Consider the following 111,473-nt stretch of genomic DNA (forward strand, 5'->3'; position numbering starts at 1 on the left):
ATTAAAGAAAAACGCATTCGATTGGTCATCTATTACTCAACAGGCGTTTGATCAATTGAAAATTGCTCTTGCTACAGCACCGATTTTGTCTCTCCCAGATTTCTCAGTACCGTTTGTAGTTTAAACAGATGCATCAGGACTAGCAATGGGAGCCGTATTGTTACAAGGGGATCATCCAATTGCGTATTTCAACAAACTTTTTTGTCCTCGTCTCTCTAAGGCTTCAACATATATTAGAGAGCTTCATGCCATTACTAGTGCTGTCAAAAGATGGCGCCAATACCTCTTGGGTCACTACTTTGTCATCCAAACAGATCATAGAAGTTTGAAGGAGCTGTTGACACAAGTCATTCAAACGCCTGAGCAGCAATTTTATCTGTCAAAGCTCTTTGGCTATCACTATGACATTCAATATAAGCCAGGTAAGTCAAATGTGGTTGCTGACGCCCTTTCTCGTTGCTGGGAATCTCCCACTGCTGAACTCTCTATGCTAACCACACCACAGTTCTTGTTTATTGAAGAATTGCGCAATGAAATGCGTCAGGATCCCACCTACCAAGAATTTTGTAAAAAGGTCAATTCGGATCCTTCTAGCTACCCAGATTACGTTATTTCTAATGGTTTGCTGTTGAAAAAAGGGAGAATATGGCTACCTCATAACTCTCGTTTCAAAGTACTTTTGATGAAAGAATTTCATGAAACCCCCATCGGTGGTCATGCTGGAGTTGTTAAAACGCTTAAAAGGCTATCTGCTAATTTCTTTTGGGAGTCTATGTGTCAAGACATCAAGATTTTTGTAGAGTGTTGTCTTGTTTGTCAGCAAACTAAGTACTCTACTAGGAAGCCAGGTGGATTGCTTCAACCCTTGCCGATACCTTCTAACGTTTGGGAAGACATTTCATTGGATTTCATTACAGGTTTGCCATGTTCGGATGGTTATTCTGTCTTGTTTGTAATGGTAGATCGCTTCTCGAAATATGTTCATTTGGGTGCCTTGCCTGCTAATTTTACTGCTTACAAGGTGGCAGAGTTATTTGTCAACATTGTTTGCAAACATCATGGCTTACCTAAGAGCATTATATCAGACCGTGATCCTATTTTTGTTAGCAAATTTTGGTCTGACCTGTTTAAATTCAGTGGAACTATGCTTCGCATGAGCACAGCTTACCATCCCCAGACGGATGGACAAACCGAAGTGACTAACAGGACAATTGAGCAGTATTTAAGAGCATTTGTCCATTACCGCCCTTCTATGTGGCATCGTTTCTTACCATGGGCAGAGTACCATTACAACACCTCTTTTCACTCTTCAGCCGGAATGACCCCTTTCCAAGTTGTTTATGGAAAAGAGCCACCCAACATCCCTGCTTATATAGCTGGTTCGTCAAACGTGGCTGCAAGTGATGAATTGCTCTGTAATCAAGAAGACATTCTAGCACTCCTACGCCAGAATTTGGAGAAAGCACAGAAACGTATGAAGGCTATAGCGGACAACAAAAGAAGAGAGGTGAATTTCGAAGTAGATTCTCTAGTTCATGTCAAGTTTCAACCTTACAAGCAGAATTCGCTTGCTGGAGAAAAGTACAACAAGTTGAACAAACGTTTTTACGGTCCATTCCGTATTATTGAACGCCTTGGCCCGGTTGCTTACAAGTTAGAACTCCCTTCATCTTCAAAAATACACAATGTGTTTCATTGTTCTCTTTTGAAACCTTACAATGGCTCAATACCACCACCTGAGTTTCCCCTACCTGCTGCATCCGTGGAGAATCACCCACTTATTTCACCTTTGGCTGTTCTTGCTTCCAGAATTGTCACTGTTAATGGTCAAGAGAAGCATCAGGTTTTGGTTCAATGGCAAGGATTGCCTCCTGAAGACACGACTTGGGAAAATTGGAGCGAATTACAAGCTGCTTACAACCTTGAGGACAAGGTTGGTGTTGATGGGAGGAATGATGATACGAACGGCCATGTCCCTAATATTACTCAGCCCAACACTCCTGCTCAACCCAATAATGTTGGATCATCACGGCCCAATCGCATTAGGAAGCCTCCATCTAAACTGAAAGATCACATTGTTTACAAATAAAGTCTCCATTATAGCAATAAGTCTCCATTATAGCAATCATTCCTATTCATATGCCTTCGGTTATGCTTTGACAGAAGTTACCATATGTATTTCCTTTATATAGCCTTGTGCTAGTTCATGTGAAGGAATCAATAAGTTTTAATCTCAAGTCCGTTTCCTTTCTTAGATATTTCATCAGGAGGTTTCTCAGTCCTCGATACTGAGAGTTATCAATAATCATACAAATTTAAGAAATAAATATTTGTAATAAAAATAATATGACATTGTAATATAATTCACCAATATTGCCGAGACTAACGATATCAACAATAACCTTATTTTAATGCTTTAAATTAATGCAATCTATACCGTTAATTAAAATTTATTAAAACCTATCAATAGTAATGAATATTCAGTAAATAAGAAGTAAATTTCCCAAAATTTTAATAAATTTAGTTCATCATAAAAAGTGCATGTTTAAAAGTTTGCTAAAGATTACATTTCTTATATTACCAATCAAGTAAAAAAAAAAATCAATAGATTATAAGTACTTTTTAATAGAAACGACTCATGGTATGAAAAGATAAACATTAACAAATCACTCTTTACTATATTTTTACACAATTTTTATTATCTATTAAAACTTATTTAAAAAACATAAATTATTTTAAGTTTACTTCTTTTGTAATGAACTACGTTAATGATTATGTATTTTTTTTAAAAGTAATTAACAGTAAATAAAAGGTTAGTAATACTCTTAACGAAAAAATATCAAATTCAGGCACAATCTTAATTTTATTTTAACATTTTTTAATTCCCTTCTCTTTCCCCATATTTTTTCCTTTAATATCCTTTACTTTTTCAACGAAGTGTATATATTTTTAATCAAATTATTTCTAGGTTAAAAAATATTTAGATTATTTAAAAATTGCATATTTTTTATAGATATTATATATATATATATGTATGTGTGTGTGTGTATTTTTAAGTTAAACTCTTGATGATATTCTTAATATAAATTATTATCTATCAAACAGAGTGTTATAACGATTCCCCCCTTAATTTACCATCTTTTACTTTACTAATTAATTATGTGGCTTCATGATTAAAAAGAAAAACTCCTTTTAAGAAGTTCAATTTATAATAGTGATATATTTTGCAGCTTTCACTCCACTCTTTATAAACTTTTATTACAAATTATTCCATTCTATTCGAGTCAAAACAAATAAACAATCAAGGTATTCTCTTGTGACAAATACAGTAGGCGTGAATGTGATGTCCCAAGTTTCAGTCATATCATTCAAGTAAAAAGGGAATCCATGTGGACTTGTCCATTAACATCAACCAACACACTTGTCTTTGCTTCCAAAAGCATGAAACAAATTTTTAAAATATCAACTTTCATTTTAATTCAATTTTACATATTATAAAGAAAATTTTGCATTAACAGTATAATTATATATTTAAGGAGGGTTTAATAATAATATTCTAATAAATATATAATTTATTTTAATTATTTTTAAGAAATGATTTTAAATTTAACTCAATCTTATCAAATTCAATGTTGATACGAGTCTTCGTCATTTAAAAATCATAATACAAGAAATATTAATACTTGCATATCAACATTCTCAATTATAAGCTCATAACACCTCTTGGCCTCTTCTAAGAATGACATGAAACTAACGAGAACATTTTTTTTTTGCAATTCTCTGCTCCATATTAGAAATGTAACAAACTTTTGCTAATTCTGCTATTGATATCATAGTTAAGTCTATTCCCAATTCAGTTCTCATCAATGAGAGCTTGATCATTTTTTCAATATGGTATGAGAGAGAACAAGCAAGATAAAAACTGTAAAATAAGGTGATTATTATTCATATAAAATATGATTTTTCTGTGCTTCACAACTTATTAATCAATAGTGACTAAAGACATGCAAGTTTAAGATAGGTACAAAAAAAGAAGAACCATATTAAAAAATTGTCTAGTACTGTGATTGAGCTTGACAATGAACTTCAGATTCTGAAACGCGCTTCTTGTATTGTGCAATGTAAGCTGTGGCTCTCATGTCAATGACAGGATCAGCCACCCCCCATCGACCTTTGTCCTCATCACTAGGCCACACTTTGGTCCCAGAAACCTTTGGCCCTTCCTCAGAGTAAGTGCTGTAACTGCTTCCCCCTCTTTGCTTGTTGCTGGATTTGAAAATGTTGAAGACAGAAAGAAAAGAAGACTTCCTTTGCCTGTTTCTGCCAGCCATGGTTTTGATTTTTAGCACTGATGAGGCTCTTTTTGGTGACTAGAAGTGGGAAGGAACTTGTGGGAGTTGTGGTGTTGGGTTACTTGGTGGAGGCTAGGTGCTCAATTTATAGCACAAGTTGGCAACTTTTTTTAAACTGGGATTAAGGGTGGAGAATCCGATTCAAACCACTGTTGTGATCAATATTCATGGTCCAATTAAAGCTGACATGGAACATTTAACACAGTTCCATCTTTTGGCAAAGACACATTTTCTGTGGTCCGCTGGTTTCACTCAGTCATAGTTGGTCTTGGCTATGTCCCCTTCCCCGTTTGGTCTTGAAAACTTCACAATTGCTGGAGTTCCACCCTCTACTTACCCTTTCCTCTCTTTGGAAGAAACAATTTGCTGGATCCTACTGAGTGCGTGACTCTGTAGCAGTACATGTTATGTAATTTAATTTGCCAAATATGACAGCTATTACAAAGCTCACTTTTTAACTAAATTTAGCAACCAAAAAGATTGTCAACATACTTAACAAACCTATAAAATCTGTAGTATCTACACTGATTTGTCCTATATAAGATTTCACTGGTGTACAACCTTAACAGTGAACGCGTTTACTTGAGTAATCTACCTGCTTATGTGACAACATGACACTAGCAACAGTAATAGTTGTAGTGTGCAGAATAAATAATATATAATCGTTATTAAGGAAGTGAAAAATAGTTGGACAAGTGTTTGAATTTCTACTAAGTAACTCTTTTGTTTTTTGCTTTTTGTCTTCACGACTTCTAGGTAAACTCGTCTCGATTAGTTTTTCCTTTTTCCTGAATTAGTGGTGAAACTTGCAAAAACATTTCGACAACCAAGTTAGTTCAAGTATAATATGTAAGTAAATCGAGAGAAAAAAATTATCTACCTTTTGGATGAGTCTTAACTGTCATGGATAAGCTAGTTGAGTCTAAAAGAGGATCTAATTTTGCCTTAATCATAATTTACAACTAAATTGACTTATTTACGGTTAGTTGTGAATTTGTAAACTGTAAATAGATTAAAAGAGTCTTTCGACTTTCTTGATCATTCGGTCATGTCGGTGTTGTCGACTATTCGGTAGTACAATAGCCTGTTTAGTTGGTTCATGCACAATACAGGAGTGTAAGGTTCAGGCGTTTCTGGAATTTTTTATAACAAAAGGAGAGTCTTAATTAAGTGCTTTTAAATAAAGTTGATTCTGTATTGGGGTTAAGTATTTTCTGTTGAACCGTAGAAAGTACTTGTGGCTCCCTATAACCCAAAACCTGGATTACAAGTTTTAGCATTCAGAGTACTGATCCCAAAAATATCAGAGATTAACAGTAAGCAAGGTACTGCTGTTGTGGCCAAATGAACTTTTCGCTTTTCTTCATCATTTGCATGTGGAATCTCTCAAATATCTCCATTCATTAAGATATTTGCAAGGGCCATGGTTTGGAATGCGCATTTCTACTTAAACCACACCCTTTAAGATTAATATATTCCTTCTCTGCATTACAACTGCTATTTTAAGTCTTTTTTTATGATCTTTTCTAGCTGTAATCATATTTAATTATAAACTTTTCAACGTTATGCTCAACAAAAGAACAATTCCAGTTCTGTGTCCAATATTTCATAATCTTCGCACAATTACTGGGTTACATTTTTTTTATTGATATTAATGCATAAAGTACAATTTTTTTTATATTAATTATATTAGTGCGTCCTTATCTTGAGTTAAAAATTGTCCAGAAACTGCATATATTCAGCCTTGTATTCCAACCTTTTCCCTTAGCTTTCTTAATTTAATTTAAAAAACGAGTTGTTTTTTAACTGAGCTGCAAAACACTTGTTTGTTTAATATTTTTTGTAGTATGTTTGATGTAATAAATATATATTATAGTTTTACAAAATGATACATGTTCACAGCATCATAATAATAGATTGTTGTCATGTGAATTCTGGCATATGTTTAATCCAAACAATATTATGAGTATTTGTGAAGAGTGTTCAAATGAATGTGGAAAAAAATGTTTGCCTGAACTGAAATTGATGAGTTAAGCCTTTTATCGCACAAGTGATGATTATAATAAGTTTTTTTCCCTATGATTTGATGTTTTGTGCTTGCATGCACCATTTTTAGCATATTGTCAAGTACATTTGTTATTTATTTTGGGTCATCAATTATTCCACTTCTACTCATTATTTAGTTTGAGAGAGAAAAATAGTATAATTTGATTTTTTTAATGCAACAAGATATTTCTCTTTTCTTTATTTATTTTCTCAAATTGTAGAGAAAACCAAAAACATACATAAAAAATTTATTCTTTCTTTTTATGCTATTCGACAACCCAAACAGGAAACACAAACGAATTTTTCATTTTTCTCTCTTCCTCTTCTTTCTCTCCTATCAGTTCTTCTAAACATACTATAAATCATACCCACTAAAAGAAAAGGAAAAAAGAAAGATAAATTTAAATAGACAAATAAAAATTATTTTTTTAATACCTGTGATCTATAAAAAAACGATAATATTTATTATATTATATATATATATATTTAAAATTGTCTTATACAGCACATGTACAACTTTCTATTATTAAAAACTTATTTTGAAAATTAAACATTTATTTTTAAAAAGTTAAACGAATATACTGAATTAAAGTAATTGTTTCAAGTTTTATTTATGAAAAAACTGAAACCATAAATTATATTATTTTTAATAGGGATGGCAAAGCGGGTCAGCCCGCCCCGCACTTGGCCCGCAAAAATGCGGGACGGGTTGGCCCGCCCCGCAAAGTTATTGCGGGCTAGAATTCCCGACCCGCCCCGCATAAGAGCTGACCTGTAAGTTTGCGGGCCAGCCCGCATTTTTTTTTAAAAATTAAATATTTATTTTTTTACATTTTGTTATTAAAAAATTGTCAAATTAAACCTATATATTTGTTATTATCAAACCTAATTTTTTTTCCTTCCTTTTCAAACATAGTCAAACATCAAAACATTAAGATAAATATCAAATATCACTATTCTTCCACTTCCAAAACATTAAAAATACCTAATTCCAAAACATTAAACATAAACATTAATTCAAAAACATTAAACATAAACATTATTAACATTCTTCCATTTCAATAACATTGGATGCCACCTTAGTAGAACCTTCATCTCATAATTATAATCTTCTCCGTCATCTGCATATATTAAAACAATGACAATTAATTAATTAATTTTTCATAAAAATAATACAATAGAAATAAGATAACTTTTGGCTCAATTGAAGGCTTGGTCATGGGTAACTTCTAAAATACCCTCGGTTTACTTCTCCTTCCCTAGCTGGTGTCTTGCTCTTTATCGTGTTTGAAATCGATTTAATTTTTATCGTGTTTGAAATTGATTTAATTGGCATGACCTAGTTTAGGTTGCCCTGCTGCTACTAAGTGCCAATATTTTTTCTTGCGAGTTTGCGGGCCAGCCCGCCCCGCCCCGCTACTGGCCCGCGCGGGTTGCGGACTAATGCGGGTTAGCGGGTTGAAAAGGTCATCCCGCCCCACGTTTTTTACCTGCGGGCTGCGGACCGGCCCGCATGGCCCGCCCCGCTTTGCCATCCCTAATTTTTAAAAAATAAATAAGTAATACAGTAATAATAGTAACCAAAGGTAGGCTTGTTTCCGTAGTTATTCTTACTCTTAGCTTCCGCTTCTTTTCTTGGCCCAAGCCCCAAACACACAAAACGGATCTCAAGACTCACTTTTGCCAATTTTTCCTTGCACCATATCAATTTCAAGATGCACCCAACTTGTTATTAAAAATATAAAATTATCTTTTAAAATAACGAAAATAACCTTAAATAAAAAGGGTGTAAATAAAAATTAATTCCAAAACCTTTTATCCAGAAATATTCTACATTTGTATTTTCAGAACATATTTTTGAATTCTAAAAATTTTTATTTAGAATTTTTATTTTATTTTTTAATTATATTTTTTATTTTTTATTTTTAAATTCAGAATAAAGATAAGTTTGGAAATTTAAAAAAGGTGTAGGTTAAAATTGATATGGTGGAGGAAGAAATTGCCCTCACTTTTTAGGTTTAACCCAAATTGAATGAAACCAACCCAATGTTCAACCCAATAATATCCACCACTCGTCATCTTTCTCTCTCTCTTCTTTTTCCATTTTTCTATTTTCACACCTTTTAATATTAAAATATTGTAATTTTTGCTTTTAATTTGATCCTGTTATTTTCTCATCTCATCAAATCTGAATATCTCAAGCCGAAGACCTTGCGTTGAAATCTAACCAGGACGACATCCAAGAAACGTTTTCCCAGAATTTACTCTCTTCATCCTATTATCAAGGTTTTGTACTTTCTCAAACACTAATATTTCCTAATCGTGGTTTTGTTAGTAGATTGTTTCAGCCACGGTTTTCTGGATCTGATTCCAATTTTCATTTCCGACAATTTTCCTTGTTTTCTTTTGGTTAAATTTCAACAAGCTAGTAATTTTTTTTTCCCAAGAGGGTGGTTATTCTTGTACAATTTGCCCGGTACTTTTCAATCTATGTTGGGTTCATCTTGTGTTTTCTCCTTTCAGCTCATTTTTTCCACCTTGATGTAGTAAACAGTGCACCCACTCTCCCGGTGGCTATGTCTTTACATCTTATGTGTGATTGTTGTTTCTTGTATAGATCCAAAATGGACTATCGATGGACCAATGGTAGGCAAGAAACAGGTGGCCGTGACAGGAGGCCATCTAAAAGGGAACAGGTAATTGATGTCTCCCATCTCCTCAATTGAGTCGTGTGCGTGCTTACAGGGTTTTTGAGATTTCAATTTAAAAAAAATAAAATTGAACTTACCTCTGTAATTGTAGTGAAAATGATTATGAAGACCTGAATTTAGAAGATAATGATTCCTGGTTCCTATCTGGAAAACTTTTGTTGCCATTTACTTGTGTGTTCTGTTTAAGACACCTATATTTTTTTTTTATGATTATGAATGTATTCATTTTGAATTTTTTTTTATCATTTTTGAGAATTTATATATATTTAGCATACTAAACTATATAGAAATTTCTAAATTGCAGCTATCTTGCTAGCTGCTTTCCCGCTATAGCAATTTTTGGGGCTGGGTGCTCTCTGGGATTTAAAACATTGTGTACTATATTTATACTCGATGAATATGATAATGTGTCTTTGAGACATGTTAGATATGCAACTATTACTGTGATTTCCATTGTATTGAGATGAATTGATTTTTCAGGCATATCAGGACTCTGTTGTTGAGAATCTGTCACAGGATTTTCGCTTGCCAATCAACCACAGGCCAACAGAAAATGTTGATCTGGACAACGTTGAGCAAGCGTCTCTGGACACACAGTTAACATCATCTAATATTGGCTTTAAGCTTCTCCAAAAGATGGGATGGAAAGGAAAGGGTCTTGGGAAGGATGAACAAGGTTTATACTATATTATTACTTTCTTTGATTTTAATAATTTGTTTCTCTATTTATGAATATTTACATAATGCATTTACCCATTATTTTAGCTTCTGCTGTGCTGCACAATTTTTCCCTACTCCTTAGTTCCTCTTGGACGTCTCCCCTTACCCCTCTGTGCAGCCCTTTCTGTACCTCCTTCGTTGTCTTGTTAGAACCTGCCCTTTATGTCCATTTTCTTCACTTTCTTCTCTATTCCCCTGGAGTGGTTGGAAAGAGAGCAAAACTCTCTGACATGACTTCAAATCTTGTTATTTTGGTCTTTAGGGCTGCTTCATTCAGTCATTCCATAGATCAACACCTAGTAGTAGTAATTTGTTCTAGGCATGGCAAAGATTGCTTCAATTTTTGTTATTTTATTCCAGCATGTAAATTGATTTTATATTTGTATACAATATGCTAATGAGACCTTTAGCACCCTCGTTAATGCTCTACAAAGTGTTATTTGGACAAGCTTTTTATTTTTCCTTCTGAGTGAAAAGTTGTATTTTTCTCTGGTCCGGGGCTAAATTGCTTCATTTATTGAATCAACTGAGTGTTTGCACTTGCCTCTGATTGAAACAGATTTTGACAAGAAGTTCATTTTTTACTTCCTTTTTTCAGTATTAATTTTATATGTTCCTGATTGAGAGGATGCTTAAGCTGAAAGTGATTTGATTTTAGTGTTGCCCTTTTATTTTAAATGCTTTATCTTATTTTTCAAATTGACCTGGGCTTGTGTGCAGGAATCACTGAGCCAATAAAATCTGGGATTAGAGATCCAAGACTGGGAGTTGGTAAGCAAGAAGAAGATGATTTCTTTACTGCAGAAGAAAATATCCAGAGAAAAAAACTTGATGTTGAGTTGGAGGAGACAGAAGAACATGTGAAGAAGCGGGAGGTATGATTTATCACTCCTTAGTAGTTGCTCTTAGTGCAAAACCCACATAGTAGTATCGAGTTGATGTTTATATTTTCTCAAACCTGCACCCCTCATAGCAGAAGGCTGCATATAGCATATATGCATGTCTTTTGACCGGATTGGTATGTCATAAGGAACCATCAAGTTTGGAAGGTCTTGAGAATTTCCTGCAGTTTTTATTACCTGGTGGCTTCTTCTGCCTGCTTCGTGCACATTATGAAAATTCAGGTGTTAGCTGAACGTGAGCAAAAAATTCAAACTGAAGTGAAAGAAATCCGAAAGGTGTTTTACTGTGATCTCTGCAACAAGCAATACAAATTAGCTATGGAATTTGAAGCACACTTGAGCTCTTATGATCACAATCACAGAAAGGTTAACATTTTAACTAACAGTTACTTGGTTCTGCTTTTTGTCAACATGATTTCCAAATTGGCTCTTTTTTTCTTTCCCAATGCTAAATCCTTGATGTTAACTACAGCGATTCAAACAAATGAAGGAAATGCATGGTGGTAGTAGTCGAGATGATAGGCAAAAGCGAGAAGAACAGCGTCAAGAGAGAGAAATGGCAAAGTTTGCTCAGATGTATCCATTTGCTCCTATGGCCATTTATTTTTACTCTCTTCTTCCCTTATTGTTTTGGTTATGGGTGGGTGGCCAGGGGGTCAATATTCTAATTTTTACCGACATTCTCTACTGTCATTTGGTTTCCTTAATGTCAATCAGTGCTGATGCTCAAAAGCAGCAACGGCTTCAACTGCAACAAGAGTCTGGATCAGGAACAGCGTCCTCTGAATCTAGAACTGCTACTGCACTTACAGATCAGGAGCAGCGAAATACTTTGAAGTTTGGGTTTTCGTCTAAAGGCAGTGCATCTAAGGTATGTCCACCAAAGAAAACAAAAATTGTCCTTCTAGTACTTGGGAATTTGGAGTGCTTGCAATTTTTATACATCTCACTGTCGAATTCTTGATACTGTTCTGTTCCAATTCAAGTCTTGTACACTTCAACCCTGGCAATCCATTTAGTGTTCCTTTTGCATTCTTGCAAAGTACATATTCCGTATGCTAATAATATCATTTTCCTTTCCACAATGTCTGACAGATAACAGTTGGTGCCAAGAAACAAAATGTTGCAAAAAAGCCAAGTGTTCCGATCTCCTCTATATTTAGTAATGATAGCGATGAAGAATAAAGGAACATTACTCATGCAGTGACGTATCAGTATGTTGTGACATTTATCGTGGTTTGGTTTGCATTAGATGTTTTATTCAATATTTGCCACCATCCTCAGTTTAAGATGAAGAAAACATTTGGAATTTCACGATAGTTTGGTAGACCAAAAATGTTACCTACTTATCTGTGTGACAATGTTATGTTCGCAAGGATTTTATATTTTTTACGTGGGTACAATGGTTATGTTAGTTTCCATAGTTCCACTGATACTTGAATCATGATGTTAGGCCACGGCCAACAACTTGGATATGTGGTTTCGAATATGTTGCAAATGAAAATTAAGTAGGTTGTTGTTACTAATGATGACAAAACTATCGTTCGTTAGCTCCACCGATGCCCCATTACTGAAGTCTGTGAATTTGTGACTACAAAGCTTGGTTAGATGCAGTGATGTATTCTCAGAACCCCTTGAGGAAATGACGATGACATTGAAAAATGTTTAGGCTGTTGGAGCTTATATTTGTTTGTTCGATGCCTTTGCTAGAATCGAATTTTTCTTGAGAGTTTTATTGTTCCACTTGTTTATTATGAAAATATATTTTTGTGAGTAAAAAATGGTAAAAAATGAAGCTACAATAGGTGATATTGAGTACCCAATTTTTGATACAATCATCTTAGAACTCTATTACTTTTCTTATTGAATAATTTAGTATTTTAGTATTAAAAGATAGTTGTAATATGGTTGTTTTAAATTTGATTCGCCCTTGCTATGCCAAGGAGCTTAAGTATATTAGTAGCAGAGACATTATTTCGAACCCTTTTTTTTCTATTTCTAGTTTATAATAAGAATTAGAAGTTATTGGTTGTCAAATTTTTATTTGCAAGATGGATTATGGTTTTATTTTAGATAAGCAGATTTGCAATTTCAAAAATATTGAAATACTTGAAATATGAATTAGTAAATCAATTCATATCCATTAGATTTTAAATTCTTAGTTTTGACAGTGTAATTTAATCCTTACGATTTAGTGGAAAAAATCTATTTAATAAATTATAATAATTTATTGTATATATCTAAACCTAACCGTTGCAATAAAAGTAACTAAAACCCTAAAAAATAATGGGAAACAATAATTTAATGAATTAGTCCAATTTTGTTTCAACAGTATATATAAATAATAAACAAAACAAATTATTAAAAAATATTAGACAAAACATCCTTTTAGTAGTATGAGGATAAGATTTAAATCCTGAAAAAAAAAAAATATATATATATATATATATATTTAAAAATTAACTTTCAACATTAAATAATTTTGAATAACTAATAATTAAGAATAATATTTTATGTCAAAATTTAAATATTGACATTTCATATTAATAAAACTCTAAAAAAAACACAGGTAGAAAAGAAAGGGAACGGAATGGAGAGAAAAAGATTTGGAAGAAAATAATGAAAGAGGGAATAGAATAAAAAGAGGTGAAAGAACAAAAAAGTATAAAACATTTCAATGTTTCACTTTTTAATAAAATTTAAAAAGCTACAATTTCAAATAATCAAAAAATACTTTCATAATTATGTAAAAGTTTAATTTCTTTTTAAATTTTTAATCTTTATGATAAAATATTTTAAAAATTATAAAATAAATACATAAATCACCTTAAAAAACTGTCTAAACACAACACAAATGTAAATTTATTTCTACGTCTTAAAAGGATAAAAGACATCCGTGATTCCATAAACAGCTAGAGATGTTACAACAACTTATTTACATTACAGTAACAAGTATTGAAATGATTGCAAAGATATCTTTCAGAAGCATAATTAGTATTACTAATTAGACAGATTCAGCAAACCCAACTTGGAGATTTCCGTAGTCAAAGATGGTGTGATAAGCCCTCATGAAAATATCCCCAAGAATCCTGCATACACATACATACACTCGCATCAGGAACAAAACACTTCATTCATGGTTGTTCTGTACATTCTGTATGCACATGTGATCTTAAATGGAATTTAAGAAGTTAATATACCACAATGGACCCCGTGGAGGAGGAACATCAAGAGCAATAAACCCACTGAGGCAGACTTCGGTAATGCCTTCTCCAGTTCTCAAAATATACTGAAATCACAAAAAACATTCTTAGAATAACTACATACCTAGCCTTGATCTATCTATCTATAGATAACAATATAATCATCCACCAAAGCCACAATGTAATTTAGATTATGGAATGTTCAAATCCTAACCTGCTCTGGTGTAAGGACAAAAGGTTTATCTCCAATTGTGAATGTAATGTTTGGCATCTTCGAAATACTGCTACAGCTTATCACTGACTCTCCAGAGGGACTTGGCAAGCTCTCACACAGCTGCCAAAAATCAAAACAAACATTAACCACATGTTAGTAAGTACTCTAAACCATATATATAGTACTGCTTGAGCTTGTGAACGGGATAGTGCGAAGGGCATACTTGATTAACATAGTTGAATACTCTGTCCTTTGTTTGTTTTTGTTTTAGTTGATTCTGGATCCAAAGAACAAGCATCTGACAAGAAGAACACAAAGGAGTATCTCTTGCTGTCAACTCACTCTGTTCCTTTTCAATTACCATTTCAATCCCAGGGCTGCACAAAAATAGAATTCAATGTAATTTAGGAAAATCTGTTTCAGACAAAATATAGAATTTAGCATGAGTGAGGTCAAAACCTAAACTCTCAATAGCTACAGAATAGAATCATAGACTAGTAAGCTAGTACATGCAAATATAATGAGGGTTTCCTGACAGTTTTTTTAAACAACTCGTCATTTCTTATTTGCTAATGCATGGAATTGATACCTCTGACTTTTTAACCTTAATAGAAAGAAGCATCAAACATTTATCCAATCTCTTCAAAGTATTACAAAATTGACTAGCAATGAAACAAATATGGTGAAAAAGCAGTACAAGGGAAGCAGAAAGTAGAGACATCTATATACAAGGGCCATAGACCTTTCTGACCTCTTAGATTGAATCCTTTTGGAAGAACATAAACCAACTTGTGAGCATATGTCATCAGGTTTCACCTACACAACAATATCAAACTCATTTAGGTCCAAAGAGTGAAAATGCAAATGGGAAAAATATCACAAGCCAAAAAACATGTTCAATTGAAACATACCCCTGATACCAAGAGATCCCATATCATCTCTCCATATTGAGAAACGACTTCCTTACATTCTACACTGAGAACTCCTTCAGCTCCAATAGCATGGTTGATTTCAGCTACAACAGGCTGAAATTAATGGTCAACAGAAATTATAAATAAGAATAAATAAGCAAAAAACTCCAGAAATATGGAAGCACATACTGTTGGACCAGCAAGCAAAGATGTTCCTGAATCCACAATAGCAGCACAGCCACCCTCACAAACACCTAAAAAACATTGATATGTTTCAGAATTAGAAGCACATTAATCAAAGCATATGCAACAAAATAAGATAAAAAAAAAATCTTATTTCACAAACATTGATGTAAAGATAAGTTTTGTTGATACTATATTCTTGAACAAATTCAAGTATGAGGAAGTAAAAAGTTCATTCTAAATTCACTCCCTATACCATATTCCAAATCATCTTAACCACTCAATCACTCCATTAGTAAATCCCCAAAATAGAAGTTTTTATTGTTGGGGAACAATAATATCACCTGTAGAAGCACCTCCAATGAAAAAATCTCCAATTTCAATCTGCAAAGAAAACTTTCATGTTAGAGAATTTTCTGGTATGAATAAATACATACATACATAAATATACATACATATATATATATATATAATATATTTAAGAGGAAATCCTAATAAAATAAAATGTGTTTTTGCTAACCTGCCAGTAACCCTTTTCAGTAACTGGAAAATAAGTGTGGTCTCCTTTGAAGTGCTTCGGGTTAACACCACCAAAAACTAGTTCACCACCTTTTTTTGCATTTGGATCCCCATTCAACCAAAACGAAAACACCTTCTCACCGATAAGATTTTGCTCCACCATTTTGTACCTGTGATTTTATGATGGATTGGTCAGTTAAAGGAAAAAAAAAAATCCATGTCCAACTCTAACAATGAAATTAGATACAGATTAAATGACAAAAGAAAGGGTTAAACACACCATAATGGCACAGCATCTGCAACAGAGATCTCCTGAAATCCAAGTCCCAGTATTCCATCGAACTTTGCTGACAGAAAGGAAAGACTTCCTTCTCGGGTAGCTTCAATGAAATCCTACAGTTTCATGTAGTAACATTTATAAGTATTGCTACTACAAGTTTGTACAATCTATATTGAGTGGAAGCTCACAAAAAGAGTACTCACCAGCTGCTTGACAACAGCGCTGCCAACTTTAACACTATCTTGACTGAAGTAACCAGATATTGATCCAGATCCATAGGTTATTTTACATGATGTTCCTGATCAACAAGATATTTACGAACTTATGATTAAACTAACATTACATGACATACAATAAGGTATAGAATAGCATTTAATTCACAGTACCACTATAATCAACATGAATAATCACAAAAAGGAATTACCATTTTTGACATATGTTCTGGATTTCTTTGCCTTGTACCAATTATGGGTATAGCAAGCAAGCTGCGAGAGAAAACTAGTCAATATGATAAGCTTATGTGTACATATTTCTAAAGACATAAAGTTAAGTTGAACTCACAGAAAAGTAGCAATTTGATGATGGAACCCAAAGGTTGGAACTACCAGTATCAAACACAACAGTAAACGTCTGAGGCGGTGTGCCAATTCCAATCTCACCAAAATACTGAGCATCCAAATAATTTTTCAAAGGTACAATATCTTCACCTTTTCCGTTACTAATAAACTGATTATGCTCACCCATAATTGGCCTTCCAGATCTTAAACCTTCTCTAGCCTTTCTAGCAGCATTAATACTATTAAGATCTAGTGGTCTCTTCTTCAAACCAATTTTAAGAATTCCAAAGGAGAAGGATGGAAGAAGGGAACATGTTAAAGCCCATAAGCAGAAGGCCACCATCAAATGCTTTTGCTCCATGGTCAAGGAAAATCTGCCGTAAAAGGTAATCAGAAAGTAAGTTGAACTGAATACAGTCCTAATTTTACACAAAATGCAAGTAAGAATGGAACAATAAAGGAAATAAAACAGTTGAGATACTAAGTTCTTGTAGTATATTCTCCACACAGCCAATCTAAAAACATAATCCTCTTTTCTACAGATATTTAACGGTTCGGGCAGTAATTACTCCAACCATCATATTCACAATAATTTTTTTAGCTTCCTATACAGTCTAGAATATATAGTCATCTAACAAGTCAATTTTTTTATAAAAAAAAAAAAAACATTGAGCAAACGTTTATCGTTTCCATGTTTGGTCAACGAGGCAGAAAGGAAAAGAAATTGCTAAGATTTTCACCCCAAACTTGGGAGTTATAATTAGCTTTATTCACAGTTGATTTATCTTTGTGTCCTCCACAAGTTTAACACAAAAAACATAAAGCACATAGAAAAAATAATAATAAACAGAATCAGTTCAGTCTACTAATGTTACAAACATTTCTACACAGATCCCCAACACCCACATACACAGATTCCTCTAAATCTAAACTACAGCAGAATCAGTACTGGACTAAACTCATCATCCTGTTCCAAGATCAAAGATTGAAAACCAAAACAAAAACAAGGTAGAGGAATCAAGAGGGTCGAATGCACTAAGATGATAAAAATATTTAAAAAAAAAACAAAAAAAAAAAAAAAAACCTTTAAGCAGCTTAAAGCTACTGCAGAAGCTGATGTTGCTGTTATGAGCGCCCCACGGATGAAATAGAGAGAAGACCCACACAAGCACACACAAAAGATGGAAGCTTGTAACCAATAAATAATAATTGATGGATAGCAGTAACTTGCTATACCTGCAACCTAATTAACATTATCAAATAAAAACAAATAATTTGCTTCAGAAATATCTGCTTCACACCAAAAAATTGTAGGTCTTATTCATGACTTTTGTTTGGATTGGCACAGTCTATTTCTGTCAAAAAAATGTTTTTGATTATTTTTAATCAAACATTATTTTTTTCCTAAAAGTGAAAAAAAAAATATTACTTTTGTTTCTTCCTTTTTTCTCTACGGTGGTAACGGTAACACTACAATTTTTATTTATTTATTTAGGGCATATGCAGTGGGAAATGCGTGATTCATAATTTCATACTGCGAGTGAAGTTTCTCATGATAAAACTTTTAATTATTATTGATTCACTGTTAGAAAAATAAATATAAAATAGTTATGTCTTCATTGGTGTAAAATATAGGATAAATAACATTTATGATTTTAAATAAGTAGGTGGCGTGTTTCATTCTGCTTAGAACCAATAAGATTTAAGAATAATATGTTGAGATGCTTCTTAAATGTTTACACAAGCTGACCAAGGATAACAATTTTAATTTATTTTTTTTTCAATTTATTTTATATGTTTTATGTATTACGAAACCTAAGTTTTTCGTATAGTGATAATATATTATAAAATTTGAGCCAAAATAATTCAGATCAAATAATGTGATTAAAATATCCGTCCACATGGAGAAGTTGGTGTAAGGATTTAGAAGATTGACAACTGTACAGATAAGGTACGCAAAAAGAAAATTTTTGAATAAAAAAATTATGTCGTGCTATATTAAAATACACACATTTTTATTTCTTTAATGAGATTGCAGATTATAATTTTAAGAAATATAAGAAGAGAAGAAAAGATAAACAATATAATAAAGTGAATAAAAAACAGTATGAAACTAGTTATCATCGTTACATATTTCGTAAGGAAATTTCCAAGAACTTTCACGTTATCGTGCAATTACCTTTTTTCGTTGGTTTGCATTTACTTTTGGCGCAAAGTGATTTTGTCCTGCCATCATCAGAAAATAAGTCTTTTATTTTGAATCCACACAAACCAAACCAAACATGACCTACCAACCATTGTCTGTATTATTTATTGGGCTTCGTAATGGGCTTTTCGTTTAAACAATACCTAATTTACCGGCCAAATTTTTTTTCCATTTCCATACTTTTTCCTGCACCTTCCTATTAATTGTTAAACTTTTTGAAAAATTTAAATAATGCACATTTTTTTAAGTTTTTTACTTTACATCATATTTTCCATCATATCATAAAAGTATTGTTGGAATTTAAAAATATATATATATATATAGAAATGGGAAGGTATGGATCATTTACCGTAGTGTGGTGTCTTACGCAGTTACGTTCACGTCATGGTTTTATCGCAAATTTAGTGCACAAATGAACGTCTCGTGTGTTTGCACAAAACTACATTTCATATTTGTCGTCATTTGCAATGATTGAAACAGAGAAAAGAGAGAACAAAATTATGATACTTAGACATCAGTTATGTGAATTGAACCATAATTCTTCAACACATCTTATTCATAAGAGTACAGATGATTAAACAATTGAATCAATCAAAACATTTCGATTTAGAATAATGTTTTAAATTTGAGCATTTCCTTATCAAACATAAACCGAATTAACTTGATCCATACTAAGTTTATTTTGGATCAAGTTTTTTTATCCAAAAGGTTAAAATTTAGTTTAAAATTTCTACAAATTATAAATAAATCCAACCGTATGAATCATAATTAAAATAAAATGTGTCACATCGATAAGTTAGATAAAAATTATTATGACTTTAAAAATAAAAAACTATTATCCCAATCAAAGAATTATTTGAATGGATTGAGTTACCCTCTTCTCCAATAATAAAAAAATATCCATAAATAACGATTAAATCGGAATCAATGTTTATGGATTGATTTATATTGAAATATTATTTGAAACCATTAATTTTGTGATCATTGCAAAAACATAAGAGAATCGACTTAAGAGATTGAAGTTTTCTTAAGAACGCAAAACAAAAGAATTACAATGAAGAAACTATGATGTTTTGTTTTTTAACATGTTTTCTTACAAAGACTCCATTTGTTCTCCTTAAAGCTTGCATCTTTTTATGGGCTTCTTTGCGTAAAGAATCTCGAAAATATATTCCATCACATATTTGTTCACATTTTCTAAGTTTCTAAATTTCAAGAATTATCATATGTTGTTTCCATTTTTATCTTGAACTCTGTTTCTTCGTATTTTTTTAGATGGTTTGTTTCCAATTCTATATTTTGAGATTTTGTAGATTTTATTATCTTATTATTCAACTCATATTTTGTTTTTTATTTTGATTCAAAGCAACAAGTTGAACTTTTGTTTGACCAGGCTCACTCACAATTGTAGATTCTTCCTTCAAACCATCTACCAGATCGTCTAGTCTATTTTATTTGCTTCTACACATTTGTCTTCATTACACTTGACAGGTGTGTCGTTGAACCTTCTACTCTTTGTAACCACTATATTGTATAGTCAAATGGTCTGTTTTAAGAAACATTGAATCGTCTAATATAAATAAAAACACAATATTAATACAAATAAACTCAAATAAATAATTATTAATTAAAATAAATATTTTTTTATTATTATAATTCAATAAATATATAATTAAAGCTTTAAAGTGTGTAAGACTATGTTCATCACGACCGATGAATATTTTTTTACCTAATTGAAAATTAAAAAAAAAAACTTATGACCTGTCTATAGAAAATATCATAATATACAATGTTCAATAATCTAAAATTTAATATTAAATAACAAGATGTATTAACAATATTATGTCATTTGTTTTAAATATCAATTGAAATAATCATATTAATATCTCCTACATTTATAATATGTGTGATTAAAATAAGTAAAGATGTATAAAAGTTAAGAAGAAGAGTTAATATCACTATGAAATTAACCACCTGAATTAAAACACCACAGTATATACATACTATAAACATTGGTTGCAATGTTTTTCTTAATTTGTCTAAAATCAAAATTCAACATTTTATTTATATTCTAAACTTTCTTATACTTACAAAAATAAATGAAAAAATATAAAATAATATATTTAAATTTTATTTAATAATATATTTAACAAGAATATCTCAGTATACTTTAAAATAAACGGGTCAGACTATTAGCATGCAGGCTAATATAGCCTTGACCCAAAACAGGGCTTTCCATTTCTGCACTCCGTGATTTAAATATGAACTCCTATGGGGTTGTGAAATTATCAAAATATTCCCAGGTCAATTTATATATAACAATACTTTCATCTTCCACAAAATTATATTATTTTTTTAGTAATCAACAATAAAATTTGGATTATGGATTGCATAATCAAATTTTGGAGCAACCTCGAAGATAATGTATTTCAGATTGTATAAAGTAAAATATAAATTTTGTGTTTTAATATTTATATTCTAAATTGTAAAATAAATAAAAATGATAATTTCGATATTTTTGAAAGTGAGGATATGAAGGAAGAAATCCCAATTTGAAAACTTAGTCTAACCCAAATCATATAAAGAAGGTGAAGCAAATGAAAAACCGAGTGTTTCTTGCCGTATTCAAACTTCCTCCGCCGTTCATTTTAATGAACCTGTTTGCAAGTTGTCGGTAATGGATGACGTTCAGAAACAGAATTTCTGATATAATTTGTAAAAGTTGTGAACAGGTGAAGTGAGTGATAAATGGAGAATCCAAATCTGTAGCAGCAATGGTACATTGAATACTGTTTGATCTGGTTTTGTTGTTATTATTGAATGGTGAATTAATTAATGTGTTAAATGGAAGCAGAGAAGAGGTAAACAGGGTTAGCCACTTGTCCTTGTTCCCCTAATCTATAATGTACTATTCTTTCTCTCTCTCTCACTCTCCCACCTCTGTTCTCTTATGGTGAAATTCTCGTTCCTATTCTTTTAATTTATCGATTCTCCTAATTCAAAACCCCAATGTCTTCCACCACCGATAACCATATCCACCAAAACAATCATCACAACGGTTCTCGCGTAGCCAAAAAGCCCAAACTCTCCTCCTTTATAACTGCGTCGGAAATCGAATCCGAATTCGGCCACCACGACGCCTCCGTCGCGCGCATCAACAACGGCAGCTTCGGCTGCTGCCCCGCCTCCATCATCGCCGCGCAGCACCGCTGGCAGCTCCGGTACCTCCGCCAGCCCGACCACTTCTACTTCAATGACCTCCAAACCGGCATCCTCCAATCGCGAACCCTAATCAAGGACCTCGTCAACGCGGACCACGTCGATGAGATCTCTATTGTCGACAACGCCACCACCGCTGCCGCCATCGTCCTCCAGCACGCCGCATGGAACTTCCGCGAAGGAAGATTCCAGAAAGGTGACGTCGTCCTCATGCTCCACTACGCTTACGGCGCTGTCAAGAAATCCATGGAAGCGTACGTCACTCGCGCCGGGGGTAATGTTGTCGAGGTTCCCCTCCCTTTCCCTGTTAACTCCAACGACGAGATCGTTTCCGAGTTTAGGAAGGCCTTGGAGAGAGGAAATAGTAACGGGAATAGGGTTAGGTTGGCGGTGATTGATCACGTGACTTCCATGCCGTGTGTGGTTATTCCTGTTAAGGAGTTGATTCAGATTTGCAGGGAGGAAGGGGTGGACCAGGTTTTTGTTGACGCTGCACATTCCATTGGGTGCACTGATGTTGACATGAAGGAAATTGGTGCTGATTTTTACACTAGTAATTTGCATAAGTGGTTCTTTTGTCCACCTTCAATTGCGTTTTTGTATACTCGTCGGAACCCTAAGGGTTCTGGTTCTGATTTGCATCACCCTGTGGTGTCTCATGAGTATGGCAATGGCTTGGCTGTGGAGAGTGCTTGGATTGGGACCAGGGATTATAGTGCACAGTTGGTTGTTCCTGCTGCGGTGGAGTTTGTTAACCGGTTTGAAGGGGGTATTGAGGGGATCAAGAAGAGGAATCATGAGGCTGTTGTGGAGATGGGTGAGATGTTGGCGAAGGCATGGGGTACTCGGCTCGGGAGTCCGGCGCATATGTGTGCTAGCATGGTTATGGTTGGTTTGCCTGCTTGTTTGGGGATTGGAAGTGATTCTGATGCTCTCGAGTTGAGAACACAATTGAGGGATGCTTTTGGGGTTGAAGTTCCGTTATATTATCGGCCCCCAAGAGAGGGGGAAGTTGGGGTGATTACTGGGTATGCGAGAATTTCTCATCAAGTGTATAACAAAGTTGATGACTATTACAAGTTCAGGGATGCGGTTAACCAACTTGTGCAAAATGGGTTTACTTGTGCTGCTGGTCTTTCGGGTTGAAGAGGTTTGGTCTAACCTTCTTTGAATGGTACTTCATTTTTAACAATAAATGTCTGTGAATGTCGACTTTGCAATTGGATGTGACTGCAGTAAAGCTGGTGGTTGTGGTCTAATGTGGTGCCAGTTCCATTGAAAATGTAAATATAAATACAAGAAGTTAACACTGGCAGACACTGAAATCCACTGCAGATGTTATTCCACTAGTCTAAAAGTTTTGTTTCCACAGAATTGCAGCATCAGTGCGGTTTGTTCCTTTGTAGGTTTATTTGTTGGAGGAGTAATGGTGCTGGTATAACTGGATTGAAAACATCATTGATTCACATTGCTTTACATAAATATTTGGAAATTTTTAACATATTAAAAGTTGAACTTCATCCATTATGAAATTTAAATACTTAAAAAAATGTTTTAAAATCTCAAATTTTTTATTTATCATATTTCATAATTTAACCTTGATCTTATACCTAGCTTCACATAGCAAAGAGTATTAGGCACGGGATACCTTAGTTTAATGTTGTTTGATATTGATAATGATATATATTGTGATCATGTACATCTGGTGTTATTCTCTTCTGTGATTTTTCCATAAGAATCTTTTGTTCTGTACTTGTCCATTGAAACCAATACTTTTGTAAAATACTTCTCACTGGAACAAGAAGATTCAACAAAGGGTAAATTAATATTTCCTTAATAAATCATAAAGCATTACTGAAAAAAAGTTGCTACTCTGTTGTATCATATAGTATGTAATTTTAACCTCGGCAAACAGCAAGTGCCCATTTTCGTTGGTACCATTAGCAAGTAAAAAGTATGTTTTGGTTTTAGAACATTATTAAAGTTATAGAGGTAAAACATTCTTTTGAAACTAGTGTCCATTTTATGTTTAACCAAAGAAATTTAGTGAGTTGTTTTAATTTTGTTTGCCGTCTTCTAGTTGTGTTATATTTGGTATTACTCTTATTAGAGTGATATTCTTTTATTTGCAGTTGAGAGGTGTCACTGTTGTCTTTCTGATGAATAAAAGCTGCTTGCAAGCTTGACTAGTTGTGATGGTTTCGGTACCATAGACTGCAGGTTTTGCTAAGAAGCTACAGTAATTGCTCATATTAGCTTTGCTGCGAAAAAACTCTTAGAAAAAGCTTCAATGTCGAGATCGATGGAAATATCCTTGTACATAATCATGATCCTGTGACAATTTAATGCCTTAAAATTGTGTCAATTGAAGTAAACTTCTTTAGTTTTTATGTAAATTTCTTTCCATAATCTTTAAGTTTGATATTTTAGGATTAATCTTGAGCTGCTTTTACTTAGTTTTTTGTTTCCAAAGAAATGTGCAAGAAATGAAGTGAGATAATTATTACACACACCTTTTTAATGCAAATCTTTTCATCAACAGAGTACGATAGTTACCCCTAGTACGTCAATATTTTGTAACTTTTTAATTGTTCTTACTAATTTAATTTTCAAGTATCTTTTAAGGATGTTTAGTTCCCAAAAAGGATCTTAGTTGGTGGATTTCTTATCAATATCAACCCATTGAATATCATTGTGACATTTTCATGTCAAAAGTATTCCCATTACAATCGTGTCCCGAGTACCAAAGTTGCATAACCATAACACTTCCTACTACATTTGTGTAGGTTTCCCATGTCAAAATCTCGTACACATGTCTAACACTCCGTGCTCCCTGTTCCAACAAGAAGCCCTATTAGCAGTCATCAATCCCACCCTTTTAGTCATCAATACCCTGCAGCTAAAACAGTTGTGGTTTATTTTAAAGAGAGATTTGGTTTGGTGATTGTACTGTGTTCTGTTTCTGTGGATTCTGTTGTGTGTTGCAAAGCATATATGGGGGAACATGGTTGTTTAAAGTTTCGATGAGCTGTAGGGGTGGATTCTGTTTGGATGATGGAGATTTGATTGGCTTCTTCGTGAACTAAACCTCTTATAGAAGTTGGTTCATTCTGACTGCTTAGGTTATTTTATTTACGATGATTTAGAGTGTGGCACCTGTAGTTAGAGGTAGGGGTGATTTCTTGTATTTCATGGTTTATAAAGGACGGATTCGAAGACTGCAACAGTAGATGATTTTAAAAGGTGATAATGATTTTCGGGCTCACACTATGTGCAGAAGAACATGGGACGTGTGTTTGGTTACACATCACAATTGATGATTGTACTAGTTCTTTGTTAGACTAAAACTTGGTAATACTAGCATTATCAAAGGGTAATTAGACATGCACGTTATGTCTGATAATGATTGTTGAATTTAACCAAATGTTCCCCCGAATTTTTTTTCGCTAACACATTTTTATTTGTGAGTGACCTGCATGAAAATTTTTAGATGGACGAAAAGTAAATATTTGAATTTTATAAGGACGAAAAACACTTTACTGTTGGTATAGCAGAAAGTACATGGAGAAATGACGATGGAAGGGGAAAATCAATATTTTTTCTGCTAAGAAATGGTATTTAGTACAAAGAAAAATAATGACTGTGAGTTTCATTTAGATATCTTCTGTTTTTTGTTTTTTGTTGGGAGAGAAAGGGACTCAGATAGGATTTTGTGAGATGGATTTACTTGTGTTATTAGTATTTAATGAGATTCTGATATGGTTAATTATTTAAACTTAAATTGGATCTATCTATATCTGTTTGAAAAATATCAGTGGACTTTTTTTTATATATTCGAGTATCCATATATCCATGGATACTTTGCATGTTCCTTCATAAAGGTCAAACACAAGGTTTGACATTACAGTGGAGAACTTAGAATGGAAGACTAAAGAATAGGCTAAAATTTAAATATGTAGATATTTTATTCTAAGGTGTAATGAATTCATCCCTAGTTTACTCGCTCCCAAAATTGCTTATTAGAAGACATTATTAATGCTGAGGAGTTGCTCGAAAGGAGGTTGTGACAGTCTTGAGTAAATCTGTGTTGATACCAATGACAATGGCTTCTCAGGCCCATCACCATACATGAACAATTGGCATAGGCTTAGATTCTTCGGAATCACCACCCTCTACTCATATTTACCTTATATACATGCACACTTGTTTTTATTTGGACATGCATTGAGTAAGTTAGCAATGGTTGAAGAAATTACCACTTACATCACATCTGACAGCCATTTTTAACATCACCTTCGATATCCTATTTATCTGCTATAAGGCCTCTCAGAAATTGTTAACAATGGCTAAGGTTATCCTTGTAAGAAGAATGACACTTTCAAGAAATACCCCAATATCTCACGGTTACTTGTTCGCATTAATTCATCATAACAAGTGTGTTGGTACGAAATTACAGTACTTAGGCTGTTCACATCATCAAGGTATAGCTTTGCACAACTCTACATAAGAATTTGCCACTATGCAAAGATTCTAAATAATAAACTAAAATAATTTATGAAAATAAAATAAGATAAAAATATAAGTAAAATGGTTATAGTATGGTAAAAAAATTATAATAACATGGATTTAAATTATACCTAATCTTTTTATTGTAAAACTAAAAGTTTACTTAACGACCATATTGCACTTAAGGAACATCTAAAACTAAATATTTGTTTGTAAAAGATATAAAAATATTTGTGAGCCGGACAAACACGTATTAATCTAGAAATCCAACAAAATTTTTAGGGTAGGATGGGATAATTTTCTTTTGGCTCTCCAAAATTTTAAAAAAAATCTTAAATTCACAAATGCCCTTCAAATTTATAAGATTAATTGAACCAAACCAAATCAAGCTTGAGGTTGGGCATCTCTAAATAGAGAGGATTTATGGTATTTTGACAGAGCGCAGTTAACGAATCCATTCAATTTCTCAGAATGATCCACACACATGAAATCTAAAGCCAAGAATGTAATTCGACAATTTAGTTGATGCTGAACCATTAAAAGAAAATAAAACGGTACATAACTTGCTGGTGGCACCAAATCGAAATGAGTTTATGTACACCTGTGAAGCGCTCTGAGCCAACACCAGTGGGCATCAATCAGTCACACTATTCCAAAGATTGAGAAAGTATAATAAGATTAAACACAGATTGAACCCTGTTCCAGTCATAGGGGCATCTCCAACCAACAGACGTGAAAATATAACTCAAAAAGCTGAAGGCATATACTTAAACAATATGATACAATGGAAATTTAAATTGGTATAACATTACAAGGCAATAGGAAGCGGCAAGACCAGATTAATTCCCCTACTAAATTACCAAATTCAGTGCACTGAGCCAGGTATCCAGAAGCTAATTCCAGATGTATATAAATAAATATCACTGTAAGAACCATAAGCAAGAGATGCAGTAGGAAGCCCTACCATTTAGTTTCACCATCTTTGAATCATTTTGCGTACTCCGTAACGTGATTTTCATAGACAAATTCTCAGATCATAAACATACCGAGTATTTACGTTGAGATAGCAAATCAAGAGCTTCGTGCGGTATTTGAAGAGTGCAATCTCCTTGAATTTTGTGCAAATGAAGTGTTCTCTGTCCAGTGGTTTAACTTTCTGTAGCATTTCTAAGACAGGCGACCACCAACGAACAAAACAAAAAGGCAATACAACAGCTTCAGGACTTGTATTCCACAGTTCACCCTGAAGAATTTGATTGAGTAGATAGATCACTTTCCAAGTGAAACAGACAGCATTGAGGATGGTTTACCTAACTAGATTAAAGGTCCATCAATATCCAGCAGAAGTGCAAAACAGATACTTAGTCAGTATCCAAGAAACTACTTAAAATATATCAATAAATGGATCCGAAGTTCAGCCTAATAAGGCAACCTCCAGGCAAAATATAATAAATCTGTAGGAAGATAAAAATTGCGTAGAAGCTCATGACAAAAGATGTCACACTAATTCCAAGACAGATCCATTGCGATGCATAGCAAGCCATCCTAGAAATCTCAGCAACCACACCAAACTTAAGTGTTTGGTATATTTCAACTATCGCCCAACAGTTGCTTTCATTTCTCCGTAAAGACCAGCTAAAAAGGCTTTGACAATAACCATAAACACTCAAGATGCTTTTTTGTATTACAGTTCACCACTACTACCTACCTTTTTGATTCAGAGGGGAAAGAGAGGATTATGCGATCAAAATTCCTAGTACACTGGCTCGTACTATATTCATTGAGTTTTCTCTGGGTGCCTTTCCATTACCATACTCAGAATGCAGTTATACTTCAGCTACAACCCCTGAACCGGGGTTTGTCTCAGGAAGAGCAATGTTAAGTGGTTGCCAACCAGACGGATGATGCGCAATCCATTTTTTATGGGTAATTAACATGTTGAGAATCTGAAGGACATCACCCAAAGCAAGATCTTTGAAGCACATATTCTTAATCACAATACCTGCTTCATACCTAGAAAAGAAAACAAAAGACATAATATGACTAAGACAAGTTTGAAAAGATAATAATAAACCTATAAGTTTTGAAGAAATCACAATATGCTTACTTGCACAGTGTAGCCATTATTGCTGTTCTTCCAGCAGGAGTTGTTAAAAACTTTTCAATTTGATCCCATGTTTCTTTTGAGTGCTGCTTAGGATTACCACCTAATGGATTGACGCACTTCCAAAGTTTATCATTCTTACCAACATACAATGGCAAAGCACCTAAATTCTGTTTCACGACCATATTCTGCTCAATAGCACTTTCAAGAGCCTTCTTAACATCAGTGTTGCGGTGCTTGGAATCTCCAAATCGGATGCAATCAGTTATATTTGCCTCAGTTGGCATCATCTTTGCGTTTTTTAGCGAGTTCAAGGCAAGTAAAACAACCCCTATTAAGCCTTGTACATATTCAGAAGGCTTAGGACATCCTGGAGAACCCCACATACCACTACCAGGAGGATTATTATTACCCATTGCTGCCAACGGCGTTGGTTGATAATCTGGACCATGTTGATAACCTTGGTGTAATTGTTGTGTGCCACTGTTATGTACCACATGTCCATTTTTTTCATCAATTGATCTTAAAAGTGGAGCACTACTATTAGGATTATGTTTCAAATCTCCATTCCGTTGTTGAATAGTAGGTGGGTTATGAACACTATCAGGATATCCCGAAATGTTCAGATTACCAATATCTGGCACGTTGGTATGTGGCCCAGAGTTGAAATTGGGACCACCAGTCCTACTAGGTGGGATCATTGGACTTGCAAAAGTACGAGAAGTTGGAGTATATGAATTACTAGGTGCAAAAGGAGGTTGCAATGGGAAGTTGTTTGGTCTTAATGGCTGGGAATAAGGAACTTGATGATTGCCCTGTAGATTACTGTTATTGCTCCATAACTGATCAGTATTGCCATGAACATAATTTGTAGCAGATCCACTCAGCGGAACATTTGGATTAAAGTTTCCAGGTCGATAAGAGTTTATATTATTACGATTACGATTATCTTGAAGTCCAGGTGGTGGTGGTGGTGGATTCATTGCTCTGGGTGCATTTGATTGACTCGAGTTTCTCCAATTAGGTTTACCCTGAAACCTAGTGTCGAATCCCCTGCCTCCATTTGGAAATTTTGAATTTCCTACATGAACTTCTGAATAGGATTGCTGCATCTGAGCAGCACTTGTAGCTGGAATTAGTGAGGAGTCAGAAGATGATACATGGCTAATGCTACCATTACCAAGTTGTTGTGATTCACCATTAGACAGAGGAGGTCCTCCAGCTAAGAGGCTAGTCCAAAGCCATACACTCTTGGCAGCAGCGACCAAGGGTGCTGATGCCTTATGAGGTTGCGCAAGAAGAATATTATATCTCCTCATCCGAAGTTGATGGAGAGCATTTGAGAAGTCTCGGTCACCCGAAATTAATAAATAATTGGCGGGTGCGGGATTGTCCACTGCCCAGAATAGCATATCAACAAGAATCTTCTTGTCACTTGCGTCTTTCACGCCTATAATCAAATATTACAACGTCAAAATCCAAAAAGGAAAAGGAAAAGAAAAAGAAAGAAGTTTCAAGCGTCACAGCACATACAGAGATTCATAATAGACTTGATAAAGAAAAAGAAAACTGGTGACCAAAGTTTCTGCACATACAAAAGCAAATAAAATTCACAATCGTCGTGACTGCAATTTTTGCCACAAAATAAGGGTTTTGATGATATCTGCAACTGCAACTATCGCTGCATCAGCCGCATTTACGAATTCTGAAAACCACAACATCAAGATACTGGAAGGTGTCTGCAACTGTGATTATAGCAGCATCAGCCGCATTTATTTGCAACATCCGGCAATATCAAGAAATGGATCAAAACCGCAACATAAAGTTTTGCACGATGTTTAAGGTGGGTAAAAAATCTAACTGAGCTAAACGCTCTATTTTGAACTGCTCTGATTTCATTCAAAATCCAATTATTTAAATCTAGTTTTCATCATATTTTATAACTTTTCTAGATGAGACTTCCATTTTATTTAAACAGATTTTTAAAAATGCATAAACATTAAAATGTTAAACTACTATAAAATATTGAAATTAATGACTAATTAAAAAGATAAGCTTAACATTAAAAGTTAATAATTAACCTTTATCACACAAAAAAGGTAAAAAGATAAATTTTAAATTACATTATACTAATAATTTTTTAATATTATATAAATTTATAAAAATATGGATTTGGATTTAAAATCCAATCCAAATCTATATTTGGACATGAACACCTTATTGACAATCTAGATTTGGACATGACCACCTTAATGCAGCAATTGTGGCCATTGCATGAGTCACAACGAACTGCAATTTCTGGCAACATCAGGAAATACTACAAAACCGGAACTACGACGGGGTTCAGGATAGAATGCTAACAATTCGTCACAATGTCTTGTGGTAGTCAAATAACCATCTGCACCAGACCCTTCGCATGCATCACAGTGAGGAGAAAGAACATCGGAGCTACTACTCAGAGCAAATTTCCAACTGTTAAGATTTGATTCAAAAGGCCTTGACAATACTAATAACAATAGCTCAACCTCAATCCAACAGCCAATACATAGTTATACAGTTAGAGAGTTCACGCGCTGTGTTTTCACTAGATCGAGTGTGTATCATAAATAACTAGACATCAAGCATCAAAAACCTAATCGCAGAGACTAAAAACAGATAAAGGCGAAATTCGAAGAGGGAGGATAGTTACCGACCGGCAGGGACGTGGTTGAGGGCAATTCCGGTGCTGGAGAGCGCGTGCTGTACAGAGGCTGGGATGCGCGTGGTGGTGTCTCCGTAGGCGGAGATGGAGACGGGGCCACAGTAGTTCATGCGGACCAGCGCTGAGCTGATGTTCTGCGCGATCGCGTGCGGATCCGAACCCTTGGGCACATGGCAGTTTTCGATGTCCCACCACACCGATATCTTCGCCGTGGCGTACTGCGCCTCCGCGTTCGCCGTCGCTCCATCTCCGCCCATGACGCCGATCTCTTCGATACCCTAATCTCTAGAATTCCTACTGACGGTGTTAGTAAGTTGACGGCGTCTTCGGGCTTTACCTTTGTCTGGCGCGAAGACGGAGTTAGATGAAAAAGAAGAAGATGGTGCGGTGAGGTAGGATGGTGGGTGGGATAAAGAAACTTAAAGAAAGCACAGTCCATTACAGTCAAGTATCGAATTGGTCTTCGGGTCGGGGCAACCCGGTGATGATCTCGATAACCCACTTTTGTGATTGGGTTGCGTGTGGGTTGGAGTCCACGTGTCTGCGTTGGGTTGGGGGGAATAAAGTTTTAGGACGTGGAAGGGTGATGCTTTTTTATGGCTTCGGCAATGGAACTAATCTTTTATTCTACCCCATTTCAAACGAAAACGTTTCGTCTTCCACACATTCACATTTTTCTCAGAACTCGGATTTTATTTTTATTTTTACAATCTTTCCTAAAAACAAGAATGATTATTATAATAAAGGTAAGAATTAGATATATCGTAATATATTGTAGCTACTTGCTATAAGATTGAGAATCTCAAAGAATTTAAATCACCGCATATATTCTTTAACTGAACTTTTTTTTCTTCATAAATAACAATTATTATGAATAAAACGATTTATTCAATAAATTTTTATTGACGAATGACTATTTATGAAATAATCATACAACAATTTAAATATTATCTATATACTTACTTTTTAAAGATATATCTTATTTTATACTCTTTATTCTAATTATTAAACACTTATTATTATCTTTATGTTTTAAACACTTATTTATAAAAATAAATATATATATATATAGAGAGAAAGTGATATATGAGAGTGACAAAATAATTTTTTAGTACAAACACAATTATCGTACAGGAAATCATATTACTATTACCAGTAATAAAAAAAATAGAATAGATACAGATAATAAAAAATAAAATTAAAAATACAAATTATGGAAGTTATTCCAATAACATTAATCAGAATAGATACAGATAGTAAAAAACAAAATACAAAATACAAAACATAGCATAAAAAAAAAAAAAAACATATGAAATATAGAGGTGCGGTTTTATGGTACAAGATTTGGGATTTATTTTTAAAATATATATTTAGTTTGTTTGAATAAAATAATTTAAAAAATAATAATAAGTTATTTTGGTTAACATGTTATTATTGGAGAAACATTTTATTATATTAAAACATGCATTAGAAACATATTATTATATCATAAAGTAATTATAAAAAAAAAAATACTACAAAATTGTATAAATTAATTTAAATTATCATCACTGTTTTAGAATATTTGATATAATGTAATCTGTAGATTTGAATACATATTAAATAAATAAATAAACATATGCTGTAAACAAATTATTACATATTAGTATATAATAAATAATTCAATAATTTTAAAATACAAATAATTCAAATTTTTAAATAAATAATTTCTAAATGTAATAAGTGGTAGTTATATTAGAAGTGTTTACTCCAAAACTGCGACAATCTTTATTTCATTAACAATTAGTTTTTTTATGGCTTTTATATAGAGTACGTTGAAGTAACATTAATCTTAATATGTAATTTTATTCAAATCTTTGTTTACATATTTTAAGAAAACACTTTATTGAATTAGATTACAATATTTTCTATTAAATCAGCTTCAAATCTCGTTAAAAAAAAACCTACAGAAACATACTACCATTAATAAAAAATATTTTTGTTAGATATAATTGATTTAAGGTATGAAATAAAAATTATAAAAAGTAAAAATATCATATTTATTATTTAAGAAAAAAAATTGTTAATGAAGATGACAAATACCTCACATTTTAATTTTTAAGAAAAAATTTAAAAATATTTTCTTAAAAATTTCATTGACCTGTTTTGAACCTATCTTTGACTCAGTTTTTTTTAGTTCTAAAAGTTCATCAGTTTTGAATCATTTAACTAAAAAATGATTTTATATTGTAATAGATTAACACTAGACGAATTCATCATTGTAACGATGATGCACAACCATTAACTTAAACAGTAACTCATTCTATAAAAAAGAAACAAATAGCAACTCATTTAAGAACAAGAGTTCTTGAATATGGACAAATATTGCTGAGTATGATGATTCAAAACCAACAAAGCATGCATGCTCCACCACAAATAATCATGAGAAGTTCACTATGATCATCTACAGTGCCCTTCGAAAAATCTTCACAATTTACCAATATCATAATTGCTGCTTTACAGAAATGATTGCAATGAAACGTGACACCTCTTTTTATTAATCTTCTACATCATCACAAGCTCTCATAATAGACTCATGCATAGTGTCAAATTGTTCCCATGACCATCTACGAGTTAACTAACCTGGATTCTAACTCGACCTATTCACGTGAATCATTTTGCAAAACATTAGCAAACCCTCATTTATATGCAAATGAATTTCCAACACAAACTCTGAGCAATGCACACTGAATTACACAACTACTCTTGTACCTGAACCAGACCAGAACCTGTGCGCATGTTCTCTTCTTCTATTCATTCTACTGTCATTCTGCAGTTTTTGAGCTGTACAGTGCTTGTAATATTACAACACAACTAACTCCAACACGAAGGGTATTGAACTTCACTGCTGATTCTTGTGGAAAACTCATATAGAGAGTCTTATGCTGACTAAGGATATTACTACCAGAACCATATGGTCAAGAAAAGGCCTCAGAGCAGCTGAATTTGAGGTATTTAAATCAGGAGGGCTTTGGGATCCTGAAACTGAAGGAGAGCCAATAGAGCTGCAAAAATGGCATTATACAGGACCATGATTAGTATCTTGTAGGCTTAGTGGTATCAAAAATATTTGCCGTAGCTAAGGAAACCATTTCATTTTACTTACCCGGATGTGCCTGCCCCTGAAGAAGATGGATAAATGCAAGAACCCGAGCCTGCTCACAATTTAACAGAGTTCTTTAGAAATGATCTTCAACTTTGTGAATCACAAAATACGAAAGAGTTTAATTTACATATATTTATTTTGACCTGGGATACATCCTAACAAAAAACACTGGATGGAGACAGAGACTAATCTCTCGAACTACTGAAATTGATTTAGAGGAATAACTTCTTCCATTAAATACTCTTCCATATATATACACAGTATGATAATTTTAGCACATAACAACATCTTTACACAAACATCCGATAAGATTTGACCATAATAAAGTAAATTCTCATTCAATATCTGTCAACAGAAGTTTCAGCCAAGGTTAAATTATTCATTTCTTTCTTAAAGTTGTTTCCATTTTAACATTTAGAACTTAATTGAGAAAACTGTTAAGTCTTAGTCCTTGAACAGCGTGTTTAGTAGTGGTTTCTTACTAAGTAAAAAACCGGTAGCGTTTTACACAGCAAAGACTGTGTTCTCATATTAGTAACGGAAACAAAAACTTTGCTTTTATACACGTATAAGACTAAATAACTTTTGTGCATGTATGGAGACTAAAACTTAATATCTTCTTAAAATGAAGACAGTAGTAAGGGATAAATTAATCATTTAATCTCAAACTCTGAAAAAGGGATATTAAGCTACTGAGATCTTACTTGGATTGGTGTTAACTATGGTTGCTGTGCCTCCAAAGTCACAGCTTGTTGACGCAAGATTCTTCTGGTAGTAGCTGTTGAAGGCAAAAGAAGCATGGTTTTGTAATGAATTTGGATTGTAACAACTTCCACCTTGCTGTATTTGTGAACAATCTACACTTGGCATTCCACAAGCATAGTCCAGTGCTGATTGAAGAGTAGCTTCTGAAACTCCAGTCTTTGCCACACACCAACTCTGCCCCCCTGGCGTGGCTTGAGAATTTGTGCTTGGAGGAGGAGGAAGGGCATTTGTGACAGGACCATTTCCTGATGGGGGTGGATAAGAGCTCGCAGGGTTGGTGACTGGTTGAGCCCCTGGATTGGCTGGATTTACAGGGGCTAAGGGAACAGCTGGTGTGGTAGAAGGAACTGTCACAGGTGTTGCTCCTGGATTAGTGGGGGAAACTGTGACAGGATTGGTGGAAGGAACTGTGATGATGGTTGGTGTATCTGGAGGTGAGATGACTGGTGAAGGTGGGGTTGGATTTGTGGGGGAAACTGTGTTAGGTGAGTTGGTTGGGACTTGGAGAATTCTTCTGATGTGGACTTTGCTTGGCTTTTCTCCTAGGGTCAAAGGAATTATCCCTTCTCCCTCTTCTCTTTTGAGATCTTCCAGTACAAAACCTTTGCTTGTCTGTACTTCTGCATACAATGCAGCAATCCTTTTAGTAAAACGAGATCCTGCTTCAAGATATTTGGATACTGCCTCACTAAATTCAGCTAATTCCATACCACTGCTCTTGGTTGCGAAAACCACAGGAACATCTTTGCAAGGAAGAATAGAAGCAAGTGTGGCTCTTTCAATAACAGACTGAACAGTTTCCGATTCCCCATCAATTGCATCCTCTAGCATGATAAATGAATCTATTTTCTTCACAAAAGCAACAATCCTAAGAAGCTCATTTTCATATGATGCATTCAAATTCTCTAAGAACGAAAGCGGAAATGACACTGAGACTTTAACTTCCCTCCCTAGTTGAAGATTGCTGAGAAACGAATGAATTGATTCCATAACAGGTGTGAGTAAAGGCATCTCATCTCGGCCTAAGCACTCACTGCCACATCTAACAACGATGCTCCTGATGTCCACTTGTGGAAGAATGTTCAAAAGATGAACTTTCAGCCATGCAACCGGAGATGATTTTGAAGAAACAAAATTTTCAACCACGCTTTCGTTTAAGAAGAAATCAACTGGCAGGTCGGTGGCAGTGAGAGTGTTGAAAATGTTGTAATCAGTAACAGAAAGCCGAATCTCAGATTTGGAGATCTTGGTTTTGTGGAGGAATGCGGTAGCAAGAGAGGGTGAAGATGCAGTCCCTGCAAAGCAGAAAGGATGGAGCCCAGTTAGTGATTCAGATTCGGAAACAAAAAGCAAAGACAGTGTGAAGTATTGAGAAGAAGAACAGAAGGGTTACTCACCGGAAGAGAGGAGAATGAGAAAAGAGAGGAGGAAGAGGCACAGAGAAGGTTCCTTGGCCATTATGAAAGAGTGAGAGGTTAAGCAATGTAGAATGAGCGTGCGTTGGAATATTGGGAGGAGTGGCTGCTTTTAAAAACAAAAAGACATGGGAAAGAACCAGAGCTGAGACCGGGAAAGCTGTTCAAGACACAAAAACCAAACCAAAAAGGTTGAGCAAAAGTTGGAACAAAAACAAAAACGACCAAGTTCTAATAATGATTTTGAAAATAATAAAAATATGTTACTTTGTCACGAAGGATGGGTTGGGAAATGTCTGGGTCTGACCAGAAACATGAAAAAAAGTTGCTGCTTCTTTATCTTCCCCCAAACTCCTTTCTGTGTGCAACCAATATCAGCAACAGCTTCTTCCACTAGTGGAACTTCTAACACTGCAACTACACGCTCCTTTTAATTTCACAAAATTAAATATAAATAATTCTATAAATATCTACTCTATTTTGTTTCAATAACAGTCGAGGAAATTAGTTTAATTCGTTGAATATCGTGTGAGTTGTTGTAAACTTCTTTCATTCAATTCTTACAGATTCAAAAATAATAACGTTAAAAAATAAATGAACATAAATATTATTCCACCAAATTAACTAAATTTGTACATTATTAACTACTTATAAAGCAATATTAATTATCCTTAATCTTATGATATTATTATTCGCATATCGATAATAGTTATATATGATTATTAGATTTTTTATAGCTTTATAGTATTATTAATCATTATTAAATTAAATGTTCTAATAGTCTAATAAATTTAGAAAAATCCTTCATATATTTTTAAGTACTTATAAAATAAAGTAAATCGTATTTATTTGTATGTAATTAATCATGTTTATTCGATGGACGTAAAGTAAAAGTGCTGGAAGAAATCCTTGGACATGGGACACGTGTCGTGTTTCTGTGTTATGCACAGACATCAACTATGCTTAAAGTTAAGATTATTTAATTGAATGAATGAATAAAGATGGTGAGCCGTTGGATTATTGAGAGGGTGATGAATTAGTGGTTGATGATTGGCGCAAGTTCAAAGCCGTGGTTGTTGAATACAGAAGTAGCATCCACAACGGTAGAGTATTTCAAGTGGTTCTATTTTTTAAGGAGCCAAATATTAATAATTTATTTGTTTTAAAAGGTTACTTAGTCTGTATTATTTATTCTGTTAAAATTAATTAATTATATCAGTTTTTATAATAAAATAAATATACGAGTACCGAAAATTTGGTCCTGGGAATGAGAGCATGTGGTTTGATGTTGGTTTGGAGTATCTACTAAGGATCTATAAAGCTTAGTGGATGGTGGTAAAGATTTATATAAGAAAAGTGACACTATCTCAGCAAAAACCACTAGCAACAGTAATAAATTGACACTTAATAAAGGCATGAAAAAAGTGATGAAAATGAAAATAGACTAAAAGGTTGTAAGAAAAAAAAGACTAAAAAGTTGTAGTTCCATTATTGGTTGTGTTAGGCATGAGTAGTTTGAGGCAATGCCTTAAGCTACAATCTGTAGAGAGTAAAATGAATGGGGACAAGCCATGTGGAATAATCTATTTTGCCTGCTATTACTTAACAAGGGCAAGTGTGTGACTGGGTCTCTAGCCGAAAGCTTAGAAAGAGTGATAGGGATGATGCACAGAATGTGTCAAAAGTCTCCATTCTCAAGCTCAAAACCACAAACTTCGAAGAAGAGGGGCAAGAAGACAATCAGTCTACAAGGATTATGGCCTTATATAAAGTTGTTTGTTGTGTATTCCTTAAAAACAGGGAAAAAAATTTAGTTCCATAAACAGAGGTGTAGGTTTTGTTTTTTCCCACAGTCATGAAACAAAGAGCAAAGATTCGGGGGTTAATGCAATTGAAAAAGTATTGTTGAATTTGTACTGTACTCTATTACACGTAAGTCCGAACATACCATAAGTTTGGACACAAAGTGTTGTCTAAGTTCCAAGATCATATGAATTATTTTAAGTCTCATGAATCTAAGCTCGTCTATAGCAGAGTAATTCAGAATCTTCCTAAACAACCCTTTTAGTTTTAAACGAAAATGTGTTTAATGTTGATCTTGCACTTGATAACCTTTTATTAATAATATTCAATCTTTACAGCTCAAAATGAAAAAAAATTCAAGTGGTTTTTTATCCAGATCACTTTTTCTAATTAGGTTTTATGAAGTTCTTATCAAATATCCATATTCTTTGTTCATGCTTTGACTCCTTAGTTATCGAGTCCTTAACTTAAATTTCATTATGATTTGACCTGAAGACTTAAAACACATTTTATTCTAAATTTATATTCCTTGCAGCGCTTTGAATTATTATTTTTTTCTTAATTAACCTAAATTTTGCTGTGTATCCAGAAATCCTAACATTTGCAAGGTAGTTAACTGTACACATTTTGGGGGACTTCAAATATATTGTCAATTATAAACATTAAAACTAAAACGTGATAACATTAACTCGGAAAAATATACCCGAGTACCAGTATCATTCCGAAATATTTACAGAAGAAAATTCTCACTTAACCTGAATTGCTGTGGAAGTTTTGAAGTCATATATGTAGTTATCAGATTTCGATCTATACATCAATATTTTAACTTAGCTCTAGATTGTTAAACCTTTGCGTCAGACTCAATGAACAAATCAGTGAAGAAGGGATCAAGAATTGCTTCCTTGGATGAATCATACTTGTCAAGACGTTTCTTAAAGGAGCGTAGATCTCTCTCGTGCTTTGAGGTACGTTCCTGCAATAACAAAACAGTAGTTCATTATATTTGGGGTCAGTATTTTGCCGTTGATATGACTACTTATTATGTGCCGCCGAGTAACCCAAGTAGCACATCCAATTGCAATTAGCAATGACAAATAAACTCGTCTATACAAGTATTATCTGAATTTATCTTTATTTTAATGGAAAACTTCTGCATTAAACAGTATGAGCATATATATATTCATCCTCCTGTCCTCCTCCCCCTAACTGTCCCTTCATTGGTTCTTATCTACATACTAAAGATGAAAATTTTATACTTGTTGAATATGGAGATAGATGAATTTTTAGTTCAGAGGTGAGGATGATATACTCAAACCCGCCCCTACTGAGCCACTAGCTATTCCTAATTGCGAATAGCATTTTCAGAAAGGAACAAAAAGATTGAATTTCTTAACAATTATAACAGAGAAACTATCCTCATATCGAGTAATGCAGTCATGTGATACTAGAGTATACAGAGCACAATTTCCAAAGTGAATCTGAAACTAAAAATTTAAAATTTACACGAATTCATTTCTATATAATATAAATATGCAAAATTGGTACATGGTTGTGAAAACTAGAGAGAAGACTTACAAATGATTTCTTCATGAGGAGTATGTCTACCAAGTAGATCAACCATAAAACGTTTGTTTTAGGACAACTGTAAATTTGAAAAGGCAACAAGAATTCAGTGTCAAGAAAAGAAAATAGCAACAGAATGTTGGAACTAGTATACCAGGACTATTGTCAAGAGTGTACCGACACTTAAATCTTATAACAAATCGAATTATCCTATTCGCGTGGATATGAAATCCACTTCAATCCATTTAAAGTTCTGTAAAAGAATTCGTCACACGATAAATCTTCTTTACATGAAGAATGCCAAAGGGAGGGGATTTGCGGGCTAAAAGGAGATCAATAACAACCCTGGGAGAAGATATTAAGAGAAATCTCGTAATAAATACTGCAAGATCATTTAAAGGGAGTTCTGAGTGAATTGTTTCAGTTTCAGAATTTGATCTTTCGATTAAAAATGAAAAACAACGACAGCATATGAACTCTTTTTTTTTTAACTTCAAATGGTAGAAAGTAGGAGAAGAAAATAAAAGTTCAAAGCGTACATCATCAAAGTAACAAGAGAATGGCATCTCCAAAAGATGTAGTCTTTAAACAAGTGGAATGAAAAATCTATGATTCACATGGTCAATCTCAATAGAATAAGTATTTTTATTGTTGTTGTAAACCCTAAATGCCAAAGGAGGGGATTTACGGGCTACAAGGAAGAGACACGAGGGATATGAATCGCATTTGAAGTTTTGAATAACTTTGCCCTGAGTACAAGAAAGAGATATTTTACCCATAATCACTCTTTTTAAGACCCACGTTTCATGTAAGCAAGAACCCACTAGATCAGCTTTAGCTCATCCCCCAGGGATTGCTATATGGGAAGTATATACTCCCTCTCCTTTCTCCTTCTTGGATTTAGTTGGGGCCTAGTTGACCAAGGAATCAAATCATCTGTCACCTAGCCTATCCTTTTTCCCGTTTCTCTCGTGAAAAACACGACATTCCAAAAAAACAAGTAGACAAAATATTGCTGTTTTTAGAAGAATTTGAGGTATCAGTTCTTAATTAGAGAGACAAGGGAGTGGCGGAACAAGTGATTTGAATCCCTTTGACTAGTCACATACGTCACTATAAATACTATTAAACACCATATGACACTCGTAATCAAGTATTCAAATTCTCATTGTTCATTATCCAAGTTTAGTGAAATGGCCTTAATAATAAATAAAAAAGGACGAACGAGGGAGTTGTGTCTAAAAATAGAGGCTAGATTTTCCATAATGTAACGATCGAAAATATTTGAATCCGTGTTAGAAGATACACTCATCTATTAATTAATCATGTCTGAACTATTTCAGAAAAAGAGTTGCCACAGGAGATAAAAAAGAAGTTATGAAAATCGTACCTTCCTTCCCACCAATCTTCAGTCACCTCCTTCATCCTCCGATATGTTTCTGACTGTATATGTTATTTAGAATCATTAGTTTAATCAGATGGAAAAAACAGAACTTACTACTCTAAACAAACACTCATTACCTGTTTGTCCCCTTTCGGTCCTTTAAATAGGTCAGGATCACAGGAAAGATCTAAATATAGAATTCTATCACCTGTGCGAACAAGACATCTAATCATAACTAATAACAAATTTAAAACCCGATATCTATATTAAAACCAAAGTTTCAAGTGCTCACCTGTGTTTATTCTTGATAGAGTGAAGTCAATGATAGATATTATTAAACCAGACGTTTTGACTAACATCCTCCTGCCATCGAGAGTGAACTGCAACGCTTCAGAATCACTTCGGCCCACAAGTATATTTCCCCTGAGCAATTGAATATTCATAAATTAGTAATCGTGAAAATACTATGACAGCATAGTTTATGCCACTGCATGATGACCCACCAGTGAAGATCTCGGTGTTCAAATTCAAAAGCAGACTCCGCCACAGCAAGCCCAGCCGTAACCTGCATTTTATGACAGAAATTAACCTAAAATTTAATACTTTTTCAAGCACTCAGAGGGTGCAATCTTAACACGTATAACATACCTGAGCCAGTAATGCCCTTGCCTCGTCAAAATTCAGGAGTGCAAAACCTTCAAGATCCTTGCCACCATGTTCTTGTACGAACACCACGTAACACTAAACGTAATTATATATTAGTATCTAATTCTTGTTTGGGAGATATAACCATGCTCGATTTTTAATGAAGTATGCATTGCTCATTTGATGTAATAAATAGTGTATTAAGTAGTAACCAAAGAACGTATCTTCGTTCCTCACTTGTATGTTCTCGCCAAGATGAGTTTTTACTAAAAAAACTTTATTAGTGTAACAAATTAGCAGGGTTTGATTCACGAAAGATGATAGTCGCTTCATAAGTTCATAACCAATCTTCGGTAACATATCATTGTGATATTTAACTCAAATTAGAAACAAGAAATACACGTAAATTCATCTCTGATCACTGATGAGGTTAAAAAGGAAACCTGTTTATCTGGGAACTCTTTTGGATGATCATTTTCAGAACCATGCTTAAGATCCCAATCTTCCCATGCTCGAATTAGTTCCGCATCATAAGGTCCCTGACATACTCTAAATCTATCACAGAAGATAGGACCATATATAGATGAGATTCTAGTACTTAGCTGCAAAATGAGTAGAAATTTAAATTCGAAAATAGCCATTTCAATCTAGTGTTGATGGCAATGACCCTACTAACCATTAGTGTTTCTACTTTCTACCATGTCACAATGGTAAGAAGTCCAAAACTAAAGGTGGTAAACTCAAAAACTGTTGCTAGAACTAAGGTTTTAAAAAGAGTCGACCACAATTTAAGCGGCTAGTCAAGACTTTTAGGTTATCCACGACAATCTGTATGTAATTTCCCACAATATCAAGTTACGAAAAGAAACCTCAACCACAACTTAAAACCTTAAAGTTGGTGGAAGAATAGCCAATCAAAATTTTGTTCTCTGGGGAAATATTTTTTGCCAGCACCTTAAAATTCTTTAAATCATATACTTACTCTATGCAATCGATAAATGCACTGCTTAAATTATCAGAAGCTCCTGCTTTTCCTCTCAATCGATTGAGAGTTTGGCAAAGAAGCACCTCCTCCAGTAATTCTTCAGATTTCTGTAGTACATAGAGCAAACAAATTTAAGAAGGTAATTATCAACATGTTCATCAAATATTCAGATCGTATCAGGGAAAACATAGTTACACTTACATTTGAAAAATAACTATTCGGAACAAAAACAATAGTATCTAAATATATCATACAATTATATGCAACTGTTACCTTTTGTATTTCCCCATTCACTCTGAAGTCCCCGTCAAACGGAACTATTTTGCAGACATAATTATTAACCTTGAAGGCTTCTCCAAATGTTCCTTCACCAACTTTCACAATAGTTTTTGAGCCACTGGAAAAAGAAAAATGCATTCCTGTGAACATGAGGACTCTGAACCATAATTCAAAAATCCTTGGTCAAGAGGTCATGGATGTACTATAGCAAAAACATTTTTTAATTAAAAACTACAGAAGTAGTTCTTGTATATACTCGATGCAAGCTTACCTACTTGACTTCTATGGATTTGTATGCAGAGGGCCAATTATGCCCCAAAAATATTAGAATACATTTTCTTGCCTTTTGGCCTCCTAAAGCCTAAATCCGAATTCATTTTTTTGTTACAAAAGTATCACATTGTTCTTAAATAATTGCACAGAAAACACTGAACAACTTTTTTTTGTTTTATCTGTTTCCTGTATACAGTCTTTAAAAATAGGAAACAAAATTGAAAACAATGTGACATTTTTTTAATTAAAAAGTGAAAACAGAAAATAAAAATAAAAGCGCAGACAAATGTCCCCTTAGTTTTCAACCTCGCACCATGAACCTTATTAGATCATCCCTACCACAAACAATTTACTATTAGGAGAAAATATACAAATTCAGATTTTAACGTGAGAATACGACACCGTAATGTGTACATTGGGAAGAACAACCAGTTAACATCAAATTAACGCCTTAGCATCATAATCCAATACTAAGTGCAGACAAAATTGGCACGCAACTAAAAATAACAATACCAAAAGCCAAAAGCCAAAAAAAAAGGCTTTATAATAAAATAACCAAACAAGTAGGCACCATGAGAAGCAGAAACAAGTGCGCTACAAGCAACAAATTAATATTTGGATGCAAGTAGAAATTCAAATGCTTTCAAAATCCAAAAGCACACACTTGTTCCAACCTTTGTCACTCAAGCATAAACAAAAACAGTATCTTACAAGAAAATAAGAAACAATCAAATACCTAGAAAAGATATCTTGTAACAGTGAAGGCGCAGACTGTCCACAGATTGCTAATAAAGCTGAAAATGGACTAATGTGGTCATTGTCAATCGAAGATGACGTTGATATCAGAGAAAGTTTCTTAACAGCAGCATCAATATTTTCACATCCTTCACCACTTTGTGCAAACAGCATCTTTTCATTTGTTTGTTGAAGATGAATGTCATTTTCAACAGAAGTTTTCCTATCTCCAGTTTTAATGGTTTGTAGTGAATTGCTTTTCTCAGTTGGTTCCAGTGTTCTCAATTCAGGAGTACTGAAATCAATATCTTGAATACCTTCCAAACGCGTGGAAGAAGCATCTAGTATCTTGGACAGTGTGCTCGAGGGACCGCAGGAAGAGTTTAACCTTTTAGAGTGTAACCATTTTTCTAATCTGGAGCATATAGTTGGCATTGGTCCCTCTTGTTTCAAATCATCTGTGATCCATGTGTTTTTCTTGGGTGAGGGGCTTTCCTCCAACAACTCAAAAGCATCAACCTCTTCAAAATATAACCTTTCCTTCTCAACGTTTGGAGGTTGCACAAGCTTCCCCTATACACACCAGACACAGAGAGAACAAACAAAACAATTTAAATCTCCTAAAACCTCACAGATATCATTCTCCTTCAAAGGTAACCCTGTGAGGCATTGCAAAACATTAGATGTGACACCTCTCCGAACAGAAATTCAAACCTTGGTTGGTTGTGTTAGACCCAACTCCCAGGTGTTGATTTTGATATTTTATATTGGCATTGTTAAAAATTACAACAATTTTGCATTTCCCGTGTATGCAGAATACAAGACAAGGAGTAACATAGTTTCATGACAAAGACATACTTTGGGGAGTGCAGGTTTTCCTTTCCTTTTGTCCTTCTTCAACTGAGGCTGGTAAACCATAGAAGCACCAACAGCAATACTAGTCCTCCCTCTATTAAAAAAGATTAGTGGAAAATCAGAGGAAACCGTGATCGATGATTGGAGAGCAACTGATTGAAGAGAATACAAACCTGGTGGAAAGCGAACGATTCCAACTGACTCGCTTGTTGGGGTCCAAACTCGGCCGAGTGGGACGCGGTAGGGGAGGATCGAAAGGGTTTCTGAAAAAATGGACCGAAAAGGAAAAAATTTAAGAAATGAAAATGGAAAAAGAGCATAAAGACGGAATGAAGAAGATGGAGGTACGAGTTGGTATGGTTGTTGGGGTTGCGAGGGTGTCTTCTCCGGTAAACGACGTCGATTCGTTGGGGTTGGGGGGGCTCATCGGCGATGATTTCTGACCAGAGATCAAGTGGAGAAGATTGTGCATTTGCATTTGAGGAGGGGCAGCGAGGAAGAGGGAAACCCGTGCCCTTAACTGCTTCGAAATTGGTGTTCATGCTTCTGTTCTGCTTCTGCTCTGTTTCTTCTTCTCTGCTTCTTGCTTCACTTCATCCCTTCACTCATCAATTTCAAATAATGCCTGGCGGGAACTTTTATTCATGGATTTCTCTTTTATATATGCTTCTTTGCTACCCTAAAACACAAAATACAACAAACACAAAAAAAAAATGAGAAATAACTACAAATATATGCTGTTTAGTAATTCAATTATTAATTATATGGAGAAACTGGGCCTTAGCGGATCCAGCCCAATATAAATGGACTCTTTCTTCCTGCACCTCCATATGTTCTTCTTTCACCTCCATAAATTTTCGTATTTTCAAAAATATCCTTCTATAATAGTCTGGATTACGTAATCAATAAGTCTTTTTTCAAATTCGTAATTAACTTCTGAATTACATAATCTATAAGCCTTTTTCATATACATAATTAGTTTCCAGATTACATAATTCGAAAGTCTTTTTTAGTTTCTGGATTATATAATTCAAAAATATTTTTTCAAATGTGTGTCCAGATTATATAATTCATAAACTACTCTATAGGAGTGATACAAGAAGGATAAAAAATTATTTTTAAGTTTTATATGAGAGAACAAAAGAACATATGAAAGTGCTTGTGTTTAAGACTTTCTTTCTTGTCATTATGAACCAAAAGATATATTTAATTTGCTGGTTGGATATTTATGTGCTATTTTTATCATGTTATTTTACTTTAATAATTCTAATTTTATATTTATATTAATTTTATGGTTTATTTTCTAAAATCTGAAATTAAAAAAAAAAACATGGTATACATCAATAAAGTAATGAGTCACGTATATTTCAATCACACACTCCTACTTTTATCAATTTTGTAATGATATATATATATATATATATATATATATATATATATATAAACTAAAATAACTCTCAAACCTAATAAACTAGATTAATATCTCAACCTACTTTTTGGCCGGATCGACACCTACAACTCATAATAGTTATAACAGATTAGAAATAAGGTAAAACCAATTATAGTTATCCATCATTTCACAAAAATTAATTAAATGAAAAATGTCCTTTTCTAATATCAAACAAGTTATTGCTTTAATTGCGAAGTCATATATAATTTGGAAATAAAAGAATCAATGATTCATATAAAAGTATCATTCAAGATAACAACTAAAAACACAACACGCATCAAGAATCTAAAATTTCATATTAAATGAGAAAATTCTAAATGCACATCTTGAATTTTATTTTTCCACAAAAAATAAAAATCCACTGCTCTGATTATGGTTTTAGTTAAATTATAAACTCAGTATGAATTCCTAGCACAAATTAAAATACACTTCTATAACAATTTAAAAGAAAAAGACATGTCAAACTGAAGAATTAAAAAAAAAAACATTTGTGGTGTTGTGTTCAGTGATTATGATAGTAATGAATGAATAATGCATATGAAACGCAACAATGATGGTAACATCTGTGTCGCTATCACGCCCACCGTCAATAAATAGCGCGTTGAGTAAAGAGTTGCATCATGAATCATGACAAACATGCATAATTTCAGTGTCTCAATTAATTAGATACTATCACCTACCATATATATATTGCAGCTACTTTAAATAAAGTAGCATTAATCCCATAATAATGTGCTTATTTGGAGAGCCTTATGTTAAGCATTCGTGTGTACATTGACACGTTTGGTCTGGTTGTTTACGCAATAAACATTGAATAATTTGACAACACACATGTCAAAATTCCTAAGTGGACCAATTCAGACCACTCAAGACCACTGAAGCGACAACCCACACAACAACAAATGTAAACAAAAATATGTTATCCCAATCTAAATCAGTTGCTAGTGTTGCTCATAACAACCACAACATATGATTTTGGCCAAGACTAATTCAATGCACAATTTGCTTCAGATACAGCATTCATACATTTCAAATCAAATTTGTTAGCCCATCTTTTCAATTCCATTCAAACTACTATCTATACCACCCAACCTACTTTTCTTCATCATCTGGTTTTGCTATCATTATTCTCTTTTTTTCGTAACTTTCTTGCTATAATTTATGACGTAGCTAACACAGGTTTTGCTAATATTGGTATAACATCGTAAATTAGTGTTGATTATCAAGTACAACAATAATTAGTTCCGGGTCAACTCGGAATTATCGATTTAATCAATTGAGTTGTAGTACCAGAAAACTATTTAACAAAAAAACGTTTTAATTTTGCTTTAATTATTCGATATCAATATTTATTAGTAATTATGAATGTGGGAAAAAGATATACCCAAAGTTAAGTACACAGTATTTGGTTGTATGAAATATTAACAGTCTGATATTTTAGAAAAAACTGACGTAACTGATAACACCCAATGTATAATGAGCAAAAAAAATGTAAACGAAGGGATTTAGTTCAAAAGTTCCTTCTATATGTATTACCATTATTATTTAGATCAAAAGAATCTATGAAAAGAACATCTAATTACTATAACAAGAGAATTTGGTTAATTATTATTAATGATTAATATTTATTATTATTATTTGTTATTATATAATATTTTATTATTATTATTAAAGTTAATATTAACATTTTGTTATATGAGAAATTCAAACCGAAATCCACTGAATACATGGAAGAAGTCATAATTCTTTTCAGTTGTGAATCAAGATATTTAGTGATGTTTCTTTTGTTTTTGTTTTTATTTAAGATTTTTTTTTAAATTTATGTGCGGTAGAAATTGTCAATATTATCTTACATGAATTGTATCATTTGTTTGCAACTTATATACACAACTGAAATTTGAAATTTATTAACATTCATAATCATCTCAAATTTAAAAATTACAAAATAGTGAAAGAAAATTTGATAAATAAATTAACAAAAATTGAATATGTATCAAACAATTTCTATAGTTAAACTACTTTAAAAAAGAAAATAACATAGTTTTTTAATTTATTTATTCATATATGATTGATGTTTTTTTTTTTAAATTCTACTTTGGATTACATATTTAATGCATTCTATTTTAACTTCTTTGTTATTCATACTATACATCATAATTAGATTTATAAACACATCCACACGTCCTATAAATTATTTGAAGTTCAAACTAATTATCTTAATTTAAATAAATTAATAAATATGGTGGTTTGTGAACAAACGCAAGGAGCAGAGGTAGGACTATAATTCAACATGAATTAATTGTGAGTATAACATTTTCATCAAAATTAAACATAATTTATCTTTAATTTTTTAATTAATCATATTTAACTCTAACAAACTATTATTTATTTATTAATATTAATATTATCAGTAATATTTTTTAAAAATCCACATCAATAATAATAATAATAATATTAAATAAGTAATTCAATTTGGCATAAAAATTCAGAAAATAAGATCATACTTGAAAATAATATATAATGAAATCCGAGTGAAAAGTTAAGTTTGGTGGCATGACTAAGATGTTTAGGTCCACAATTGTTTGGTCCTTTGACCATACAGAAGTATAAGTGATCCACATTTGGGTGCCAACTTCAAAATTTGAGTACCTTCAATTCCATATATTTTCTTCATTCTCCCTGTAACTACTTTCTTTCTCTACACTCACATAACAAATGTTCCTTCTCTTCTCTTTCATCTGCTCCAATGGAACCATTTTCTACTAATAACATCATTATAATTATAAATATAAATCAAATCAACCCACTGCAAGTCATGGTCTAAGTTTTCTACCGCAAAAAGAATCATGAAGGTTTTTAGGAAAGTACTGTATATATAGGTTTTTTTATTTAAATTTATGAAATTAGACAAATCGTGTTTTAGAACACGATTCACTGTACAAAAATCATGCTTGAAAGTAAGATTCTGGAAGTGCACACTTTCAATAAGATTGAAATTATATTATAATATAAAGCGAAATTATATTACTTTTGTTTCAATCATAAGTTTCTTGAGATAATATCACATTAGTAAAATCAATTACTGTATTTAAAATATTATTCGTTTTAATACTCAAAACTCTGTTATAAAACAAATCTCCCAGACAAGCACTAACAGAATGAATTTTTGATCGTCGCAAAATTAAATAATATATATATATATATATATATTTAATTAACATTATTTTTAAATTATATAAGATTATTATTAGTTGATAAGAAAAGTTTCTTAGTGTATCATATATGATCTGTGGCCCGTGTGTTTAATAGCAATGACTAGAAAAGTTATCTGATTTGGCTTAATTAATTTGGAACGTATTGATATGATTTAAATCAGAAGTTTAACAAAATGATTATTGAATATTGTTGTATTATTCTTAATAAATTTGAAGGTTAGAATTAGAGAGGTTAACCTCGAAAGGAGTAGCCCAGATTATTTTATCATCTAATAACTATATTGAATATATTACCAGCAGTTAAAACAAAAAGAATTGCATACCTTAAAAAGGAACATATCGAAATACTGCATTTAAATGTCTCACAGAAAAAGAATTGCACAAAAAGCAACCATAAAAACCCTTCTCAGTTCTTCAAATTCAAATTGTCAAATTTTTCATAAAGTTTTGTACCATTCATGAGTAGTTGTCGACAAGAGCTTCTTCTGACATATTTATCATGTTTAACTATGGTAGGGTCGTAGGATGTGCAGAAGTACCACATATAAAGATATTTCCATTTCGATAGCAGAATATTTCAACTAAGTGCTAGAATTTAAGGTAAAATAATGTATGTGTCAACTCAAAGTGAATTTTCTTATTTATAGATTTTGATTACGTGCGAATAAATCTCAATGTCTGGTGACGCGTACAAAAATCTATGTCAGACAATTCAGACCCGAGTCAAGTTAAATAGTGTGTTGGGCTTGGACACCTATGTTTTGGATAAAGGAAAAAATATAATTTAAAAAAAGATTGTTCGATAAAAAAAGAAAAAAATAACTACCAAAAATTAATTTTTTTATTTTATTTTCTCTTTAATTTAAATTAAGAACAAATATGTTTAAAGTAGAATCAATTATTGAATTTATGCTTAGAAACATGGGAATTTGGGTGTTTCCTTTTTTAGCCCATCCTGTGGTTCACAAACATAATCAATCCTTGAGAAGTGATGTGCATTCATTTGGTGTTTGCTTCATTAAGTAGAATTGTACTATTTATAGATATTAATAGAGACATGCATATTTATTTCACAATCTTTTAATTGAATTTAATATCTTTAGTTATATTAAATTAACATTCAAGGTTATTAAAATCATGAATTGAGGGAATGTATTATCTTCTTTTTTTATGACTACCTATTTTTTAAACTGTATATTTTTTTAATCTTCAAGAAAATACTGAAACCCCCGAAGTAAAATAGTTATTTTCTTACATAAAGTAATATATCTATAATTATATTCAATCCGTAATTAATGTAAATAATTGTATTATATGAATAAATTAACATTTTTATCAAATTTCATAGCAGCTGTGGATGTATATTTAATGTTTGTCAATGTTTAATTTATCTAAAAAATATTTAGAGACTTGGACAACATTCTATCTTATAAAACTTTGTTCATACAAACTTACCAACTTTTAAATTTATGCAAATAAGACTTAATTAAAGTATTATTTTTATAATTAAACTCTATACTATATAATATTGATTTTTATAATTACATTTTTCTTTGCAATTGATAGTATAGTATTCTCCAACTTTGAGCGAAAAATAATTTAATCACATGAAAATAATAAAAAAAAATACTAGCATGTAGCTGCTTAGCGTTTAATATAGCCATGTTAAATTTCATTTAATAATTTAATTATTGTTTTCGTTCTTTCTTTTTTTATTCATATTTTTTCCCACATTCCGACTGTTAAATAGCACTTAAAGGTGTTAATAAATACTTATTTTATTGTAATCACAGAAAAGGCATTACTATTATTCTTATAAAAATGGTTCATGATTTTTAATAATAAGGAATAAACTCCATGTTCTCTTAACAAAAACACTAATAGGCATTAATAATTTTGTTCTGTCTGAATAATAACAAAATGTTAGTGTATATTTTTTTATTTTCTTGCTCTGTATTGGTTTGCTCAAAGATGGATTAAAAATATGATCTAGGTTAGGTTTAGTTAAAGGGATTTGATTCCACATAAACTGAAATTTGAATACTTTTTTATGTTTAATGTCTGACAATATAGGAATGTGTAATAAATGGAGTAGGGGGAAAGGGAAAGTAGGAAAAGAAAATGTTGGAGATTTACATTGTGTTGAGAATATATTATGGGTGGTATGATAACGGTCCGATAGCGGGTGACATGATAGGTCTGATAGTAGATTATATGATAAATTCAATAAACACTCCTTAAGATAAGTTTTAAATGACTCTACTATCATATTTATGAATTGTGTGCTACATAGTTAATAAATGGAGTTGGAGTTGGGAAAGGGAAAGTAGGAAAAGAAAAGATAAAAATTGGAGAGATGCAGGTGTTGATGGATAATAGTAAATTTAGAGCATGAATAAGCATGAGATGAAATGAAAGAAAAAGGAATGAAACATAGTTTTGTTTTGTGTTGCCGTAGTTTGATTACATAAGAGAATTTTGATGTTGGAAAAAAAAAAGGATGTTTGTTTATATGTATGCGTTGGAAGGCATCTATTCCAAAACTCATCACCTACCACTGATAACTCCACCCCTTCCTCTTTATCATCACTCACATTTCCCTTCATCTCCCACCTTTCTCTCTGTTCTTCAGATAGCTCCACTACAACTTAGATTCACTCTCACATTTTCCACTTATATATGGGAATAGGATTCTCGCTTACATAGACAAACTTGCTTTTGCTGACACCCCAAGATTCGGAGGCCTCAAAGATCTGCCCTTTTTAGTTTGTTCCATTCTTTCAACCTCTTAATTTGTGTCGGGGCTGTTTCCAAGATCTGGGCTTTGAGCCTTCTCACTTGTTCTTCTTAATGAGTACTGGTTAGAGTGAGACTGTTATATGAATGGTTTATAGGTTGTAGGTGTGTTATCTCATGTTTCTGTTTCTTGGTTCCTTTTCCTTCCAGTTTTTGTTGTGTTGATTGATTGATATTGTCTTTGTGTTGGATATTGTAGGTATCGAGGCTTTCTGAAGGATGGGGTCTAGTCTTAGTGCTGAATTATCCAAGGAAACTCCTATTTTTGGTCTCAAAGTTTGGGAAATAATTGGAATTGTAGTTGGTTTGTCAATAATAGTTATTCTTTCTGTGGTCTCACTTTGCCTCACGTCAAGGAAGAAATCTGGAAAAGAGAAAGACAGGATTCCCCTAAGTCAAATACCAATTGTCTCGAAGGAAATCAAGGAAGTGCGGGTTGAACAAGTGCCAACTAATGCATTTGCTCCTCGTGATGGAATACTTCTCACAATTCGGGACAAGTCCAGTGGCAAGGAATCAGACAATGTCATGGTTCATTTAGGTCTGGGGAAGATGAAGAATGGAAATAGCAACACTCACTCAGATTCATTTCGTTACACAGAGAAAGATGGAAGCGGTTCACACTCACAGTCCGGAGAAGAAGGTAGCTCTGGCACGTTTACAGTGTACAAGCAATCTTCTTCACACCCTATAACAGCTCCCTCACCTCTATCTGGCCTTCCAGAATTCTCTCACTTGGGTTGGGGTCACTGGTTTACCTTGAGGGATCTTGAGCTTGCCACTAACCGTTTTTCCAAAGAAAATGTCCTCGGTGAAGGTGGGTATGGAGTAGTTTATAGGGGGCAGTTGGTCAATGGAACTCCAGTGGCAGTTAAAAAGATACTCAATAACATGTGAGTTTCAGTACAATGTCCAATTGTCCATTGTAGCTACCTTAGTTGCTTTGTATTTATTCCTTCTCTGTTCAGCTGAATTCAACTCCTAAGGTTTTTGGTTTAGCAGTGGCCAAGCAGAGAAAGAATTTAGAGTGGAAGTTGAAGCTATTGGCCATGTCCGACATAAAAACTTGGTTCGCCTTTTGGGGTTCTGCGTTGAGGGAACCCACAGGTATCACAATTATCAACTACAGTATTATCACCTCAATGCACATGATTTCATATAACCTTGTCTCAAGTTAACTCTTAGACTCTTACAATTGTACGATTATAAGTAACCAAAACGAGTTAGCTCCAAGACTCAAATGATTTGAAGAAATCAACTTCTTTTTAAATGTTTTCACTTTGGTATGTATTCATGTATGATTAGGTCATTTATGTAGTTTGTTCTTAATAGTACTAATGTATAATCACACTTCTTTTGGTGGTTTGCTACTTTTCTCTATTATCAAATTGACATGTGGAATTATTGTTGTGTTAAGAGTATTATATTATGCATTTATGTCATTGATAGGTTTTTAATATTGAGTAAAGTCTTACTAGTTTATGGAAACTCTTCAATTTTATGTGAACTTTTGTGAGTTTGACAACCTTGCATATAACATTATAACCTGCTTAGCTAAATTAGATAATTTTTGCCAGAATAATATGAATTGTGTGTTTATTAATCTGCTACTTGGTGATTGGTGTGAGGCTGATCTCATGTTCACTGAAACATAGTTGTCCTGTTATGATATATTCGCAGGATGTTGGTTTATGAGTATGTTAATAATGGAAACTTAGAGCAATGGCTTCATGGAGCTATGCGCCACCATGGATACCTTACCTGGGAAGCACGTATCAAGATTCTGCTTGGCACAGCCAAAGCGTAAGCGTCTGCATCTATGTTACTTCTATCTTTCCTTAGTCCTCAAATAAAGCAATTTACTTGTTTCAGGCTAGCATATTTGCATGAAGCAATTGAGCCGAAGGTGGTACACCGTGATATCAAGTCAAGCAACATATTAATTGATGATGATTTCAATGCCAAGGTTTCAGATTTTGGCCTGGCCAAGTTATTGGGTGCTGGGAAGAGTTATATCACCACAAGAGTTATGGGAACTTTTGGGTCAGTAACTTTGTGCTTTGCTGAAGTTTTTCCATACTCAGTATTGATATTTTTGTAAGAAAAAAAAACTATTCTTATTTCTTTATTGCTATAAATATTTCACAGATACGTGGCTCCTGAATATGCAAATACTGGGCTTCTAAATGAGAAGAGTGATGTCTATAGCTTTGGTGTTTTGCTATTGGAAGGAATTACTGGAAGAGATCCAGTTGACTATGGTCGACCAGCAAATGAAGTGAGTAAACATTTTTTTGATAGTTAAATTAAAACAACGATATGAGTTAAGCTTTGGTTTTGAAACATATAGTGCTAACATTCTCAACAATGCTTTGCATGTTCATTATTTTCACTACTACCTTAGGATAAATTCTTAGTTGTTTCTGTATAAATATTTTTTTTTCATGTTCATTACTTGTTATCTTTGATTATTACTACGAGGGAACCCCCTCCTTCAAAGCAAAATTCTTTATCCTATCCTTTTGAAGTTTAATCCCAAGCTTGCACTAACACCTTACATTGTGGACCTCCCTAAAAGTTGGGATGTACTTTGAAGAGTTCATGATCGATCACATCACATCACATACAATTTAACTACATGTGTGAACTCTGGCTTGACACCTGCAATGATTATCACAGGGTTAGTTTGGGTGAATGGTTATAAATATTCACATCAGGACCTTTTGCTCGATTATTAACAAAAATCCTGTGTTCTTTATAACTTATTTCTACATGACAGGTTCTGATAAAGTGCTTTTAACTTGCCTGTACCAATTATCTGCATTGCTTTCAGGTGAACCTGGTTGATTGGCTGAAGATGATGGTTGGAAATAGGAGATCAGAAGAAGTGGCGGACCCCAACATTGAGGTGAAGCCATCCACTAGAGCCTTAAAACGGGCTCTCTTAACGGCTTTAAGATGTGTAGATCCAGATTCTGAGAAAAGGCCCAAGATGGGCCAAGTCGTTCGTATGCTGGAGTCAGAGGAATATCCTTTACTAAGAGAGGTTTGTTTTTCCCAGTTGCCAAACTCTGTTAATATCTATTAAAAAATAACTTTAAGCCTAACTCAATCTTATAAAACCAGTTTATAAGATGAAGTTTGTACCACTTATTTAAAAAAATTACTAATTGTTTTTTAAGTTCAAGTTTGATGAATGTTTACATGTTTCACCTTGAACATTTGAAACTAGTTCTATAATTGATGAGTTAAAGCAACTATAGGCAGCTTTTATGTTGGATGAAAACTTTTTATACAGGGTATTAACTTGCTTTTAAGAGTGAAAACTTAGAAGCATAAATCACATCATTTGAAAATATTCGATCTCTGAGATGGATTTTAGGCTGACATATGATTTGATTGGTTGTGTGAATGTTCAGGACCGAAGACACCGAAGAAGAAATAGAGGGGGTAGTGGAGAAATGGAGTCTCAGAAGGAGTATTCTGACACAGACAGGAGTGAGATTCAGGATTCCAGAGAAGAAAGAAGAGGGTGACATTGACAACAGAAATGAGCCTAAGATGGATTCTTATTCAGAATTTGGAGGGATGTACAAAGTGGAAGTGGTAGCTTCTTTTTAATTTTGTTCCATAGCTTTTTAGATTCTTCATGTTTGGGCATTGAAGAGGGGCTGGTACAGCTGGAGATATTTTCATTTTTAATCTTTGTTTTGCCATGCATTGCTCAGTTCTTGGATAAGGTGTGGATGCTATTTCTAAGATAATAACCCGTCACATTGGGGTCTGTACAGAGTTTTATATGTTTCTTCCTCTTCTGCAAACTACGTTGCTAGAATGTGTGGTTTAGGGAATGACAACAAAAACATTCTTGTATGTGAATATTTATGGTAAAATTTATGATACATCCAAAACTAGTTCATATTCTTGTACGAGGATGTGTGACACTCTTATATGCTGTCTTTATCCAATTAGTATTTATGTCCATTTTGAGTGATTTGTAGGTAAGTTTACAGTTTGAGACATTTCATGATAATTCTAAATACATTTAACTTTTTATTTGATATTTTTATAAAGTAGTTGGAAAATGTATAAGAGGATTCATTGGAGAATATCATATTACTCTAAATAAATGTCTTTAAATATATAAATTAAATTTTGATTTTACAATGAGTAATTTAAATAATGAAGTTATTTTTATTATTAACAAATTCAATACAAATAAATATAAAAGAATCAAAGTTTGATACGTGAAAGAAAATAATTTCAATTTATTACAGTGCTAAAACATCTAATAGAGAGAATAGAAAGAGAGAGAGAAATAGTTAGCTATTATAAATTGTCACATGAAAATATACATGAAGAACTATGAAGTGAAAAAAAGTGACAATGGTGAATAATGCTCTTCCACTTTATTTGCATCCTTGTATGTAGGAGAAAGTAAGTCAGCTGTCTGCAAAGACAAAAATTCCCTTATTTTTGAACTATGAAAAAAGAGATTCTCAAAATAAATTTATAAAATAATAATAATAAAAGTAATAATACTAAAGTTAAAAAAATAATCAAAACTATAATAATTATAAAATAATAAAGAATAATAACAAAAAAAATATAAAAATAATAGTAATCAAAAATAAATTTATAAAATAATAATAAAATATAAAAAATAATAATAAAATCATAAATAGTAATTATGATAATAGAAAATAATGATAATAATAATAATTATAATAATCAAAATACATTTATAAATTAATGATGGTAATAATTAGAAAATCATAAATAATAATAATAATAAAATCTTAAAATAATAATAATCAAAATAAAATTGTAAAATAATAATAATAATATATAAAAATAAAAATTATAATAATAAAAATTTAAAATAATAATAATAAAATTAAAAAATAATAATAATCAAAATACATAAAAATAATAGTATTAACAAGAATAATTTTTTTTTAATTTTATTTTATGAATGTACTGACAGTGATAAATAAGTCAGTAGTTTTTTTTTTCCATCACGAATTATACCAAAATATCACTTTAATAAAAAGTAACTAGTAGGTATAAATAACTTATCATCATTTATTCTATGTTAATATTTATTTGATACTGAAATTTTATACCATTTATTTTAAGTTTTAAAAAATTTAAAATTTAGTTAAATGTTTTTTATAATTGTTGTTATTCAAATTTAATTTTATCAAAATCATTTTCAATAATTTTACATATATTCATAATGTTAAATAATTTATATATTTTATACTAAATCACAAATGTTAGTAGGAGAAATGTTTAATTCATACGTAAATTTAGTAATCAAATAACTAATTATATTTTATTTTATATTAATTTTAATTACAAAAAAAAATTCTAATTTATAATTTTATTAATTAAAAAAATTAACAATCAAACCTATTACAAGGAAAAAAAATTCTTTCATTTTCTTTTACTTTTCACTCTCTTTTACTTAATTTAAACAATCTCAATCATTTTCTTTTACTTTTTACTTAATTCAAACAATCTCAATTTCAAGTCTTTTCTCTCAAATTCATCGTCACGTAGGAGTAGAGGCCAATGAAAATTTAGGAGCAGGTGATAGGTTCCGGAAACTACTACCTGTAACCTGCCACCTATTACTTGCAACCTGCTACCTACTACCTACTACTTGTTACTTGTTACCTTTTAGCTGCTACTTGCAACCTGCTACCTGTTACCTACAACTTGCTACCTGCTATCTGTTACCTACAACTTGTTACATGCAACCTGCTACATGTTACTTGTAACTTGCTACCTGCAACCTACAACCTACAACATGCTACCTGCTACATGTTACCTACTACTTGCAACATGCTATCTTATAGTTGTTACTTGCAACCTGCTACCTGCTACTTGCAACATGTTATCTGCAACCTACTACCTGCAACCTGCTACCTGCTACTTGCAACATGTTACTTGCAACATGTTACCTGCAACCTACTACCTACAATCTATTACCTGCAACCTGCTACCTGCTACTTGTAACCTGCTTGCAACCTGCTCCCTGCAACCTACTACATGCTACCTACTAAATACAACCTGCTACCTACAACCTGCTACCTGCAACCTACAACCTGCTACCTGCAACCTGCTACCTGCTACCTGCTACCTGCAACCTCCTACCTGCTACCTGCAACCTGCAACCTGCTACCTGTAACCTGCAACCTACTACCTGCAACCTGCTACCTGTAACCTACAACCTGCTACCTACAACCTGCTATTTGCAACCTGCTACCAGCAACCTGCTACCTGCAACCTATTACCTGCAACCTGCTACCTGCAACCTACTACCTGTAACCTACAACCTGTTACCTACAACCTGCTACCTACAACCTGCTATTTGCAACCTGCTACCTGCTACCTGCAACCTGCAACCTGCTACCTCCAACCTGTCACATGCAACCTGCTATTTGCAACCTGCTACCTGCAACCTGCAACTTGCTACCTCCAACCTGTCACATGCAACCTGCTACCTCCAACCTGCTACCTGCTACCTGCTACTTGCAACCTGCTACCTCCAACTTGTTACCTGCAACCTCCAACCTGCTACCTACAACCTGCTACCTGCTACCTGCTACTGCAACTTGCTATCTGTAACCTGCAACCTGCTACATACAACCTGCTACCTGCTACCTGCAACTTGCAACCTGGTACCTACAACTTGCAACCTGCTACCTGCAACCTGCATCCTGCTACCTGCTACCTGCTACCGACAACCTGTTACTTGCAACCTGCTACCTGCTACCGACAACCTGTTACTTGCAACCTGCTACCTCCAACTTGTTACCTGCAACCTGGTACCTGCAACCTGGTACCTGCAACCTGCTACCTGCTACTTGCAACCTGCAACCTGCTACCTGCAACCTGGTACCTGATACCTGCTACCTGCTACCTGCTACCTGCTACCTGTTACCTGCAACCTGCTACCTGCAACCTTCTACCTGCTACCTGCAACCTGCTACCCACTACTTGTTACCTGGTACCTGCAACCTGGTACCTGCAACCTGCTACCTGCAACCTGGTACCTGCAACCTGCTACCTGCTACTTGCAACCTACTACCTGCAACCTGCAACCTACAACCTATAACCTACAACTTGTTATCTACTACCTATAACCTTTTATCTTTAACCTGTTACATGCTACCCTCTAGCTGCTACCTACAACATGCTACCTTCTAGTTGCTACCTGCAACATTCTATCTTCTAACTGCTACATGCTACTGCAACTTGCTATCTGCAACCTGCTACCAGCAACCTGCTATCTGCAACCTGGTACCTGCAATCTGCTACCTGCAACCTGCAACCTGCTACCTGCAACCTGCTACCTGCTACCTGCAACCTGCTACCTGCAACCTGCTACCTGCAACCTGCTACCTTCTACCTGCTACCTGCAACCTGGTACCTGGTACCTGCTACTGCAACCTGGTACCTGCAACCTGCAACCTGCAACCTGCAACCTGCTACCTGCAACCTGCTACATGCTACCTGCTACCTGCTACCTGCTACCTGCAACCTGCTACCTGCAACCTTCTACCTGCTACCTGCTACCTGCTACCTGTTACCTGCTACCTGCAACCTGCTACCTGCTACCTGCTACCTGCAACCTGCTACCTGCAACCTGGTTCCTGCAACCTGCTACTTGCAACCTACTACCTGCAACCTGCAACTTGCAACCTACAACCTATAACCTACAACTTGTTATCTACTACCTATAACCTTTTATCTTTAACCTGTTACTTGCTACCTACAACATGCTACCTTCTAGTTGCTACCTGCAACATTCTATCTTCTAACTGTTACCTGTTATCTGCTACCTGTAGCCTTCTAGCTGCTACCTGCAACTTGTTACCTGCTACCTGTAACCTGTTACATACTACTGTAACCTGGTACCTGCAACATGCAACATGCTACCTGGTACCTGCTATCTTATAGTTGTTACCTTTAACCTGCTATCTGAAACTTGCTACCTACTACCTGCAACTTGCAACATGCAACCTATTACCTACAACTTGCAACCTGTTAACTACAACCTGCTACCTGCTACCTACAACCCTCTACCCTAAACCTGCAACTTGCTTACTGCCACCTGCTACCTTCTAGTTGCTACCTACAACATGTTACCTTCTAGTTGCTACCTACAACATGTTACCTGTTACCTACTACCTGTTACCTTTTAGTTGCTACCTGCAACCTGTTACATGCTACAAGCAACTTCTACTTGCTATCTGTAACCTGTAACCTGCTACCTGCAACCTGCTATTTTCTAATTGCTACCTTCAAGTTGCAACCTGCTACTTACTACCTGCAACATGCAACCTATTACCTGTTACCTGTTACTTGCTACTTACAACTTGCAACCTGTTACCTGCAACTTGCTACCTACTACCTGCAACTTGCTACCTGCAACCTGCTACCTGGTATTTGTTACCTGCTACCTTTTAGCTGCTACCTACAACATGTTATCTTCTAGTTGCAACCTGCAATCTGCTACCTACAATCTGCTACCTGCTAACTGTTACCTGCTAACTGTTATCTATTACCTGCTACTTGTTACCTTCTAGTTGCTACCTGCAACCTGTTACCTGCTACCTTTAACCTGTTACATACTATTGTAACCTGCTACCTGATACCTGCTATCTTCTAGCTGCTACCTTCAACCCGATACCTACTACCTACAACATGTAACATGCAACCTATTACATGCTACCTGTTACTTACTACCTATAACTTGCAACCTGTAACCTGCTGATGAACATATATTGATTCACACTTAATAGTTCTAATCATAAATTATTGGACTATAATAATAAATAAATTCGTTGTTTTAATTAATATTCATATAATTGGATTTATTTGGGCATTAACTATTATTTTTGGTAATTTTGTGTTTTTAGGGTAAATGATATGAAGTTGTCTACCTTTGTGAATTGGTCAAATATGCAAAAGTCCAAGTTGCTTCTTTGAATCAAAACAAAAAAAAAATTCTGAGGAGAAGAAAGAGAAAATAAAAGCTACAAGATCCCAGAAACAGAATTGGAAGCAAAATCTTCTGCAAAATAAAAAGAATTATGGAAAGTGGAAATTGTTTACAAAATCTAAACTGCAATATTTTCCCAAGATCCTTGGAGCAGAAAAGCCTATAAAAGGACACAAGCATCGAGGAGAAAAAGGAGGAGCTTCATAGGGTTTTCTTAGTTTCTTTTCTTATTTGTAATTCTTTTGCCTCCGCATGGAAAACTAAACATTTTAGTTGATTCCTTTGTGATTCCCCGTTGAGTTTTGAGGTTTTGATCAATAAAAGTTTCTATTTTTAATTCTCTATAACAGTTGTTTTTATTGTCTAATCTCCTACAAAACTAGTTTTTGTGAGAGGTTGTACTTGAACGCATGATTGAGAGTCTTCCTTATCTTAAACTTTGGTTTCTTAGTTAGTTCGTATTGTACTAATTAATTTCTTGGACACATGATTCAAGAGAGAGGAGATAAGCATTTCCATGGAGTATAGGCATGGAACAAAGTGGGTATTGATTAAATCGGTAGACGCATGCTTTACTGTGAGCTTCAGTTGAATTAGGTTTGGCGCATGTTCAATCTAGTTTAGCCCTGTTGAGGATTGAGAAAGGAATAATCTTTAAAGAGCCTGTGAAGAATTCATTGGTGGAAGAACTTGGGAGTCAATCTGCATTCTTTACTGATTTAAATCATCATTTATATTTTCCTACTTAACGATCACAATCCTTTTTACTTTACCATTATTGCTAATTTTCATTGTTTGCAGATAGGTTTTGAACTTTATTCAGTAAAATCACTATTGGATTCGTTGGGAAACAACTTGGGGTTATCTGACCACAATTATACTATCATCTCTCTAGTATTAGACAAATTTACGCTAAAATCATATTAATTTGACAGTAAAACGACATCTATCACCTGCTATCTGCTACCTTTTAATTGCAACTTGCTACCTGTTACCTTCTAATTGCTACCTGCAACCAAATGACTCTCCCTCCTAAAGTTGCCGAGTCCTTGGAATGGGTCTCCAATGGAACTTGTTGTAGAGGATGACGGAATTCGTGGCAGCAATGAGAATCATTTCCTTTCATTTATATTTGTTGTTACTGATTATTTTTATATATTTATAAAAAATCAAGTTTACTAATTAATGTATTAGCTAAGTAAAAAAATTGCATAAATGATTTTATTAGTCTATGGAATTAAAAAAATTAAATTTATTAAACTTTTAAAATTTATTGAAGTTTTTCCTAATAAACTTTTAATTATATAAACATATAATTAATGTGTATGTCCTATCTCCGATATATTTTTAATTTATATTATATGAATATATAATTTATGTAAAGGTCCTATCTCAATGTCCTCTGTATTTTTAATTTAGCCGTATTGTGGTATTTAGTTATATTTGTGTTTGTATACGTGTATGCATTTTATTTTATAACAAACTGAGAGAGTATGTGTAGGATCTGACATGAGCAGACACACCTTAACAGAACATCAGATTTGTTGTGGTTGAGCATCAACATCAATCCATAGAAACACAAAATATTTGATGGTCCCTATTTGCTCGAATTGAATTATTCTGCCATGTGTGTGAACATATTATGACATACAAAGTATGATATATATATTCGATTCATTCTTTTCAACTTAATATGTCTCTTAAACTACATGATTGTCTGATTTATTTTGCATGTAAAAAGCTGCTAAACAAAAAATTACAGGGAGGGTAAGAGATTATGTTAAGCTCTGCAAAATATTTTTGAATAAAGATAATCATGCTTCTCCTTAATTTCATTCATATTACAGGGTTTGCATGTCAAAAAACTAAGAATGCTATTTCCTTTTACTTCAGTTACTACTGCTTTGAAGTTTTGTTTTTTAACAATGATTTGTACAAGCAATACTCGAAACAAACATTTTTGTCCTCTTTTTATTGGATTCCATAATTTTGAGGAACGACAGAACAGCAGAGAAGAGTGTTATAATAATAAATAGAAAGTAATTATACAGATAGTTGATTTTCAAACATAATATTTAACAGTCCCTTAAACAAGTAAGGGAGTGAAGACAGAGAAGGCAAAAAAGACCCAAAATGAAAAAGCAGAAACACATAGTAACTCTAGCAAGAAAGTAGCTAAAGAACGGAACCAACACACCATGACCCTTATGGGAAACAAACAAGCTTACTCCTGGGGCTTCTCCCATTTGAGAGACTTCACCACCTCCCAGGTGAAGTCAGTGTCCTCTCTTCCAAAGTGACCATAAGCAGCAGTTTTCAAGAACCTTCCATTTCCACCCCTTTTGAGGTCCAAACTAATGGAAATCATTCCAGGCCTGAAATCAAAATTTTCCTTCACAATCTTCAGAATCTCCTTGTCTGGAATCTTTCCAGTCCCGTAAGTGTCAACAAACACTGATAAGGGGTCAGGAACACCAATTGCATATGAAATTTGCACAACACACCTTCTAGCAAGAGCACTAGCAACAATGCTCTTTGCAGCCTGTCTAGCAATATAGGCTCCACTTCTGTCTACCTTGGTGGGATCCTTCCCAGAGAAGGCACCCCCACCATGAGCTCCCCAACCACCGTATGTGTCAATGATGATTTTGCGCCCTGTGAGACCGGCATCTCCATGAGGACCACCAATGACAAACCGGCCTGATGGATTGAGATGGAAAATGGTCTTCTCATCTAAGTACTTCTCTGGTATAACAGGCTTGATAACATGTTCTTTGAGATCAGCAGCAATCTCATCATTGGTAACAGTTTCATCGTGCTGGGTTGAAATTAGGACAGTGTGGACGCGAACTGGGACCATAACACCATTGTCATTGTAATACTCCACAGTAACTTGGGTTTTTCCATCAGGTCTTAACCATGTGCATGTACCATTCTTGCGCACTTCGGTGAGGCGAGCACCGAGCTTGGTTGCAAGGACATGGCTGAGAGGCATAAGCTCAGGTGTTTCATCTGTGGCATAGCCAAACATGTGGCCCTGATCACCAGCACCTATCTCCTCGGGTTGCTTGGTGAGGTGGCCATGGACTCCCTGAGCAATATCAGGGCTTTGTTGTTCCAGGTAGACCAGCACCTTGCAATTGTCAGCATCAAGACCAACATCATCGGACACAAAGCCTATAGAACGACAAGTGTCGCGTACAATCTTCTCATAGTCTACATTGGCCTTAGTTGTGATCTCTCCGAACACCATGACCAAGTTGGTCTTGGTGCATGTTTCACAGGCAACCTTGCTCTCTGGATCTTGCTCCAGACAGGCATCAAGCACTGCATCAGAAATTTGGTCACAAAGCTTGTCAGGGTGACCCTCGTTCACCGACTCAGAAGTGAACAAGAAGGTATCCATTCTCCCAAGTTCTGAGCTACAAGAAACCAAATAAGGGTTAAATATATAACCACAATTGCCTCTAAGACACAAAGGGATGATTTAAAAACCATGCTAAAATTTACCCTAGTCGAAAAAAAAACAAGACATATAAAACAAAATATTCTCTAAATTGGTAGAGAGCACCAAGTATAGTGGATCACCAATTGGTTTACTTTGCTTAATACAAATCAACTTTACCAATTCACAGAATGCCCAATTATGCATGGAATCAGAAAGATCCCTCAATCCTCAGCTTCAATCGTAGCAATAACTCAGTATAATACACAACTAAAGAAAAATCACGCAAAACCTCAGGAAAAATTGAATCTTTTTCAATTCCTTCCATAATAAAAAAAAACCGCATACTGTAACAAAATTAGGCCACTGCAATTAGAATTTCATAACAAAGAATTCAATCATGCATGAATAGAATAGAATAATATTGTGACATAGATTAAGCAGACATGCAAATAATCAAAGTGCAAAAAATGATACGAGTAAAAGGTAAGGACAAGAAGAAAATACAGAAATCGAAGTGAAAACTTTTCACACACTGTAGAATATAGAGAGTGAAAAAGGGCACCAATTCTCAACTCCTAGCAGGTTTAGTTAAACTTCTTGCCACTCTTATGTCGTGGATTTAGGTTGACATTTATAGAGTGACCGAATGGATCAGGATCCCCGACAAATGTCACACCTTGTATGTTTTTAAGTTTTGCTGTCTTCAACAAGGTATTGACACTTGTCCACAAAGCCCATTTACATTTTCTTATATGACAGTTATAAAATATTCATTTTTTAAAAAAAAATATAAACTTGTTTTCTTGTAATATAATTTTCCTAATTTCTAGTTTCTTTTATAAAAGATAGAAATAGCCTGAAATCTAATTGTGGTCCTCTAAATTTTCGATTTTAATCCAAAATTTGAAAACCAAAATATATTCGAGCAGCTTCATATATATTAAGAATTGATGGTTTATATCCATTAGTTTGAGTGAAGTAAAGTGCTTAAATCGAATAAATTATTTTTACAGTTAAAAGTATATAAAATAAAACGTTAATTAACCTTTTAAAAGAAAAAGGAAAGAAAACCATATTAAAGGCCAAAAAATAAAAAATGCGGTGAGCGTGGATCGAACACGCGACTTTCAGATCTTCAGTCTGACGCTCTCCCAACTGAACTATCCCCGCAATTTGAAAATAATAGTTTGATTAATTTAGAAATAGTAATTAATTTAACAAGATTTAATAAAATTAAAATGTTTTATGTTAATAGGAACCTTAAAATACGATAAAAAATGAAGGATATTAATAAATATAAAAACAAAATTCATACATTCTTAACAGTGTTAGTGAAGTATATTTATTTATGAAAAATATGTTTACTTAAATTTATATTTATAATCGGATAAAAAATTATTGAAGTAAAGGTGTATAAATATAATTAGGAAGTTGTTGTTATTCGAAATATATTTAAAAGTTTTATTGCTATTAGTCATGTAAAGATGACTCGCGGATTACAAACCTTAAAATTTAAACTTTGTATGTTATATTCATTCTATGTATAATATTTATTCAATACTTTAAAAAAAAAAAAAATTACACCATAAGTGACTCAATCCAACCTATTTTATACTGGATTGTATTTAAATTTTAGACTAGATTTATTAAATGATGAATTAATAAAATAAAATACTGGATTGTATTTAAATTTTAGACTAGATTTATTAAATGATGAATTAATAAAATAAAAGGGATGTGTTTTTTCCAAGATTGATGCAACCCAATTTATAAATTTTATTAGAGCAACTATATCACATACATCTTTTTAACTTGTATTTTATAATTTAATTTGTACTTGAAAAACTACGTTTTATATTTCGTTAATAGGTTAAATATATTAAATAGTTTTAAATTATTTTTTATCAATATAAAATTTAAACATATTTTTAATTTTTTGTTAGAAAGATGAAAATCTATCGTAACTATTTTAACACGTAAAATTTTCCATTTAATAATAATAATAAAGATCTATAAAAATATGTTTAGATTTCTTAAGGATTAAAATAATATATATATTTTTTATCTATTTAGTCTTTTTCTATTATCAAAGAGAAACTGAAAAAGAGAATCAACTAAAAGAATTATATATCTAATAAACTAGGGCTGGTAACGTTATTATATTATGTTGAATAATGAAATCTGAAATATAATAAACAAATGGTTCCATAGCTCAGTTGGTTAGAGCGTTGGTCTTATGAGCCGAAGGTCGCGGGTTCGAGCCCCGCCGGAACCATTGGCAGAATTTGATTTTTTTTATTAAATTTATTTTTCCATTTACTTAAGATCGTACAAGGATGTATTTGATCTTCTTTGTTTGTCAACGTTATTACATGTTTTTTCTTCTTCTGTGGTGGATGGATGTGCAAAGATTAAAATTCAGTTATAAAATTTTTTAACATTTGTTTTATTAACTAAGAGGAGTACCGAATTTTTATCTTTGTACACTAATATGCTCTATCCTTGAAGTTAAAAACACATTGTGCTTTAAGGTAAATTTTTATTTACATGTTTGCCGTTTGAAAAAAAATCAAGATTTAGATATTAAACATTGAATATGATAGAAAATATGAGAAGGAGAGAAAAGAGTGAACACACACCACAACCAGATAACATGAATAAAAAAACAATGAAAACAAAAAAAGACATATTAATCTGTTTTAATAACATATTGAATGTGATATTCCATCTAATCTGATATTTACTATGCATAATGCATATCACGAAAAGAATAAGACTGATAACGCAAAACTGTGAAACTTAAGTTAGATTGAGAAGAGGACGAAAGACACATACTTTTGCATACATGTCACTTCTTATATGTAAAGGAAGTATAGAACACATATAAATAAAACCAATAAAAAAAACGCAGAAAAGGGAAAAAACAACAAAACATTGGTTATAATAATCTCTTTAAAGAGAATGACGTCAACTAAAATTACATTTTGGCGAGGAATTTTATTGACCATTTTTTAGTACAAATTTAACAATAACAAAAGATAAGAACAGCTTCCTTGCAACATCTATCCTCTTCACATCGATCTTATTCCTCCTTGCTTGGTATACACTACGGACTTATCCATCAAAACGCCACCAAATTGGTTACCGAAAAATTGCTCTGCGTTAAGCTTCGGACATGATGCAATCAATAGCTTGTTTGCATATACCCGTCATTGTGGCCTCCGGTCCATAAACCTGGAAACACAGCATCACCACAATCGCACAACAAAATACAGAAAAAGAATTTTGTAATTCAAGACTCCAATGGAGACAGTCCACCTGTTTAGTTTAGGTTTAAAATCCTCTGGCTTACTGCCAAGAGCCTCAAGGTGAAGAACTAAGTTACAAGATTTCAAAATTTAAATAATTTACTATTATAGTTTGATAAATGAAGCATGTAGATTTAGTAACTACTCATTGGTCCCGGATTCTGATAACTAAAAGTAGTTTCTCAGTGATGAGCATGTGAGCAAATTTATGGCACATTTTAAAGCGTGATCCCTACAAAGATTGTCATACTCATTACTTACCTGAATTGGTACTCCCAATTCCTCCCCCAATGAACGCATCTTTGCCAAACCAGTCTGATAGTTTGGACCACCTCTTCTGACATAGATGTGGACTCGCGCTGCTTTAAGCTTTGATTCCTGTTCGAGTGATGGGGAAACCAACTCATAACTTTCAAAGTAACAAGTTGAAGCGAACAAAGGATACAACTTACAACTAACATTAACATACCTTCTCTTTCAGCGCTCGAATAATCCCACTGAATGTGGCAGCAACGTCAGTGAAATTTGCTATGCCACCTCCAATAAGAAGGGCTCTCTTACGGCCATCAGGGTCTGCAGTAGCACACTGCAACACAGTCATGGCTCATGAGCACAATCTTCACAAATGATATAGTCATAAAGCCACTAGCTATGACGAATTAGCAAAGTTTAAGCCACAAGAAAGAAAAAGAACATATCAATTGGATATGTGAGCTTTACATCAATTACGACTCTCGCATACTGCAACACTTCTTCCTCATTTGGTGCTCCACTATACTCAGCATAGTTACCAAGCTCTGATGCATAGCCTAAATCTCCAACCTAGTAAACAAAGTGTATATTATTAACTCACTAGATGACATACTAAAATAGAACTTCCTGAATAATCAATCACTGTTGGAGAGGGTCCTTTATTCACAACTTTTGACAGAATGGAAATTAATCCATAAAACATGGAAGCTTACAGTATCAGCATAAATTACGCTTGCACCACCTCCAGCTACCATTGTCCAGATGCGTCCTTTTGGGTTCAATACAGTAAATTTCAACGACGCACTTGTCTGTAGTATGAAAAAGAAAAAAAAATTAAGAATCCATCACACAGCAAAGTTCCACTTGCAATTATTATAACATGGAAGTATGAGTTTTACAAAACGGAAGTACTGTAAGAACATGATAACTGTAAGGTAAATATATGGGCCACCACTTATTGAGGCGAGATTTATCATGAGATCAGAAACTATTTTCTCAACTTTATCAGAATGACGACAGAAAAATGCTGAGAATTCTGATAACATTTTTCTATTACTTTTATTGATTTTCCTATTTCTTTTATTGATTTCTCACTGTGCAAAAGTGCTCTATGTCATACATAATTATGGAAGTGGTCCAAAATCCTTAAGGCAACTAAACAACACGTAAAAAACTGGAAAAAAAATAAGTTTTATGCTTAGATATATAACTAAGTTTTAATTAGAGCACCTAATACTATTTTTTTTTTAAATTGATACCTTATAAATAATTAAAATTGTTTAAATTTTTGATGTTATATGCTTTTACTGTCACTGTTTTCATTAAATCAGAGTATTAAAAAGTAATCAAAATTTTTAAATATTTCAGTTAAAAGAGATAATATAATAGTATTAACAATAAAATACAAATCTGTTTTTCAGAAACTTATATTAAATTTTTATAATGCATTAAATACTCAATTTAAAAAAATAATCTATTGATTGGTCAAAACAAAAATAAGTAAGCATGGAAGATACGACACTTGTTTAAATCTAAAATAAAAAATACCTTATCATCCAATGAATGGATGAAGCTTTCTGTAGGGCTCAGAACTCTTCCAAAAGGCAATGGAAATTCTATATTGCCCCACCTGAAAACATTAAGGTTATAGATTAGAAACAAATAGTCATATGCACTAGATACTTAATTTTCATGGCTTTAAAAATTCAATGTTTAATTCTTAACAAAATATCAAAGGATTATACTTGTTGAAGTTCTTGAATGCAGCAGTGTCATCCAATTCCCCTCTCATATCCAGCGGATATGGCTTTTCATTCACTATTGTAAATGGATTCATCTCAAGGAAACTGAAGTCCAGATCTATGGACAAGATGGGAGTTAAAAAAAGGTTACACTAGTGCATATATGAATATCCATGACAGTTAGCATTTTTTGAGAGAAGTAATACACAAATGATTCTTGTCTTGAACAAATTGAGTCTTTAGAATTTCCCCGTATTTTATATAAGTGAAATAGAGCAAACAATATTCATTTTTCTCTTTGACTACTCATGCACAAGTTAGCGAGTTAAGATGAAAGAGTTAAAAAGCACACGTTAAAGTTCTAAAGCATTTTCTAATTCTACATTCCGGAGTTCATATTAAGCTTTAGGTTCCAAAACAATAAGATGATCCAGTAGTTTTCAAGCTTGTTCATTGCATACCTTGGAAGACAGCAAACACACCCAGTATGAAATCACCTATTGTCTCCCGAATCTGTAAATTAGAGTTAGAATAAGCATTTGTTAGATGCACAAGGAATAAGAAAAAAGCTACTAGAAATAAAGAAATAGTGAATATAGACAAGCATTAACCTAAAGAAATAGAAGTTCAAACCCTCAAAATCTTAATAAAGACAGTGCGAAGGTTAGAACCAAACGACACTAAACACATCACATCCAAATCATGCAGTCTCGTCTGTATCAGTTTTTCACCAAATGCAAAATCTAAACTATAGTTAGCGAGAGATAAATTCTGGAGACTATACTAGTTCTTTGAATTCTGAACATGATACAAGCTCCCAAGCAAACACACAAGAAACTGATAGACATAAGGGAAGTGCCAAAATACACACCTCCAAAGGAAGTGTAGCAATCAACGGTGCACATGCCTTCGGAGTCAACTGTTTCTCCGTTGGAAGGAATATAGTTTTAACCTGACAATTAGCAGTGAACCTTCCCATCTTATCAGGGTTGCCTTTGCAGAGAAAGGAAGCACAAACACTGAATCATACGAGACACAGCAAATAAAACAGTTACACTAATTCAATTTAATATAACAAGTCAATAACACCTTATCCCAATTCTCTTCAATATCAATGCCCCCGCATTCAGAAAAGCTGATGGTGGAGCCAAGCCTTTCAGAAACAATGGACAAATAATACTCTTGGTCGTGAGGAACAAACGGTTCAACAATGAAAGTAGTTATAGGCGCCTTGCAACCTCCCATCTCAACCTACCAAACGTTCAATACAATAAAAGGTTCAGGAAAAGGAAGATGAAATGTTGAAACTTAATAGCACATTTTTGCTTCCTGTATTCGTCATTTCGCAAATTTCAATTCCTACAAATTCATCTATTAACTTGAAGACCAATATTTAACAGAAATTCAGACTTGCAGAGTATGAGCTTAGCATTTCCATTAAATATGTCAAGCTGATATGATAAGCGAAATTGTACATCTAAAATAGCAGGAGAATGAAAACGGTGAAAAAATGGAGGCAACAAAACCAAATCAGTGAAACGAATGTAACAGGGGAGAAAAGTACAATTAAACGAAACCAACGTTGATATGAAAAAGAAAAAAAAAAAAGCAAGCATGCAGAGTTTTCATTTGGAGGAATGACCTCAACGCCGAGGCGTGCTTTGACAAACTCAGCGACTTCAGCTATGTCCAAATTGAGAGCCACTAAGCCACTCTTTCCGCGCTTCCCGAAGAGCATGTCCGGTTTGACGACCACCTTTGTTGACGACAACCAGGGATGGTGGTCTGTAAATTCAGCGAAGTCCGTTGACTGTGTGACCTGCGAAGAATCGAAGTCCGGAACAGAGCTTTCAAATAAGTGATGGATTGAATTGAAATGAGGAGACAGCATGCAAATTATGGAAACCTGAGCAGAAAGGATGTCGAGGTCGATAGAGGCAAGCCGTTTGAGGTGTTCCTTGAGAAGCCTCTTGGAATGGTACTCCCTGATCTTCTTCCTCGCCATTTTACGATCTCAAACTCAGATGAGAAATACAGAGTACGTGCTCTGTGCTCTGCTCTCTTATCATGCACTGTGAGAACAGGGAAGAAGGACTGCGTAATTGCTTCCTAATGACACCAAAATGATATAATAAAGGATTAAGTTGTTTTTCGTTCTTAACATTAACGTAGTTTTATTACTAATCAAAGTAATGAAATTTGAAAAATATAGTAATAAAATATGTAAAAAGAGTGTGCAAAAAATAAAATATTCCATGAAGTACGAAGGTTTTTTTTTTTTAAAAAGGAATAAAATAATAGAGTTGGAAGTTTGGTATAAGATGAAGATGAGGATGAGCATGAGTTTGAGCATGAGCATGATGGTGGATTCTGTTTTGTCATCTTCGATTATTCCACCTTGGCGCCCATTCAACACATTATTTATCATTTGTGGGTCGGTGGGCGGCGCAATTATTTTCTTAAGTAAAATTAGGTTAAGGTTTAATTTATATTTGTTGTCATATCACTATGATTAAGCGTTTAATTTTTATCATACTTAATACACTTTCTTTTATTCAGGCTACCCACTTTCTAATTCTTTATCTGTTAGTTACCTAAAAACTTATTTGAAATGTGATATTCAAAACTAAGTAAAGTTTTTGTCATTTAAATCATAACCTAAATTTATTTTATTCCCTATATTTTAAAAAAATGATAGTTCATATTATTGTATTTTTAAAACAATACACATAATCCATCTTTAATTCCTACTACCTTATTCTTATTTAGTGATTTAATAACAGCTAACACGTGATATTCATGTGTTAATTAAGCAGATATCACTTGTAAACTCGGGTAATATGATTTACTCGTGACATTACAAACTAATTTTTCACCATATTTTTAAAAGGAAATGACCAAAATTAATATTTTAAAATACATAAATAACCATTTTCGATCAAATATTTAAGGACTCAAACACGTATATCTTTCAAAGCAAGAGTTTGATTTATGTACATTTTTAGTGTACAGTATATTACACAGACGTTTAATAAAGCTTTATTTTATCGTCGTATCATATTAAAATAAATAAGATGATATGGTAAATTATTAAGGCAATATTATGATAAATAATTTATTAATTTTTATTATATGAGTAACTAGTATAAATTGTTTACACACACCACATACACACACATATATATATATATATATATATATATATATATATAATTAAAAGGAAAAAACATGGCTAAGTTATTTCTTTTATAAGTTGTAAGTTAATTCTTATACAGTCATTACTGAGTTTTTACGGTTTATGAAACAAGTCAAAAAAATTAAGGAGGGTGCGGATATGGTTAGATGATTTTATATTTATTTTATATATGTAATTACAGGGGTATATTGGTCTTTTAAGAACCTCATGGAGGTGCTGGAAGAAGTTATGAGGTGAAAAGAGAAATTTATTGAGTTCCGTCTAGTCCAGTTCCAATCTAGTCCAAAAATGAAATGGGCCTCCAATCTAGTCCAGTTCAAAAGTTGGGTCACGAGCCCAAATGATAGCCACACTTGTTTCGGTACCGAAGAGCGGTGCCGATCAACCAAAAAAAAAAAACAGGGAAAGAACGGTGAAATTCCATCGTAGTCCAGTGCTTGCAGGGAAGGTGGTCTCATCACGCTTCTTCTCGTTGTATGAGAACACAAGAGAGGGTTCTCACCTCAGTTTAGTTCAATTCTTAATCGTGCGGTGCGCATCAGCCTCTGCGTCTCCGATCCGAATCGGCAACTCGGTGAGTCACTCGTTCGATCTTGTTTTCAACTGCTTCTTCTTCTTCCCTCTTTTTCTCGATCTGTCACAATCGAGAAAGCTCCAACACTCAAATTCAAATCACCAAACTATTCCTCTCACAACCCTAACACTTCTATTTGCGTATCCCTCAATTCTTAGTTAAACTAATCGTATGTAATGCTTAATTCTCATCCACGTTACTACTCGTGCTATTTTCAACGTATTCAGCACTGGCTGCCTGTGCCAAAGTCAACCTAACTGCTTCGATTCTCTTATAATTACTGTTGATTTGAACTGTGTTGTATTTGGTCTCTTTTTATGTATTAAACGATGCGTGCATCGCATTGCTTTCTTCTCACAGGCTTGGTGATGGAACAGAGGTTTTGAGTTTTAATTGAATTAGAGCCAAGTGATTTGGATTGTTTTGTAATAACCTATGGGGACTGAAAATCCTGGTCGTCCAACCTTCCCTTCAAGGCCTTCTCCACCGCCTTTTCCTGCTGCACAGACAGTGACACCTTTTTCATCAACCGGTTCCGTGGTTGGATCAGAGCCTCCTTCTTTTCGGTCCGCTCCTCCGGCTCCTCCGCCGCAAGCTGCCACGCCATTTTCCTCAGCCGGACCTGCTGCAGTTAGACCAGGGGCACCCAGTTTTAGGCCTGCACCGCCAGGGAGGTTCAATGATCCGTCAGTGCCTCCTCCTCCTCCTCAATCATCCAATGCCCCGCCGGCTGCTGGACCCTTTCAGCAGTTTCCGGCAGCGCCCTTCGCCCCGACAACGCAGCCACGTGCTCCTCCTTTGTCTATGGGACAACCATCATTTCAATCTCCACCTAGTCTAGCACCGCCATTTGCCACGTCTCTTCCAGCTCAGCCACAGATGCCTTTTGTTCCAATGGGTTCTCCCTCACCTCAAAGTGCTGCTCCTGCGCATATGGGTTCAAATGTTCCTCCACCTACATTTCAGCCAGCTTTTCCTGGGTACCCGAGTAAGCAGACTGGTCCTGAAATGCAAGGTCCACCTTTGCATTCCTCATTCCCTGCTAATCAAGGAAATTTTGGGCCTGTTCCACCTGCTGGAGCTTCTCCTTTTTTGTCTCATCAAGGAGGTTATGTTTCATCTCCCCCAGTGGCTCCTCCGCTTGGTATCCAGCCAATGCAGCAGCAACCTGGATCTCTGCCCCCTATGAGTAATGTTCACGGGTTGGCAGAAGACTTCAATGCCCTCACAATGCAAACTCGTCCTGGAACAATGGATCCATTATTTGACCCCAAGGAACTTCCAAGGCCATTGGAAGGTGATGTTGAGCCAAAGAATTTGCTTGACATGTATCCCATGAACTGCAATCCCCGGTTTCTACGACTCACGACCAGTGCCGTACCAAGCTCCCAGTCCTTGGCTTCTAGGTGGCACCTTCCACTTGGAGCAGTTGTATCTCCGCTTGCTGAACCTCCTGATGGGGTTAGTGCTTCTGTACCCTATTTGACGAGAGAAACATACTGGTCATGTAATTTGCAAGTATTCACTATTTGTTGTTTTCAGGAAGAGGTGCCTATAGTTAATTTTGCTCCAGCTAGTGTTGTTCGCTGCAGAAGATGTCGCACATATGTGAATCCTTATATGACATTTACAGAAGCAGGAAGAAAGTTCCGTTGCAACGTCTGTACCTTGCTTAACGATGGTACTATTTACGTTCATAACCTCATCCTTTACATTTGAAAAATAAAATGTCATAAAATAGTTGGAATTTGGTCTTAACTCAAGTACTTTTGGTCTGCACACTTTTATCCTGAGAAAAGGTTTTCTCGGAGGCTCTGAAAATTCATTAATTTCTGCCAGTATCACTTGTGTTATATTGGATGTGCCCACTGGTGCATTTCATAATAGAATGCACATACTTCACCTGCTTACCTTTGCAAGGTAAGGTTTCAGGGCCATAGGGGGACTAAACTTGCTCTCTGGTTTTTGCTACTCTACATATTCATGTCAGTTGTGCTGTTGTGTGTTTATTACTATCATGATAAATGGACCGTAGTATTTATGCTACATGATTAAAAATTTCTGTGAAGAAAATTACTTGTTTTTGACAAATAAATAATATCATGCATATTGTAATTGGTTGAATAGTATATTTCTTATGATGTTAATAAATTGAGTGTTATGTACAGTTCCTAGTGAATATTATTCACAATTAGATGCCACTGGAAAAAGGGCTGACATAAATCAACGGCCTGAGCTTACAAAGGGGACTGTAGAATTTGTTGCCCCTGCTGAGTATATGGTGCGGCCTCCTATGCCACCAGTGTATTTCTTCCTCATCGATGTTTCCATATCTGCAGTTAGAAGTGGCATGATTGAGGTAAGTACTTTACTTCTGACACAATGTGCAACTTGTACTGCACTTTGATAGAGTTCTTTTTATGGAAAAATAATAAATCATAGTATTGGGTAATATATTGCCTTATTTTTGTGTGTTAAATGAGTCATAGTACTTGATTCATATAATATTGATTCCAGTTACGAAGAAGAAAATAGTTATCCTATAATGTACTTTGCATTAGATTAGTTTATTTAGATGAGAAGGTTATCTGCTCACTAGCAAACTTATGTGGTTTAGGTTTTCATTTTCACTAAAATTTATACGTCATATCTTTTAGATGATTGTTCAATTCTGTTTCCTTTTAGTGACTATTGACTGCTGAAACACACAATAGTTGTTTGAGTTTATTTCTTATGTATATTCGAGGGTTGCATGTTTGCCTTCACATATTATGCTTTATGAGCATGCATGAGTCATTTGGGCATGATTACTTTTTGTGTAGAATGAATTTTCAAAGAATTTCTTTTAGAAGAGTGAGAGCTTTTAGGATATTTACCAAAGTGAGTTTTGTAGAAATGAGTTTCTTTTAGATATTGTGTCCACCAATTGTCATATATTGCACATAAAGTGGAGGTGTTGACAATGAAATTTGTCTAGAAGTAACATTTAGTCATTTACTTATTCACTAACATTTTCCCGTGCAACTTTGGGTTGTAAGATGCATTTTTGCATTTGAGGTTACTTAATAACCAATTCGTCCCAAGTTCCAACTTCTAACTATTTTTCGGGTGCTTTGGTTCACTTTGTTTTGACTGCTGGTGTTACTGTTCTAACTGCAGGTTGTGGCCAATACAATCAAGTCATGCTTGGATGAGCTGCCTGGCTTTCCACGTACACAAATAGGGTTTGCAACTTTTGACAGCACAATACATTTTTATAACATGAAGGTTTGCAATATTGTTTGTATTGCTATAGTTTATAATATATGTCTGCCCCCTTCCCACTTTATACTAATTATTTTGTGTTTCATGCTTTTGCAGTCTTCCCTGACTCAACCACAGATGTTGGTAGTGTCAGATCTGGATGATATATTTATTCCGCTGCCAGATGATCTTCTTGTTAACTTGTCTGAATCAAGAAGTGTGGTAGACACCTTCTTAGATAGTTTGCCAACCATGTTCCAGGACAATGTTAACTTGGAATCAGCTTTTGGTCCTGCTCTTAAGGCTGCATTCATGGTTATGGTATGTTTGTCTGTTTTCAACCTTTGAGGGTGGTTTTCTTACCATAATAGCTTTTGCTAGTTTTTTTAAACAGGTAGTGAACTTAGTACATTGGATAAAAATTTGGTATTAATTGACACCAAGTTACATATAGCTACATGAAGTTTAAGACATCAAATTTTAGTGTAGAAAATGAGAGGATAGGCAACATTGAATGTTTTCAATGTGCAAACCTATTTTTCTTGAAAAAAAAGCTTCAATAGTAACCAGGAGAAGTATTGGCTGTGCTTTAATATTTTTGAACTAATATTAATGTATATATGTGGCTTCTATACTTTAATATCTATGAAGAATTGTGGTATGAATTGGGTAAGACCAGTGCTAGGTATTTCACATTTGTTTGGGCTTCTGTATGGAGTTCTTAATCTAATTTCAGGGACAAAAATACAAAATAGTCATGAATATTTAGAATTAGAATTTGGAAGTTCTAATTTATGGAATTGTGATAATTGTTTGAGTGTTTTTAGTGTCAATTATGAAGTTTGATTTTTTGTATGCATTAAGTTTCTCTGATTCAAGTTAATAATTTATTTATGTTGTATTTAATACACACTTGAGGCTAATGATGCTGTGTGATTCATCTAAAAAAAACTTTCCTAGTCTGATAAAGCGTCTTTTGTTTAATACACACTTTATAATTGATCAGTTATGTTAAAACAACCAAGTGCAGACCACCCAAATGTGGCATATCTCAAGATTTAATTCCCCAAACATTGCTGGGCACACTAAACTATGAGAAGGTTGCTTAATAAATCAAATGAAACATAGAGAAATAATTTACATTCCTTGCAAAATGGCGGCCCTATTGTTAGCTAAATTTAAGAGAACGCAGTCCATTGAGAATTTATTGAATTTTGTGTACATTTTTCCTACGCATTTAACAATGGTTGTCTTATACATTGCTTTGTTGTGCTTTTTTCGCACTTCTCTATGCAGAGTCAACTTGGAGGGAAATTGTTAATATTTCAAAACTCACTCCCATCACTTGGTGTTGGCCGTTTGAAGTTACGGGGAGATGATTCTCGTGTTTACGGGACTGACAAAGAACATGGACTGAGGCTGCCTGAAGATCCATTTTATAAACAAATGGCTGCTGAGTTTTCCAAGTACCAAATCTCAGCAAATGTTTATGCATTCAGTGATAAGTACACAGACGTAGCATCCTTGGGTAATTTTTTACATTTTTTTCTGAATTGTGCAATATTCTAATTCTCTTAGAAAGTGCCTCGCCTTTCTATTTGGATTGGAAGACTTCTGATTGATAAATCTGATGGATGATTCTTTATTGTTAAAAAATTGTTTTATGGTGTCTTGATCCCTTGATTTTATGGGCTTTTACAAAGTATGTTAAAATTTTCTTTGGTCTATAACAATCTTGCCAATAAATATCTTTGATTACCTGTACTGTACATAAATAGTCTGCACTTGATACATGAGATCATGGCTCTGGTATCCAGTTAAGAGTTCTATAGAGTTACTTCATCACTTTATTTTGAACACTGAATAATCTTAAATGAATGACTACCATATTTTCCCTTGATGGTGGTGCTATTGAAGACGCACAGGATTGAATGATTGTCGTATTTTGCCTTGATGTGTTGTGATTATAGATGTGTGGAATATGGAGATGTACTGTCTTCTATGGATGTAGTTTCAAAAAAACACTGACCTGTTAGTGCTTAAAAGAAATTAGCTGTAAATAGTAAACCCCCCACAAAAAAAAAAGTTATAATAGATTTTGTTTAAGCACTTATTTTCTTGGCATGCTAATGATCCTATACTTGAGAAGGTGAATTATATATTTATAATTTGCTGGCTATTTAGGAACTCTGGCAAAATATACTGCTGGTCAAGTGTATTTCTATCCAGCTTTCCAAGCAGCTATTCATGGGGATAAATTGAGACATGAATTACGGAGAGACCTTACCAGAGAAACTGCATGGGAAGCTGTAATGCGTATTAGATGTGCAAAAGGTCTGTGCATCCATTGTGTCTTGAAAATATTTTCCATCATTGCCTCCTTTTGTTTATTTTCTGTTTCACGCAACTTAGATAGAGTATGATATGATGTACATTGCTGATAATTACGTGTGTTTGTTTATAGGTGTTCGCTTCACAACTTATCATGGAAACTTTATGCTAAGGTCCACTGATTTGTTGGCACTTCCTGCTGTAGATTGTGATAAAGCCTTTGCTATGCAGTTATCACTTGAAGAGACATTGTTGACAACTCAGACAATGTATTTCCAAGTTGCATTGCTGTATCCTTTCTTTGATAATTCTTGAGATGAGTTCTAGGGCCAGTTTGTTTAAATATTACAAGAAGTGATTCTATTATAAAATAATCTGGTGATGATTTTTTTAGAGATTTGAAAGAAAAAAAGACAGAATCTAATTTATGCTTGTTTACAATCATAGGAATATATTTTTAGAAGCAGTTGATTTTATGAGAAGCTTCAAACTGCTTCTGATTTTAATCCGATTTTAAATTCTCTTCAGCTTGTTATTTTAAAAACTGGAATAAACACCTGACAAACTAAAAAAGTGATTATATTGAGAAAATAAAAATTGTAACAAATTGATCCCAAATTTGTACACTAGTTTTATTATTAATCATAATTTTTAATCTCATGTTTATGATTCTAGATCACTATATTGTAATGTAAGAATATTTATTATTTGAACAGTATTATAAAGAAGCAGAAATTGAGATTTGAGTTTTATCTTGGCGATTGACTGACTACCTAATGCTATCCTCTTATTCATTCTTTTACGCCGGCCATTTATGTTACTTGTTGGAATTGTTATTTTCGTGGTACATTCAACATTTATCCTTGTTTTGCATTGAAATATTGTTAAGTTATTCTTTCTTTCAAGAAATTACTCTTCATTTGAGATGCTGTCCTTAGACATTCAGTTATATTTTTGAAGAGTTTGTTTCCTTCCGAAGTACAAAGAAACTTATTTGATGTTATTTCTATCCTTTTCACTTTTGGTAGTTCATTCAGCTCATGGTGTCATGCTTTGTTTTACTAGTTCTTCTTCACTGTTTAACATTTTTTGGGATGTCTGTTATGCTTGGTATTCTTTTTTTGTCAGGATGTTTATGATGTGAAATGTTTTCTAAGCAAGTTGCATCCCTAACTACAAAATAGATATACTGCATCTTGTGGTGAAAGGCGAATAAGAGTACACACAATGGCAGTTCCAGTAGTTACAGAGTTGGCAGATCTTTATCGTCTGGCTGATACTGGTGCTATTGTATTGCTGTTAAGCAGGCTAGGTAGATTAATTGGACTTCTGGTCTAGTGACATTGTACATTATGGATGATAGCTGCTTGTTATCTTCTAAAACAGTTCCTTCATAATTGCAGCAATTGAGAAAACATTATCCCAAAAACTGGAAGACGCTCGGACTGCTGTTCAACTAAGAATTGTGAAAGCCCTCAGGGAATATCGGAATCTTTATTCTGTGCAACATCGTTTGTCCAACAGAATGATATATCCTGAGTCTCTAAAGTTCCTAATTTTGTATGGATTAGCGCTGTGTAGATCAACAACTCTACGTGGAGGATTTGGTGATGTTCCACTGGATGAAAGATGTGCGGCAGGACACATAATGATGACTGTATCAATAAAAGGACTGTTGAAACTTCTCTATCCAAGTTTGATTCGACTTGATGAATATCTTCTGAAGGTATAGATTGCTTCCTTGAAAAGTTACAAATAATATGGTTCAACTGTAAAATTCATAAATTATTTCTTCGTGTTCCAGGCATCTGTACAGGCTGATGACTTAAAAAGTGTTGAGAGAAGGTTACCTTTGACAGGGGAGAGCTTAGATTCTAGGGGCCTTTATTTATATGATGATGGTTTCCGTTTCATTATATGGTTTGGTAGGGTGATTTCACCGGATATAGCCAAGAATTTACTTGGGCCAGACTTTGCAGCAGAATTATCGAAGGTATTGTGTATTCCTGCCTTACAAAAATAGGTTCATAGTAGGTATTTTTCAAGGCAAACTAGAGTTTATCATCGGTTGTCACCTTGAGCAGCTAGTTATCACTTCGATCTCTAGTTCAAATTCATGTTGGTTGTCTTTTGGTTCTTATTTAAGTAAAATCATTATATGCTCTTTCTCTTGTCCCACCTGGTGTGTGTACAATGTTGACTCATGTTCATCTTGCATGCATGTAGTAAAAAATGACGTTTATCTTATATGCCAACTTTTTCTTTGATATTTTTGTGTTACAATAGAAAAGACATATTGTACATTAGCCATGAGATTTCAATTAAGTATAAAAGAAGTACGAAATACTATAATACGAGCATCATCTTTGTGATAAAATACTTAATTCCATGGTCAAATTGTGTGAGAAATTCATTGACAGTAGCAACCTAGCTGTCAAGCGGAGCAGTTTTTTATAAGTGTCAGCAGTCGCAATCATGGTGATAATTGCAGTCGTTTGTGGCACTACAGGGAGGCATTTTGAAATCCCATTTTACCCTCAACGTTGTTACATTTTGGGGGTTTCTTGGGGACAACATTTTCAAAACGGAAAAAAATAGATTAAACCTAATTGGAAGTAGTTTGCCGTGCTTCTTTCACCTATCTTACCCTTCTATGGGTTCTGCACTTCAGTCTTATCTGAACAGTACACTGAACCACCTCTGTCTTTTACTCCTTGCAACGGCCATGTCATCATCTCTAGGACTGGTATGAACAAGTCCTTTTTCCTCAACCTCCTCTTGTGCACTGGTGAAACCCACAGATGAAAACATAGACCACATTGGGAAGGAAAGTTTGAAAAATGTTAACGGGTGTTAGAAGTAGTGTGACTTGTGACTTTCTTTTTCCTTTTTTCGTCTCTAGTCTGACATTTGTTTTCTTATTATCATCCCTTGACCAAATCAATTTCTAGTCTATTTTATTACTTTTTACTTGTATGTTTGCTTTGCTTGAGAATGTGATCTATGACTTTTTATTGTTATACATACAAATATGTCATCAGTTGACTTTTTTGCTTTGTATTTTTTTAACATGTACATGGTATGGATTATTTTATTTAATTTGGTTAAAAAAATTTAAAATGGAAGCCATTCTGCCATAACATTTGTGCGGTTGTAATATTACCTTTTTGTTGCATCGATATTGACGGATATTATTCTTAACTTTTTGTATGGCCAATTCATAGCATCAAATCATGGTGAGTTTTACAATTGTATTTTGTCTTCCTCTTCTATTTATCTAATAAAAAACATCTGGTGCCGTGTGTATGCCTTGTTTGTTTTGACAGACTACACTCAGTGAGCATGACAATGAAATGTCAAGGAGATTGATGAAGTTACTTGAGAAGTTGAGAAATGCAGATCGTGCATATTACCAGTTATGCCACCTTGTGAGGCAAGGTGAACAGCCCAAAGAAGGGTTCCTCTTTCTTGCAAACCTTGTTGAGGACCAGATGGGTGGTAACAGTGGGTATGCTGAATGGATGTTACAGATATCCCGGCAAGTGCAGCAATCATAATATATAGGTATGGCTTGTATTCCATTTTAGAAAAAAAATAATTAAATCTTGTGGTTTTTCAAGGTATGTTATGAATGGAGGACACTGAATTTTACAATATGAATATCCAGTATCTTTGACTGACTATTATAGTATTATTCTTGAAAAACTGTTTTAGTGCCTTGAAGGCAGAGCTTATGTTTTAAATTTCTATAGAATGATCTGAATATAATCACTTATCAACTTTATATACTGATTCATTCTTTTGGCAGCTTCCCTGGCTAAATAAGCAGTGTTTGAAGTCGGGTTTTATTATTTGTCTCGCAAGTGAGGAGCATTTCTTTCTACATTGGAAATATATTGAATCTATCCTTTCTGGTGGTGGGACAAGCATCCTTGACCTGGCTAAATTGATCGTGACTTGTGAGTAGGGTGCTTTTGGGAGATTGTTGATTCATCCGGAGATGTATCGATTAGGTTAACTACCACAGATTGAATTTAAACATGTTTTCATGTCTCTGATAGAGGAAAAAGGGGAACTTTTTGTTTTTGTTGTTTTACCTAGTGAGATAAATTGTCATTTTCTGTCTTATATTTCCTTTTGTCGTCATCTTATGGTTGATTCTTTCATTGTAGAAAAAGAAAGTAGATAGAGAACTGAGAAGAGATGGCATGTCAAATCAGTCTTGCGAAATCGTAAATTTTGATTGTTGACAATTGTTATTTATTCTGATATGTAATGCTGAATCATTTTTTCTTTCAAATTTCAATTTTTTTTGGTACATAAAATTTTAGGGAAAGAGATGGTGCCTCTGGGCACCTGCAGACAAATTTCATTAACTACACCCTAAGACGAGTGGACACTTGATTTTGCAATATGTAGGTAAAAGTATTTTATTTTAAATATTTTTAAATTTTCATATTTTTTACACTGTTGTAATTTATGCAAAAATAATTGTATATTTTCACTATCTTTATAATTCATTTTTATATTTCTATTAATATTAATAATCTTTAATATATAAATATTATTTATTTTATGTTAATATTAATAACACATACTCTGATAAAAGTACTGATCATTCTTTCGTCCATTATTGTTTTAACATGATAATAATAATTTGATTGTGGAATGATGATTTTGTGTTGAATAAACTAGAATCAAAATGACTTCATTTTTCCACTTAAAAATAAACTAGAACAACAATTTATTATTTAATTAATATATTTTAATAAAATCCTTATTATTATTATTATTATTAAAAGGAGAGAATAGTATATATATATATATATATATACTATTTTAGTCGTGTGGTCTCCTATGGAAGTTACCTTAATGAAAAACATACAATTGATTAAAAAAAACATAAGATTTTTTATTGATAGGGTCCGTACAACATACTTCCCACAAGCGAGATTAATCAGCAATCAAACATTATATAATGCATTTCTAAGCATAATCAGCAATCAAACATCATATAATGTATTTATAAGTATGATCCAACTTTCTAATTTGATCCAATAACAAAGAGTTCATAAAAATAATATAAATAGTACAAATTTCAATATTTAGGATACCAAGTACCAAATACTAAATTTTGATTTGAGCGTCGTCCTTTTACAAGGACCATCAACTTGGACTAATGGAGACTGAGAGGTAGAACAACGAGAAAGGAGAAAACAACCCGCTTTGAGAGAAAGGAAGAAAGGCTTGACCGACCAACCGATGAGCAATCATTCTCTTAATTTCAACTCCTTTCGAGAATAATTTTAAACTTTAAAAGAATACAAGTCCTCCTAAAAAGCATAAATAATAAGCATATTTATTAGATTATATGTTGTATTGGACTAAATTTGGTACAAAAACCTTGTTAGCTAATTAGATACTAATTTAGAAACTATTTAACAATAATAGAAACTAATTTAGAAACCATTTTTTTTGTCTCAAATGGTTTCTAATTTAGTTACTATAGCAACTAATTATTTTTAGTCTCTAAATTTGGTTTTTATTCAGTGTAAAAATATATATAAAAGTATGAGTTTTTTAAAAAAATTTAAAATTCTTTATTATGGCACATGTGATATTAGGTCTTGTAACGGAATTGAACATGTTTTTAGAGCAAAACCCACTATTTCTAAAAATGATGCATTGAGAATCACAAAAATACTGTGGTATAAAAAAAAATGTAGTCTAAGAAAAGTAAAAAAAAAAAGTTTTACCACAATTTTATCCACAAATTTGAATCCATAAGTAAATTCAACAATATCTACATATATTACTCACAAATTTAAATCTATTGGTAAATTTTACATTATTCACAAAATATTATTCACAGATCTAATTTTGTAGATAAATTCAGCTTTACATACAAAGTATTATTCATATCTATAGGTAAATTTTACATTATACACAAATTTTATTCACGAATCTATATCCAAAAGTAAATTCAATATTATTATTAATTATTAATATAAATATTTTATTAACAATATTAATAGTATTAATAATATAAATAATCTTAATAGTTTTAAAATTTTTAATTATATAAATAATATTAATTATAATAATTATATAAATAATTATATAAATATTATTATAATATGAATAAATATAAAATCATAATTAATATTAAAAAATAATAATTATAAATAATGATCCTATGCATACTATTACTATTATAAAATTAATAATATTAACATAATAATATTAATAATATTTAATAATAATTAATAATATTAATAATATTAATAATATTATTCATATTGATATTATAAATATTATGAATATTAATAATATTAACAATATTATTATTAATAATAATAATAGTATTATGGTTAATATTATTATAATAATTAAAAATAATTTTTTTTATTAATTTAAATAATAATAATAGTAATGAAATTAATTAAAATAAATGATATTAAATATAGAAATAGTATTAATAACTTTTATATTATTGATTGTATTAATATTAACTTAACTTCAAGCCTTTAACATTAATAATATTTATAATAACATTAAAAATATTATTATAATATAAATATCTATGAAATTATACCTAACATTCATAAATAATAATAATAATAATAAATAATAATTATAAATAATAATCATAACTAATAAATATATACTATTACCATTATAAAATTAATAATGTTAATATAATAATATTAATAATAATATTTAATAATATTAATGATATTATTAATGTTAATATTATAAATATTATAAATAATATTAATCATAATATCATTAATAATAATAATAATTAGTATTATGATTAACATTATTATAATAATTAATAATATAAATGATGTTAAATATATGAATAATAATAATAATAAGACTGAGCCACACGCTGACGTGACTCAGTCTCCCTGTCCCTGACCGAGCTGGCCAAAACACACGCGAACAACCTGAACGACCGATACATATAGCCATTAACGATCAAACTAAGTTCAGTGAAGCTAAACTACCATTAAGAATTAGGTAATGCAACCATAAATGTGATTCATTTCATTAATCAAATCCAATGAGGTAAGCCCATTAAAATAATATAAATAGCACACATTCCAATGAGCAAAGTACGTCATTATTACTGTACACTTACTTGAGTTCCGAACACCCTTTACTGACTTGAGCGTCGAAGTGCCTTCTGAAGGTACTTCCCCCGTTTGGCATTCACCCGAGATCGAGAATCGAAGGAGTAGCACGAATGCGAGAAGGATCACAATGAAGCCCTAACAACCTGCCCGAAGGAAGGAGGAAGACGAAGACTTCAATAGTTTTCTAGATCTCATCTTCCTAGTAGGAACAATATATAATAATTGTTAATAATAATTCTAAAAATAGACATAAATACTATTTATAAATAATAATTGAAAATAAAATAAAAATTCAAATAAGAATTAAAAATAAAATATGTTGAGTTACCTATGGATTTATACCCGGATTGAAGTTAGTAAGTAACTACTATTTCCGTTATTCACGGACCCACTATCCTTAGGTAAATTACCTACGCCCCCATTATATACTAATTTTGTTTCGTAGGCAGTGCAGATTTACTTACGGATTTTAAAGGTTACTTACGAAATTCTTTCGATAAATTAATTTTTTCTTGTAGTGAAAATTATTGTAAAATATATTTATTGAAAATATTAAAGTGAATATGTGTTTTTAAAAAATATATGACATTGTGGGGATCACACAAAATAATTCAAGAAGCTCTTTCATAAATATTTATTAAAAAACGTCTGAAGTTAAATTTATTAGAATGCAGAAACAAAAATGAATTAAAGTTTTTTAAAAATTTATTGACATGTCATAATAAAAACAACGTGGGAACCACAAAAATGATTTAAGAAACTTCTGCCTTGTATGAATTTTCACATCTATTTAAACTCCATCCTAATGGTCTAGTTTTATCAAAATCCATTATCTTTTAAAACAATTGCTTTGTTTTCTCTCTATCTCTAATTTTCATTGGTTGTGTAAAAGTTTAACTCTTGGGTTTTGGGGTTTGAGAGTGAGTCATGGGGTTTCAAAACTTGACCCTAACTTGTATGATGATATTGTGCATTAGTGTATATGTGAATTGCATCGATAATGTTGAACCTCATAATGAAACAGTTTCCCAAAGACCTAATGGTTTCATTCAACGAAATGGCAACCGTTTTTTTCTTAATGGGAAGCCACACTACTTCAATGGATTCAATGCCTATTGGCTAATGTCTTTTGCAGCCGATCCATCTACAAGTTCTAAGGTCACCACAGCTTTTCAAGAAGCTTCCAAATATGGTTTAAACTTAGCAAGAGCCTTTGCATTCAACGATGGAGGAGGTTACAAAGCCCTTCAAACTTCACCTGGCATTTATGACGAGAGTGTTTTCAGGGTATACTACATCTTATCTTTCTTGCCCTTATGCTTTTCTCATGCACACATGCTTCTACATTTGACTTGATTATTTAAATTTATGTTTGTGAAATGGTATTGCAGGCATTGGATGCTGTGATATCAGAAGCAGGAAAATATGGGTGTCGATTGATTCTAAGCCTGGTAAATAATTGGAAAGATGCTGGTGGAAAGCATCAGTATGTTGAATGGGCAAATCAACGTGGACAGAAACTAAGGAGTGAAGATGACTTCTTCTCTAACTCCCTCACTAGGCAATTCTACAAAAATCATGTCAAGGTATAAGGATCATAAATATGCTGATCATGCATTCACAATATTTCAGTTACTGTGATTTTTAATTAATTACTGTAACTCATGCAGACTGTGTTGACAAGAAAAAATACAGTGAGTGGAATATTATACAAGGATGACCCAACCATTTTTTCATGGGAGCTCATGAATGAGCCTCGTTCTTTGGACTTATCTGGGAAACTAGTTCAGGTAATTTGATTTTGTGTGTGATTGTGTAAAAATAAAGTGATATGATGTATGAAAAGAAAGTTTATTAACTTGCAGGATTGGGTGAGCGAGATGGCTGCTTATGTGAAGTCCATTGACAACGTTCACTTACTGCAAGTAGGGCTGGAAGGATTTTATGGTAGATCAATGGCAGGAAGACTAGAGTACAATCCTGGATACGAAGGAGGAACTGATTTCATTTCTAACAACCTTGTTCCTGAAATCGATTATGCCACCATTCATATCTACCCTACATGGTATCCTACATCCCTCTTAATTAACATTATACACGTATTCCTAAATTGTCCAATCTTATATATTTGTGTCTCGTGCCTTACATTATTAAGAATACATCTGGAAAGTGTCAGTGTCCATGTCTAGTCTTCGTGTCGGTTTTAATGTGATATTTAATCTTCGTATCTTTGTGTCACTACATAGAATATGTAACATTTCTATCCATATATTTTCATTTTTTCTTCACATGTCTGAATTGATGGTTGCTTTTGGGATGCAGGATGTGGAGGTCTAACCAAACAGCCCAAAATGCGTTCATTGAAAGATGGATTAACATTCATAATGAAGATTCAGATAAGGTTTTACGAAAACCCATTCTTATTACGGAATTTGGGTTGTCTTCAAAAGTTCCAGGATACACAGTTGCGAAAAGGGACAAATTCTATGCAGAAGTATTCAATAGGATATATTTTAGCGCTAGTCACAGGGGAGCATGCGCAGGTGGAGCTTTTTGGCAACTTTTTGTCGAAGGAATGAATAACATGCGTGATGGTTATGAAGTCATCTTTCAAGAGACTCCTTCCACTACCCATCTCATATCTCAACAATCTTTTAGGATGTCACATATTCGATAGTCATATGTCGTAGAACCATTCTGTTAATCAAATAATAGAAACATGGCTCTCTTCAAGTTTTCTAGTATTTGGTTCCCATAAATTACTCTCTACTCTGTCTTAATCTTATTTTCTTATTTTCTATTTCAACAAATCAAAGTTTGGGTAAAATAAACTAAGTGTACACACCAAATTAAGGTAAGCTGAGGGATAATATAACTAAGAAAAAGAGAAGATGAAGGTGAAAATTAAAGTGTGAAAATTTCAGATAATTTTATTTCCATAAAGCAATTGGTTCTTATTGGTGGACCTTCTTTCACTAATGATCTTCTCTACGAGTGATGATATGTTGATCATCTTGTACTATATTACAACTCCAAACATAAATAATTACTATATTACAATTTTCAAAATAACATTTTTCCTTCTTCTGTTGAGTTTATCACTTCTCAATCATAGTGAATGAGTGTAATTAAATACTTATGAGTGATCCAATAATATATGACATCATAGATAGTTATAAAATGAAAATTGTTTCTACAAATTAACCCCATATATCTAGTTATGTGGATCTCCAAGAACAATTTAATAACTAACTAAAATTACATTTATCATCACTAATCACAGTTTAACAAGTAATTCAAATTAGTTTTATCATTACTAATCATGATTTAATAACTAATTAAAATAAAAAGTTATTAAAGCATTAATCACAATTCAATAAGTAATTAAAATTATTTTTATCATTACTAATCATAATTTAATAAGTAATTAAAAATTTATTAAAACATTAATCAAAATTTAATAAGTAATTAAATTATTTTTATCATTCCTAACCATAATTTAAAACTAATTAAAATAAAAAATTATTAAATCATTAATCACAATTTAATAAGTAGTTAAAATTATTTTTATCATTACTAATCATAATTTAATAACTAATTAAAATAAAAATTTGTTAAAGAACTAATCACAATTTAATAAGTAATTAAAGTTATTTTTATCCTTGCTAATCATAATGTAATAACTAATTAAAATAAAAATTTATTAAAGCATTAGTCACAATTCAGTAAGTAATTAAAATTATTTTTATCATTACCAAACATAATGTAATAACTAATTAAAATAAAAATTTATTAAAACATTAATCACAATTCAATAAGTAATTAAAATTATGTTTATCATTACTAATCATAATTTAATAACTAGTTAAAATAAATTTTTATTAAAACAATCGTAATTTTCATCACGTTTCAACGAAATATGTCTTAAGTCTATGCTTATATCTTTTCACTATTCTTTTTATAAAATTTTTCTTATTAGGTATCATTATTCAACTTGACATCTCAGCTAAGCAAACAGTAAACACCTCAAATAACAACAATCATCTATCATCTGTAATTAGATGAAAAATATGGAGGACTAGACCAAAACTCATATACTAACAAAAACGATATGTATATAGACTATACATATTCATAAAGAATTCTAAGAACAGACTAGATGGAAGTCTATTATACCAATGAAATGGTTCTCTATGAATAAATCCTAAATTAGCTAATTTATCAGCACATGCATTTCCTTCACGAAAAATATGAGTAATCCTAAACCTGATTTTCCCACAGTAAACATAACACAAACCAATGCAGAATCACATTCAAGCCAGACATTAGTAAGCCTCATCTTTTGAGCTTCCTCCATAGCATGTATAACTCCATAAAACTCAGCAACCATAGCAATTTGAACTTCAAAAAACGCAGAGAAAGCACTAATACCTCTACAAGTAGCAAAACCAAGATACCCTTAGCAGCCCCATCAATATTAATTTTAACCTAGTCTGGTGAAGGAAACTTTCATCTAACTGGAAGAGGACGAAGAACTTTACCACAACGAGTACTAATACCCAAAAACTTAATCACGTTGAAATCCAACCAATCATTCTTCATTGAACCTTTAGATGAATTTCCCACCAGACAAATTAAGTCTTTAATTACCGAAATAGCCCTAGAAACCTCAATCTTATCCTAAAATATAGCATAATTTTTCATACGCCATATCATCCAAATAGAAAAAATTATCACAACAAGCTTAATCAATTTAACCAAAAGACTACCATCACTCTTAATAAAAGAAATAAGAGCATTCTTATTAGAGAAATGAGAAATAAGAAAAATTTGTCAAACCCAACTCCAAATATGCAAAACATTAGAAAAGTCGTCAATGAAAAACTTTTGAGAGTACTATGAGTTTTGGAAGACAGAATAGATGAATACCAAATGAATCTACCCCAACCACATGTAACTCCGGGTTCCAAGAAAAAATATATATTTTCAGTATTTAACTGAAAAGTTAATTTAAAATAGAATTTTAATTATAAATAATTATTTCAAAGTTTAACTGAAAATAATTATTTAAAATTTTCAGTTATAATTAATTATTTAAAAATTATTAATAACATCAATAAATAAATCATTAGTTTTGTTTAAAAGTTTCAGTTTTTTCAAAATATAACTGAAGAGTCAATGTATATAATACATAAATAATTTCAATTTTTTTGCAATTAATTTTCTCAAAAAAAATTATTTCTACAAATAGAAAACATTTTCTGTTTTATTATTTAAAGGAAAAAATAAACTTTTATTAGCCAAAACATTCTATTTTGTTTACTTTGATTTCCATGAAAATAGCTACTAAGCATCACACACACAAATATTCTTATTAGATATAAGAATTGAATGGAGGATTTAACTCCCATATTGAGGGTGGCATTCCTATTAGAGCATATAAAAAATTGGTATATGAAAAATGCTATTATGGTCAGAGATTTCACTATAGTTAAGTAATAATTAAAATAGTAGAAATTAATCATCCACAAGTCAAAAGAAACTTTACATTGATAAAATGGTGATAAAAGGACGTATATATAGTGGTTAGGCCGACATCGAGAGGTCATCGACATAATAAAAATTAAAATAAAATAAATTGATAATAGAATAAGAAAACATTATATTAAAATTTCATAAATAGGTCCAAAAATATTTACATTATATTTAATAATGGTAAGGTGCAAAGAGTAAAAGTTCAATTAAGTCAAAAGTCCAATAAATGAGTACTATAAATACAGTGTTTTATATTTTAATAGGTAAGTAAATTGATTTTATCTGATAATTAAACAAACTAATTCTGACTTTATTATCGGAGCCCTTGCAGGGGATACACACACTCACTCCACCCAAGAGTTGATTCTGAGCCTAGAAGCAGAGAGTTGAACTTGACCAAACAAGACGAGTGAGAGCTCATATCCCACAATCGATAATCAACCCAAAATACCTTGTAGCCGAAAACCCAAAATACAGTGAAAGTCTAAGATACTGAAAAGAGGATAAACAAGACAAGTGAGAGTCCATATCCCGCAACTGAGAACCAGTCTAAGCCCAACCCAATAGACCTTGTAGCCGAAAATCCAAAATAATAATGAAAGTCCAAAATACTAAGAAAAGAAGAAGAATACTAATTATTTGTAAGAACGACAATTACAATATCTATAATTGTTATACAATACATACTAATTTCTTATTAGAAGTAAAAATAATTTTGAAAATAAATATGTGTGGCTACCTGTGAACCAACCTTTGGATTAATTGGCCAAAGTGTCAACTCTTGTACCAGAACACAAGAGTTTGTCTAACTCTACTAATGCATTTTATAATGCTTCAATTGACCATCTACCTACCATTTTGGACTAATATCGCAAGATAACTTCATTTTGAAGCTGAAAATTAATGTCCTAGATTGTTTTTTCCAGATTATAATGGGAAATGTCGAGAAACATCGCATGATTCTGTTTGTCTCTAAATTTTACGTATTTGTCAAATAATGTTCTTTAAGTGCCCCGGTAATAGGATCTTCTTCTACTTTACCAATGATTTCAAACATTAAATAAAAGATAATATACGTTTATTTATTTATTTATATATACACCAACATTTTCACATACGATATCCAAATTATACGAACAAATTCGAGTACTAAAATGTGTAATATAATATTATACAAAATTTACCCAACATGTTATTCTTAGTTCTTACACCTGTTTACCCATTATGAGCAAAAGTGAAGTCTAAAAGAGTGAGAACAAAATCTTGCCGTAAAAGTTTGTAAAGGGACAATAAAGAAGAGTGAATATAAAAGTTTAGAGAACAGGTGTGAAAAAGAAGAAAAAAAATATAATATCTAAAATATATCTCATTACATAATAAATTGGTTTTATTGTAGTGAGAAATCGAATTTGTACAATTTTTTAAGATGAAAAGAGAGAATCAAGAAAATAAACAAAAATGGGATAAAATAATTAATAAACTGAAAAAGAATAAAAAAATAGTGAATAAACATTGCAAATGAATTGTTATAATTCAGTGTCCTCACATGTTTGTAATCTATCTATTATAATAATAAAAAATGGTAAAATGAGTTAATTTTTTTTCGTATAAACTCTTTTAGCTTACTTTTATAAATAGGTTAAAATTTTCATTCCACCAAACAATTTTAACCTGTCTCACCTGGAAAATAGGTTGTAGTTGAGTTTGAAAGGAAAATTCATCAATTTTTTTTCTTCAACTATAAACTAATAGTATTTTATACTTTTACTATTATATCTATATTTTATTAAAAAATATTTTAGATGATGATGATTTTTGCATGGACGAATGATTTTCTTAAAATAAAAATATTTTGTAGTGGTTTGACCCACTCAGTCACTAACCAACCAGTTTATAAAAATAAATAGCATGTTTAAATATTCAACCAGTTTTAAAAAAGCGATTAACTCATTAACTCATCTTCTTGTTTCGATTTTGGCAAATCGATGTTGGCGAGGTAGGAGGAGTTGGTGGATTTTGATATTTATAATTTTTGGACATTTTTCTTTCTTTAATTGTCTCAATCTGTCTTTGCTTTTCGTTTCATTTCCTATTTTAATGAGAAATTCAATTTACTAAGAATTTTTGTACCACAGACTCTCTTTTTTTCTGTAAAATACAAACTTAACCTTTGAAGAATGTAATACTTTTAATGATTGTACGTACTAAAATTTAAGTAAGTTTATTACACGTTAATACGTAATATTATATTCCACATCATGGTAAATTGTTAACTAAATTGACTTACATAAAATTTCATAGACTAAATAATATACAAAAAAGTATTTAAGTATAGCAAAACTCTTCTAACCAAGTATTGAAGGTTATGGTTAACTATGTTGCATCATGGTGATTAGTTTGCGAACCATGATACATTGAGAATTATTTTTTTTTCTAGGACATCAACTACAATTTCTAATTATTACTTTAATTATTTTCTATATTATTTAATTACAAATTTATTTTAATATTATATTTTTCTTTTAAAATTATTACGTTAAAATTGTTTATAACTCTCAATTGCCAAAGTATAATTTTTCTTAGTTTGCATAAGCTCAGCACATTGCACATTGCGATGTGTTTTTTTTTCTTTAACCAAAATTGGATCGCTTTTAAAAAAATTATAAATTTAGATAAGTTGACGACTTTTTTTTCATGTTATAATTTTTTTTTTTTAAAATTTTATTGTTTTTAAATAAATATATATTATAATTTTTTAATTATAATTAAAATTGATGAGTAAGTTATTAATATTTAAAATTAATTTGATAAAAAAATTATGGAGAAATACTTGTTGTTGGTTAATTTAGGTTGTTAGTTGAATAAAATAAATAAAGGCATAAATACATAGGTAAAGAAAATGAGGAAATTAATAATTAAAGTTGAAATTGAATTTTATTATCAAGCTTTGCGGACAATTACTTCTATTGTGTGACCTTCTATTCATTACCAATTTTTTGTTGCTTAAAACTAAAACTCTTAAAAAATTATGTATCAAATCAATTTTAAATATTTCATAACTTACTACTCAATGTATAAACAATAAAATTTTAAAACATAATTAAAAAATTATGACGTGAACAAAGTCGTATCAAGTTGACACAACTTCAGGAGTCGCAAAGTCGTGCCAAATTAACACGACTTACTCAAATTTATAATTTTTTTAAAAACGATCCATTTTGGTAAAAAAAGAAAAAAAAAATAGCCTCACTGTGGTAACAAAAAAACCGCACATTGCACATTGTTGAGGAGATCATGCCCAAGAACTTGCATAGAGGGGAAGATAGATTGATAAGAATGATAAAAGTAATCGTCAAGCATATGAATAGGTTCAACCTTCAGCAATATAAAAGGGCACGTTATGCAATATTATTTTCAGGTTTGCTGGGGGGAGAAGTAAGAAAATGAAGATTTATTCACAAGGTAAACATTGAAGATGTCAATCAAACTGTCTGCACAAAGTGCAGGAACCTTTAATCCCTTTACTACATATGAGTTTCCATTTAAATACAATATTTTTATCATAAATATCTCATTCATTCAAGATACATTCATCTACTTTCACAGCAGAACAAATATAGGAGCTCCCATTTTTTAGGGTCCCAATGTAATCATACTTCTAAGATATAGAGGCAAGCACCTCTAACAAGGAAGCAGCGAATTTCATTTGAGTCTCTTCATTTATTGCGAGGAAGAGTGGCACATGCACGAAAAGGGATTTGATTCCATTCTGCTCCGCAAAACGAAGGGAGTGATAGTAAACGTAATTGCACACGAACCTGCCTGCATCATCTGATGGCATTACTTCATACCCCTTTTCTGCCAAGACTTTGGTGATCTCCATTATAGGAAGTGAAGTCTGCAAAAAGTTGGGTAGAATTCTCATTAGTAAGCAGAACCAACTATGTTTTCTGAATTGGTTTTCTTCATGTTGTCTATGAATACTAACTATTTCTTTATGAGGGAAACAATAACATTTAATTATGGCTCGAATCATATAATAATTTCTCCCCATCAAGGAAATGGAACAAACCCACAAAACTAAATTCCTCTATACCTCCTTACTCTTTTTATTTTTGACAAAATGAGGAGCTAAAAACTGTATTTGCTGATGATTTTCAGAACAGTATAAGAAAATTGGCTACCGTCTAAGGAGTAAGCAGCTGCTTTTGTGCCATCAAAACTAATAACACCTTAAAGAGTACTAGAAATGGTACCCAATAAAATGCTCTTCTATGTTAGTGGTAATCAATATTTTACACTGTTAACACTAAACACCAAGCCCAAGAGTGTAACTAGTTTAGGAATTAGGTGTATGTGCAGCATAAGGGGTCCATTTTACCTCCCTTGTTCGTGAAATTCCACCATCCGAAGGAACAATGGGGACATTCTGCAATATAAAATTATGCAAATTTTAGTTAGGATGCTCTTTGGACTTCTAAAGGTTTGTTGATGAAAGAAAATTTGAAATGAATCCACTAATCCAATCTCACCTGAGGCTTCCAACCCATTTCATCAGGACATCGAAAATTAGCCTCATTGACTGCCTGGTTCTCTATGGCAAACCATGATGCACCACTGTTAACCCCAAAATGCAGCTGAAAAAACAAAAATCAGAAACAGCCAGAACTTACACGGATGGAGAAATGAAAATATATTCAAATTGATAATGATGTATCCGAGTCTAGGAAAAGGCAAACCCCAGTCAACAATTTATTCAGATGCTCAAGCTTTATTCATGATCTTTATAGTTCAGCTTTTGAATTAACATGTAGAAGTGCTAAAAATGAAAGTCCATTACAAGTTTCATTCTAGCTTGGTGCTAAAATTTATGAAGACAGGTTCAAATTCCATTGAGATTTAATCGCAAAAAGTCATAACAATACATCTGAACATACTTTGAGTCAACTTAAGACACTAATATTTGTGTCAATCAGTTAATATATCATACTCTAGGAATTGCTACTCCACATAATAAAGTATATAATGAGCAAATTTGGCTGTGAGTACTATGGTAGTGACGAAGAATCTGTCCACGTTACCCTCTGCCAATGTTGCTTATTTTAAGTTATTAGAGCAGTCTTAGGTTGTTCCTCTGCAGTTACTGCAGACTTTTATTGCTGCATACAGATATTCACAAGGAATGTCACTGAATATTCTTCGATTGAGCTATCTACCATGTAGGATAATACGATAATCTCCTTTTTGGTCATATTCAATTTCATATCTTACATTTATTTCTTTTTTCAATAAAATTAAGCTAGAATAACATAAATTATCCAGGTTCAGTGGGTGAATTAATTGAGACGTACAAATTAGGATTTGATTACATACATGAACACCATTGAAAAGAATGAATGCACAAAACTATGAGAACAAACAATGGAGCTATATGTCAAGTACAGGGGAACTCACCCAAATAGTTCTATTGGAATTTGAAGATTCAGAGTCCTTGGAAATAACGGCGGATTGTAATCTCTGGTACAGTGGAACAAGTGCTCCTTGACCAGCAGTATCAAGAATGCTGCAGCTCCCAATAACTAAACCCTTTGGCAAACCCTTCTTATTCATGTACTCTATCAAATTATTGACAATTGTTTCGGTCGGATTCTCAGCAACTCCATGGAATTTCTTAAATCCTGTCACGTGAATTGTTGTTATGGGTGTTGTAGGACCTTCAGAACCCATTTGCCAAATACAGTAAAGCTGGTAATGATTAGAGCCTCAAATCAAACTATTTTCCAAATACCTGCATCAATAGATTTGAACTTTTATGGGACTGAAAAATTGAAATGTGTTCTACATGGTGGATCATATCCAACGAAATATATCACAGTTCTTAATCTCCATCTTCTGAAAATATTAAAACCCTCCAAACCTTTGAGGAAAACACCAGCCAAACTTTGATTCAACATAGAGTTCAGATACTAATATTAATGTTGATGGATTGCATAAACTACCAGAAAAGAAGTAAACTTTGAAGAAAGTGCAACCATTTCACCAGAAATGACAAAAAAAACATAGCAGAAGGGAAGCGAGAATCCGAAGAAATGGGTCTTAACATAATCTCAGAATTCACAAATCTAAGATATCAGTAACCAACAACAACACAAAAATCAGTTTTAAGAGTGGTGAAAAGAAGGGTGATCGCATATGGGACCAAAGTTTTTCACTTTCCAGATAAATATCAGTCTCCGAAGAAAGAAAAGCACTTTGTTCATCGCTGAATGGTAGTAGAACCCGAAAATAACCATAAACCCAAGACCCCATGAAACAAAATTAAGGAAAAGATTATTATCAGCACCCAAATGATCAAAAAGCCATGGATTACAAAACAAAAACAAAATTAAAGGAGAAAACGCAACAGAACTTTGATTGAGAGAGAGGGTCTTACAGTAATCTTCAATCCAAGAGATGGGGCATCCACCGGTCTTTATCTACTCAAAGTTTATTAACTGGCGAAGATTCGAATTAGATTTAGAAGAAAAATTAACAGATAGGAAAACACACATAACACATATATATACACACACGAATACCAAAACAATACAAGTACAGGTGGGCGCGTGTGTCACTGTGTCACCTTCAAACAACAAACGTAGCTGTGGCAAATTATTCCTTTATCTGTTTTTGTTACAATTTCTTCACTTGCTGAGTTTTAGCAATTTTGTTGGAGGCTGTAAAAAAAATTGGATTCACCCTTTCAACAATTGTTTTGGGTACAAGAATGTGAATAAGAATAACATAAAAAAAAAAAGAGGAAACAGCGAAGCCAACCAAGGTGTCGAACATGTTTTTCATAATTTCTATAGTAAGTTCTTGAAAACTATTTAAAAATGTTAAAATTAAATATGATTTGAGTAAAGTTTTACTTTATTTGTACGGGTAAAAGTTTTATACAAATAAATAAATGCATTGCTTTGCACTGTCATTTATGCAGCATTGATTTGATATTTTTGTCTTGAATGGAACAAACCAATATTAATTTAATATTAAGTCAAATTAATCATGAAATAGTTTGATTTTGAGTTTTGGCTCATTTGTCTTGGAGACTACTTCTCTGTTTTAAATCAATTTTTTTTATGTTTTTTAATAAAATATATTTGTAAATTTATTATATATAATTATTATGTTGCACATAGATAATTTAGGTGTGTATATTTATATTTATTAAAATATACTATAAATTTATATTATTAATATAAGTGTATAAATAATAACATTATTTATTTAAATTTTAATATTAAATATAAATATATATAAATAATAAATATAAAAAATAGAGATAGATCACACTTGTATTCACGTTAGTATATATAAATAACTTCATGTTAAAGTCTTACATGTACAATTTACACATTTAAAGTGCATCAATCTAAATTCAAACAAAAATAATAATTCAATTATAAAATAGACTAAATTAAAAAAAATATATAAAATAGTTTAAAAATAAAATAAAATATCATCAAATTTCGTTATTCAATATTTAATTAAATTATAATTGAATGAGAATTATGAGGATCTTCTATAATTTTTTACCCAAATATCCTAGTCTTATTCATAACTCAGATCACATACACAATATAGTTAATCATTTAGCACACTACAATAAAGAGGCTAATCACATGTTTTATTACTTAAAATCACGTGGTTAATTAAAAGGAAAAAGAACAATTTTTTTAGATAAACAATATCTTCTATACTCTTATTCCATGTAGTAAATGTAATGTCTGAACATTAAAAAAAAGGAAAAATTAATTGTGAATTATAAATTCGACATGACTAAGATACCTTATTTTAATTGAGTATTTGAATTTTATTAGAGTATATTTTATTATATTATATTATGTATCTTTAAAAAAAACTATAAAAGCATTTTTAATATATATAAATAAATAATTATCTTACAAATTAATTTTATAAAACTAAATTAAACTTAAATTCAACACTTTCCTCGTTATACAAGGATTCCTCACCCATAAATCTTTATTACAATGAAGTGTAAAAGGTTGAAACTTATTTAAAAATATTTTGCCCTAAATTCACCTAAACATTAATCTTAACTGTGCCGTTAAGGTTTGGTAGGTGGCTAAAGTAATATTTTATTGAAAAAAGTAGTTGACAACGGGGTTCTATGACAGGGGCTTCCACCTACGCCATCTTTGTGAAAACTCACTAGGATAATTATATTTTTCACTTTAATGACTAACTATAAAATTAAGTTCAATTATTTTAATTCATAGTAGAATATCATTTTCTGAAAAAAAAAACCCAGAAAATTCTTGCTAAATAAACAATCTCCCTGGACTCTTAAAATTCAGTGTAAACTAAAAAATTTGATAAATTTTATTTATGATGTGTGACTTGGTGTGATAAAAGTTGATCTTACCTACTGAATGAGAGTGTTTTTTTTTTCTATTTTTATATTTTGAAAGTGGTGTGAATTATTTCTTAGCTGAATTAGTGAAATGAGAGTATGAGGTCCAGAAGTCTATGTCTAGATATTAGGTTTGACTTTGAAGTAAATGCTGTATTATTACGTTGTTGCTACATTTATTATCTTTTGATAATGTGTTGTTTAAGTTGCAGTGTTTGCATTATAATTTTATCTTTAAAAATGTTTTGATGGGTTAAGAAAGAATAATATATATAGATTATCTTTTAATTTTATTTTTAACTAATACAAAACTTTTGAACTTAAAATCCTCTTTTTTTTTTTTAATAAATATTCGGACTTGTTGAATATAATTAAAATCAATCACGATATTTAAAATATTGTCGTTGAATTGATATCACGGGCTTAGGTCGCGTAAATAATACATATAACAGAAAATAAAATCAAATTTAATTTTTACTATATAAAAGAAACATGTAATTATATCTTATTATATTAAAATAGAATTTTTATTTATAGAAACAGTGTTCATTGGATTTTTATAGACTAACTTGTTATTTCATTAGTTTAATTATTTTGCTCACTTTAATTATTTATACTATTTCTAAAACTTTCTTATATTTTGAACTATTCTATAAAATAATTGAACAATATTTCTATCTATACGAATGTTTCGAACTTAAATTCGTCAACTAAAGTATTAAATTAAAGTCTATAATCATCATCATATATTTAAAAAATATTAATTAAAAAATATTTTTCACTTTTGAAGTTTAAAACTATTATTAAAGAATAATCTCAATAAGTTAAAAGTTAAATAAGAAAATTGAATATAAACTGATATTAAACTCGATTTCTAAATAATTTTAAACTATAGTACAGAAATAATAAACTTAAAATATATTAATATTTTTATATATCATTCTTAAAGTTTGTCACTGAATTTCTTCAATATGTTAAATTTTAATTTTTTTTAAATATCATACGTGATTTTCAAGATTTGATTTTTTTTTTGTTTTTTTTATCTAAATTCGTAAAATATCATATAATTTATATATTTATGTAATTTACAATCCAACTAATACATGCTATACGAAAAGTCACAGTGGTTCAAGCAGAGTGTCTCCACTCCACTGCATCCGAAACCAGGAACACTGATTGCATCCGTTCTCTCTTTGATCACTCTCTAACGAAGCATTTCCTCCGACACGTTGATGTGTGTCGGAATACCAGGAAGGAAGCAAGACAAACTCCCACGAACAATGTCAGTGTCTTTCTTGTCAACCTCGCTTCCGTTCTCAGAATCTTCATTCGCATTCCAAAGACCACCAAATCTGTGCTCTAAAGTATGTTTCTTTTTCTCTTTTATCATCTAAACTTGATGCTCCAAATGCACTCACTTATCTGTGAGTGGTTAAATTAAATATTGTTGCAGGTTGCATCAAATAACTTTCACTCAGTAACCTGTGGTGGTCGTCTTGCACTGAATGTTGGAGGCACAAGCTTGTGTCGAAGATTTCGTGGCTTCAAACTGTGGGTACTTGAGAGACTCAACTCTCAATTTCAGTCACCAAAGCAACCTAAGAATAGAATTCGCTTCGAAAATAATTTGGAAAATTCCGGTTCATCAAATGAAAAGGGACCACTTTCTGATTCATCCTCGATTCTCCGTGTTCCTGATGGTGTGCTGACTTCTAATTTACCATTATTCACTTCTCTTCTTGTTTTACTATCTTAAAATTTGCAACATGTTTTCTCGTGATATTCGTTCCCACAGATAAGCTCACTTCCATGGAGTCTCCATCTTTGCTGCAGACAGGTTTGTCTGCTACTCCCATGGATGTTAGCAGAAAACCCTCACTTTGCATTTCTGTCATAGGAGCTACCGGTGAGCTGGCAAAGAGTAAGATTTTCCCTGCTTTATTTGCCCTCTACTACAGTGGCTTTCTTCCTGAGGTACAACACCTTTTATTGCCTCCTTTTTAATTTTTAAGATTGTTGTTTCAGCTGTCCATAACCATGACGCACCTGATAATAAGTGGCCTAAACTGTAATCATCAGTACTGTAACACGGTCTTAGATTTTAAGTCTAACTTGTCCTTACAAAACTTTACTAACTCTTACTTATTTCACATTATTTCTGTTCAATCTGAGACTTGAATTTTTTCTTTCCAATAAAAGCCCCAATTCATATCTTGACACTTGATTAAAATGTACAAAGTTATTACATTAGACTCATCCACTTAACAAGCAGCAACAACAACACACATAGTGTGTCAGGAATGATCCATAGACTTTGACAAGTTTTACATTGGACTTCGGACTAGCTATGAGACCAGGAGCGTAGTCCATCCACCTATCGAACTTTTTACGTAAACTAATTTGTATCTCTGTTCTTTTTCCACGGCAGAATTCTTTTGTTGTGAATGAATTTCATTGTTAGTAACATAATATATTGGATTTTGGTATGAAATTTTATTCCAAGTTTTTTTTTCTACAATGAAGAAATTGGAACATATCAAACTACTAATTTCTAGTGAATCTTATCTTCTTTCCAATTGTAAAAATATTAAATTCAAATTGCCATATCTGCAGGATGTAGGCATTTTTGGGTATTCAAGGAAGGATATAACGGATGAAGACCTGCGATCTATTATAGCTTCAACATTAACATGCCGAGTTGATCATCAGTATGGTTTTCTTATCGCTTCCTAAATTGTTACTTTCTATGTCTTGTTTTCTGTTCATGGAAATATCCTTAGTACTGAATTTTACACTCGCTAACTTGGGAAACTGCTTACTAAGCCATGATTTACGAAAATTTAATCTCAACTTATAGCAGAAAAATCTCCTGGAATTTTTTTTTCAAGTAAACATTTTGTGTCTAATTATCTAATTCCAAAGATGTAATTAAATTGGTTAATTTCCCTTGAAACTGAAAAGTTACATGTCTTTATCTCGCTTCAGAGTTGAGAATAAAAGAATAATGTCCAGTTGCATTTTTTCCTTTGTCCAAATTGTATGGTATTCTAACTTGTTGACTAATGTGAAATGCAAAAACTCAGAGAGAATTGTGTGGACAAATTAGATGCTTTCCTTAGTAGAACATATCATATTAATGGAGGCTATGACAATAAATATGGGATGTCCATGCTCAATGCCCGAATGGAACAAATTGAGGTAACTTTGGTTAAATTTCACCAGAATATAAGAGAGTTCTTTTCTGTCTCAAATGAGTTCCTGTAAACTCTTTCACAAGTTGTACATCCTTTGTTATCTGATTCTGTTACAGCTTATTATCTACCTCAGGGAGGATCCAAAACCAACAGGATATTCTACCTTTCTGTGCCACAAGAAGCAGTTTTAGATGTTACGGCTTGTCTTTCTAGCAGTGCTCAGACTCAAAAGGGATGGAATCGCATAATATTTGAGAAGCCATTTGGCTTTGATGCACTTTCTTCCTTTAGGATGACACAATATCTACTTTCAAACTTTGAGGAAAAGCAAATATATAGGTATTTATTGCTTTCCTCCCATCTCACCTATCAGCTCGTGCACACAAACAGAGTGGGTGAATCACTTGAGCACACACAAAGTACTTTTACATAAATTAATGATTCATGTTCTCTTGCTAGGATTGATCATCTTCTAGGAAGGAATCTCATTGAAAATCTCACAGTTTTAAGGTTTTCAAATCTAGTTTTTGAGCCACTTTGGAGTCGTACTTACATAGACAATGTACAGGTCAGTGTCCCTCATTTAATCTGATTTAGCATGCCTTAATTTCTGGATTTTTTTGTAAAGTTAAATGTCTTTTATGAAATTTAATGTTTGTCATCAAATTGGTTTATTAAATCACTGTAGGTCATTTTATCAGAGGACCTGACCAAGCATCCAGGAAGGTGATCATAGTGACCATGGTGTCATTTGAGTAAATATAATGCAATGCATCATTCTGTATTGAATATGCATGAACAACTTTTTCCTCCACCAGTAGCTGTTTATTATATAATTTTACTTAGTCCATTATTACCCATGCAGATATTTCAGTGGCTATGGCATTATCCGTGATATTGTTCATAGTCACATTCTCCAAACAATTGCATTGCTTGCCATGGAACCACCAGTAAGCCTTGATGGAGAAGATATTCGAAATGAAAAGGTACTCCACAGACTACGGATTATAAACTCTATAACATACCTTATGTTTAGGTTCAGCAAGACCAGTGTCAAGAAGATTAATGTCATCAATTCTATTGGCATCAAAATGATAATTTGAAAGCAATTCTTATTTTAAAGAATATGAACAATAAACTCTCAAAATACTCTTTCAAACACGTTTTTTTTATTATAAGTTGAATTTTACTGGCACTCACATATATCTCTTGTTTGTTTAATTAAGTAAAAGAGAAAATAGATTTTGTTGACTTTTATAATAACTACCTTAACAATCAAATCACCGATTTTTTTTAATTAGTTCATACTTGATATTGTAAACATATTTACACTGACAGACCATATTCATTAAATTCTAAGTCAAAGAGAAGGAATTTGATTTTCAACATTGTTCATGCTTGGATAAACTGAATTTAGATTTCTTTCAAACTCAATTTAAATGATGGTTGGACTACAACTTGTAAGTTAATAACCAATTCCTTAGTAATTATTAATCATCTTTCTGTCAATTTTGATTATTGAATTCCTTAGATTGGTCATAATTTAAGAAGGCTAATAAGTAAGATGTGATTCGGGAATGATTACAGCTTCTTCCCTTAATCTATACCTAGATGTATGCTTGACATGATGATTGACGCCTTGTCATACAATTTCACAATTGTAAGCGTGATCATCCAATTACTTCATGTAGGGCATCTTCAAAAAAGCATCAAGAATAGAACTAATAACTCAATTAGAGAAGAAGCTTGAATTCAATCCAAACCTGAATTACATCTAATTCACAACACAGTTATTATAGTGCTCAGTTGCTAGGTCAACAGACTACTTTCCTGTGAAATTTAGTCCTTCCACTTATCCATACCTTCTGCTTCTTCACTTCATTCATTAACTTCAAGATAAAGAAGCAATGAAGTAAGAAAAATGACCTAATTCACATGCAGAAATGGCTAAATTACAAAGGAGTGAGTCTAAAACATACTTAACTATACTCTAACAAAAATGCACTAATACTTTATTAATATTTGTTTAAGGAGTAAGGACAACTTTTTGTCTAGATATTATGGTTGTTTGTTACAAATGACAACTTGAAAGATGCATTATTTCCTCATTATTGCCTAGGAGTGTTGGTAACAACCTTCTTTTCCAGGTCAAGGTTTTGAGGTCAATTCGCAAATTGGAGCCTAAGGATGTCATTCTTGGGCAATATAAAGCAAGTGGTGGAGCCAAAGTTGATACATGCTTAAATGGTCTGACACCTACTTATTTTGCTGCTGCACTATACATTGACAATGCACGATGGGATGGTGTGCCGTTTTTTATTAAAACAGGCTTGGGACTCATCAAACACCAGTAAAATCATCTTTTCTGTCAATTTTCTTTAGATGTCTACTATGCCCTAAAATTACATATTTAGATATATATTTACAAAATTTGTTTTGTTAACCAATTCCAACACTAACTTGTTAGAAAATATTGATCTTGCAACACCTATGAAATTTCCAATTCTTAAAAGTAATAAATAATAAAGGGGAAAAAGGGAAGTTCAAGATCAGTCAGAAATACTGAATAGTACATGATTCCTTCCTCTCCTGGCCCATGTCTTAAACTTGTACTCAAAGGGAATATTGAAGATCTAAGAGTTGCTTATGATTATATTTGAATTTAACTATTCCTTTAAATGTATAATCTATGGGCTTACATAGAATAGGTCTGAAAATTACTTCTCGGAAATGTATTATTCGCTGACCCATATTAGAAAATATGTTAATGCAGAATGGAGATACGGATTCAATTTCGAAATGTTCCGGGTAATGTGTACCGTGAGTGCATGGGGCATAACATGGACCGTGCTGTAAATGAGCTCATTCTCCGTGATGTTCCGGATGAAGCTATTTTGGTGAGAGTTAACAACAAGGTTCCAGGACTAGGCTTGCAACTGGACTCTTCAGAACTAAATTTGCTTTACAAGGACAAGTAAGCACTTACATGTTGGACTGTTTGTGTGCATCGCACTTTGACAAAGTGATGCTAGTTGCTTACGTTGATTATTAATGTTTAAGGTACAACATGGAGGTTCCAGATTCGTATGAGCAACTTCTTCTTGATGTCATTGATGGTGACAACCATTTGTTTATGAGAAGTGATGAACTGGAAGCTGCATGGAACATTCTAACTCCAATTCTGAATGAGATAGACAAAGACAATATATCAGTGGAGCTTTATGAGATGGGGGGTCGAGGTCCTGTGGGGGCATACTACCTTTGGGCAAAACATGGTGTCCGTTGGGTAGAGGATTAATATAAGAACTCCCCTCCTTTTTTTCTTTAGATTTAATTGATCTTTTTGGTCTTTGTATTTGTACTAAGTTTTTTGTTTTAGTCTCTCCATACTTGAAAACTCTGTTTTAATCTGTCTATACAAACAAAATTTTAATGTTTTAGTCACTTATGCTGGTTTTTTGACAGTGTAAAACTGTCACAAAATGAAAACATAGAGACTAAACTTACAAAATTATTTGTATATGGATAAAAATAGAGTGTTTAAGGCATGGGAACTAAATCGAAATTTTATATATGGACCAAGAAGTTAAATAATTTATTAGTCTTATGACTGGTGGTACTTCTGTGTCTATTTTATGTTTCCTACCCCACAAGGACTACCTAGGCCGTGTTAAGGATTTTGAAATAAACTAAAACTGCTGAACCTCGTTGTTTTCTTGTTAATTGCATATATTCTTGAAAGAGAAAAATTAAACAAGTCCAAGAAAAACAAATAGATGGAAAGGAGAACAAGTGAACAACCCACATGTTTTTTTATACATTCAGCATTGAGCCACTTTTACCAATTACTTTTTAAAGTAAAACAAAATATTTAATTTTTGGATGAAGTTCGAAGTTGATTATTCACTATTGTTAGGATGAATCCTTTTGTGCCACAAAATGAAATTACAATAAAATTGTGTATCTGTCTTTTTCCTTGTACATATTAATCAATGTTTTCTCATTTGGTCATTTAAGAATGTAGCTCATTTAACCTCTTGAAAGAAAGAAATATAAACATAGGGTGTTTCTTCCTGCATCTCAACAACTTTCTTCCTACATCCCATCATTTTTTAAAGACTATTTTTTCGAAATACTTCTAAAACATACTTCTCCAAACACACTTTATGAATTTTTGAATTTACCTGGAAGTCAAAATATATATTCTAAATCTTTTTTTATGAAATGGTTTTTTATCTTAAAAAAATACATTTTACTTATGAAACATCTCTATCTCAAAATGACCCAAAACTAATAAGGATAATTTGGATATTCTGAATAATATAGGTGTCTATGAAAAAACACCCTAAAACATTGAATTTAAACATGGAGAGAATCTCATCTCAAAATGGCGCATGACAGCACATGGGATGATTCTTGCTTCCAATCCACCATGGGGCCACTGCCACCATGCATGCATCCTTACATGTTTCACAAAATTTATTGTTCTTCGCCTTACATCTTTCATTACCATGATAAATATAGTATATAATCTATTTTAACATCTTTTTTATGATTGATTCAAATTTATAAAGTTTGTTTCACTTGTTATTTTAAAATTTTCAATAAACCAATAGTAAAATATATTAAAAATTAATTACTAACACAATTATTAGACTTTTAGTTAAACTATTGAGTCAAGTCGTCTTAGAATAAGCTTATCGTATATCATTTTGATTTGATCCCTTAAAAAAACGTATGGACAAAAGTTCAATTTGCTCTTAAAGAATTGAATTTTTTCCACTCAACAACACAAAAATAAGGAAGATTTTCTCTTTGGCTTCTTCCCATCTAGAATCCATAAATTTAAGTAGCTTCAATCTTTACTTGTCCTCTATATATTATATAAATTATCAGATTATATGAATTTTCTAAGGCCAAACCTTAATTTCGATTAGGAATAATGCCAACAATATTCAAGTCATTACATTTAAAATTTTTCTAATAAATATCATTTCTAACGTGCGCATGAGATGTTAAATTATGGAAAATAATTTCAAATCTTATTGTAAGATACCCATATTAAACAAAGAAAACATTTGATGTTGTTTATATTTTTTTTAACATATCTTTTCATGCAATTGCTTTTTTATTAAACATAGTTACAAGGATTAAGTAGTTGGAGGATTTAGCATTATTCTACTACGAATATAAAGAAAGCTGATTTGAAACCTCATTATAAATAATACTGCATCTTTGGGTCCAGACAGGCATCATTAATCTGGGAAAAGTTTCCCATTATATGTTTTTTATGGGGTCCATTTTCATATGTTCACCAGCCTAAATTATTCTTCAGGAAAAAACAAAATTATTAAATTTTTATTAATTTTTGTCCAATTTACTTAATGAAAGATTAATTTAATTTGTAATTTCTCACTAATTTAACAAATTTGTGTGCCTAAAAAAAACTTTTCTACTACATAAATTGTATCGTTAGGGGTCGAACCGAACGGTCCTAGAATACGTCAGTGTCTGGTATCGACCGATTCCAAAGGAGAATGCGAATCTTAATCATGATATATATCTTAATCTCGACCAAATCGTAAAAGGATTCAACAAAATCCTATAAATAGGCAAAATAACTAAAGCAAAAGTTTATCACAATATTTATTGCACTTGAATACCTGACACTTACTTGAATATTGAAAAACCTTTTACATATACATTCCCAGATCAAAAGTGAAAGACGGAATACGAAAAGTGAAAGAAAAAGAAAGAAATGATGATAACAAAAAAACTACCGTGTAAAAAACATAAATCATTTTCATGACATGACAAAAAAAACTAATTAATATTTTTTTATATAGTATATTATGAGATTTTCTTTATAAATTAAATAGAAGAATATATATCATGAAATTGATGAAGATAAACCAGGCATATTTTTCCAAAAGCAGCCATGACAAAACACGGTGTTATTGAGGTGGAAATGTGGAAATATTTCGTAATGGGATGACCTACAAAAGATGCATCTACATGCTTATTCTTTCAATCAAACTCTCTTTTCTGCTTCAACTTACCATCCTACCCTCACTTTTATGACTTCTTCTTCAACTCCATGGCTAGGGGTCATTCTTCCCTTTTCATACATTCATATTTAAAAAATTATTTTAGATTTTTTATAATAAATTGAAGTTATACTTTTATCATGACAACAGCTTGATGTTGCATATTTTATAAAAAAATATTTTTTGATGATTATATAATAATATAAAAAAATAATTTAATAATTATTTTTAGTAATACTGATATTACTTATTTTGGGATATTATGAAAAACATAGATTTTTCAATTTAAATTTTATAATTCTTTTATTATTTTAAATAAATATATATAATATTTATATTTATATTCTATCTTAATATTGAGTTGATTGATATAACTATATTTATAGGATTGACAAATTATACTTGAGAGAGTTGTTGAAACAAAAAATCTTTAACTCATACCAAGAGATTATTTATGTGATATAAGTTTTTGCAGATCCTTTTGGCAAATAAAGGGAACTTTGCGATATAGAATAAGCATAAAAATTATTCATGAAGTATTATATTAACTTAAGACTATGTTCTTACCATCTTAGTGAATACTTTGTTTATCATATGTAAAAAGAAATTATAGAATGTCGTATCATCTGACATATAAAACAAAAAATTTTGTCTCAGACGAAGCGTGACCATATTTTACGCTTAGTTGTTATTATGAGTTATTGAATTTTTCTCAAACACACGCAAAAAAATGTTTACTGGACTTAAAACGTCACTTAGACAAATTATTCAAATGGTACTAGTAGAAGAGAAAGTTAAAGTATAATGCACACAAATTATATGATGTCATCATACATTCTTGTGAAAAACGCCCCTTAAATCATGTCATTTCTTTAAAAGATATTTTGAGGTGTCAATTCTTTTATAGATATATAAAGTTTTGAAGATGTCAAATATATAAAATATACTAAAATTAATTAAAAAACGTTTTTATTTATATATTTATATATATATATATATATATATATATATGTAAAACAAATCATAGGGACCAAGGTTCCCTCACATATAACCAAGCTCAATCACTGATGAAACTTAATATAAGATTTTTACTAAATTAATCTTCAACATAATTAAACATTTAGATTGTAAAGTTGTGATTTGGATCCTAATCCAGAAGGAAAGTTAAGAAGAAACTAGGTGTTTGTAATTGTGAGATTTTTGGCAAGGTTAGTTATAAATTCTTAGGAGATTCAGTATTGATTATGGTACTGCTGGTGCTGGTGATGATCATATCAATAAGTTGAAAAATTTAGAGTTGACTTTATTTCTTAAATGTGAGTTTTGGAAGGAGAAAACCCGTGTTTCTTAGCATGTTTAGGAACAGTAACACTAAATATTTTCACAA

General features: G+C 32.6%; 13 protein-coding genes and 2 non-coding genes across 36 annotated transcripts; 7 read left to right on the top strand and 8 right to left on the bottom strand.

Annotated features, from left to right (window-relative positions):
* The first annotated feature begins 8,399 nt into the window (after positions 1–8,399).
* LOC137814878 (D111/G-patch domain-containing protein) lies at positions 8,400–12,257 on the top strand. Of its 2 annotated transcripts, none has more exons than XR_016514673.1 (8): positions 8,400–8,684; positions 9,016–9,094; positions 9,590–9,785; positions 10,550–10,704; positions 10,806–11,097; positions 11,204–11,307; positions 11,449–11,602; positions 11,827–12,257. XR_016514673.1 is itself a non-coding variant. In XM_068617803.1 (8 exons), the coding sequence occupies exons 2-8, from the start codon at positions 9,023–9,025 to the stop codon at positions 11,914–11,916; spliced, it is 915 nt and encodes a 304-aa protein (XP_068473904.1). In that variant the 5' UTR covers positions 8,400–8,684; positions 9,016–9,022; the 3' UTR covers positions 11,917–12,257. The 2 variants fall into 2 exon arrangements, 1 of the variants encoding a protein (XP_068473904.1); XM_068617803.1 differs by having other exon boundaries at positions 10,954–11,097.
* A 1,314-nt stretch (positions 12,258–13,571) lies between these two features.
* On the bottom strand, positions 13,572–17,772 carry LOC137814879 (aspartic proteinase). 2 transcript variants are annotated; one of them, XM_090293687.1, is made up of 14 exons: positions 17,693–17,772; positions 16,603–16,981; positions 16,466–16,526; positions 16,245–16,339; positions 16,042–16,154; positions 15,763–15,931; positions 15,587–15,626; positions 15,249–15,313; positions 15,060–15,173; positions 14,900–14,964; positions 14,372–14,525; positions 14,149–14,268; positions 13,932–14,020; positions 13,572–13,820 (listed from the first exon to the last, which is right to left on the bottom strand). In XM_090293687.1, the coding sequence occupies exons 2-14, from the start codon at positions 16,957–16,959 to the stop codon at positions 13,736–13,738; spliced, it is 1,527 nt and encodes a 508-aa protein (XP_090149813.1). In that variant the 5' UTR covers positions 16,960–16,981; positions 17,693–17,772; the 3' UTR covers positions 13,572–13,735. The 2 variants fall into 2 exon arrangements, with proteins under 2 accessions (XP_090149813.1, XP_068473905.1); XM_068617804.2 differs by having other exon boundaries at positions 16,603–16,972; positions 17,683–17,772.
* Positions 17,773–21,324: 3,552 nt separating this feature from the next.
* LOC137814880 (Pyridoxal phosphate (PLP)-dependent transferases superfamily protein) lies at positions 21,325–24,459 on the top strand. Of its 2 annotated transcripts, none has more exons than XM_068617805.1 (2): positions 21,325–23,173; positions 24,156–24,459. In XM_068617805.1, exon 1 carries the CDS (start codon positions 21,814–21,816, stop codon positions 23,167–23,169), a length of 1,356 nt encoding a protein of 451 aa, XP_068473906.1. In that variant the 5' UTR covers positions 21,325–21,813; the 3' UTR covers positions 23,170–23,173; positions 24,156–24,459. The 2 variants fall into 2 exon arrangements, with proteins under 2 accessions (XP_068473906.1, XP_068473907.1); XM_068617806.1 differs by having other exon boundaries at positions 21,423–23,197.
* Positions 24,460–27,065: 2,606 nt separating this feature from the next.
* On the bottom strand, positions 27,066–31,809 carry LOC137814881 (uncharacterized). The gene is made up of 3 exons (XM_068617807.2): positions 31,327–31,809; positions 28,637–30,083; positions 27,066–28,542 (listed from the first exon to the last, which is right to left on the bottom strand). Exons 1-3 carry the CDS (start codon positions 31,589–31,591, stop codon positions 28,356–28,358), a joined length of 1,899 nt encoding a protein of 632 aa, XP_068473908.1. The 5' UTR covers positions 31,592–31,809; the 3' UTR covers positions 27,066–28,355.
* Positions 31,810–33,618: 1,809 nt separating this feature from the next.
* On the bottom strand, positions 33,619–37,182 carry LOC137814882 (uncharacterized). Of its 4 annotated transcripts, XM_090293657.1 has the most exons (6): positions 36,927–37,087; positions 36,642–36,819; positions 35,955–36,539; positions 35,184–35,864; positions 34,480–34,528; positions 33,619–34,378 (listed from the first exon to the last, which is right to left on the bottom strand). In XM_090293657.1, the coding sequence occupies exons 2-6, from the start codon at positions 36,700–36,702 to the stop codon at positions 34,240–34,242; spliced, it is 1,515 nt and encodes a 504-aa protein (XP_090149783.1). In that variant the 5' UTR covers positions 36,703–36,819; positions 36,927–37,087; the 3' UTR covers positions 33,619–34,239. The 4 variants fall into 4 exon arrangements, with proteins under 4 accessions (XP_090149783.1, XP_068473909.1, XP_090149786.1 ...); XM_068617808.2 differs by having other exon boundaries at positions 35,184–36,539; positions 36,927–37,182; XM_090293660.1 differs by lacking the exon at positions 36,927–37,087 and having other exon boundaries at positions 36,642–36,845.
* Positions 37,183–39,087: 1,905 nt separating this feature from the next.
* Positions 39,088–45,915, bottom strand: HASPIN (Protein kinase superfamily protein). Its single transcript, XM_068617810.1, has 14 exons — positions 45,530–45,915; positions 45,355–45,444; positions 45,185–45,275; positions 44,328–44,899; positions 43,313–43,436; positions 43,037–43,146; positions 42,498–42,609; positions 42,058–42,150; positions 41,913–41,974; positions 41,702–41,832; positions 41,547–41,617; positions 41,416–41,468; positions 40,038–40,104; positions 39,088–39,435 (listed from the first exon to the last, which is right to left on the bottom strand). The coding sequence occupies exons 1-14, from the start codon at positions 45,721–45,723 to the stop codon at positions 39,304–39,306; spliced, it is 1,902 nt and encodes a 633-aa protein (XP_068473911.1). The 5' UTR covers positions 45,724–45,915; the 3' UTR covers positions 39,088–39,303.
* Positions 45,916–52,174: 6,259 nt separating this feature from the next.
* On the top strand, positions 52,175–56,571 carry LOC137814885 (Protein kinase superfamily protein). Of its 4 annotated transcripts, none has more exons than XM_068617812.1 (8): positions 52,175–52,747; positions 52,842–53,535; positions 53,645–53,749; positions 54,323–54,445; positions 54,515–54,685; positions 54,791–54,920; positions 55,476–55,688; positions 56,062–56,571. In XM_068617812.1, the coding sequence occupies exons 2-8, from the start codon at positions 52,862–52,864 to the stop codon at positions 56,176–56,178; spliced, it is 1,533 nt and encodes a 510-aa protein (XP_068473913.1). In that variant the 5' UTR covers positions 52,175–52,747; positions 52,842–52,861; the 3' UTR covers positions 56,179–56,571. The 4 variants fall into 4 exon arrangements, with proteins under 4 accessions (XP_068473913.1, XP_068473912.1, XP_090149790.1 ...); XM_068617811.1 differs by having other exon boundaries at positions 52,270–52,747; positions 53,642–53,749; XM_090293664.1 differs by having other exon boundaries at positions 52,342–52,706; positions 53,642–53,749.
* A 7,074-nt stretch (positions 56,572–63,645) lies between these two features.
* LOC137814886 (S-adenosylmethionine synthase 1) lies at positions 63,646–65,817 on the bottom strand. Of its 6 annotated transcripts, none has more exons than XM_068617817.2 (2): positions 65,669–65,817; positions 63,646–65,075 (listed from the first exon to the last, which is right to left on the bottom strand). In XM_068617817.2, exon 2 carries the CDS (start codon positions 65,062–65,064, stop codon positions 63,883–63,885), a length of 1,182 nt encoding a protein of 393 aa, XP_068473918.1. In that variant the 5' UTR covers positions 65,065–65,075; positions 65,669–65,817; the 3' UTR covers positions 63,646–63,882. The 6 variants fall into 6 exon arrangements, with proteins under 6 accessions (XP_068473918.1, XP_068473917.1, XP_068473920.1 ...); XM_068617816.2 differs by having other exon boundaries at positions 63,646–65,080; positions 65,669–65,809; XM_068617819.1 differs by having other exon boundaries at positions 65,640–65,768.
* A 386-nt stretch (positions 65,818–66,203) lies between these two features.
* On the bottom strand, positions 66,204–66,276 carry TRNAF-GAA (transfer RNA phenylalanine (anticodon GAA)). The gene has a single exon. It is a non-coding gene; the product is annotated as a tRNA-Phe (tRNA).
* A 1,031-nt stretch (positions 66,277–67,307) lies between these two features.
* TRNAI-UAU (transfer RNA isoleucine (anticodon UAU)) lies at positions 67,308–67,381 on the top strand. The gene has a single exon. It is a non-coding gene; the product is annotated as a tRNA-Ile (tRNA).
* A 641-nt stretch (positions 67,382–68,022) lies between these two features.
* Positions 68,023–72,803, bottom strand: ACLA-3 (ATP-citrate lyase A-3). 3 transcript variants are annotated; one of them, XM_068617821.1, is made up of 12 exons: positions 72,315–72,803; positions 72,051–72,227; positions 71,498–71,659; positions 71,280–71,360; positions 70,870–70,921; positions 70,412–70,526; positions 70,215–70,296; positions 69,380–69,475; positions 69,135–69,236; positions 68,884–69,000; positions 68,676–68,792; positions 68,023–68,340 (listed from the first exon to the last, which is right to left on the bottom strand). In XM_068617821.1, the coding sequence occupies exons 1-12, from the start codon at positions 72,411–72,413 to the stop codon at positions 68,269–68,271; spliced, it is 1,272 nt and encodes a 423-aa protein (XP_068473922.1). In that variant the 5' UTR covers positions 72,414–72,803; the 3' UTR covers positions 68,023–68,268. The 3 variants fall into 3 exon arrangements, with proteins under 3 accessions (XP_068473922.1, XP_090149821.1, XP_068473921.1); XM_090293695.1 differs by having other exon boundaries at positions 71,280–71,401; XM_068617820.2 differs by having other exon boundaries at positions 72,051–72,535.
* A 1,150-nt stretch (positions 72,804–73,953) lies between these two features.
* Positions 73,954–84,052, top strand: LOC137814889 (protein transport protein SEC24 A). Of its 2 annotated transcripts, XR_011081692.1 has the most exons (15): positions 73,954–74,178; positions 74,539–75,639; positions 75,721–75,859; positions 76,347–76,537; positions 77,338–77,445; positions 77,539–77,742; positions 78,718–78,949; positions 79,606–79,755; positions 79,886–80,042; positions 80,937–81,064; positions 81,156–81,478; positions 81,557–81,745; positions 83,079–83,316; positions 83,561–83,765; positions 83,925–84,052. XR_011081692.1 is itself a non-coding variant. In XM_068617822.1 (14 exons), exons 2-13 carry the CDS (start codon positions 74,614–74,616, stop codon positions 83,307–83,309), a joined length of 3,078 nt encoding a protein of 1,025 aa, XP_068473923.1. In that variant the 5' UTR covers positions 73,954–74,178; positions 74,539–74,613; the 3' UTR covers positions 83,310–83,316; positions 83,561–84,052. The 2 variants fall into 2 exon arrangements, 1 of the variants encoding a protein (XP_068473923.1); XM_068617822.1 differs by having other exon boundaries at positions 83,561–84,052.
* A 3,682-nt stretch (positions 84,053–87,734) lies between these two features.
* Positions 87,735–89,611, top strand: LOC137816249 (mannan endo-1,4-beta-mannosidase 4). The gene is made up of 5 exons (XM_068619327.1): positions 87,735–88,181; positions 88,286–88,480; positions 88,565–88,684; positions 88,760–88,959; positions 89,217–89,611. Exons 1-5 carry the CDS (start codon positions 87,822–87,824, stop codon positions 89,569–89,571), a joined length of 1,230 nt encoding a protein of 409 aa, XP_068475428.1. The 5' UTR covers positions 87,735–87,821; the 3' UTR covers positions 89,572–89,611.
* A 6,254-nt stretch (positions 89,612–95,865) lies between these two features.
* LOC137814890 (uncharacterized) lies at positions 95,866–99,289 on the bottom strand. 5 transcript variants are annotated; one of them, XM_068617825.2, is made up of 6 exons: positions 99,008–99,289; positions 98,863–98,923; positions 97,884–98,217; positions 96,962–97,066; positions 96,811–96,858; positions 95,866–96,327 (listed from the first exon to the last, which is right to left on the bottom strand). In XM_068617825.2, the coding sequence occupies exons 3-6, from the start codon at positions 98,154–98,156 to the stop codon at positions 96,088–96,090; spliced, it is 666 nt and encodes a 221-aa protein (XP_068473926.2). In that variant the 5' UTR covers positions 98,157–98,217; positions 98,863–98,923; positions 99,008–99,289; the 3' UTR covers positions 95,866–96,087. The 5 variants fall into 5 exon arrangements, with proteins under 5 accessions (XP_068473926.2, XP_068473927.2, XP_090149827.1 ...); XM_068617826.2 differs by having other exon boundaries at positions 99,000–99,289; XM_090293701.1 differs by having other exon boundaries at positions 99,052–99,265.
* A 2,650-nt stretch (positions 99,290–101,939) lies between these two features.
* On the top strand, positions 101,940–107,550 carry G6PD4 (glucose-6-phosphate dehydrogenase 4). Its single transcript, XM_068617828.2, has 12 exons — positions 101,940–102,209; positions 102,299–102,545; positions 102,641–102,819; positions 103,459–103,553; positions 103,929–104,043; positions 104,173–104,378; positions 104,499–104,607; positions 104,728–104,765; positions 104,905–105,025; positions 106,187–106,389; positions 106,813–107,013; positions 107,100–107,550. Exons 1-12 carry the CDS (start codon positions 102,078–102,080, stop codon positions 107,335–107,337), a joined length of 1,884 nt encoding a protein of 627 aa, XP_068473929.2. The 5' UTR covers positions 101,940–102,077; the 3' UTR covers positions 107,338–107,550.
* The last annotated feature ends 3,923 nt before the right edge of the window (positions 107,551–111,473 follow it).

The sequence above is a fragment of the Phaseolus vulgaris genome, chromosome 1 (genome assembly GCF_051622355.1).
Source record: "Phaseolus vulgaris cultivar YP4 chromosome 1, ASM5162235v1, whole genome shotgun sequence".
Taxonomy (NCBI): Eukaryota; Viridiplantae; Streptophyta; class Magnoliopsida; order Fabales; family Fabaceae; genus Phaseolus; species Phaseolus vulgaris.

Coding starts and splice junctions, on each gene's coding strand:
- LOC137814878 (XM_068617803.1), top strand. CDS start 9,023: ATGGACTATCGATGGACCAATGGTAGGCAAGAAACAGGTGGCCGTGAC. Junction 9,786..10,549: donor TCTTGGGAAGGATGAACAAG/GTTTATACTATA, acceptor GCTTGTGTGCAG/GAATCACTGAGCCAATAAAA. Junction 11,098..11,203: donor ATGATCACAATCACAGAAAG/GTTAACATTTTA, acceptor TGTTAACTACAG/CGATTCAAACAAATGAAGGA.
- LOC137814879 (XM_090293687.1), bottom strand. CDS start 16,959: ATGGAGCAAAAGCATTTGATGGTGGCCTTCTGCTTATGGGCTTTAACA. Junction 15,932..16,041: donor GCAGATGCTGTGCCATTATG/GTGTGTTTAACC, acceptor ATAAAATCACAG/GTACAAAATGGTGGAGCAAA. Junction 15,174..15,248: donor CTTTGCTTGCTGGTCCAACA/GTATGTGCTTCC, acceptor CATTAATTTCAG/CCTGTTGTAGCTGAAATCAA.
- LOC137814880 (XM_068617805.1), top strand. CDS start 21,814: ATGTCTTCCACCACCGATAACCATATCCACCAAAACAATCATCACAAC.
- LOC137814881 (XM_068617807.2), bottom strand. CDS start 31,591: ATGGGCGGAGATGGAGCGACGGCGAACGCGGAGGCGCAGTACGCCACG. Junction 30,084..31,326: donor CCTCAACCACGTCCCTGCCG/GTCGGTAACTAT, acceptor ATTTGATTATAG/GCGTGAAAGACGCAAGTGAC. Junction 28,543..28,636: donor ATAATGGCTACACTGTGCAA/GTAAGCATATTG, acceptor TTTCTTTTCTAG/GTATGAAGCAGGTATTGTGA.
- LOC137814882 (XM_068617808.2), bottom strand. CDS start 36,702: ATGGCCAAGGAACCTTCTCTGTGCCTCTTCCTCCTCTCTTTTCTCATT. Junction 36,540..36,641: donor TCTCATTCTCCTCTCTTCCG/GTGAGTAACCCT, acceptor TCTGCTTTGCAG/GGACTGCATCTTCACCCTCT. Junction 34,529..35,183: donor CATAGTTAACACCAATCCAA/GTAAGATCTCAG, acceptor AATTGTGAGCAG/GCTCGGGTTCTTGCATTTAT.
- HASPIN (XM_068617810.1), bottom strand. CDS start 45,723: ATGAACACCAATTTCGAAGCAGTTAAGGGCACGGGTTTCCCTCTTCCT. Junction 43,147..43,312: donor TGAATGGGGAAATACAAAAG/GTAACAGTTGCA, acceptor TATGTACTACAG/AAATCTGAAGAATTACTGGA. Junction 41,975..42,057: donor CAAGGGCATTACTGGCTCAG/GTATGTTATACG, acceptor CATAAAATGCAG/GTTACGGCTGGGCTTGCTGT.
- LOC137814885 (XM_068617811.1), top strand. CDS start 52,862: ATGGGGTCTAGTCTTAGTGCTGAATTATCCAAGGAAACTCCTATTTTT. Junction 53,750..54,322: donor TGCGTTGAGGGAACCCACAG/GTATCACAATTA, acceptor ATATATTCGCAG/GATGTTGGTTTATGAGTATG. Junction 55,689..56,061: donor AATATCCTTTACTAAGAGAG/GTTTGTTTTTCC, acceptor GTGAATGTTCAG/GACCGAAGACACCGAAGAAG.
- LOC137814886 (XM_068617817.2), bottom strand. CDS start 65,064: ATGGATACCTTCTTGTTCACTTCTGAGTCGGTGAACGAGGGTCACCCT.
- ACLA-3 (XM_068617820.2), bottom strand. CDS start 72,413: ATGGCGAGGAAGAAGATCAGGGAGTACCATTCCAAGAGGCTTCTCAAG. Junction 69,001..69,134: donor ATGCGAGAGTCGTAATTGAT/GTAAAGCTCACA, acceptor ACTGTGTTGCAG/TGTGCTACTGCAGACCCTGA. Junction 68,793..68,883: donor TTCGAGCGCTGAAAGAGAAG/GTATGTTAATGT, acceptor TCACTCGAACAG/GAATCAAAGCTTAAAGCAGC.
- LOC137814889 (XM_068617822.1), top strand. CDS start 74,614: ATGGGGACTGAAAATCCTGGTCGTCCAACCTTCCCTTCAAGGCCTTCT. Junction 77,446..77,538: donor TACATTTTTATAACATGAAG/GTTTGCAATATT, acceptor ATGCTTTTGCAG/TCTTCCCTGACTCAACCACA. Junction 80,043..80,936: donor TATTTCCAAGTTGCATTGCT/GTATCCTTTCTT, acceptor ACTACAAAATAG/ATATACTGCATCTTGTGGTG.
- LOC137816249 (XM_068619327.1), top strand. CDS start 87,822: ATGGGGTTTCAAAACTTGACCCTAACTTGTATGATGATATTGTGCATT. Junction 88,481..88,564: donor TCTACAAAAATCATGTCAAG/GTATAAGGATCA, acceptor TAACTCATGCAG/ACTGTGTTGACAAGAAAAAA. Junction 88,960..89,216: donor ATTCATATCTACCCTACATG/GTATCCTACATC, acceptor TTTGGGATGCAG/GATGTGGAGGTCTAACCAAA.
- LOC137814890 (XM_068617825.2), bottom strand. CDS start 98,156: ATGGGTTCTGAAGGTCCTACAACACCCATAACAACAATTCACGTGACA. Junction 97,067..97,883: donor ATTCCAATAGAACTATTTGG/GTGAGTTCCCCT, acceptor TTGTTTTTTCAG/CTGCATTTTGGGGTTAACAG. Junction 96,859..96,961: donor AAATGGGTTGGAAGCCTCAG/GTGAGATTGGAT, acceptor TTTATATTGCAG/AATGTCCCCATTGTTCCTTC.
- G6PD4 (XM_068617828.2), top strand. CDS start 102,078: ATGTGTGTCGGAATACCAGGAAGGAAGCAAGACAAACTCCCACGAACA. Junction 102,210..102,298: donor CACCAAATCTGTGCTCTAAA/GTATGTTTCTTT, acceptor ATATTGTTGCAG/GTTGCATCAAATAACTTTCA. Junction 102,820..103,458: donor ACAGTGGCTTTCTTCCTGAG/GTACAACACCTT, acceptor CCATATCTGCAG/GATGTAGGCATTTTTGGGTA.